Raw genomic sequence first — 138,397 nt, forward strand, 5'->3', positions numbered from 1 at the left:
AAATGTATTTCAATTTATTATATATGGTAATTACATTATACAAACTTATTGTACTTTATTTCGTGTTTAGACAATTTTAACGAATTTATTAAAAGTTAATTTTTAAATCATCATTTGTGCGCCAGCAAAAGAGACATTCTTTTCTCTTCTCCTTTCCTGCATAACATTACTTGTCTCTGGTTGCACCCCCAAACGTCCTACAATTCATATTTAATATAACTGATGGACATTTATTGGGGCGCATTGGAAAATTCAGGGCTATGCCATGTAGATGATGGCCTAACAGGAGGCTTTAAAATTTTCTTTCTAGTGTTCTTCGTTTGGGAGAAAAATGCAAAGGTACAAGACAGCTTTTCCTTGCCAATATCTCTCTTTTGCAAAGAGCTGCGTATTGGAAAATTCAGGGCTATGCCGGGTAGATGATGGCCTAACAGGAGGCTTTAAAATTTTCTTTCTAGTGTCCTTCGTTTGGGAGAAAAATGCAAAGGTGCAAGACAGCTTTTCCTTGCCAATATCTCTCTTTTGCAAAGAGCTGCGCATTGGAAAATTCAGGGCTATACCGTGTAGATGAAGCCCTAACAGGAGGCTTTAAAATGTTCATTCTAGTGTCCTTCGTTTGGGAGAAAAATGCAAAGGTACAAGACAGCTTTCCCTTGCCAATATCTCTCTTTTGCAAAGAGCTGCGTATTGGAAAATTCAGGGCTATGCCGTGTAGATGATGGCCTAACAGGAGGCTTTAAAATTTTCTTTCTAGTGTCCTTCGTTTGGGAGAAAAATGCAAAGGTACAAGACAGCTTTTCCTTGCCAATATCTCTCTTTTGCAAAGAGCTGCGCATTGGAAAATTAAGGGCTATACCGTGTAGATGAAGCACTAACAGGAGGCTTTAAAATTTTCATTCTAGTGTCCTTCGTTTGGGAGAAAAATGCAAAGGTACAAGACAGCTTTTCCTTGCCAATATCTCTATTTTGCAAAGAGCTACGCATTGGAAAATTCAGGGCTATACCGTGTAGATGAAGCACTAACAGGAGGCTTTAAAATTTTCATTCTAGTGTCCTTCGTTTGGGAGAAAAATCCAATGGTACAAGACAGCTTTTCCTTGCCAATATCTCTCTTTTGCAAAGAGCTGCGCATTGGAAAATTCAGGGCTATGCCGTGTAGATGATGGCCTAACAGGAGGCTTTAAAATTTTCTTTCTAGTGTCCTTCGTTTGGGAGAAAAATGCAAAGGTACAAGACAGCTTTTCCTTGCCAATATCTCTCTTTTGCAAAGAGCTGCGCATTGGAAAATTCAGGGCTATGCCGTGTAGATGATGGCCTAACAGGAGGCTTTAAAATTTTCTTTCTAGTGTCCTTCGTTTGGGAGAAAAATGCAAAGGTACAAGACAGCTTTTCCTTGCCAATATCTCTCTTTTGCAAAGAGCTGCGCATTGGAAAATTCAGGGCTATGCCGTGTAGATGATGGCCTAACAGGAGGCTTTAAAATTTTATTTCTAGTGTCCTTCGTTTGGGAGAAAAATGCAAAGGTACAAGACAGCTTTTCCTTGCCAATATCTCTCTTTTGCAAAGAGCTACGCATTGGAAAATTCAGGGCTATACCGTGTAGATGAAGCACTAACAGGAGGCTTTACAATTTTCATTCTAGTGTCCTTCGTTTGGGAGAAAAATCCAATGGTACAAGACAGCTTTTCCTTGCCAATATCTCTCTTTTGCAAAGAGCTGCGCATTGGAAAATTCAGGGCTATGCCGTGTAGATGATGGCCTAACAGGAGGCTTTAAAATTTTCTTTCTAGTGTCCTTCGTTTGGGAGAAAAATGCAAAGGTACAAGACAGCTTTTCCTTGCCAATATCTCTCTTTTGCAAAGAGCTGCGCATTGGAAAATTCAGGGCTATGCCATGTAGATGATGGCCTAACAGGAGGCTTTAAAATTTTCTTTCTAGTGTCCTTCGTTTGGGAGAAAAATGCAAAGGTACAAGACAGCTTTTCCTTGCCAATATCTCTCTTTTGCAAAGAGCTGCGTATTGGAAAATTCAGGGCTATGCCGGGTAGATGATGGCCTAACAGGAGGCTTTAAAATTTTCTTTCTAGTGTCCTTCGTTTGGGAGAAAAATGCAAAGGTGCAAGACAGCTTTTCCTTGCAAATATCTCTCTTTTGCAAAGAGCTGCGCATTGGAAAATTCAGGGCTATACCGTGTAGATGAAGCCCTAACAGGAGGCTTTAAAATTTTCATTCTAGTGTCCTTCATTTGGGAGAAAAATGCAAAGGTACAAGACAGCTTTTCCTTGCCAATATCTCTCTTTTGCAAAGAGCTGCGTATTGGAAAATTCAGGGCTATGCCGTGTAGATGATGGCCTAACAGGAGGCTTTAAAATTTTCTTTCTAGTGTCCTTCGTTTGGGAGAAAAATGCAAAGGTACAAGACAGCTTTTCCTTGCCAATATCTCTCTTTTGCAAAGAGCTGCGCATTGGAAAATTCAGGGCTATACCGTGTAGATGAAGCACTAACAGGAGGCTTTAAAATTTTCATTCTAGTGTTCTTCGTTTGGGAGAAAAATGCAAAGGTACAAGACAGCTTTTCCTTTCCAATATCTCTCTTTTGCAAAGAGCTGCGCATTGGAAAATTCAGGGCTATGCCGTGTAGATGATGGCCTAACAGGAGGCTTTAAAATTTTCTTTCTAGTGTCCTTCGTTTGGGAGAAAAATGCAAAAGTACAAGACAGATTTTCCTTGCCAATATCTCTCTTTTGCAAAGAGCTGCGCATTGGAAAATTCAGGGCTATACCGTGTAGATGAAGCCCTAACAGGAGGCTTTAAAATTTTCATTCTAGTGTCCTTCGTTTGGGAGAAAAATGCAAAGGTACAAGACAGCTTTTCCTTGCCAATATCTCTCTTTTGCAAAGAGCTGCGCATTGGAAAATTCAGGGCTATGCCGTGTAGATGATGGCCTAACAGGAGGCTTTAAAATTTTCTTTCTAGTGTCCTTCGTTTGGGAGAAAAATGCAAAGGTACAAGACAGCTTTTCCTTGCCAATATCTCTCTTTTGCAAAGAGCTGCGCATTGGAAAATTCAGGGCTATGCCGTGTACATGATGGCCTAACAGGAGGCTTTAAAATTTTCTTTCTAGTGTCCTTCGTTTGGGAGAAAAATGCAAAGGTACAAGACAGCTTTTCCTTGCCAATATCTCTCTTTTGCAAAGAGCTGCGCATTGGAAAATTCAGGGCTATACCAAGTAGATGAAGCCCTAACAGGAGGCTTTAAAATTTTCATTCTAGTGTCCTTCGTTTGGGAGAAAAATGCAAAGGTACAAGACAGCTTTTCCTTGCCAATATCTCTCTTTTGCAAAGAGCTGCGCATTGGAAAATTCAGGGCTATGCCGTGTAGATGATGGCCTAACAGGAGGCTTTAAAATTTTCTTTCTAGTGTCCTTCGTTTGGGAGAAAAATGCAAAGGTACAAGACAGCTTTTCCTTGCCAATATCTCTCTTTTGCAAAGAGCTGCGCATTGGAAAATTCAGGGCTATGCCGTGTACATGATGGCCTAACAGGAGGCTTTAAAATTTTCTTTCTAGTGTCCTTCGTTTGGGAGAAAAATGCAAAGGTGCAAGACAGCTTTTCCTTGCCAATATCTCTCTTTTGCAAAGAGCTACGCATTGGAAAATTCAGGGCTATACCGTGTAGATGAAGCACTAACAGGAGGCTTTAAAATTTTGATTCTAGTGTCCTTCGTTTGGGAGAAAAATGCAAAGGTACAAGACAGCTTTTCCTTGCCAATATCTCTCTTTTGCAAAGAGCTACGCATTGGAAAATTCAGGGCTATACCGTGTAGATGAAGCACTAACAGGAGGCTTTAACATTTTCATTCCAGTGTCCTTCGTTTGGGAGAAAAATCCAATGGTACAAGACAGCTTTTCCTTGCCAATATCTCTCTTTTGCAGAGAGCTGCGCATTGGAAAATTCAGGGCTATGCCGTGTAGATGATGGCCTAACAGGAGGCTTTAAAATTTTCTTTCTAGTGTCCTTCGTTTGGGAGAAAAATGCAAAGGTACAATACTGCTTTTCCTTGCCAATATCTCTCTTTTGCAGAGAGCTGCGCATTGGAAAATTCAGGGCTATGCCGTGTAGATGAAGCCCTAACAGGAGGCTTTAAAATTTTCTTTCTAGTGTCCTTCGTTTGGGAGAAAAATGCAAAGGTACAAGACAGCTTTTCCTTGCCAATATCTCTCTTTTGCAAAGAGCTGCGCATTGGAAAATTCAGGGCTATGCCGTGTAGATGATGGCCTAACAGGAGGCTTTAAAATTTTCTTTCTAGTGTCCTTCGTTTGGGAGAAAAATGCAAAGGTGCAAGACAGCTTTTCCTTGCCAATATCTCTCTTTTGCAAAGAGCTACGCATTGGAAAAATCAGGGCTATACCGTGTAGATGAAGCACTAACAGGAGGCTTTAAAATTTTCATTCTAGTGTCCTTCGTTTGGGAGAAAAATCCAATGGTACAAGACAGCTTTTCCTTGCCAATATCTCTCTTTTGCAGAGAGCTGCGCATTGGAAAATTCAGGGCTATGCCGTGTAGATGATGGCCTAACAGGAGGCTTTAAAATTTTCTTTCTAGTGTCCTTCGTTTGGGAGAAAAATGCAAAGGTACAAGACAGCTTTTCCTTGCCAATATCTCTCTTTTGCAGAGAGCTGTGCATTGGAAAATTCAGGGCTATGCCGTGTAGATGATGGCCTAACAGGAGGCTTTAAAATTTTCTTTCTAGTGTCCTTCGTTTGGGAGAAAAATGCAAAGGTACAAGACAGCTTTTCCTTGCCAATATCTCTCTTTTGCAAAGAGCTACGCATTGGAAAATTCAGGGCTATGTCGTGTAGATGATGGCCTAACAGGAGGCTTTAAAATTTTCTTTCTAGTGTCCTTCGTTTGGGAGAAAAATGCAAAGGTACAAGACAGCTTTTCCTTGCCAATATCTCTCTTTTGCAAAGAGCTGCGCAATGGAAAATTCAGGGCTATGCCGTGTAGATGATGGCCCAACAGGAAGCTTTAAAATTTTCTTTCTAGTGTCCTTCGTTTGGGAGAAAAATGCAAAGGTACAAGACAGCTTTTCCTTGCCAATATCTCTCTTTTGCAAAGAGCTGCGCATTGAAATATTCAGGGCTATACCGTGTAGATGAAGCACTAACAGGAGGCTTTAAAATTTTCATTCTAGTGTCCTTCGTTTCGAGAGTTTCCTTGTGCTGCCTCGGTTGGATCTCCTTCACTTGACAGGGGGGTGCCCGAGCAGCGACCCTCCCCAGCTCTATCCCAAATCTTACTTACCTGCCAGGTGAGATACTATGATCATGAAGCTGCTTCTCCCAGGGCAAGGCTCACCCATTGCACTCTGGGTGTGCTGCTCCTGCGATTTCCCCAAATGTGGGAAACTTGACTGCATAATTTGTGTTTCCCCTGGTCGGCTCTCGTATAATTCAGATCTCTTTGTCTCAGGTCTCTCTCCAGCCTAGTTTGCTGTCTGTTTCCACTTCTCTTTTCTTGAGCCGCTCCCTTCTATGCCCTTGCGCACTATCCTGACTTCTCCCGTCTGCTTAATTTGTGCCTTCCAACGCACAATGCGAACTACAGGTAGTGCTGCAGGGCCCACACCCTTTTACTTGCCTTACAGATCAGCTCTGGAGCTGTTACAGTGCCCAGCTGCTGCAAGAAATCAGCTTGAATGCTTCAGGGGCTGGGGCATAGCCAACATGAGCCCCACACCGAAGGAGGGTGGAGGTGTTTAATGCGAACTAGGGGTCATCCAAGCGCCGCAAAAGGCTGCCATGCCCTGCACGCCCCTTTTCTCTTTTCATATGCAGATGTAGGTCCCTGCGGCCCTGGCATTACCGCTCCAACTAGTCACCCCTGGCCGGGGTTCCCTGGAGGAGTGGGGACCCCTTAAATCAAGAGGTTCCTCCCCTCGAGGCACCCAAGGGCCAGAGGTGAAGCCCGAGGCTGTCCCCAGCACCCCTGGGTGGTGGGTGCCGGGCTGATAGCCATGTGTGTAAAAAAAGAATATTGTTTTTTTTTGTTGTAGAACTACAAGGCCCAGCAAGCCTCCCCCGCTTGCTGGTACTTGGAGAACCTCAAGTACCAGCAGGCAGGGAAATAACAGGCTTGCTGGTATCTGTAGTTCTACAACAACAAAAAATACCCAAATAAAAACACAAACACACACAGCGTGACAGTAAAATTATTGAGACAGGCTGTAGCATGTGGGTGCATGTAACCCTATAAAAGTGATGGATTGGGTGACTATTACAATACCCACTGTTGCTGTCTGAAAAATTATGGATTTATAGATTGCTCTGCCGAGACATGTTTTTTTCTAAAATGCACCACAGGTATGGATGGATAGTATACTTGACGACACAGAGGTAGGTAGAGCAGTGGCCTACTGTACCGTACTGCTATATATTATATTATTTATTATTATTATTATTATCCTTTATTTATATGGCGCCACAAGGGTTCCGCAGTGCCCAATTACAGAGTACATAAACAAATAATCAAACAGGAAAACAGCAACTTACAGTTGACGACAATATAGGACAAGTACAGGGTAAATAAACATAGCTACATCAGCAGATGACACTGGAATAAGTATCAGGTGGCAGAAGACTGCTGGATTTGGTGCAGCTGAAGATTATTAAAGTAAGAAAAGAGTAAGCACATGAGGGAAGAGGGCCCTGCTCGTGAGAGCTTACATTCTAAAAGGGAGGGGTAGACAGACAGGGGTGAGACAGATGGGGTACATAGAGAGCGTGGAACAGAGGTTTAGGATGAGATTTGGCTGGGTTTGGTGAAGAAGTGGGTCTTGAGAGCCCGTTTGAAGTTTTGTAGAGAGGTGGAGAGTCTGAGGGGGAGAGGTAGGGAATTCCAGAGAAGTGGTGCAGCACGTGAAAAATCTTGGAGGTAGGAGTGGGAGGAAGTAATCCATAGGCAGGAGTCGGTGTGCATTAGCAGAGCGAAGAGGACGGGTGGGAGTGTAAAGCGAGATAAGATCAGAGATGTAGATGGGAGAGGAGTGGGTGAGGGCTTTGTAAGCAAGTGTGAGAAGCTTGAAATGGATTCTGAAAGGGAAGGGGAGCCAGTGAAGGACTAGTAAGAGAGGAGAGGTGGACGTAGTGCGTTTGGTGAGGAAAATGAGCCGGGAAGCAGCATTGAGGATAGATTGGAGTGGAGAGAGGTATTTGTCAGGAATGCCAGTCAGGAAGAGATTACAGCAGTCCAGTCTGGAGATGACCAGTGAGTGGATAAGAGTCTTAGTAGCATCCTGGGTCAGAAAGGGTCTGATCCTGGAAATATTTTTTAGATGAAAACAGCAGGTTTGTGAGAGGTGCTGAATGTGTGGTTTGAAGGAGAGGGAGGAGTCAAGGATTACTCCAAGACAGCGCACTTGGGGGGTAGAGGAGATAGTAGTGCCATCAATAGATAATGAGATTGTAGGAGGTGAGGTTATGCGGGAGGGAGGGAAGATGATCAGCTCGGTCTTAGACATGTTACGTTTAAGAAAGAGCTGGGACATCCAGGAAGAGATAGCAGAGAGACAGTTGGAGATACGAGTGAGGAGAGTAGGGGAGAGGTCTGGAGAGGAAAGATAGATTTGAGTGTCATCAGCATAGAGATGATATTGGAAACCAAAAGAACTAATGAGCTTACCTAGTGAGGACGTATAGAGAGAGAAGAGAAGAGGACCAAGGACAGAACCTTGGGGTACCCCTACAGTTAGTGGAAGTGAGGGGGAGGTGGAGTCATGAGAGGAGACAGAGAATGAACGGTCAGAAAGGTAGGACAACAACCAAGAGAGGGCTGTGTTACGCAGACCAATGGAGTGAAGGATTTGCAGTAGGAGAGGATGGTCCACAGTGTCAAAAGCAGCAGAGAGATCAAGTAGAATAAGTAGAGAGTAGTGTCCCTTAGATTTAGCAGCATGGAGGTCATTGCATACTTTTGTAAGGGCAGTTTCAGTGGAGTGGAGAGGACGGAAGCCAGACTGGAATGGGTCAAGCAGTGAGTGTGAGGAAAGAAAGGAAGTAAGGCGGTTGTAGACAATACGCTCAAGGAGTTTGGAGGCAAAAGGGAGGAGAGAGATGGGTCGGTAGTTGGAGAGAGTGTTTGGATCAAGGGTAGGTTTTTTAAGAATAGGAGAGATGAGAGCGTGCTTGAAGGCAGAGGGGACAGTGCCTGATGAGAGGGAGAGATTGAGAAGGTGGGAAAGATGGGAAAAAGCAGAAGAAGAGAGGTGGCAAAGGAGGCGGGAGGGGATTGGGTCAAGTGGGGAGGTGGTGAGGGGACAGGAACGAATGAGGGCCATGACTTCCTCTCCAGATGCATGGGAGAAAGATGACAGAGTTGGTGCGAGGGATGGGGAGGGTTGGTAAGGGTTGGGAGAAGGCTGGTTACTGATAGTCTGGTGTGATGTGATGTCCTGACGTATGGAGTCAATTTTGGATGTGAAGTAAGTGGCAAAGTCAAGAGCAGAGAGTGAGGAAGGGAGACGAGGTGGAGGTGGGCAGAGGAGTGAGTTGAGAGTGGCAAAGAGGCGCCGGGGGTTGGAAGACTGGGAGGAGATGAGGTTCTTGAAGTATGACTGTTTAGCAAGAGAAAGGGCAGCACTGAAGGATGAGAGCCTAAGTTTGAAATGGAGGAAGTCTGCCTTAGAGCGTGATTTCCTCCAGTGTCGCTCAGCCGTACGTGAGCATTTTTGCAGATATCTGGTGCATTTGGTGTGCCAGGGTTGAGGTGTTAATTTGTGAGGGTGAATAGTGGTTGGTGGAGCAACAGAGTCAAGAGCAGAAGTAAGGGAAGCATTGTATGTGGAAGTGGCTTGTTCAGGGCATGAGAGAGAGAGAATAGGAGAGAGAAGTGAGTCAAACAGGGAGGAAAGGAATGTGGTGTCAATAGCTTCAATGTTACGCTTAGTGATGGTAGCCTTAGGAGGTAGAGATGGGGAAGTCGAGAGAGATAGGTTGAAGGAGAGCAGGTGGTGGTCAGAGAGGGGAAATGGGGAGTTGGAAAAATCAGAAATATCACAGCGGTGAGTGAAGACCAGATCCAGTGAGCTCCCATTCACATGGGAGGGTGAGGAGGTCCACTGGGAGAGACCAAGTGAAGAGGTGAGGTTAAGGAGTTTAGAGGCAGGGGATTGTGTGGGGATGTCAATAGGGATGTTGAAATCGCCTAGGATAATGGTGGGAATGTCAGAAGAGAAGAAGTGAGGAAGCCAGGGAGCAAAGTTGTCGATTAATTTGGAAGCAGTGCCAGGGGGGCGGTAAATGACAGCTTCTCTAAGATGGACTGGTTGGAAGAGGCATATGGCGTGGACCTCAAATGTAGAGAATATAAGGGATGGTTCTGGTGGTATGAGTTGGTAGGAGTTACTAGAAGGTAAAAGGACCCCAACACCACCCCCATGGCGACCCCCAGGTCGGGGTGTGTGTGTGAATGTAAGGCCCCCAGCAGAGAGAGCAGCAGCAGAAGTAGTGTCAGAGGGCGTAATCCAAGTTTCAGTAATGGCTAGTAGGTGTAGGGAGTTGGAAATGAAAAGGTCATGAGTGGGGACCAGTTTGTTATAAACAGATCTGGCATTCCAGAGGGCACAGGATAGGGGGTATGAGTTTGTGGGAGAGATGTGAATTAGATTTTCAGGGTTGCTGTAGCGATGAGGTGGGATTAACTTTGAGGGCAGGGATGATGAGAGAGTAGTGATGGTACGAGTGCCTGAGCTAGGAGGGGAAACTGCAGGAGGTGGGCAGGGAGGGAGGTCAGTGTGATGTGAATGGGGGTGTGGGGAGGTGACAGGGAAGGGAGAGAGGGAGCAGGGCTGAGTTGTGGGGTAGCAGGACCATGGGGCAGAGGTGAATGAAAGTGGGGTAACAGGAAAGGTGGGGGAAGGAAACAGAGGGATGGAGGGGAGACAGAGGAGGGGAGAGAGGAGGAGGTGGAGGAGACTAGGGGGGAAGGCTAAAGATACATTATTAGGTAGACACTGAGTGATGTGGGGAGTATAAGAAAACCTTGACATAGTGTTAAGTAGGTAAATAGGTTGAGGGAAAGTGGAAGTAGGAGAGGAGACTGTAAGGCAATCCGAGCAGAAGAATTGCAGAAATGCAGGTGAGAAAAGCAGTGTAGGCTCAAGGGGTGTAGATTTAGTATGAAATGAGTCAAAAGCGTAGATAAAGTGGGTGCAGAAAAGTATTTGGAGTGTAAGAAATGAAAGGATTGTGAGAGGTTTAAGAAGCAATGGTAATTATGTTAGATGTTTTAAGTGTTTGCAGGTAAAATTGCATTGGTGCAGCTGTGCTTAAAAAACAAAATTACAATAATACAGATACAGGCATTTGTAGGTGAAATGGGTGGTTTATTAAATGTCCAAGTAAGGTAGTTCTGTGCTATGTAATCAGATGCAACAATCAGGAGGTGAGTGATCTGAGGAGTAAGTGACTCACATTTGTTATTAGTTCTTCAGTTTTCTTTGTTTTGTTAGATTGGTGTGCTTCTGTTTTCCTTCTTTTTCACTTCGATTGAACGCTGATTGAACACTGCAGTTATGTGTCAATTTTATCACGCTTTGATAAAAATGCACGCTTAGATCAATAAATGCACAGCCAAATGGCTTTGCACAGCCTACACCATTGGACTTAAGTAGAAGACTATTACAAGTGAAACCAATAATTGAAATCTGTAACCACACCCCACCCCCTCAAATGCCAGGCAATAAATTACCTTAAAAACAACAACCAGGCATTCCACAAAGATTAAACTGGGTCTATATCATTCAAAACTTTAAAAAAGTACTTCAAAATCACATACTATGCAATAATGTTTCAATTTGCATTACCCAGCAGAATTAGCTTTGCATATATAGATATAGTGCAGCAGAATATATTGGTGGTTGTAGTCAATTGTAATTACCTGTAGGTGACAAGAAGAGAAGAAACGTCAATTCACAATCAATATCAGCTGAAGATAAATTAATGCTGATTGAACGCTGCTGTTATGTGTCAATTTTATCACGCTTTGATAAAAATGCACGCTTAGATCAATAAATGCACAGCCAAACGGCTTTGCACAGCCTACACCATTGGACTTAAGTAGAAGACTATTACAAGTGAAACCAATAATTGAAATCTGTAACCACACCCCACCCCCTCAAATGCCAGGCAATAAATTACCTTAAAAACAACAACCAGGCATTCCACAAAGATTAAACTGGGTCTATATCATTCAAAACTTTAAAAAAGTACTTCAAAATCACATACTATGCAATAATGTTTCAATTTGCATTACCCAGCAGAATTAGCTTTGCATATATAGATATAGTGCAGCAGAATATATTGGTGGTTGTAGTCAATTGTAATTACCTGTAGGTGACAAGAAGAGAAGAAACGTCAATTCACAATCAATATCAGCTGAAGATAAATTAACGCTGATTGAACGCTGCTGTTATGTGTCAATTTTATCACGCTTTGATAAAAATGCACGCTTAGATCAATAAATGCACAGCCAAACGGCTTTGCACAGCCTACACCATTGGACTTAAGTAGAAGACTATTACAAGTGAAACCAATAATTGAAATCTGTAACCACACCCCACCCCCTCAAATGCCAGGCAATAAATTACCTTAAAAACAACAACCAGGCATTCCACAAAAATTAAACTGGGTCTATATCATTCAAAACTTTAAAAAAGTACTTCAAAATCACATACTATGCAATAATGTTTCAATTTGCATAACCCAGCAGAATTAGCTTTGCATATATAGATATAGTGCAGCAGAATATATTGGTGGTTGTAGTCAATTGTAATTACCTGTAGGTGACAAGAAGAGAAGAAACGTCAATTCACAATCAATATCAGCTGAAGATAAATTAACGCTGATTGAACGCTGCTGTTATGTGTCAATTTTATCACGCTTTGATAAAAATGCACGCTTAGATCAATAAATGCACAGCCAAACGGCTTTGCACAGCCTACACCATTGGACTTAAGTAGAAGACTATTACAAGTGAAACCAATAATTGAAATCTGTAACCACACCCCACCCCCTCAAATGCCAGGCAATAAATTACCTTAAAAACAACAACCAGGCATTCCACAAAGATTAAACTGGGTCTATATCATTCAAAACTTTAAAAAAGTACTTCAAAATCACATACTATGCAATAATGTTTCAATTTGCATTACCCAGCAGAATTAGCTTTGCATATATAGATATAGGAGCAGCAGAATATATTGGTGGTTGTAGTCAATTGTAATTACTCAGCAGAATTAGCTTTGCATATATAGATATAGTGCAGCAGAATATATTGGTGGTTGTAGTCAATTGTAATTACCCAGCAGAATTAGCTTTGCAAATATAGATTTAGTGCAGCAGAATATATTGGTGGTTGTAGTCAGTTGTAATTACCCAGCAGAATTAGCTTTGCATATATATAGTGCAGCAGAATATATTGGTGGTTGTAGTCAATTGTAATTACCCAGCAGCAGCTCTACTGCACTCAACATCACCAGTGCTCACAATATATATAATGCTATATACTATGCCATAGTGGTGCTTACTATATAACACCTCCTACTGCGTTCCCCCTGGCAATGAGCATGACACCCAGAGAGTGAAACCCCTGGCAATGAGCATGACACCCAGCACGTGAAACTCTTGGCATTGAGCAGTTTTTGTAAAAGTAATTAGAAGCTTTACTGTAGGGCATAGTGTATCACAGATATTGTGGTGAGTGACATAATATGTTCCAAAGGGCATTAATGTGTGGGGCTTAACATGGTGGAAATTACTGTACTTTTTTCCCTGTGGTGGCCGAGGTCTGTTGGTGCAGGGTCAAGAACTGGGGTGTAAGGTAGTCTTTGCCTGCAAGGCTACGCCCATTTTATGGAGACCATACCCATTTTTGCGAGGTCACGCCCCCCCATCCCGTCCGGAGCGCTCACGCAAATATAGTTTTTTTTATATATATATATATGGGGGAGGGGCACAATTTTTAATGCCAATGGTGGCGGGGGGCACGCATTTGAAGCCAAATTGTTTAGAAACACCCCTGCAAGAAAATATCTGCAAATCCAATGTTACCATAAGTGTGGCATATACCTGCGCTTGCTCGCGGGGTGAGAACATCTCCCTAATTGAATTCAGCGATATGAATAGAGGTTGTGCAGCAGCCACAGAAAGGGTTAATCTCTGCAGCTTGTCACTAAATTACATTGTTGCAATTTTAGCTGGGAGCTGCAATAATTACTCTAATACATAACACAGCCAACACTTCTATATTCACACAATATACTGCATGGTGAATATAGAAGTGGTGCTTACTAAACAGCACCTCCTACTGCATTCCACATCACCGCTGGTCACACTCATATCAGGCCCATAATGCTGTATACTATGCCATAGTGGTGCTTACTATATAACACCAGGTGCTGTGCAGTGGTCAAAACACACTAACTGGTCCCATGCTGTTGTTGAACTAAAGGCCTATACACACGATGAGATTCGGTCTATGCTAATAGGTTTAAAAAGGTTACATAAAAGCTACTTTATGTATTTATTCATTAAAGTTTTTAAGTTGTATTTTACAACCATACAATGATATGATATATAATGTATCGTATAATCATTACATAATGTTGATGGCATTGAATTGTCTCTGCCTTGACTAGTGGCAGCAGCTTCAGCACTAGGTGGAAGTGGATCTTGATCTTTCCCTATTTTACCCTCCACCTTTTTGTTCTCCGTTTTTTAATGTGTGGAATTATATGCCAGTAATATATCTGGAATTAGACGGTGGTAATGTCTGGAATTAGATACCACTAGATAGATACCAGATATCACTGTGACTGGAATGATGACATATGCACAGTGACAGGACACTACCACAGCACCCTACAGCAGCCATATGCGGCACAAGACACTGGAGTATTAGTAATGTACTGTAGTATACTGAGCACCACAAGACAATGAGCAGTGATACGGAGCACTGATGAGATTACTAGAACTGACACTGAGCAGCCAGATGCAGCACTGGACTATTAGTAATGTACTCTAGTATACTGAGCACCACAATGCAGCACAAGACAATGAGCAGTGATACTGAGCACTGATGAGGATACTACTGAGAACTGACACTGAGCAGGAGAGACACACTACAATTTCATCTTGCGCCTCTTTTTTTATTTATCTTTGCATCATATGCTGTTTGGGGCTATTTTTTTAAGTGCCATCCTGTCTGACACTGCAGTGCCACTCCTAGATGGGCCAGGTGTTTGTGCTGCCCACTTGGGTCGCTTAGCTTAGTCATCCAGGGACCTTGGTGCAAATTTTAGGACTAAAAATAATATTGGGAGGTGTGAGGTGTTCAGAATAGACTGGAAAGGAGTAGAAATTATGGTTATTGAGCTTAATACTATAGGATCAAAATTACCCCCAAATTCTATGATTTTAGCTGTTTGAGGTTTTAAAAAAAAATCACCCGAATCCAAAACCCGAAAGGGTGGTTTTGCCAAAACGCGTCCGTATCCAAAACACAACTGCGGATCCGAAACCAAAACCAAAACATGAAACACGAAAAATGCCCGCTGCACATCTCTAGTTAGGGGAGAAGCATGTAGCCTTGTAGACTATGCACAGCTATATCTAGAAAAATATACGATCTAATCTTTAACCAACCAATGCAAGAAAGTATTTAATGTGAAAATACGAAACACTAGACTAATTGGAGGTGCGCCCTAAAGCAAATTACAATGTTAGGATTAGGGGGTTCGGAAAGACCTCTAGTGTATACACTACTATATACATTTTAAGATAGGAAGGTACAAATTACATATTCACATTGCATCTATGGGCTGGATTCAAATGTCCCTTTCCTCCCTCAATCGTGCCCGTCAGCAGCTATTCTAATGTTGCTGCCAACGGGTGCGACATGTTTATTTCAGCTCGCTACCCCCAGGGGAAACAAGCTGAAATGTGAGCAAAGAGACCCATTTGGGCAACCAAACGGTGTCTTTTCACGATCGCGCCCATTACTTTATTCAGGTTTAGGTGCTTTGTGCACCTAAACCAGAGTGTAATGGGCGCAATAATTGAGGGCATTTGAATTTCCCTTATATGTGTGTGTGTGATATACACACAGACACACATACTGTATTTCTTTATATAATGGACACCTCAGTTTCTATTCATTCATGTCCTGCCCCCTACTCTGTCAGACCCCTTCCCCTCTACTTTTCTGACCCCAAACGCCACTCATTCTTGTTGAGTGCTGGTGGGCCCATTCAGAATTTTGCTATGGGGCCCACAAAGGTCTAGTTACGCCACTGGGCAGGGTTATAGAGGAGGCGGTGCAAGGCATCCTGGGAACAGTCAAAGCTTTAGCCTGTTGGTGCCTTGGATCAACATCCAACTCTACACCCCGATGTTAGTGTAGTGCCTTTTGGGGTTAAGGTTTTACAGAAAGTTACAGGTTTTTTTAATTTAGTAAAATATGCCCCATTTTAAAGATAGGGCATTTAAATTTGTTGCACCTGTGCAGTACATAGCAGCCTGCAGGGCATGTACAGTGGCTTCATTTGGGTGCACATACATTGCCGGCTCCTGGTCGCAAACTGAAATTATTGTGTGTAAGTGGAATTAGCGGTGTTTATGTCATACAGGGGGGTGGGGGAGGTTTGTGGTTGGCGGGGGGCACGCTGTGCGATTATTATCCTGCATCTATACATACATGCGCTAACACCTGGACATACACTGATGTACCCACACCTAATATCCATACATACACGCCCTGACACCTGGACATACACCAACATTCCCACACCTGCATCTATACATACACATGCTGACACCTGGACATACACCAACATTCAAGCACCTGCATCTATATATACACGCGCTGACAAATGGACATACACCGACGTACCCACACTTGCATCTATACATACATGCACTGACATCTGGACATACAAGCACCTGCATCTATACATACACGCGCTGACACCTGAACCTACACTGACGTTCCCACACCTGCATCTATACATACACATTCTGACACCTGGACATACACAGACGTACCCACACCTGCATCTATACATACACGCGTTGACACCTGGACGTACACTGACGTACACACACCTACATCTATATATGCATGGATGCAAATGTGGGTACGTCTGTATACGTCCAGTTGTTAGCATGTGTATGTATAGATGTTAGGTGTGGGTACATCAGTGTATGTCCAGGTGTCAGCACATGTATGTATAGATTCACATGTGGGTACGTTGGTGTACGTTTAGGGGTCAGCGTGTTTATGTATAGATGTTGGTGTGTGTATGTCAGTGTACGTACAGATATAGGTGTGTGTATGTATGTATGTATGTATGTATGTATGTATATGTATAGAGGAAGGTGTGATACATACATATAACACATACATGATAGATACATACATATATCACACACACGATAGATAGATAGATAGATAGATAGATAGAACACATACATACAAGATAGATACATACATACATACATGATAGATACATATATACACACACATACGATAGATAGATAGATAGATAGATAGATAGATAGATAGATAGATAGATAGATAGATAGATAGATAGATAGATATATCACAAACATATATGATTCATACATATATCACACTCACATACATGATACATACATGAGAAAGACCTGGGAAGGTGATGAGGCCCGGGCCCCCTGCTGATGTTGCGTTGAGGAAGGCAGTGTTCCAGGGCGGATGCCAGTCGGGGAGAGCGCCGCGCAGCCCGGGAAAAATACTGCTGAGGAGCTACATCTGGAAGAGCCCCAGGGAGGGAGAGTGTCACATGCCCCATCCTGCGCGGCACACTCTGCAGGCCTGCACATGGGAAGGGAGGTCTCTGGCCACACATACTCACCCTGCTGCTGAAGCCCCGCTGCTGTCCCCATCAGCGCTCTCCAGCGGGGAGCGGGGCCAGGATGAACCTCAACCTGTGAGAACTATCTTCATGATCAAGAGATCTCATATGCAAGATAAGTATGTGTTGGGAAAGGGCTGGGGAGGGCGGCTGTTCGGGCACACCCTCGTCAAGTTAAGGAGATTTAACTGAGGAAGCACAAGGGAACTCTCGTCTGGGGACAACAACTGCAGGGAGACCACATCTTTTCAGATGAACATGGGAGGGCGGAAGGCTGCCTAATACTGAAGCACCCTCAGACATTAAACCATATGCAACAACTATTGCAAGCATTCCTGGGGGAAGGTCTGCAGCAGACGGATTTGCATTCAGTGATGTCATCCAAGCAGTGGGCCAAAGTTGGCTGGAACCCTCATCTGTATATGAAAAGAGAAAAGGGGCATGCGGGGCATGGCGGTCTTTTGCGGCGCTTGGATAACCCCAAGTTTGCATTAAACACCCCCACCCTCCTTCGGTGTGGGGCTCATGTTGGCCATGCCCAAGCCCCTGAAGCATTCAAGCTGATTTCTTGCAGCAGCTGGGCTCTACAAGACAAGTAAAAGGGTGTGGGCCCTGCAGCACCACCGGTAGTTTGCATACACACATATATAGGACAGCATCTCTTATATGCCCCAGGGTCAATAAAATAGTATCCTTGTCTAGGCTATCCATCCCCTCAGATAAGGCATTTGTCCATGCCGCTACAGCACTACACACCCAGGTCGACGCAATTGCCGGTCTGAGTAAGGTACCTGAATGTGTATAAATGGACTTCAGGGTAATCTCCTGTTTGCGGTCAGCACACTCTTTGAGGGTAGCCGTATCCTGGGACGGGAGGGCTACCTTCTTGGATAAGCGTGTTAATGCTTTGTCCACCCTAGGGGAGGATTCCCATCGTAACCTATCCGTTGATGGGAAAGGATACGCCATAAGATTCCTTTTGGAAATCTGCAGTCTTTTATCTGGAGATTTCCAAGCTTTTTTACATAACTCGTTCAGCTCGTGTGAGGGGGGAAAGGTTACCTCAGGCTTCTTTCCCTTGTACATATGTACCCTCTTGTCAGCGACAGGGGGTTACTCTGTGATGTGCAAAACATCTTTTATTGCCATAATCATAAATCGAATGGATTTTGCCAATTTTGGCTGTAACTTTGCATCATCGTAATCGACACTGGAGTCAGAATCCGTGTCGGTATCTGTGTCAACAAACTGGGATAGTGGGCGCTTATGAGACCCTGACAGTCCCTGCAACATAGGATCAGGCATGGGTTGAGACCCTGACTGTCCCAAAGCTTTTGCCTTGTCTAATCTTTTGTGCAATGAGTTTACACTAGCATTTAAAACATTCCACATATCCATCCAATCAGCTGTCGGCAGAGAAACCACATTCATTTGCTCCCGCTCCTCTCTAATATAGCCTTCTTCCTCAGACATGTCGACACACGTGTACCGACACACCACACACACAGGGAATGCTTTTTCTGAAGACAGTTTCCCCACAAGGCCCTTTGGAGAGACAGAGAGAGAGTATGCCAGCACATACCCCAGCGCTATATAACCCAGGAATAAAACAGTAACTTAATGTTTGCCCAGTAGTGCTGCTGTATGTAATTTGCGAATTATGTGCCCCCCCCCCCTCTTTTCAACCCTCTTGTCTAACGTGGTATAAGCAGGGTAGAGTCCGGGGAGCTTCCTCTCAGCGGTGCTGTGGAGAAAAAATGGCGCTGGTGAGTGCTGAGGGAGAAGCCCCGCCCCCTCGGAGGCGGGCTTCTGTCCCGCTTAAACTGTAAAATTGGTGGGGGCTCATACATTTATACAGTGCCCAGCTGTATATATGTTATATTTTTGCGAAAGAGGTTTATATTGCTGCCCAGGGCGCCCCCCCTGCGCCCTGCACCCTTACAGTGACCGGAGTATGTGAGGTGTATGGGAGCAAAGGCACACAGCTGCAGTGCTGTGCGTTACCTCAGTGAAGATCATGAAGTCTTCTGCCGCCTCTGAAGTCTTCTTTTCTTCTCATACTCACCCGGCTTCTATCTTCCGGCTCTGCGAGGGGGACGGCGGCGCGGCTCTGGGACGGACGGCGAGGGTGAGATCCTGCGTACCAATCCCTCTGGAGCTAATGGTGTCCAGTAGCCTAAGAAGCAGGACCTTGCAACTCAGAGAGTAGGGCTGATTCTCTCCCCTCAGTCCCTCGATGAGGGAGTCTGTTGCCAGCAGTGCTCCCTGAAAATTAAAAACCTAACAAAATTCTTTCTGTCAAAAAGCTCAGGAGAGCTCCTGAAAAGCACCCAGTCTCCACTGGGCACAGTATCAAACTGAGGTCTGGAGGAGGGGCATAGAGGGAGGAGCCAGTGCACACCCAGAACTAAAGTCTTTCTTAAAGTGCCCATGTCTCCTGCGGAGCCCGTCTATCCCCATGGTCCTTACGGAGTCCCCAGCATCCTCTAGGACGTTAGAGAAAATAGGATTTTAATACCTACTGGTAAATCCTTTTCTCTTATTCCTTAGAGGATGCTGGGCACCCGTCCCAGTGCGTACTGTGTCTGCAGTTATTAAATGGCCCTTAACTCCAGAACATTTATGTGGAGACAACTTTCCTGACTTGACCATCTTCCTTGGATGTTTTCCCCCTGTGTGACTGCTCCCCAGCCTCGGAGGGTTGCATCCGTGGTCCCTAGGATCCCGTCCTGGATCCCAAACCATCGCCCCTCTAGGTGGTGAGAACTGTGCAGCCACCAATGGAGTGAGATTCTGGTCTTGGAAGACAGGATTATCCTCCGGTGCATGTGTAGGTGGGATCCGGACCACTTGTCCAACAGGTCCCACTGGAACACTCTGGCATGGAGCCTGCCAAACTGAATGGCCTCGTAGGCCGCAACCATCTTCCCCAGCAACCGAATGCATTGATGGATTAACACTCTTGCTGGTTTCAGAATTTGTTTGACCAGACTCTGGATCTCCAGAGCCATTCCACTAGAAGAAAACCTCTTCTGTGTCCAGTATCACTCCCAAAAACAACAACCGCGTCATTAGGACCAACTGCGATTTTGGCAAGTTTAGGAGCCAACCATGGCCCTCATTCCGAGTTGTTCGCTCGGTATTTTTCATCGCATCGCAGTGAAAATCCGCTTAGTACGCATGCGCAATGTTCGCACTGCGACTGCGCCAAGTAACTTTACTATGAAGATAGTATTTTTACTCACGGCTTTTTCTTCGCTCCGGCGATCGTAATGTGATTGACAGGAAATGGGTGTTACTGGGCGGAAACACGGCGTTTCAGGGGCGTGTGGCTGAAAACGCTACCGTTTCCGGAAAAAACGCAGGAGTGGCCGGGGAAACGGTGGGAGTGCCTGGGCGAACGCTGGGTGTGTTTGTGACGTCAACCAGGAACGACAAGCACTGAACTGATCGCACAGGCAGAGTAAGTCTGGAGCTACTCTGAAACTGCTAAGTAGTTAGTAATCGCAATATTGCGAATACATCGGTCGCAATTTTAAGAAGCTAAGATTCACTCCCAGTAGGCGGCGGCTTAGCGTGTGTAACTCTGCTAAATTCGCCTTGCGACCGATCAACTCGGAATGAGAGCCCATGTTGTTAAAGAACTGTCAGGGAGAGTAGATGTATTGCACCAACTGGTACCGGGATCGCGTCCTTTATCAGGAGATCATCCAAGTACGGGATAATTGTGACTACTTGCTTGCGAAGGAGAACCATCATTTCCGCCATCACCCTGGTGAAAATCCTCGGAGCCGTGGACAGACCAAACGGCAACGTCTGAAATTGGTAATGACAATCCTGAATTGCAAACCTCAGGTAGCTTGATGCAGTGGCTAAATGGGAACATGTAAGTAGGCATCCTTTATGTCTACCAAAACCATGAAATCTCCTTTATCCCCCGGACTGGAGATCACTACCCTAAGAGATACCATCTTGAAATTGAATTTCTTTAGGTAGAAATTAAGGGATTTCAGATTTAAGATTGGTCTGACTGAGCCGTCCGGCTTCGGGACCACGAAGAGGCTTGAATAAAAACCTTCTCCCTGCTGACTAAGGCTGATTTGAACAATTGGTGAGGGGGAACTTCTTGAAACCCCAGTTTGTACCCTTGGGACACTATTTGTAAAACCCACGAGTCCAGGTCCGAATGAATCCAGAACTGACTGAAGAGTTTTAGACGTGCCCCCCAGTGGCGGAACTAGCGAGCAGTGGGCCCATGTGCGACAAAATGGCTTGCCCCCCCCCCCCCCATCCCATCCCATCCAAGTCCACCCCCTCACCCCTGGAGAGGATCTGGTGAGGGGGGCCTGCTCAGGGAAGTGGATACCTAGCAACAGTGCCGTAACTAGACATTTTAGCAGTGTGTGCAAGAAACGGCATTGGAGCCCCACCCCTGCATGCAAAACAGGGGCAGTGCGCGCCGTAGGCGCGCGCAAAAAAACATAGTGGCGTGGCTTCGTGGTTAAGGGGTGTGGCCACAAAATAATACCAATTCATAAAACGGTGCACAGTAGTCTCCATTATTCAAATTACGCCGCACAGTAGCACCACTACACCAGGTAGAGACCCTTTTACACCTTACGGCGGACAGATTCCTCTTTTTACACATTACAGCAGACAGCGTCCTCTTTTTACACATTACAGCAGACAGCGTCCCCTTTTTACACATTACGGCAGACAGCATCCCCCTTTTTTACAAAACGGCAGACAGCGTGCCCTTGTTACACATAGCGGCAGACAGCGTACATTTTTTTCACATAACGGCAGACAGCCTGCCCTTGTTAAACATAGCGGCAGACAGCGTACACTTTTTACACATAACGGCAGACAGCCTGCCCTTGTTAAACATAGCGGCAGACAGCGTACACTTTTTTCACATAACAGCAGTCAGCCTGCCCTTGTTACACATAATGGAAGACATCGTACACTTTTTACACATTACAGCAGACAGCTTGCCCTTGTTACACATTACAGCAGACAGCTTGCCCTTGTTACACATTATGACAGACAGCGTGCCCTTGTTACACATTACGGCAGACAGCATCTCCCTTGTTACACATTACGGCAGGCAGATTCCCCCTTGTTACACATTGCGGCAAGCAGATTCCCCCTTTTTACACATTGCGGCAAGCAGCTTCCCCCTTTTTACACATTGCGGCAGGCAGATTCCCCCTTTTTACACATTGCGGCAGGCAGTCCCCCTTTTTACACATAGCTGCAGGCAGATTCCCCCTTTTTACACATAGCGGCAGGCAGATTCCCCCTTTTTACACATTGCGGCAGGCAGTCCCCCTTTTTACACATAGCTGCAGGCAGATTCCCCCTTTTAACACATAGCTGCAGGCAGATTCCCCCCTTTTACACATAGCTGCAGGCAGATTCCCCCTTTTTACACAAAAAGCGGCAGGCAGATTCCCCCTTTTTACACATAGCGGCAGGCAGATTCCCCCTTTTTACACATAGCGGCAGGCAGATTCCCCCTTTTTACACATAGCGGCAGGCAGTCCCAACAAAGAAAGAAAGAGACGAAAGAAAGAAAGAAAGAAAGAAAGAAAGAAAGAAAGAAAGAAAGAAAGAAAGAAAGAAAGAAAGAAAGAAAGAAAGAAAGAAAGAAAGAAAGAAAGAAGAATTATACTTACCCTCTCCGCTGGCTCAGGCTCCTCGTGCAGCTTGACGATTCCCGGGCAGTAGAGAAGGAGGAGAAGGGAGGTGGAGGAGGGAGCCGCAGCAGCGCTGTGTTATTGGTGGAGGCGCTGCTGCTGCTGCCCCTCTGCTTCACTATAGGCTGTTCTCGGAAGACAGCCTATAGTGAAGCAGAGGGGCAGCAGCAGCAGCGCCTCCACCAGTAACAAAGCGCTGCTGCGGCTCCTTCCTTCACCTCCCTCCTCCTCCTCCTCCCCCCCGTGCCGCTGCTCCTCTCATCTCCAAGCGACCCTCCTCCCTCTTCGTGTGTTACAGAGGCGGCAGCGTGTCTGGTGCTGCGGCTGCTGCCCGTAGTGCCCTGGCCTGATCTGTTCGTTACGACGGGCGGGCGGCGGGAGTCGCAGGACGCAGACCCGACGGGAGCGCTGGTGTGCGGCTGCGGCATGATACAATGAGTCATTGTGACTCATTGTAATGCCGGCGGCTGTGGGCCCTTGAGTGCGGCGGGGCCCCAGTGCAATGCACTGCCTGCCCTGCCAGTAGTTCCGCCCCTGGTGCCCCCCACTGGTGTGGGCTCCTGCAAGAGAGCCCCAGCGTCATGCAGTGGATTTGGCAGAAGCAGAGGACTCTGCTCCTGCGATCTTGAAGAGGCTTCTTGGAGTCAGCATCAGCATTCCCTTGGTGAATCCACAATGCCCTCCTATCCGAGACTGCCATGAAATTGGCCCGTGAGCACTTGTGCCCGGTGTAGGATTTTTAAATATGTGTAGTTTACTGTATGCAAGGGTTTAAAACCTTTTAGGAACTGAGATCTAAGGTGTATTACATGTAGTTTAAAAAAAACAAAAAAGGTTTATTTTATGGCAGTAGTTTCCAAACTGGGGTTCTTGCACTGGTAGCATAGTTTGGTGGTCCAGGACCAATTAAAATTATTTATACTTTATTAAATTGGCAAAACCATTCCCTCACAACATAACTGAACCTGAGGATGACATGCTATAAACACAATTTACTTAATTTTATATTTTTTTCTGAATTTCTCAATAAAGAAAACTTTGGCCTAGGGGTGCCGTGAAACAAATTTTGATACTATTTATTTATATAGTGCTCTTTCTCCAACAGGACTCAAGGCGCTTGAGATATGGCTTCTGGAACTGAACACAGGATTCTAAATGTGGCTGTACCAAGGACCTATACAGTGGCATTACAGGTTGAGTATCCCTTATCCAAAATGCTTGGGACCAGAGGAATTTTGGATATCGGATTTTTCTGTATTTTGGAATAATTGCATATCATAACGAGATATTATGGTGATGGGACCTAAATCTAAGCACAGAATGCATTTATGTTTCATATATACCATATACACACAGCCTGAAGGTCATTATAGCCAATATTTTTTATAACTTTGTGCATTAAACAAAGTGTGTGTACATTCACATAATTCATTTATGTGTCATATACACCTTATACACACAGTCTGAAGTTCATTTAATACAATATTTTTAATAACTTTGAGTATTAAACAAAGTTTGTGTACACTGAGCCATCAAAAAACAAAGGTTTCACTATCTCAGTCTCACTCAAAAAAGTCCGTATTTCGGAATATTCCGTATTTCGGAATATTTGGATATGGGATACTCAACCTGTATTACTTTTTTCTGCTACTGGTTCTTTACCTATGCAAACAAGCATCTGACTTGCCTTTCCTATTGCTTTGTTACATTGCTCACCTGAAATAGTAATACTTAGATAGCTTTCCTCTTGCCATTATAATGCCCTTAATATTATAGTTAGCCTTTGTATTTTTGAGACGTGTATGATTTTGCATTTTTTGGCATTAAATGTTGCCATGTTCTTGACCATTCCTCTAGTGCAGGGGCGGAACTGCCAGAGACAACGGAGTCAGTTGCCGCCGGGCTCCAGCCCTAAAGGGGCTTCCTCCATTGCCCTCCGGCTGTTACGTGCCCTTCCTACTAAATAGACAAAGGCGCTACCAGCAGGGTCTCGCAGTTTGTACATTCCATGCCGTAACACCCTTCTTTCCACCTTTTTAAAGACCCAGCCCAGCAGCCTCGCCGCTGCCACCACCGCTAGCTGCAGCACTGCCAGCGGTGGGGTGCCCCTGCTTCTTCTCACACCACAGATAGCTGGGCAGCACTGCAACTGCCTGCCTGATTGCTCCGCCCCCTTCCGGCTCCCAAGCACCTCTGCTGCCCAGTGATCCAGGAGCCTGCTGCTAGGAAGAAGTGGCCGAGCTTCAGCAAGCGAGTCTGGACACTGCCGGAGGAAGCCATGATAACCAGATAATGGGGAGTGGAGAGCCAGTTCCAAGGTAATACTTTATACAGCTGGTTGAGATCCTGGTCGGTGGATATGGATTTCAAGAAAACCCTGGAGGTGCTTCCTTTCAAGGGAGACACTCTCTTTGGAGAAGACCTCAATAAGATTGTAGCTGATCTGGCTACTGCTAAAACAGCTTGCCTACCTAGTATGACTCCTACCACGCAGAAGGCTAAAAGTACTTTCCCTTGGCCCTTTCATCCTCAAGGTAAAGCGTACCCAAGGTCAGGCATACCCAAAGCAAGCTCATGCTTCCAGACCTGACAAGCCCAGACTGAAGCAAGCCTGGGCTGCCCATCAGCCTGCTTCCAAAACGGACAAGCCTGCCGCATGACGGTGCAGGCCTCCCGCTGGGGGATCCCAGGGTGGGGGGCCCGACTTCTAGGTTTGGCATAATTCTAAGCTAGAGAATTCTGTTTGGAGCTCACCTTGTACTTTGTGAAGAAATAATCAGCATTGTGGCTGAGCAGATACATGTAGTGTGTGGCTGCAAACTGCATGGATCTGCTGTGTTGTAATGCTGATACTTTTTTTTTCAAAGTACCAATAGCTTCATATAATGTTCACAATTTTTATGCAGGATCAAATAGCTCAATAGGTAGGGTGTTTGATTAGAATTCAACAGGTTATAGGTTTGAATCCTGGGTATGGTAGTTATAGGTTTGAATCCTGGGTATGGTATAGTTGTTCTGACTGCCGGCATCCTATCACCTGGGATATCATACTAAATAAATGGAGTTGATCAATTTTTTTTTATTTTTTTTTTAAACTAGGGACAATTTCCAGATACTTTTCTTTATAACTGAGACTGCCCCCTGGAACTTCACATCAGTTGACAACTATGCATGAGTGGGCAGTGCTTGCTCTGGATCTGCCCACCCATTTATGTGCCGTCATAAAAGAAAGCACAACTGACAGTTATCCTGGGCGTACACTACACAATTATCTGTCAGGCTATCTATCCAGTCTGGATGGATGGAATGAAAATCTGGTAATGTATAGGAGCAAATGTCAATTAACCATTTGCTCCCAAACACTAGAAAAGTGGTCAAAAATGGTCATTACACAAATTGGTTAAACCCAAAATTTAACCAATTTGTTTAGGGGACCATTTTTGTCCATTTTCTAGTGTTTGAGAGTAAATCGTTGATGGTCATTTGCTCACATAGATAACCGGATTTCTATTCCAACCAGCCAGTGTTGGAGATATGGTCTGCCAGATTACATAATGCATACCAGAGCCATAACTAGACTTTTTGGTGCCCTGTGACAGATAATTATATGCCCCCCCCCCCCTCCCCATTTTTGCAATATGGACAAAAGGCGCATGCCTTGTGGGGAAGGGGCATAACAAGATTGGTCTCAGAGAAAGCACATGAGATATGAAGATATATCTAGTATACTTGACACTCAATGGTTTGTGGTATTGCCGGGGTGCCCTCCTTAAATGCATATACAGTCACACATGGCGTGTTTGTGCAAATGGCATATCAGCAGTCAGCACTAACTGGTGACATGCCATTTGTACAAGTAAGCCATGTGTGACTAATATATAAACATACTTTATTAAATAACACCTCAAACTATCATACCCAGGATTCAAACCTATAACCTGTTGAATTCTAATCAAATACCCTACCCATTGAGCTACTTGATCCTGCATCTATTCTAACCTCCAAAAACAGATTCAGTTGCATTTTCCAGCGTGTTTTGTTTGCGCCTTTGCAAATGTCTTACATCGACAAACTTATTTAGTACTATTTTGCAAATAGGGTTACATTGTCGCAACATTGTGTTCCCTAATTGCTTGATTTTTTTAAATGCAACAATTGATAAAGACACCTGATAATTGCTCTGTGGAGTCTTATTTTGTGTCTACTTCTTATCTACATTTAATTCCCTACCTCTAATCAAGGCATTTTTAAATGCTGGGGGCTGCCAGGACGTGAGGCCTACCTAGACTTTAGATCTGAATTTGAAAGTACTTGTGAACTAACTTAATTTCCTACTTCTAAATTCATTCCTAAATTCACTACTTACATGAATCCTGTAGTTGGGCATTTTGAGCCTTCAATTGTGGGCATTGTTTTGTGTCCAGACCAGCAGCTGGTGGTGTGCATTTGCTGGAAAGGCATCGAAGACCTCCGATATGCTGCATCTCCTGATGTGTGTCTCCCTCAAGTGGCTGTCAGCAAATGCATGCTAGACACCCCATTCCAAGCTGATTGTGACATCACGGAACATGCATCATAGAACAGGCATGCTAGAATATGGGTCTTCAACCTGCGACCCTCCAGCTGCTGTGGAACTACATATACCAGCATGCCCTGCCTCAGTTTTAGCATACCTTAATAGCAAAACTGTGGCAGGGCATGCTGGGATGTGTAGTTTCACAGCAGCTGGAGGGCCACAGGATGAAGACCCATGTGCTAGAGCCAAGCCGCAGGTACATTGAATGCTAGCAAGCTGAATGTTTAAATCCTTTTTGTTCCGCAGCATTCCAATGCGGAAGATTCCATGGAACCAGAGATTATTCCATTGAGAAGGACATGCTGCCTGGATGACTGCACTGTGCAAATTAAATCACGGAGCCAGTTGGCTTGTGGGTGGCTCTGGTGACTGGGTGGTTGGGTGGGCGGTGTGTCGGAGGTGGAGCACATGCAAATGAATGTGTATCATCCAGCTAGTGAGAGTGAAAACTCATGCAGGAGTGTGCCTGCTTGTCAGTGGGTTATGCACCTTGCCAGGCGTCAAATCTACATGGAGCAGCTGGAGGGGACAAGAGCAGGTTTGCAAAATATAGATAGAAGAGCATATATGCTGGCGCATTCTCCATGATTGTGTCAGCTTATGTTTTGGTGCACTGCACTTTCCTTCACTAAGTTTTAGCCATTTTTGGTTAAACCCAAGTGTAGTTGCTTCTCGCACTTTTGGCTGTGATCTTGTATTGTGGTTGAAGAGTCTGCTGGAGGGATTGTTTTCTTCATTGGCGAGAGACTGAAGATATTCCAGGATGGAAGGCTTGGGAACACTATCCGTTTTTCAGTTGTGGAAGAGTTGAAAGACCGGATTGGACTAGAGATGAGCGGGTTCGGTTTCTCTGAATCCGAACCCGCCAGAACTTCATGTTTTTTTTCACGGGTCCGAGCGACTCGGATCTTCCCGCCTTGCTCGGTTAACCCGAGCGCGCCCGAACGTCATCATGACGCTGTCGGATTCTCGCGAGGCTCGGATTCTATCGCGAGACTTGGATTCTATATAAGGAGCCGCGCGTCGCCGCCATTTTCACACGTGCATTGAGATTGATAGGGAGAGGACGTGGCTGGCGTCCTCTTCGTTTAGAATAGATTAGAGAGACACTTGATTTACTAATTTTGGGGAGCATTAGGAGTACTCAGTACAGTGCAGAGTTTTGCTGATAGTGACCAGTGACCACCAGTTTTATTTATAATCCGTTCTCTGCCTGAAAAAAGCGATACACAGCACACAGTGACTCAGTCACATACCATATCTGTGTGCACTGCTCAGGCTCAGGCCAGTGTGCTGCATCATCTATTATCTATATATAATATTATATATATCTGTCTGACTGCTCAGCTCACACAGCTTATAATTGTGGGGGAGACTGGGGAGCACTACTGCAGTGCCAGTTATAGGTTATAGCAGGAGCCAGGAGTACATAATATATTATATAGTGAGTGACCACCAGACACACAGTGCAGTTTATTTAATATATCCGTTCTCTGCCTGAAAAAAGCGATACACACAGTGACTCAGTCAGTCACATACCATATCTGTGTGCACTGCTCAGGCTCAGGCCAGTGTGCTGCATCATCTATATATATTATATATCTGTCTGACTGCTCAGCTCACACAGCTTATAATTGTGGGGGAGACTGGGGAGCACTACTGCAGTGCCAGTTATAGGTTATAGCAGGAGCCAGGAGTACATAATATTATATTAAAATTAAACAGTGCACACTTTTGCTGCAGGAGTGCCACTGCCAGTGTGACTAGTGACCAGTGACCTGACCACCAGTATATATAATATTAGTAGTATACTATCTCTTTATCAACCAGTCTATATTAGCAGCAGACACAGTACAGTGCGGTAGTTCACGGCTGTGGCTACCTCTGTGTCGGCACTCGGCAGCCCGTCCATAATTGTATATACCACCTAACCGTGGTTTTTTTTTCTTTCTTTATACATACATACTAGTTACGAGAATACTATCTCTTTATCAACCAGTCTATATATTAGCAGCAGACACAGTACAGTGCGGTAGTTCACGGCTGTGGCTACCTCTGTGTCGGCACTCGGCAGCCCGTCCATAATTGTATATACCACCTAACCGTGGTTTTTTTTTCTTTCTTTATACATACATACTAGTTACGAGTATACTATCTCTTTATCAGCCAGTCTATATATTAGCAGCAGACACAGTACAGTGCGGTAGTTCACGGCTGTGGCTACCTCTGTGTCGGCACTCGGCAGCCCGTCCATAATTGTATATACCACCTAACCGTGGTTTTTTTTTCTTTCTTTATACATACATACTAGTTACGAGTATACTATCTCTTTATCAACCAGTCTATATATTAGCAGCAGACACAGTACAGTGCGGTAGTTCACGGCTGTGGCTACCTCTGTGTCGGCACTCGGCAGCCCGTCCATAATTGTATATACCACCTAACCGTGGTTTTTTTTTCTTTCTTTATACATACATACTAGTTACGAGTATACTATCTCTTTATCAACCAGTCTATATATTAGCAGCAGACACAGTACAGTGCGGTAGTTCACGGCTGTGGCTACCTCTGTGTCGGCACTCGGCAGCCCGTCCATAATTGTATATACCACCTAACCGTGGTTTTTTTTTCTTTCTTTATACATACATACTAGTTACGAGTATACTATCTCTTTATCAACCAGTCTATATATTAGCAGCAGACACAGTACAGTGCGGTAGTTCACGGCTGTGGCTACCTCTGTGTCGGCACTCGGCAGCCCGTCCATAATTGTATATACCACCTAACCGTGGTTTTTTTTTCTTTCTTTATACATACATACTAGTTACGAGTATACTATCTCTTTATCAACCAGTCTATATATTAGCAGCAGACACAGTACAGTGCGGTAGTTCACGGCTGTGGCTACCTCTGTGTCGGCACTCGGCAGCCCGTCCATAATTGTATATACCACCTAACCGTGGTTTTTTTTTGCTTTCTTTATACATACATACTAGTTACGAGTATACTATCTCTTTATCAACCAGTCTATATATTTGCAGCAGACACAGTACAGTGCGGTAGTTCACGGCTGTGGCTACCTCTGTGTCGGCACTCGGCAGCCCGTCCATAATTGTATATACCACCTAACCGTGGTTTTTTTTTCTTTCTTTATACATACATACTAGTTACGAGTATACTATCTCTTTATCAACCAGTCTATATATTAGCAGCAGACACAGTACAGTGCGGTAGTTCACGGCTGTGGCTACCTCTGTGTCGGCACTCGGCAGCCCGTCCATAATTGTATATACCACCTAACCGTGGTTTTTTTTTCTTTCTTTATACATACATACTAGTTACGAGTATACTATCTCTTTATCAACCAGTCTATATTAGCAGCAGACACAGTACAGTGCGGTAGTTCACGGCTGTGGCTACCTCTGTGTCGGCACTCGGCAGCCCGTCCATAATTGTATATACCACCTAACCGTGGTTTTTTTTTCTTTCTTTATACATACATACTAGTTACGAGTATACTATCTCTTTATCAACCAGTCTATATATTAGCAGCAGACACAGTACAGTGCGGTAGTTCACGGCTGTGGCTACCTCTGTGTCGGCACTCGGCAGCCCGTCCATAATTGTATATACCACCTAACCGTGGTTTTTTTTTCTTTCTTTATACATACATACTAGTTACGAGTATACTATCTCTTTATCAACCAGTCTATATATTAGCAGCAGACACAGTACAGTGCGGTAGTTCACGGCTGTGGCTACCTCTGTGTCGGCACTCGGCAGCCCGTCCATAATTGTATATACCACCTAACCGTGGTTTTTTTTTCTTTCTTTATACATACATACTAGTTACGAGTATACTATCTCTTTATCAACCAGTCTATATATTAGCAGCAGACACAGTACAGTGCGGTAGTTCACGGCTGTGGCTACCTCTGTGTCGGCACTCGGCAGCCCGTCCATAATTGTATATACCACCTAACCGTGGTTTTTTTTTCTTTCTTTATACATACATACTAGTTACGAGTATACTATCTCTTTATCAACCAGTCTATATATTAGCAGCAGACACAGTACAGTGCGGTAGTTCACGGCTGTGGCTACCTCTGTGTCGGCACTCGGCAGCCCGTCCATAATTGTATATACCACCTAACCGTGGTTTTTTTTTCTTTCTTTATACATACATACTAGTTACGAGTATACTATCTCTTTATCAACCAGTCTATATATTAGCAGCAGACACAGTACAGTGCGGTAGTTCACGGCTGTGGCTACCTCTGTGTCGGCACTCGGCAGCCCGTCCATAATTGTATATACCACCTAACCGTGGTTTTTTTTTCTTTCTTTATACATACATACTAGTTACGAGTATACTATCTCTTTATCAACCAGTCTATATATTAGCAGCAGACACAGTACAGTGCGGTAGTTCACGGCTGTGGCTACCTCTGTGTCGGCACTCGGCAGCCCGTCCATAATTGTATATACCACCTAACCGTGGTTTTTTTTTCTTTCTTTATACATACATACTAGTTACGAGTATACTATCTCTTTATCAACCAGTCTATATATTAGCAGCAGACACAGTACAGTGCGGTAGTTCACGGCTGTGGCTACCTCTGTGTCGGCACTCGGCAGCCCGTCCATAATTGTATACTAGTATCCAATCCATCCATCTCCATTGTTTACCTGAGGTGCCTTTTAGTTGTGCCTATTAAAATATGGAGAACAAAAATGTTGAGGTTCCAAAATTAGGGAAAGATCAAGATCCACTTCCACCTCGTGCTGAAGCTGCTGCCACTAGTCATGGCCGAGACGATGAAATGCCAGCAACGTCGTCTGCCAAGGCCGATGCCCAATGTCATAGTACAGAGCATGTCAAATCCAAAACACCAAATATCAGTAAAAAAAGGACTCCAAAACCTAAAATAAAATTGTCGGAGGAGAAGCGTAAACTTGCCAATATGCCATTTACCACACGGAGTGGCAAGGAACGGCTGAGGCCCTGGCCTATGTTCATGGCTAGTGGTTCAGCTTCACATGAGGATGGAAGCACTCAGCCTCTCGCTAGAAAAATGAAAAGACTCAAGCTGGCAAAAGCAGCACAGCAAAGAACTGTGCATTCTTCGAAATCCCAAATCCACAAGGAGAGTCCAATTGTGTCGGTTGCGATGCCTGACCTTCCCAACACTGGACGTGAAGAGCATGCGCCTTCCACCATTTGCACGCCCCCTGCAAGTGCTGGAAGGAGCACCCGCAGTCCAGTTCCTGATAGTCAGATTGAAGATGTCAGTGTTGAAGTATACCAGGATGAGGAGGATATGGGTGTTGCTGGCGCTGGGGAGGAAATTGACCAGGAGGATTCTGATGGTGAGGTGGTTTGTTTAAGTCAGGCACCCGGGGAGACACCTGTTGTCCGTGGGAGGAATATGGCCGTTGACATGCCAGGTGAAAATACCAAAAAAATCAGCTCTTCGGTGTGGAGGTATTTCACCAGAAATGCGGACAACAGGTGTCAAGCCGTGTGTTCCCTTTGTCAAGCTGTAATAAGTAGGGGTAAGGACGTTAACCACCTCGGAACATCCTCCCTTATACGTCACCTGCAGCGCATTCATAATAAGTCAGTGACAAGTTCAAAAACTTTGGGTGACAGCGGAAGCAGTCCACTGACCAGTAAATCCCTTCCTCTTGTAACCAAGCTCACGCAAACCACCCCACCAACTCCCTCAGTGTCAATTTCCTCCTTCCCCAGGAATGCCAATAGTCCTGCAGGCCATGTCACTGGCAATTCTGACGAGTCCTCTCCTGCCTGGGATTCCTCCGATGCATCCTTGCGTGTAACGCCTACTGCTGCTGGGGCTGCTGTTGTTGCCGCTGGGAGTCGATGGTCATCCCAGAGGGGAAGTCGTAAGCCCACTTGTACTACTTCCAGTAAGCAATTGACTGTTCAACAGTCCTTTGCGAGGAAGATGAAATATCACAGCAGTCATCCTACTGCAAAGCGGATAACTGAGTCCTTGACAACTATGTTGGTGTTAGACGTGCGTCCGGTATCCGCCGTTAGTTCACAGGGAACTAGACAATTTATTGAGGCAGTGTGCCCCCGTTACCAAATACCATCTAGGTTCCACTTCTCTAGGCAGGCGATACCGAGAATGTACACGGACGTCAGAAAAAGACTCACCAGTGTCCTAAAAAATGCAGTTGTACCCAATGTCCACTTAACCACGGACATGTGGACAAGTGGAGCAGGGCAGGGTCAGGACTATATGACTGTGACAGCCCACTGGGTAGATGTATGGACTCCCGCCGCAAGAACAGCAGCGGCGGCACCAGTAGCAGCATCTCGCAAACGCCAACTCTTTCCTAGGCAGGCTACGCTTTGTATCACCGCTTTCCAGAATACGCACACAGCTGAAAACCTCTTACGGCAACTGAGGAAGATCATCGCGGAATGGCTTACCCCAATTGGACTCTCCTGTGGATTTGTGGCATCGGACAACGCCAGCAATATTGTGTGTGCATTAAATATGGGCAAATTCCAGCACGTCCCATGTTTTGCACATACCTTGAATTTGGTGGTGCAGAATTTTTTAAAAAACGACAGGGGCGTGCAAGAGATGCTGTCGGTGGCCAGAAAAATTGCGGGACACTTTCGGCGTACAGGCACCACGTACAGAAGACTGGAGCACCACCAAAAACTACTGAACCTGCCCTGCCATCATCTGAAGCAAGAAGTGGTAACGAGGTGGAATTCAACCCTCTATATGCTTCAGAGGTTGGAGGAGCAGCAAAAGGCCATTCAAGCCTATACAATTGAGCACGATATAGTAGGTGGAATGCACCTGTCTCAAGTGCAGTGGAGAATGATTTCAACGTTGTGCAAGGTTCTGATGCCCTTTGAACTTGCCACACGTGAAGTCAGTTCAGACACTGCCAGCCTGAGTCAGGTCATTCCCCTCATCAGGCTTTTGCAGAAGAAGCTGGAGGCATTGAAGAAGGAGCTAAAAGGGAGCGATTCCGCTAGGCATGTGGGACTTGTGGATGCAGCCCTTAATTCGCTTAACAAGGATTCACGGGTGGTCAATCTGTTGAAATCAGAGCACTACATTTTGGCCACCGTGCTCGATCCTAGATTTAAAGCCTACCTTGGATCTCTCTTTCCGGCAGACACAGGTCTGCTGGGGTTGAAAGACCTGCTGGTGACAAAATTGTCAAGTCAAGCGGAACGCGACCTGTCAACATCTCCTCCTTCACATTCTCCCGCAACTGGGGGTGCGAGGAAAAGGCTCAGAATTCCGAGCCCACCCGCTGGCGGTGATGCAGGGCAGTCTGGAGCGACTGCTGATGCTGACATCTGGTCCGGACTGAAGGACCTGACAACGATTACGGACATGTCGTCTACTGTCACTGCATATGATTCTCTCAACATTGATAGAATGGTGGAGGATTATATGAGTGACCGCATCCAAGTAGGCACGTCACACAGTCCGTACTTATACTGGCAGGAAAAAGAGGCAATTTGGAGGCCCTTGCACAAACTGGCTTTATTCTACCTAAGTTGCCCTCCCACAAGTGTGTACTCCGAAAGAGTGTTTAGTGCCGCCGCTCACCTTGTCAGCAATCGGCGTACGAGGTTACATCCAGAAAATGTGGAGAAGATGATGTTCATTAAAATGAATTATAATCAATTCCTCCGCGGAGACATTGACCAGCAGCAATTGCCTCCACAAAGTACACAGGGAGCTGAGATGGTGGATTCCAGTGGGGACGAATTGATAATCTGTGAGGAGGGGGATGTACACGGTGATATATCGGAGGGTGAAGATGAGGTGGACATCTTGCCTCTGTAGAGCCAGTTTGTGCAAGGAGAGATTAATTGCTTCTTTTTGGGGGGGGGTCCAAACCAACCCGTCATATCAGTCACAGTCGTGTGGCAGACCCTGTCACTGAAATGATGGGTTGGTTAAAGTGTGCATGTCCTGTTTTGTTTATACAACATAAGGGTGGGTGGGAGGGCCCAAGGACAATTCCATCTTGCACCTCTTTTTTCTTTTCTTTTTCTTTGCATCATGTGCTGATTGGGGAGGGTTTTTTGGAAGGGACATCCTGCGTGACACTGCAGTGCCACTCCTAGATGGGCCCGGTGTTTGTGTCGGCCACTAGGGTCGCTAATCTTACTCACACAGTCAGCTACCTCATTGCGCCTCTTTTTTTTCTTTGCGTCATGTGCTGTTTGGGGAGGGTTTTTTGGAAGGGACATCCTGCGTGACACTGCAGTGCCACTCCTAGATGGGCCCGGTGTTTGTGTCGGCCACTAGGGTCGCTAATCTTACTCACACAGCTACCTCATTGCGCCTCTTTTTTTCTTTGCGTCATGTGCTGTTTGGGGAGGGTTTTTTGGAAGGGACATCCTGCGTGACACTGCAGTGCCACTCCTAGATGGGCCCGGTGTTTGTGTCGGCCACTAGGGTCGCTAATCTTACTCACACAGCTACCTCATTGCGCCTCTTTTTTTCTTTGCGTCATGTGCTGTTTGGGGAGGGTTTTTTGGAAGGGACATCCTGCGTGACACTGCAGTGCCACTCCTAGATGGGCCCGGTGTTTGTGTCGGCCACTAGGGTCGCTAATCTTACTCACACAGCTACCTCATTGCGCCTCTTTTTTTCTTTGCGTCATGTGCTGTTTGGGGAGGGTTTTTTGGAAGGGACATCCTGCGTGACACTGCAGTGCCACTCCTAGATGGGCCCGGTGTTTGTGTCGGCCACTAGGGTCGCTTATCTTACTCACACAGCGACCTCGGTGCAAATTTTAGGACTAAAAATAATATTGTGAGGTGTGAGGTATTCAGAATAGACTGAAAATGAGTGTAAATTATGGTTTTTGAGGTTAATAATACTTTGGGATCAAAATGACCCCCAAATTCTATGATTTAAGCTGTTTTTTAGTGTTTTTTGAAAAAAACACCCGAATCCAAAACACACCCGAATCCGACAAAAAAAATTCGGTGAGGTTTTGCCAAAACGCGTTCGAACCCAAAACACGGCCGCGGAACCGAACCCAAAACCAAAACACAAAACCCGAAAAATTTCAGGCGCTCATCTCTAGATTGGACTACATTCTATAGTAAAGGATATCTTTGTATTTATTAATCCTCCCTTTATATGTGTCTGTCTTTCAATAAAGCTTCGGGCTTGTGATTCCCTCACCCTCTTACACTCCACACACATAGCCTTATTAACTGTTGTATTATTGTATAGTTTAAATGTATAGTGCAGTTCATGATTTATAGTGTAGGCTGGCCTGTGCTGTAGTTCTTGAACTGTACTATACCGACAGCATTTGTATTGTGTTTTATCTGTGCTGCAACACAGTACTTATGTGTGTAATGTTTATGTATGTTTTTTTGCTTCTTTATGTCAATAAAGACTGCTTTTTCAATCCAATATCTGAAAACAATCAATGTTTATCTTTGATTGCAATAGAAGTGGTATGATATTTGCTGCTTTTGAAAGGCAATATCTGATATGTCCCCTATCTGGGAACCATATATTAAATGGCTTTTCAGAAAAGGAAGATGGTAGAAGAGCTTTCAGTTCTTGTTGGACCGATGCACATTTCCTATTCTAGCCTCCAAAAACAGATTCAGTTGCATTTTCCAGCGTGTTTTAAATGCGCCTTTGCAAATGTCTTACATCGACAAACTTATTTAGTACTATTTTGCAAATAGGGTTACATTGTTGCAACATTGTGTTCCCTAATTGCTTGATTTTTTAAATGCAACAATTGATAAAGACACCTGATAACTGCTCTGTGGAGTCTTATTTTGCGTCTACTTCTTATCTCCATTTAATTCCCTACCTCTAATCAAGGCATTTTTAAATGCTGGGGGCTGCCAGGACGTGAGGCCTACCTAGACTTTAGTTCTGAATTTGAATGTACTTGTGAACTAACTTAATTTCCTACTTCTAAATTCATTCCTAAATTCACTACTTACATGAATCCTGTAGTTGGGCATTTTGGGACTTCGATTGTGGGCATTGTTTTGTGTCCAGACCAGCAGCAGGTGGTGTGCATTTGCTGGAAAGGCATCGAAGACCTCCGATATGCTGCATCTCCTGATGTGTGTCTCTCTCAAGTGGCTGTCAGCAAATGCCTGCTAGATACCCCATTCCAAGCTAATTGTGACATCACGGAACATGCATCATAGAACAGGCATGCTAGAACATGGGTCTTCAACCTGTGACCCTCCAGCTGCTGTGGAACTACACATCCCAGCATGCCCTGCCTCAGTTTTAGCATACCTTAATAGCAAAACTGTGGCAGGGCATGCTGGGATGTGTAGTTTCACAGCAGCTGGAGGGCCACAGGATGAAGACCCATGTGCTAGAGCCAAGCCGCAGGTACATTGAATGCTAGCAAGCTGAATGTTTAAATCCTTTTTGTTCCGCAGCATTCCAATGCGGAAGATTCCATGGAACCAGAGATTATTCCATTGAGAAGGACATGCTGCCTGGATGACTGCACTGTGCAAATTAAGTCACGGAGCCAGTTGGCTTGTGGGTGGCTCTGGTGACTGGGTGGTTGGGTGGGCGGTGTGTCGGAGGTGGAGCACATGCAAATTAATGTGTATCATCCAGCTAGTGAGAGTGAAAACTCATGCAGGAGTGTGCCTGCTTGTCAGTGGGTTATGCACCTTGCCAGACGTCAAATCTACATGGAGCAGCTGGAGGGGACAAGAGCAGGTTTGCAAAATATAGATAGAAGAGCATATATGCTGGCGCATTCTCCATGATTGTGTCAGCTTATGTTTTGGTGCACTGCACTTTCCTCCACTAAGTTTTAGCTATTTTGGTTAAACGCAAGTGTAGTTGCTTCTCGCCCTTTTGGCTGTGATCTTGTATCGTGGTTGAAGAGTCTGCTGGAGAGATTGTTTTCTTCATTGGCGAGAGACTGAAGATATTCCAGGATGGAAGGCTTGGGAACACTATCCGTTTTTAAGTTGTGGAAGAGTTGAAAGACCGGATTGGACTACATTCTATAGTAAAGGATATCTTTGTATTTATTAATCCTCCCTTTATATGTGTCTGTCTTTCAATAAAGCTTCGGGCTTGTGATTCCCTCACCCTCTTACACTCCACACCCATAGCCTTATTAACTGTTGTATTATTGTGTTGTTTAAATGTATAGTGCAGTTCATGATTTATAGTGTAGGCTGGCCTGTGCTGTAGTTCTTGAACTGTACTATACCGACAGCATTTGTATTGTGTTTTATCTGTGCTGCAACACAGTACTTATGTGTGTAATGTTTATGTATGTTTTTTTGCTTCTTTATGTCAATAAAGACTGCTTTTTCAATCTAATATCTGAAAACAATCAATGTTTATCTTTGATGGCAATAGAAGTGGTATGATATTTGCTGCTTTTGAAAGGCAATATCTGATATGTCCCCTATCTGGGAACCATATATTAAATGGCTTTTCAGAAAAGGGAGTTGGTAGAAGAGCTTTCAGTACTTGTAGGACCGATGCACATTTCCTATTCTAGCCTCCAAAAACAGATTCAGTTGCATTTTCCAGCGTGTTTTGGATGCGCCTTTGCAAATGTCTTACATCGACAAACTTATTTAGTACTATTTTGCAAATAGGGTTACATTGTTGCAACATTGTGTTCCCTAATTGCTTGATTTTTTAAATGCAACAATTGATAAAGACACCTGATAACTGCTCTGTGGAGTCTTATTTTGTGTCTACTTTTTATCTACATTTAATTCTCTACCTCTAATCAAGGCATTTTTAAGTGCTGGGGGCTGCCAGGACGTGAGGCCTACCTAGACTTTAGATCTGAATTTGAATGTACTTGTGAACTAACTTAATTTCCTACTTCTAAATTCATTCCTAAATTCACTACTTACATGAATCCTGTAGTTGGGCATTTTGGGACTTCGATTGTGGGCATTGTTTTGTGTCCAGACCAGCAGCAGGTGGTGTGCATTTGCTGGAAAGGCATCGAAGACCTCCGATATGCTGCATCTCCTGATGTGTGTCTCCCTCAAGTGGCTGTCAGCAAATGCCTGCTAGACACCCCATTCCAAGCTGATTGTGACATCACGGTACATGCATCATAGAACAGGCATGCTAGAACATGGGTCTTCAACCTGCGACCCTCCAGCTGCTGTGGAACTACACATCCCAGCATGCCCTGCCTCAGTTTTAGCATACCTTAATAGCAAAACTGTGGCAGGGCATGCTGGGATGTGTAGTTTCACAGCAGCTGGAGGGCCACAGGATGAAGACCCATGTGCTAGAGCCAAGCCGCAGGTACATTGAATGCTAGCAAGCTGAATATTTAAATCATTTTTGTTCCGCAGCATTCCAATGTGGAAGATTCCATGGAACCAGAGATCCTTCCATTGAGAAGGACATGCTGCCTGGATGACTACACTGTGCAAATTAAATCACGGAGCCAGTTGGCTTGTGGGTGGCTCTGGTCACTGGGTGGTTGGGTGGGTGGTGTGTCGGAGGTGGAGCACATGCAAATGATTGTGTATCATCCAGCTAGTGAGAGAGAAAACTCATGCAGGAGTGTGCCTGCTTGTCAGTGGGTTATGCACCTTTCCAGACGTCAAATCTACATGGAGCAGCTGGAGAGGACAAGAGCAGGTTTGCAAAATATAGACAGAAGAGCTCTCCAGCCTAGTTTGCTGTCTGTTTCCACTTTTCTTTTCTTGAGCCGCTCCCTTCTATGCCCTTGCGCACTATCCTGACTTCTCCCGTCTGCTTACTTTGTGCCTTCCAACGCACAATGCAAACTACAGGTAGTGCTGCAGGGCCCACACCCTTTTACTTGCCTTACAGAGCAGCTCTGGAGCTGTTACAGTGCCCAGCTGCTGCAAGAAATCAGCTTGAATGCTTCAGGGGCTGGGGCATAGCCAACATGAGCCCCACACCGAAGGAGGGTGGAGGTGTTTAATGCGAACTAGAGGTCATCCAAGCGCCGCAAAAGGCCGCCATGCCCTGCACGCCCCTTTTCTCTTTTCATATGCAGACGAGGGTTAAAGCCAACTTTGACCCACTGCTTGGATGGCATTACCATATGCAAATCAATCTGCTGCAGGCCTTCCCCCAGGAATGCTTGCACTAGTTGTTGCATTTGGTTTGTTGTTTGGGGGTGCTTCAGTATTAGGCAGCCTTCTGCCCTCCCATGTTCATCTGAAAATATGTGTTCTCCCTGCAGTTGTTGTCCCCAGATGAGAGTTCCCTTGTGCTGCCTCAGTTGAATCTCCTTTACTTGACAGAGATGTGCCTGAGCAGCGGCCCTCTCCAGCCCTATCCCAAATCATACTTATCTTGCATAGGAGATACCATGGTCATGAAGATTGTTTTCCCAGGGTGAGGTTCATTCATTGCATTCTGGGTATGCTGACCCCTGTGATTTCCCCAAATGTGGGAAACTTGACTGCATTTTTTGTGGTAGTGGGGGACTGTGTTTGTGCTTTCCTCTGGTCAGCTCTGGTAAAAGTCAGATTTCTTTGTCTCAGATCTTCCTCTAGCCTTGTTCTTCTTTCGAGAGTTCCCTTGTGCTGCCTCAGTTGGATCTCCTTCACTTGACAGGGGGGTGCCCGAGCAGCGACCCTCCCCAGCTCTAGCCCAACTCCTACTTACCTGCCAGGTGAGATACTATGATCATGTAGGTGCTTCTCCCAGGGCAAGGCTCACCCATTGCACTCTGGGTGTGCTGCTCCTGCGATTTCCCCAAATGTGGGACACTTGACTGCATAATTTGTGTTTCCCCTGGTCGGCTCTCGTATAATTCAGATCTCTTTGTCTCAGGTCTCTCTCCAGCCTAGTTTGCTGTCTGTTTCCACTTCTCTTTTCTTGAGCCGCTCCCTTCTATGCCCTTGCGCACTATTCTGACCTCTCCTGTCTGCTTACTTTGTGCCTTCCAACGCACAATGCAAACTACAGGTAGTGCTGCAGGGCCCACACCCTTTTACTTGCCTTACAGAGCAGCTCTGGAGCTGTTACAGTGCCCAGCTGCTGCAAGAAATCAGCTTGAATGCTTCAGGGGCTGGGGCATAGCCAACATGAGCCCCACACCGAAGGAGGGTGGAGATGTTTAATGCGAATTAGGGGTCATCGAAGCGCCGCAAAAGGCCGCCATGCCCTGCACATCCCTTTTTTCTTTTCATATGCAGACGAGGGTTGAAGCCAACTTTGACCCACTGCTTGGATGACATCACCATATGCAAATCCATCTGCTGCAGGCCTTCCCCAGGAATGCTTGCACTAGTTGTTGCATTTGGTTTGTTGTTTGGGGGTGCTTCAGTATTAGGCAGCCTTCTGCCCTCCCATGTTCATCTGAAAATATGTGTTCTCCCTGCAGTTGTTGTCCCCAGATGAGAGTTCCCTTGTGCTGCCTCAGTTGAATCGCCTTTACTTGACAGAGATGTGCCTGAGCAGCGGCCCTCCCCAGCCCTATCCCAAATCATACTTATTTTGCATAGGAGATACCATGGTCATGAAGATTGTTCTCCCAGGGTGAGGTTCATTCATTGCATTCTGGGTATGCTGACCCCTGTGATTTCCCCAAATGTGGGAAACTTGACTGCATTATTTGTGGTAGTGGGGGACTGTGTTTGTGCTTTCCTCTGGTCAGCTCTGGTAAAAGTCAGATTTCTTTGTCTCAGATCTTCCTCTAGCCTTGTTCTTCTTTCGAGAGTTCCCTTGTGCTGCCTCAGTTGGATCTCCTTCACTTGACAGGGGGGTGCCCGAGCAGCGACCCTCCCCAGCTCTAGCCCAACTCCTACTTACCTGCCAGGTGAGATACTATGATCATGTAGGTGCTTCTCCCAGGGCAAGGCTCACCCATTGCACTCTGGGTGTGCTGCCCCTGTGATTTCCCCAAATGTGGGAAACTTGACTGCATAATTTGTGTTTCCCCTGGTCGGCTCTCGTATAATTCAGATCTCTTTGTCTCAGGTCTCTCTCCTGCCTAGTTTGCTGTCTGTTTCCACTTCTCTTTTCTTGAGCCGCTCCCTTCTATGCCCTTGCGCACTATTCTGACCTCTCCTGTCTGCTTACTTTGTGCCTTCCAACGCACAATGCAAACTACAGGTAGTGCTGCAGGGCCCACACCCTTTTACATGCTTTACAGAGCAGCTCTGGAGCTGTTACAGTGCCCAGCTGCTGCAAGAAATCAGCTTGAATGCTTCAGGGGCTGGGGCATAGCCAACATGAGCCCCACACCGAAGGAGGGTGGAGATGTTTAATGCGAATTAGGGGTCATCCAAGCGCCGCAAAAGGCCGCCATGCCCTGCACATCCCTTTTTTCTTTTCATATGCAGACGAGGGTTGAAGCCAACTTTGACCCACTGCTTGGATGACATCACCATATGCAAATCCATCTGCTGCAGGCCTTCCCCAGGAATGCTTGCACTAGTTGTTGCATTTGGTTTGTTGTTTGGGGGTGCTTCAGTATTAGGCAGCCTTCTGCCCTCCCATGTTCATCTGAAAATATGTGTTCTCCCTGCAGTTGTTGTCCCCAGATGAGAGTTCCCTTGTGCTGCCTCAGTTGAATCGCCTTTACTTGACAGAGATGTGCCTGAGCAGCGGCCCTCCCCAGCCCTATCCCAAATCATACTTATTTTGCATAGGAGATACCATGGTCATGAAGATTGTTCTCCCAGGGTGAGGTTCATTCATTGCATTCTGGGTATGCTGACCCCTGTGATTTCCCCAAATGTTGGAAACTCGACTGCATTATTTGTGGTAGTGGGGGACTGTGTTTGTGCTTTCCTCTGGTCAGCTCTGGTAAAAGACAGATTTCTTTGTCTCAGATCTTCCTCTAGCCTTGTTCTTCTTTCGAGAGTTCCCTTGTGCTGCCTCAGTTGGATCTCCTTCACTTGACAGGGGGGTGCCCGAGCAGCTACCCTCCCCAGCTCTAGCCCAACTCCTACTTACCTGCCAGGTGAGATACTATGATCATGTAGGTGCTTCTCCCAGGGCAAGGCTCACCCATCGCACTCTGGGTGTGCTGCCCCTGTGATTTCCCCAAATGCGGGAAACTTGACTGCATAATTTGTGTTTCCCCTGGTCGGCTCTCGTATAATTCAGATGTCTTTGTCTCAGGTCTCTCTCCAGCCTAGTTTGCTGTCTGTTTCCACTTCTCTTTTCTTGAGCCGCTCCCTTCTATGCCCTTGCGCACTATCCTGACTTCTCCTGTCTGCTTACTTTTTGCCTTCCAACGCACAATGCGAACTACAGGTAGTGCTGCAGGGCCCACACCCTTTTACTTGCCTTACAGAGCAGCTCTGGAGCTGTTACAGTGCCCAGCTGCTGCAAGAAATCAGCTTGAATGCTTCAGGGGCTGGGGCATAGCCAACATGAGCCCCACACCGAAGGAGGGTGGAGGTGTTTAATGCGAACTAGGGGTCATCCAAGCGCCGCAAAAGGCCGCCATGCCCTGCACGCCCCTCTTCTCTATTCATATGCAGACGAGGGTTGAAGCCAACTTTGACCCACTGCTTGGATGACATCACCATATGCAAATCCATCTGCTGCAGGCCTTCCCCCAGGAATGCTTGCACTAGTTGTTGCATTTGGTTTGTTGTTTGGGGGTGCTTCAGTATTAGGCAGCCTTCTGCCCTCCCATGTTCATCTGAAAATATGTGTTCTCCCTGCAGTTGTTGTCCCCAGATGAGAGTTCCCTTGTGCTGCCTCAGTTGAATCTCCTTTACTTGACAGAGATGTGCCTGAGCAGCGGCCCTCCCCAGCTCTATCCCAAATCATACTTATTTTGCATAGGAGATACCATGGTCATGAAGATTGTTTTCCCAGGGTGAGGTTCATTCATTGCATTCTGGGTATGCTGACCCCTGTGATTTCCCCAAATGTGGGAAACTTGACTGCATTATTTGTGGTAGTGAGGGACTGTGTTTGTGCTTTCCTCTGGTCAGCTCTGGTAAAAGTCAGATTTCTTTGTCTCAGATCTTCCTCTAGCCTTGTTCTTCTTTCGAGAGTTCCCTTGTGCTGCCTCAGTTGGATCTCCTTCACTTGACAGGGGGGTGCCCGAGCAGCGACCCTCCCCAGCTCTAGCCCAGCTCCTACTTACCTGCCAGGTGAGATACTATGATCATGAAGGTGCTTCTCCCAGGGCAAGGCTCACCCATTGCACTCTGGGTGTGCAACTCCTGCGGTTTCCCCAAATGTTGGACACTTGACTGCATAATTTGTGTTTCACCTGGTCGGCTCTCGTATAATTCAGATCTCTTTGTCTCAGGTCTCTCTCCAGCCTAATTTGCAGTCTGTTTCCACTTCTCTTTTCTTGAGTTGCTCCCTTCTATGCCCTTGCGCACTATCCTGACTTCTCCCGTCTGCTTACTTTGTGCCTTCCAACGCACAATGCAAACTACAGGTAGTGCTGCAGGGCCCACACCCTTTTACTTGCCTTACAGAGCAGCTCTGGAGCTGTTACAGTGCCCAGCTGCTGCAAGAAATCAGCTTGAATGCTTCAGGGGCTGGGGCATAGCCATCATGAGCCCCACACCGAAGGAGGGTGGAGGTGTTTAATGCGAACTAGGGGTCATCCAAGCACCGCAAAAGGCCGCCATGCCCTGCATGCCAATTTTCTCTTTTCATATGCAGACGAGGGTTGAAGCCAACTTTGACCCACTGCTTGGATGACATCACCATATGCAAATCCATCTGCTGCAGGCCTTCCCCCAGGAATGCTTGCACTAGTTGTTGCATTTGGTTTGTTGTTTGGGGGTGCTTCAGTATTAGGCAGCCGTCTGCCCTCCCATGTTCATCTGAAAATATGTGTACCTCCTGCAGTTGTTGTCCCCAGATGAGAGTTCCCTTGTGCTGCCTCAGTTGAATCTCCTTTACTTGACAGAGATGTGCCTGAGCAGCGGCCCTCCCCAGCCCTATCCCAAATCATACTTATTTTGCATAGGAGATACCATGGTCATGAAGATTGTTCTCCCAGGGTGAGGTTCATTCATTGCATTCTGGGTATGCTGACCCCTGTGATTTCCCCAAATGTTGGAAACTCGACTGCATTATTTGTGGTAGTGGGGGACTGTGTTTGTGCTTTCCTCTGGTCAGCTCTGGTAAAAGACAGATTTCTTTGTCTCAGATCTTCCTCTAGCCTTGTTCTTCTTTCGAGAGTTCCCTTGTGCTGCCTCAGTTGGATCTCCTTCACTTGACAGGGGGGTGCCCGAGCAGCTACCCTCCCCAGCTCTAGCCCAACTCCTACTTACCTGCCAGGTGAGATACTATGATCATGTAGGTGCTTCTCCCAGGGCAAGGCTCACCCATCGCACTCTGGGTGTGCTGCCCCTGTGATTTCCCCAAATGCGGGAAACTTGACTGCATAATTTGTGTTTCCCCTGGTCGGCTCTCGTATAATTCAGATGTCTTTGTCTCAGGTCTCTCTCCAGCCTAGTTTGCTGTCTGTTTCCACTTCTCTTTTCTTGAGCCGCTCCCTTCTATGCCCTTGCGCACTATCCTGACTTCTCCTGTCTGCTTACTTTTTGCCTTCCAACGCACAATGCGAACTACAGGTAGTGCTGCAGGGCCCACACCCTTTTACTTGCCTTACAGAGCAGCTCTGGAGCTGTTACAGTGCCCAGCTGCTGCAAGAAATCAGCTTGAATGCTTCAGGGGCTGGGGCATAGCCAACATGAGCCCCACACCGAAGGAGGGTGGAGGTGTTTAATGCGAACTAGGGGTCATCCAAGCGCCGCAAAAGGCCGCCATGCCCTGCACGCCCCTCTTCTCTATTCATATGCAGATGAGGGTTGAAGCCAACTTTGACCCACTGCTTGGATGACATCACCATATGCAAATCCATCTGCTGCAGGCCTTCCCCCAGGAATGCTTGCACTAGTTGTTGCATTTGGTTTGTTGTTTGGGGGTGCTTCAGTATTAGGCAGCCTTCTGCCCTCCCATGTTCATCTGAAAATATGTGTTCTCCCTGCAGTTGTTGTCCCCAGATGAGAGTTCCCTTGTGCTGCCTCAGTTGAATCTCCTTTACTTGACAGAGATGTGCCTGAGCAGCGGCCCTCCCCAGCTCTATCCCAAATCATACTTATTTTGCATAGGAGATACCATGGTCATGAAGATTGTTTTCCCAGGGTGAGGTTCATTCATTGCATTCTGGGTATGCTGACCCCTGTGATTTCCCCAAATGTGGGAAACTTGACTGCATTATTTGTGGTAGTGAGGGACTGTGTTTGTGCTTTCCTCTGGTCAGCTCTGGTAAAAGTCAGATTTCTTTGTCTCAGATCTTCCTCTAGCCTTGTTCTTCTTTCGAGAGTTCCCTTGTGCTGCCTCAGTTGGATCTCCTTCACTTGACAGGGGGGTGCCCGAGCAGCGACCCTCCCCAGCTCTAGCCCAGCTCCTACTTACCTGCCAGGTGAGATACTATGATCATGAAGGTGCTTCTCCCAGGGCAAGGCTCACCCATTGCACTCTGGGTGTGCAACTCCTGCGGTTTCCCCAAATGTTGGACACTTGACTGCATAATTTGTGTTTCACCTGGTCGGCTCTCGTATAATTCAGATCTCTTTGTCTCAGGTCTCTCTCCAGCCTAATTTGCAGTCTGTTTCCACTTCTCTTTTCTTGAGTTGCTCCCTTCTATGCCCTTGCGCACTATCCTGACTTCTCCCGTCTGCTTACTTTGTGCCTTCCAACGCACAATGCAAACTACAGGTAGTGCTGCAGGGCCCACACCCTTTTACTTGCCTTACAGAGCAGCTCTGGAGCTGTTACAGTGCCCAGCTGCTGCAAGAAATCAGCTTGAATGCTTCAGGGGCTGGGGCATAGCCATCATGAGCCCCACACCGAAGGAGGGTGGAGGTGTTTAATGCGAACTAGGGGTCATCCAAGCACCGCAAAAGGCCGCCATGCCCTGCATGCCAATTTTCTCTTTTCATATGCAGACGAGGGTTGAAGCCAACTTTGACCCACTGCTTGGATGACATCACCATATGCAAATCCATCTGCTGCAGGCCTTCCCCCAGGAATGCTTGCACTAGTTGTTGCATTTGGTTTGTTGTTTGGGGGTGCTTCAGTATTAGGCAGCCGTCTGCCCTCCCATGTTCATCTGAAAATATGTGTACCTCCTGCAGTTGTTGTCCCCAGATGAGAGTTCCCTTGTGCTGCCTCAGTTGAATCTCCTTTACTTGACAGAGATGTGCCTGAGCAGCGGCCCTCCCCAGCCCTATCCCAAATCATACTTATTTTGCATAGGAGGTACCATGGTCATGAAGATTGTTCTCCCAGGGTGAGGTTCATTCATTGCATTCTGGGTATGCTGACCCCTGTTATTTCCCCAAATGTGGTAAACTTGACAGCATTATTTGTGGTAGTGGGGGACTGTGTTTGTGCTTTCCTCTGGTCAGCTCTGGTAAAAGTCAGATTTCTTTGTCTCAGATCTTCCTCTAGCCTTGTTCTTCTTTCGAGAGTTCCCTTGTGCTGCCTCAGTTGGATCTCCTTCACTTGACAGGGGGGTGCCCGAGCAGCGACCCTCCCCAGCTCTAGCCCAACTCCTTCTTACCTGCTAGGTAAGATACGATGATCATGAAGGTGCTTCTCCCAGGGCAAGGCTCACCAATTGCACTCTGGGTGTGCTGCTCCTGCGATTTCCCCAAATGTGGGAAACTTGACTGCATAATTTGTGTTTCCCCTGGTCGGCTCTTGTATAATTCAGATCTCTTTGTCTCATGTCTCTCTCCAGCCTAGTTTGCTGTCTGTTTACACTTCTCTTTTCTTGAGCCACTCCCTTCTATGCCCTTGCGCACTATCTTGACTTCTCCCGTCTGCTTACTTTGTGCCTTCCAACGCACAATGCGAACTACAGGTAGTGCTGCAGGGCCCACACCCTTTTAGTTGCCTTACAGAGCAGCTCTGGAGCTATTACAGTGCCCAGCTGCTGCAAGTAATCAGCTTGATTGCTTCAGGGGCTGGGGCATAGCCAACATGAGCCCCACACCGAAGTAGGGTGGAGGTGTTTAATGCGAACTAGGGGTCATCCAAGCGCCGCAAAAGGCCGCCATGCCCTGCACGCCCCTTTTCTCTTTTCATATGCAGACGAGGGTTGAAGCCAACTTTGACCCACTGCTTGGATGACATCACCATATGCAAATCCATCTGCTGCAGGCCTTCCCCCAGGAATGCTTGTACTAGTTGTTGCATTTGGTTTGTTGTTTGGGGGTGCTTCAGTATTAGGCAGCCTTCTGCCCTCCCATGTTCATCTGAAAATATGTGTTCTCCCTGCAGTTGTTGTCCCCAGATGAGAGTTCCCTTGTGCTGCCTCAGTTGAATCTCCTTTACTTGACAAGGGAGGCATTTTGGATTTTTTCTTTGGGTACCCTTACACCTGATGGTCTGAATGAGAGCATCGAACTGAACAACATTGGCAGTCTCTGAAGATTTTATCTATTGATTTACCTAATATATTATTTATTGAATATCCATTTATTGTATGTTTAATAAATAAACAAAATTATTAGAAGTAGCTATTTTGGAAACAGCTTTCCTCTTAGGATGAAACTGTATAATCCTGTTGTGTGTATTCCTTTAATGTTCCTTAGTAAAATCCACTAGTAATGATGAACATCAGATTTCTTCCTCCATCCTCTTTTTACACTTTCTCTTGGTTCTATATATATATTTTTTTTTATATTTTTATTTTTTTCCCCTCCTTCTCCCAAAAGGCCCCCCTCCCTCTCCCCCCCTCCCTGTTTTAAATTTTAAAATCTTTAAATATTTAAATCTTCGAATCCTTAAATTGTCTGTTTAATATTTATTTTTTCTTCAATTCTTTTTGTTGTTTAAACAGCAATGTAATTATTCCAGGGGTTAAAATAATGAAATATAGAAATAATATTAACAAAAATTAAAGGTAAAAATGAATTGATAGAATGATCCCATTAAAAGTAAATAAATAATATGGATGTTAAGCTGAGCAGGTTGGATTCGAACATGGGACTAGCTGCATAGAGTGCAGGTGATGTTTCCCCTGCGCCACAAGAACTGCTTTAGTAGTGGCATGGATTTATGTTACCCTAAAAGGTTTTATATAAGTAAATGGGGATCCTTAGTGCTGAGTCTCTGAATTATGTATATGTGATTATAGATATGAGGTATTGATTGAAAGATTATAGGTTAATCTGTATATAGATTATATATTTTCTGTTATTTTTTAAACCACCTTGTTGCTTATTTTATTATTATTTTTAATCACCATGTTGTTTATTTTTATATTATGAAATGCCTTTATATGTGCAATTGCAATTAGAAAGTTGTTCCATATGTGAGTCATTACATGTATGCATCCAGTTAGTACATGTATGTATCCAATCAACTAATTAGTAATACTATTGGTCCGGTGCATTTTAAAAAGAGCCTGCTAGGCTGCTGATGTATCCTCTGACGAAACCGCTCTTGGATAACAGCGGAGAAACGCGTAAGGAAGGTGATTACCGGACACTCTGATTGCTGAGATATAAGCCCGTTCATGAACGAGCTACATCACGGCGGACGTCTGATGTAAAGACAGCGGTGAAGGGGAAAAAGCAATTTGAGACCGAGCAAAAGGAGGTCTCTACCCCACGGCAGGGAGAAATATCCCGACCGCGAGTGCCAATAAGATCCAGCCACGGTTAACGGGGGTCGTAGCATACCGCTGTGTTTCACCAACCATCACAGCGCTCTCCCCCTGTTTTCTTTCATTACTCACGTGAGTTACATATGAACTTTAACTGCAGTAAATAAGAGGCGTTGGTTACAACTGTTGCTGTTCATCCACAAGAAGGAATTTAATGTATTAATTACAATTGGAAAGTAACGATTAAATTACAACAGCTGTATCCAGGAGGATTTTTTGGACACTTTAATAAACATTCCGTTGTCATCAAGGGCAATATGAAATAGATCCTGATTACATTTAGATATGGATAGTGGTGCCTATATATGTTGACTCCATTGTATTTTATTGAATGTGGGTTTCTTCTGTCTATATATATTTTTTTTTAAATAAAGAGCTTGTATATTTTATTTTTTGCGCTCCTTTGATAACAAGTGTGATTATCTTTAAAATTTGGTTTATTATTGGTAGAACAGTACTACCTATGGGAGCACCATTTTATAATATATGGTGAAAATTAATAGATGTATAAAGATTAAATAAGCAACAAATTGGTGAAATAGATAAGTTTTGATAGGAGCGCTGGGTTCTATATATATATATTGACATTTGGTTATATATATGTATAGACTTTATAAATTCTTGACAGAGATGTGCCTGAGCCCTCCCCAGCCCTATCCCAAATCATACTTATTTTGCATAGGAGATACCATGGTCATGAAGATTGTTCTCCCAGGGTGAGGTTCATTCATTGCATTCTGGGTATGCTGACCCCTGTGATTTCCCCAAATGTGGGAAACTCAACTGCATTATTTGTGGTAGTGGGGGACTGTGTTTGTGCTTTCCTCTGGTCAGCTCTGGTAAAAGTCAGATTTATTTGTCTCAGATCTTCCTCTAGCCTTGTTCTTCTTTCGAGAGTTTCCATGTGCTGCCTCAGTTGGATCTCCTTCACTTGACAGGGGGGTGCCCGAGCAGCGACCCTCCCCAGCTCTAGCCCAACTCCTACTTACCTGCCAGGTGAGATACTATGATCATGAAGGTGCTTCTCCCAGGGCAAGGCTCACCCATTGCACTCTGGGTGTGCTGCTCCTGCGGTTTCCCCAAATGTTGGACACTTGACTGCATAATTTGTGTTTCCCCTGGTCGGCTCTCGTATAATTCAGATCTCTTTGTCTCAGGTCTCTCTCCAGCCTAGTTTGCTGTCTGTTTCCATTTCTCTTTTCTTGAGTTGCTCCCTTCTATGCCCTTGCTCACTATCCTGACTTCTCCCGTCTGCTTACTTTGTGCCTTCCAACGCACAATGCAAACTACAGGTAGTGCTGCAGGGCCCACACCCTTTTACTTTCCTTACAGAGCAGCTCTGGAGCTGTTACAGTGCCCAGCTGCTGCAAGAAATCAGCTTGAATGCTTCAGGGGCTGGGGCATAGCCCCACACCGAAGGAGGGTGGAGGTGTTTAATGCGAACTAGGGGTCATCCAAGTGCCGCAAAAGGCCGCCATGCCCTGCACGCCCCTTTTCTCTTTTCATATGCAGACGAGGGTTGAAGCCAACTTTGACCCACTGCTTGGATGACATCACCATATGCAAATCCATCTGCTGCAGGCCTTCCCCCAGGAATGCTTGCACTAGTTGTTGCATTTGGTTTGTTGTTTGGGGGTGCTTCAGTATTAGGCAGCCTTCTGCCCTACCATGTTCATCTGAAAATATGTGTTCTCCCTGCAGTTGTTGTCCCCAGATGAGAGTTCCCTTGTGCTGCCTCAGTTGAATCTCCTTTACATGACAGAGATGTGCCTGAGCAGCGGCCCTCCCCAGCCCTATCCCAAGTCATACTTATTTTGCATAGGAGATACCATGGTCATGAAGATTGTTCTCCCAGGGTGAGGTTCATTCATTGCATTCTGGGTATGCTGACCCCTGTGATTTCCACAAATGTGGGAAACTCGACTGCATTATTTGTGGTAGTGGGGGACTGTGTTTGTTCTTTCCTCTGGTCAGCTCTGGTAAAAGTCAGATTTATTTGTCTCAGATCTTCCTCTAGCCTTGTTCTTCTATCGAGAGTTTCCTTGTGCTGCCTCAGTTGGATCTACTTCACTTGACAGGGGGGTGCCCGAGCAGCGACCCTCCCCAGCTCTAGCCCAACTCCTACTTACCTGCCAGGTGAGATACTATGATCATGAAGTTGCTTCTCCCAGGACAAGGATCACCCATTGCACTCTGGGTGTGCTGCTCCTGCGATTTCCCCAAATGTGGGAAACTTGACTGCATAATTTGTGTTTCCCCTGGTCAGCTCTCATATAATTCAGATCTCTTTGTCTCAGGTCTCTCTCCAGCCTAGTTTGCTGTCTGTTTCCACTTCTTTTTTCTTGAGCCCCTCCCTTCTATACCCTAGTGCACTATCCTGACTTCTCCTCCCGTCTGCTTACTTTTTGCCTTACAATGCACAATGCAAACTACAGGTAGTGCTGCAGGTCCCACACCCTTTTATTTGCCTTACAGAGCAGCTCTGGAGCTGTTACAGTGCCAACTGCTGCAAGAAATCAGCTTGAATGCTTCAGGGGCTGGGGCATAGCCAACATGAGCCCCACACCGAAGGAGGGTGGAGGTGTTTAATGCGAGCTAGGGGTCATCCAAGCGCCGCAAAAGGCTGCCATGCCCTGCACGCCCCTTTTCTCTTTTCATATGCAGACGAGGGTTGAAGCCAACTTTGACCCACTGCTTGGATGACATCACCATATGCAAATCCATCTGCTGCAGGCCTTCCCCCAGGAATGCTTGCACTAGTTGTTGCATTTTGTTTGTTGTTTGGGGGTGCTTCAGTATTAGGTAGCCTTCTGCCCTCCCATGTTCATCTGAAAATATGTGTTCTCCCTGCAGTTGTTGTCCCCAGATGAGAGTTCCCTTGTGCTGCCTCAGTTGAATCTCCTTTACTTGACAGAGATGTGCCTGAGCAGCGGCCCTCCCCAGCCCTATCCCAAATCATACTTATTTTGCATAGGAGATACCATGGTCATGAAGATTGTTCTCCCAGGGTGAGGTTCATTCATTGCATTCTGTGTATGCTGACCCCTGTGATTTCCACAAATGTGGGAAACTCGACTGCATTATTTGTGGTAGTGGGGGACTGTGTTTGTGCTTTCCTCTGGTCAGCTCTGGTAAAAGTCAGATTTCTTTGTCTCAGATTTTCCTCTAGCCTTGTTCTTCTTTCGATAGTTCCCTTGTGCTGCCTCAGTTGGATCTCCTTCACTTGACAGGGGGCTGCCCGAGCAGCGACCCTCCCCAGCTCTAGCACATGTAAGTTTGTTTTTATTTTACTACATTGTGGTTTGTGGCTCTATACCATGTAATGCATGTCTTTTAACAGTAGTCAAGTCTTCCAATGTGCTTGTTAGTGAAACCCAATACATAGCTTTATTTTATTTTGTTTCTTCAAATATTGAATGCATATGTCTTATAACTTTTTTTTTCAATATATAAACATTTTTATTATAAGATTTTCAATGACACAAGTACATCCAAGTTGCAGATTATGGGTTGTGAAGGACAAATCAACCATATAAACAATTTAAGCAATTTAAATTGCATGCAGGTAGTAGAATATCAAACTCCTTGGATGAGAGTTGGTCGTAATAAACTAGGATAGAAAAGAATAAAGTAGAAAATAAGATTTTAAACCTACCGGTAAATCTTTTTCTCGTAGTCCGTAGAGGGTGCTGGGGACTTCGTAAGGACCATGGGGATAGACGGGCTCCGCAGGAGACATGGGCACTTTAAGAAAGACTTTAGTTCTGGGTGTGCACTGGCTCCTCCCTCTATGCGCCTCTATGCCACAGTTAGAGAAACTGTGCCCAGAGGAGACTGACAGTATGAGGAAAGGATTTTGTTAATCCAGGGCAAGATTCATACCAGCCACACCAATCACACCGTATAACTTGTGATAAACTACCCAGTTATGAGTACGAAAAAACAACATACTGTAGCATCAGTGCAGGACCGATGCAACTATAACATAACCCTTATTGAAGCAATAACTATATACAAGTATTGCAGAAGTAGTCCGCACTTGGGACGGGCGCCCAGCATCCTCTACGGACTACGAGAAAAAGATTTACCGGTAGGTTTAAAATCTTATTTTCTCTAACGTCCTAGAGGATGCTGGGGACTCCATAAGGACCATGGGGATTATACCAAAGCTCCAAAACGGGCGGGAGAGTGCGGATGACTCTGCAGCACCGATTGAGCAAACATGAGTTCCTCCTCAGCCAGGGTATCAAACTTATAGTATTTTGAAAAGGTGTTTGAACCTGACCAAGTAGCAGCTCGACACAGCTGTAGTGCCGAGACCCCTCGGGCAGCCGCCCAAGAAGAGCCCACTTTCCTCGTGGAATGGGCCTAGACCGATTTCGGTAACTGCAATCCAGCCATAGAATGCGCTTGCTGAATCGTGTTACAAATCCAGCGAGCAATAGCCTGCTTTGAAGCAGGGGCACCAATCTTGTTGGTTGCATACAGGACAAACAGCGCTTCAGTTTTCCTGACTCTAGCCGTCCTGGCCACGTAAATTTTCAAAGCCCTGACCACATCAAGTAACTCGGAATCCTCCAAGTCACGCGTAGCCAAAGGCACCACAATAGATTGGCTCATATGAAAAGATGAGACCACTTTTGGTAGGAATTGAGGATGGGTCCGCAATTCCGCTCTATCCACATGGAACACCAAATATGGGCTTTTATGTGACAAAGCCGCTAATTCCGACACTCGCCTAGCCGAAGCCAAGGCTAATAACATGACCACCTTCCACGTGAGATATGTTAACTCCACCGTTTTAAGGCTGCTAAAAACTGCTAGCGAGCAATCAACTCAGAATGACCCCCATAGTGTATTGCAAGAAAATATCTGTAAATCCAATGGTACCGTAAGTGCGGTATATACTCGCACTTCTTTGCGGGGCGAGAACATCTCCCCTAAGTGAAGTCAGCCCTATGAATAGAGTTTGTGTGATCCCTGTGCAGCAGTCACAGAAAGGGTTCATCTCTGCAGTTTGTCACTCAAATTACATTGTTGCATTTTTTCTAGAAGTGGATCTGAGAGCTGTTACCCGCAGACCAGCTACAATAATTATCCTGGGATAGTGCGCAAGGGCATAGAAGGGAGCGGCTCAAGAAAAGAGAAGTGGAAACAGACAGCAAACTAGGCTGGAGAGAGACCTGAGACAAAGAGATCTGAATTATACGAGAGCCGACCAGGGGAAACACAAATTATGCAGTCAAGTTTCCCACATTTGGGGAAATCGCAGGAGCAGCACACCCAGAGAGCAATGGGTGAGCCTTGCCCTGGGAGAAGCACCTTCATGATCATAGTATCTCACCTGGCAGGTAAGTAGGAGTTGGGCTAGAGCTGGGGAGGGTCGCTGCTCGGGCACCCCCCTGTCAAGTGAAGGAGATCCAACTGAGGCAGCACAAGGAAACTCTCGAAAGAAGAACAAGGCTAGAGGAAGATCTGAGACAAAGAAATCTGACTTTTACCAGAGCTGACCAGAGGAAAGCACAAACACAGTCACTCACTACCACAAATAATGCAGTCAAGTTTCCCACATTTGGGGAAATCACAGGGGTCAGCATACCCAGAATGCAATGAATGAACCTCACCCTGGGAGAACAATCTTCATGACCATGGTATCTCCTATGCAAAATAAGTATGATTTGGGATAGGGCTGGGGAGGGCCGCTGCTCAGGCACATCTCTATCAAGTAAAGGAGATTCAACTGAGGCAGCACAAGGGAACTCTCATCTGGGGACAACAACTGCAGGGAGAACACATATTTTCAGATGAACATGGGAGGGCAGAAGGCTGCCTAATACTGAAGCACCCCCAAACAACAAACCAAATGCAACAACTAGTACAAGCATTCCTGGGGGAAGGTCTGCAGAAGATGGATTTGCATACGGTGATGTCATCCAAGCAGTGGGCCAAAGTTGGTTGGAACCCTCATCTGCATATGAAAAGAGAAAAGGGGTATGCAGGGCATGGCGGCCTTTTGCGGCGCTTGGATGACCCCTAGTTCGCATTAAATACCCCCACCCTCCTTCTGTGTGGGGCTCATGTTGGCCATGCCCCAGTCCCTGAAGCATTCAAGCTGATTTATTGCAGCAGCTGGGCACTGTAACAGCTCCAGAGCTGCTCTGTAAGGCAAGTAAAAGGGTGTGGGCCCTGCAGCACTACCTGTAGTTTGCATTGTGCATTGTAAGGCACAAAGTAAGCAGACGGGAGGAGAAGTCAGGATAGTGCACAAGGGTATAGAAGGGAGGGGCTCAAGAAAAAAGAAGTGGAAACAGACAGCAAACTAGGCTGGAGAGAGACCTGAGACAAAGAGATCTGAATTATATGAGAGCCGACCAGGGGAAACACAAATTACGCAGTCAAGTTTCCCACATTTGGGGAAATCACAGGGGCAGCACACCCAGAGTGCAATGGGTGATCCTTGCCCAGTGAGAAGCAACTTCATGATCATAGTATCTCACCTGGCAGGTAAGTAGGAGTTGGGCTAGAGCTGGGGAGGGTCGCTGCTCGGGCAGCCCCCTGTCAAGTGAAGGAGATCCAACTGAGGCAGCACAAGGGAACTCTCGAAAGAAGAACAAGGCTAGAGGAAAATCTGAGACAAAGAAATCTGACTTTTACCAGAGCTGACCAGAGGAAAGCACAAACACAGTCCCCCACTACCACAAATAATGCAGTCAAGTTTCCCACATTTGGGGAAATCACAGGGGTCAGCATACCCAGAATGCAATGAATGAACCTCACCCTGGGAGAACAATCTTCATGACCATGGTATCTCCTATGCAAAATAAGTATGATTTGGGATAGGGCTGGGGAGGGCCGCTGCTCAGGCACATCTCTGTCAAGTAAAGGAGATTCAACTGAGGCAGCACAAGGGAACTCTCATCTGGGGACAACAACTGCAGGGAGAACACATATTTTCAGATGAACATGGGAGGGCAGAAGGCTACCTAATACTGAAGCACCCCAAAACAACAAACAAAATGCAACAACTAGTGCAGGCATTCCTGGGGGAAGGCCTGCAGCAGATGGATTTGCATATGGTGATGTCATCCAAGCAGTGGGTCAAAGTTGGCTTCAACCCTCGTTGAAAAGGGGCATGCAGGGCATGGCAGCCTTTTGCGGCGCTTGGATGACCCCTAGCTCGCATTAAACACCTCCACCCTCCTTCAGTGTGGGGCTCATGTTGGCTATGCCCCAGCCCCTGAAGCATTCAAGCTGATTTCTTGCAGCAGCTTGGCACTGTAACAGCTCCAGAGCTGCTCTGTAAGGCAAATAAAAGGGTGTGGGACCTGCAGCACTACCTGTAGTTCGCATTGTGCGTTGGAAGGCAAAAAGTAAGCAGACGGGAGAAGTCAGGATAGTGCGCAAGGGCATAGAAGGGAGCGGCTCAAGAAAAGAGAAGTGGAAACAGACAGCAAACTAGGCTGGAGAGAGACCTGAGACAAAGAGATCTGAATTATACGAGAGCCGACCAGGGGAAACGCAAATTATGCAGTCAAGTTTCCCACATTTGGGGAAATCGCAGGAGCAGCACACCCAGAGTGCAATGGGTGAGCCTTGCCCTGGGAGAAGCACCTTCATGATCATAGTATCTTACCTGGCAGGTAAGTAGGAGTTGGGCTAGAGCTGGGGAGGGTCGCTGCTCGGGCACCCCCCTGTCAAGTGAAGGAGATCCAACTGAGGCAGCACAAGGGAACTCTCGAAAGAAGAACAAGGCTAGAGGAAAATCTGAGACAAAGAAATCTGACTTTTACCAGAGCTGACCAGAGGAAAGCACAAACACAGTCCCCCACTACCACAAATAATGCAGTCGAGTTTCCCACATTTGTGGAAATCACAGGGGTCAGCATACCCAGAATGCAATGAATGAACCTCACCCTGGGAGAACAATCTTCATGACCATGGTATCTCCTATGCAAAATAAGTATGATTTGGGATAGGGCTGGGGAGGGCCGCTGCTCAGGCACATCTCTGTCAAGTAAAGGAGATTCAACTGAGGCAGCACAAGGGAACTCTCATCTGGGGACAACAACTGCAGGGAGAACACATATTTTCAGATGAACATGGGAGGGCAGAAGGCTACCTAATACTGAAGCACCCCAAAACAACAAACAAAATGCAACAACTAGTGCAGGCATTCCTGGGGGAAGGCCTGCAGCAGATGGATTTGCATATGGTGATGTCATCCAAGCAGTGGGTCAAAGTTGGCTTCAACCCTCGTCTGCATATGAAAAGAGGAAAGGGGCGTGCAGGGCATGGCAGCCTTTTGCGGCGCTTGGATGACCCCTAGCTCGCATTAAACACCTTCACCCTCCTTCGGTGTGGGGCTCATGTTGGCTATGCCCCAGCCCCTGAAGCATTCAAGCTGATTTCTTGCAGCAGCTGGGCACTGTAACAGCTCCAGAGCTGCTCTGTAAGGCAAATAAAAGGGTGTGGGACCTGCAGCACTACCTGTAGTTCGCATTGTGCGTTGGAAGGCAAAAAATAAGCAGACAGGAGAAGTCAGGATAGTGCGCAAGGGCATAGAAGGGAGCGGCTCAAGAAAAAAGAAGTGGAAATAGACAGCAAACTAGGCTGGAGAGAGACCTGAGACAAAGAGATCTGAATTATACGAGAGCCGACCAGGGGAAACACAAATTATGCAGTCAAGTTTCCCACATTTGGGGAAATCGCAGGAGCAGCACACCCAGAGTGCAATGGGTGAGCCTTGCCCTGGGAGAAGCACCTTCATGATCATAGTATCTCACCTGGCAGGTAAGTAGGAGTTGGGCTAGAGCTGGTGAGGGTCGCTGCTCGGGCACCCCCCTGTCAAGTGAAGGAGATCCAACTGAGGCAGCACAAGGAAACTCTCGAAAGAAGAACAAGGCTAGAGGAAGATCTGAGACAAAGAAATCTGACTTTTACCAGAGCTGACCAGAGGAAAGCACAAACACAGTCACTCACTACCACAAATAATGCAGTCAAGTTTCCCACATTTGGGGAAATCACAGGGGTCAGCATACCCAGAATGCAATGAATGAACCTCACCCTGGGAGAACAATCTTCATGACCATGGTATCTCCTATGCAAAATAAGTATGATTTGGGATAGGGCTGGGGAGGGCCGCTGCTCAGGCACATCTCTATCAAGTAAAGGAGATTCAACTGAGGCAGCACAAGGGAACTCTCATCTGGGGACAACAACTGCAGGGAGAACACATATTTTCAGATGAACATGGGAGGGCAGAAGGCTGCCTAATACTGAAGCACCCCCAAACAACAAACCAAATGCAACAACTAGTACAAGCATTCCTGGGGGAAGGTCTGCAGAAGATGGATTTGCATACGGTGATGTCATCCAAGCAGTGGGCCAAAGTTGGCTGGAACCCTCATCTGCATATGAAAAGAGAAAAGGGGTATGCAGGGCATGGCGGCCTTTTGCGGCGCTTGGATGACCCCTAGTTCGCATTAAATACCCCCACCCTCCTTCTGTGTGGGGCTCATGTTGGCCATGCCCCAGTCCCTGAAGCATTCAAGCTGATTTATTGCAGCAGCTGGGCACTGTAACAGCTCCAGAGCTGCTCTGTAAGGCAAGTAAAAGGGTGTGGGCCCTGCAGCACTACCTGTAGTTTGCATTGTGCATTGTAAGGCACAAAGTAAGCAGACGGGAGGAGAAGTCAGGATAGTGCACAAGGGTATAGAAGGGAGGGGCTCAAGAAAAAAGAAGTGGAAACAGACAGCAAACTAGGCTGGAGAGAGACCTGAGACAAAGAGATCTGAATTATATGAGAGCCGACCAGGGGAAACACAAATTACGCAGTCAAGTTTCCCACATTTGGGGAAATCACAGGGGCAGCACACCCAGAGTGCAATGGGTGATCCTTGCCCAGTGAGAAGCAACTTCATGATCATAGTATCTCACCTGGCAGGTAAGTAGGAGTTGGGCTAGAGCTGGGGAGGGTCGCTGCTCGGGCAGCCCCCTGTCAAGTGAAGGAGATCCAACTGAGGCAGCACAAGGGAACTCTCGAAAGAAGAACAAGGCTAGAGGAAAATCTGAGACAAAGAAATCTGACTTTTACCAGAGCTGACCAGAGGAAAGCACAAACACAGTCCCCCACTACCACAAATAATGCAGTCAAGTTTCCCACATTTGGGGAAATCACAGGGGTCAGCATACCCAGAATGCAATGAATGAACCTCACCCTGGGAGAACAATCTTCATGACCATGGTATCTCCTATGCAAAATAAGTATGATTTGGGATAGGGCTGGGGAGGGCCGCTGCTCAGGCACATCTCTGTCAAGTAAAGGAGATTCAACTGAGGCAGCACAAGGGAACTCTCATCTGGGGACAACAACTGCAGGGAGAACACATATTTTCAGATGAACATGGGAGGGCAGAAGGCTACCTAATACTGAAGCACCCCAAAACAACAAACAAAATGCAACAACTAGTGCAGGCATTCCTGGGGGAAGGCCTGCAGCAGATGGATTTGCATATGGTGATGTCATCCAAGCAGTGGGTCAAAGTTGGCTTCAACCCTCGTTGAAAAGGGGCGTGCAGGGCATGGCAGCCTTTTGCGGCGCTTGGATGACCCCTAGCTCGCATTAAACACCTCCACCCTCCTTCAGTGTGGGGCTCATGTTGGCTATGCCCCAGCCCCTGAAGCATTCAAGCTGATTTCTTGCAGCAGCTTGGCACTGTAACAGCTCCAGAGCTGCTCTGTAAGGCAAATAAAAGGGTGTGGGACCTGCAGCACTACCTGTAGTTCGCATTGTGCGTTGGAAGGCAAAAAGTAAGCAGACGGGAGAAGTCAGGATAGTGCGCAAGGGCATAGAAGGGAGCGGCTCAAGAAAAGAGAAGTGGAAACAGACAGCAAACTAGGCTGGAGAGAGACCTGAGACAAAGAGATCTGAATTATACGAGAGCCGACCAGGGGAAACGCAAATTATGCAGTCAAGTTTCCCACATTTGGGGAAATCGCAGGAGCAGCACACCCAGAGTGCAATGGGTGAGCCTTGCCCTGGGAGAAGCACCTTCATGATCATAGTATCTTACCTGGCAGGTAAGTAGGAGTTGGGCTAGAGCTGGGGAGGGTCGCTGCTCGGGCACCCCCCTGTCAAGTGAAGGAGATCCAACTGAGGCAGCACAAGGGAACTCTCGAAAGAAGAACAAGGCTAGAGGAAAATCTGAGACAAAGAAATCTGACTTTTACCAGAGCTGACCAGAGGAAAGCACAAACACAGTCCCCCACTACCACAAATAATGCAGTCGAGTTTCCCACATTTGTGGAAATCACAGGGGTCAGCATACCCAGAATGCAATGAATGAACCTCACCCTGGGAGAACAATCTTCATGACCATGGTATCTCCTATGCAAAATAAGTATGATTTGGGATAGGGCTGGGGAGGGCCGCTGCTCAGGCACATCTCTGTCAAGTAAAGGAGATTCAACTGAGGCAGCACAAGGGAACTCTCATCTGGGGACAACAACTGCAGGGAGAACACATATTTTCAGATGAACATGGGAGGGCAGAAGGCTACCTAATACTGAAGCACCCCAAAACAACAAACAAAATGCAACAACTAGTGCAGGCATTCCTGGGGGAAGGCCTGCAGCAGATGGATTTGCATATGGTGATGTCATCCAAGCAGTGGGTCAAAGTTGGCTTCAACCCTCGTCTGCATATGAAAAGAGGAAAGGGGCGTGCAGGGCATGGCAGCCTTTTGCGGCGCTTGGATGACCCCTAGCTCGCATTAAACACCTTCACCCTCCTTCGGTGTGGGGCTCATGTTGGCTATGCCCCAGCCCCTGAAGCATTCAAGCTGATTTCTTGCAGCAGCTGGGCACTGTAACAGCTCCAGAGCTGCTCTGTAAGGCAAATAAAAGGGTGTGGGACCTGCAGCACTACCTGTAGTTCGCATTGTGCGTTGGAAGGCAAAAAATAAGCAGACGGGAGAAGTCAGGATAGTGCGCAAGGGCATAGAAGGGAGCGGCTCAAGAAAAGAGAAGTGGAAACAGACAGCAAACTAGGCTGGGGAGAGACCTGAGACAAAGAGATCTGAATTATACGAGAGCCGACCAGGGGAAACACAAATTATGCAGTCAAGTTTCCCACATTTGGGGAAATCGCAGGAGCAGCACACCCAGAGTGCAATGGGTGAGCCTTGCCCTGGGAGAAGCACCTTCATGATCATAGTATCTTACCTGGCAGGTAAGTAGGAGTTGGGCTAGAGCTGGGGAGGGTCGCTGCTCGGGCACCCCCCTGTCAAGTGAAGGAGATCCAACTGAGGCAGCACAAGGAAACTCTCGAAAGAAGAACAAGGCTAGAGGAAGATCTGAGACAAAGAAATCTGACTTTTACCAGAGCTGACCAGAGGAAAGCACAAACACAGTCCCTCACTACCACAAATAATGCAGTCCAGTTTCCCACATTTGGGGAAATCACAGGGGTCAGCATACCCAGAATGCAATGAATGAACCTCACCCTGGGAGAACAATCTTCATGACCATGGTATCTCCTATGCAAAATAAGTATGATTTGGGATAGGGCTGGGGAGGGCCGCTGCTCAGGCACATCTCTGTCAAGTAAAGGAGATTCAACTGAGGCAGCACAAGGGAACTCTCATCTGGGGACAACAACTGCAGGGAGAACACATATTTTCAGATGAACATGGGAGGGCAGAAGGCTGCCTAATACTGAAGCACCCCCAAACAACAAACCAAATGCAACAACTAGTACAAGCATTCCTGGGGGAAGGTCTGCAGAAGACGGATTTGCATACGGTGATGTCATCCAAGCAGTGGGCCAAAGTTGTCTGGAACCCTCATCTGCATATGAAAAGAGAAAAGGGGTATGCAGGGCATGGCGGCCTTTTGCGGCGCTTGGATGACCCCTAGTTCGCATTAAATACCCCCACCCTCCTTCTGTGTGGGGCTCATGTTGGCCATGCCCCAGCCCCTGAAGCATTCAAGCTGATTTCTTGCAGCAGCTGGGCACTGTAACAGCTCCAGAGCTGCTCTGTAAGGCAAGTAAAAGGGTGTGGGCCCTGCAGCACTACCTGTAGTTTGCATTGTGCATTGGAAGGCACAAAGTAAGCAGACGGGAGGAGAAGTCAGGATAGTGCACAAGGGTATAGAAGGGAGGGGCTCAAGAAAAAAGAAGTGGAAACCGACAGCAAACTAGGCTGGAGAGAGACCTGAGACAAAGAGATCTGAATTATATGAGAGCCGACCAGGGGAAACACAAATTACGCAGTCAAGTTTCCCACATTTGGGGAAATCACAGGGGCAGCACACCCAGAGTGCAATGGGTGATCCTTGCCCAGGGAGAAGCAACTTCATGATCATAGTATCTCACCTGGCAGGTAAGTAGGAGTTGGGCTAGAGCTGGGGAGGGTCGCTGCTCGGGCACCCCCCTGTCAAGTGAAGGAGATCCAACTGAGGCAGCACAAGGGAACTCTCGAAAGAAGAACAAGGCTAGAGGAAAATCTGAGACAAAGAAATCTGACTTTTACCAGAGCTGACCAGAGGAAAGCACAAACACAGTCCCCCACTACCACAAATAATGCAGTCGAGTTTCCCACATTTAGGGAAATCACAGGGGTCAGCATACCCAGAATGCAATGAATGAACCTCACCCTGGGAGAACAATCTTCATGACCATGGTATCTCCTATGCAAAATAAGTATGATTTGGGATAGGGCTGGGGAGGGCCGCTGCTCAGGCACATCTCTGTCAAGTAAAGAAGATTCAACTGAGGCAGCACAAGGGAACTCTCATCAGGGGACAACAACTGCAGGGAGAACACATATTTTCAGATGAACATGGGAGGGCAGAAGGCTGCCTAATACTGAAGCACCCCCAAACAACAAACCAAATGCAACAACTAGTGCAAGCATTCCTGGGGGAAGGCTGCAGCAGATGGATTTGCATATGGTGATGTCATCCAAGCAGTGGGTCAAAGTTGGCTTCAACCCTCGTCTGCATATGAAAAGAGAAAAGGGGCGTGCAGGGCATGGCGGCCTTTTGCGGCGATTGGATGACCCCTAGTTCGCATTAAACACCTCCACCCTCCTTCGGTGTGGGGCTCATGTTGGCTATGCCCCAGCCCCTGAAGCATTCAAGCTGATTTCTTGCAGCAGCTAGGCACTGTAACAGCTCCAGAGCTGCTCTGTAAGGCAAGTAAAAGGGCGTGGGCCCTGCAGCACTACCTTTAGTTCGCATTGTGCGTTGGAAGGCACAAATTAAGCAGACGGGAGAAGTCAGGATAGTGCGCAAGGGCATAGAAGGGAGCGGCTCAAGAAAAAAGAAGTGGAAATAGACAGCAAACTAGGCTGGAGAGAGACCTGAGACAAAGAGATCTGAATTATACGAGAGCCGACCAGGGGAAACACAAATTATGCAGTCAAGTTTCCCACATTTGGGGAAATCGCAGGAGCAGCACACCCAGAGTTCAATGGGTGAGACTTGCCCTGGGAGAAGCACCTTCATGATCATAGTATCTCACCTGGCAGGTAAGTAGGATTTGGGATAGAGCTGGGGAGGGTCGCTGCTCGGGCACCCCCCTGTCAAGTGAAGTAGATCCAACTGAGGCAGCACAAGGAAACTCTCGATAGAAGAACAAGGCTAGAGGAAGATCTGAAGCAAATAAATCTGACTTTTACCAGAGGAAAGAACAAACACAGTCCCCCACTACCACAAATAATGCAGTCGAGTTTCCCACATTTGGGGAAATCATAGGGGTCAGCATACCCAGAATGCAATGAATGAACCTCACCCTGGGAGAACAATCTTCATGACCATGGTATCTCCTATGCAAAATAAGTATGACTTGGGATAGGGCTGGGGAGGGCCGCTGCTCAGGCACATCTCTGTCAAGTAAAGGAGATTCAACTGAGGCAGCACAAGGGAACTCTCATCTGGGGACAACAACTGCAGGGAGAACACATATTTTCAGATGAACATGGGAGGGCAGAAGGCTGCCTAATACTGAAGCACCCCCAAACAACAAACCAAATGCAACAACTAGTGCAAGCATTCCTGGGGGAAGGCCTGCAGCAGATGGATTTGCATATGGTGATGTCATCCAAGCAGTGGGTCAAAGTTGGCTTCAACCCTCGTCTGCATATGAAAAGAGAAAAGGGGCGTGCAGGGCATGGCGGCCTTTTGCGGCGCTTGGATGACCCCTAGTTCGCATTAAACACCTCCACCCTCCTTCGGTGTGGGGCTATGCCCCAGCCCCTGAAGCATTCAAGCTGATTTCTTGCAGCAGCTGGGCACTGTAACAGCTCCAGAGCTGCTCTGTAAGGCAAGTAAAAGGGTGTGGGCCCTGCAGCACTACCTGTAGTTTGCATTGTGCGTTGGAAGGCACAAAGTAAGCAGACGGGAGAAGTCAGGATAGTGCGCAAGGGCATAGAAGGGAGCAACTCAAGAAAAGAGAAGTGGAAACAGACAGCAAACTAGGCTGGAGAGAGACCTGAGACAAAGAGATCTGAATTATACGAGAGCCGACCAGGGGAAACACAAATTATGCAGTCAAGTGACCAACATTTGGGGAAACCGCAGGAGCAGCACACCCAGAGTGCAATGGGTGAGCCTTGCCCTAGGAGAAGCACCTTCATGATCATAGTATCTCACCTGGCAGGTAAGTAGGAGTTGGGCTAGAGCTGGGGAGGGTCGCTGCTTGGGCACCCCCCTGTCAAGTGAAGGAGATCCAACTGAGGCAGCACATGGAAACTCTCGAAAGAAGAACAAGGCTAGAGGAAGATCTGAGACAAATAAATCTGACTTTTACCAGAGCTGACCAGAGGAAAGCACAAACACAGTCCCCCACTACCACAAATAATGCAGTCGAGTTTCCCACATTTGGGGAAAACACAGGGGTCAGCATACCCAGAATGCAATGAATGAACCTCACCCTGGGAGAACAATCTTCATGACCATGGTATCTCCTATGCAAAATAAGTATGATTTGGGATAGGGCTGGGGAGGGCCGCTGCTCAGGCACATCTCTGTCAAGAATTTATAAAGTCTATACATATATATAACCAAATGTTATATATATATAGAACCCAGCGCTCCTATCAAAACTTATCTATTTCACCAATTTGTTGCTTATTTAATCTTTATACATCTATTAATTTTCACCATATATTATAAAATGCTGCTCCCATAGGTAGTACTGTTCTACCAATAATAAACCAAATTTTAAAGATAATCACACTTGTTATTAAGGGAGCGCAAAAAATAAAATATACAAGCTCTTTATTTTTAAAAAATATATATAGACAGAAGAAACCCACATTCAATAAAATACAATGGAGTCAACATATATAGGCACCACTATCCATATCTAAATGTAATCAGGATCTATTTCATATTGCCCTTGATGACAACGGAATGTTTATTAAAGTGTCCAAAAAATCCTCCTGGATACAGCTGTTGTAATTTAATCATTACTTAACAATTGTAATTGATACATTAAATTCCTTCTTGTGGATGAACAGCAACAGTTGTAACCAACGCCTCTTATTTACTGCAGTTAAAGTTCATATGTAACTCACGTGAGTAATGAAAGAAAACAGGGGGAGAGCGCTGTGATGGTTGGTGAAACACAGCGGTATGCTACGACCCCCATTAACCGTGGCTGGGTCTTATTGGCACTCGCGGTCGGGATATTTCTCCCTGCCGTGGGGTAGAGACCTCCTTTTGCTCGGTCTCAAATTGCTTTTTCCCCTTCACCGCTGTCTTTACATCAGACGTCCGCCGTGATGTAGCTCGTTCATGAACGGGCTTATATCTCAGCAATCAGAGTATCCGGTAATCACCTTCCTTACGCGTTTTTCCGCTGTTATCCAAGAGCGGTTTCGTCAGAGGATACATCAGCAGCCTAGCAGGCTCTTTTTAAAATGCACCGGACCAATAGCATTACTAATTAGTTGATTGGATACATACATGTACTAATTGGATGCATACATGTAATGACTCACATATGGAACAACTTTCTAATTGCAATTGCACATATAAAGGCATTTCATAATATAAAAATAAGCAACATGGTGATTAAAAATAATAATAAAATAAGCAACAAGGTGGTTTAAAAAATAACAGAAAATATATAATCTATATACAGATTAACCTATAATCTTTCAATCAATACCTCATATCTATAATCACATATACATAATTCAGAGACTCAGCACTAAGGATCCCCATTTACTTATATAAAACCTTTTAGGGTAACATAAATCCATGCCACTACTAAAGCAGTTCTTGTGGCGCAGGGGAAACATCAAATGCACTCTATGCAGCTAGTCCCATGTTCGAATCCAACCTGCTCAGCTTAACATCCATATTATTTATTTACTTTTAATGGGATCATTCTATCAATTCATTTTTACCTTTAATTTTTGTTAATATTATTTCTATATTTCATTATTTTAACCCCTGGAATAACTACATTGCTGTTTAAACAACAAAAAGAATTGAAGAAAAAATAAATATTAAACAGACAATTTAAGGATTCGAAGATTTAAATATTTAAAGATTTTAAAATTTAAAACAGGGAGGGGGGGGGGAGGGGGGCCTTTTGGGAGAAGGAGGGGGAAAAAATAAAAATAGAAAAAAAAATATATATAGAACCAAGAGAAAGTGTAAAAAGAGGATGGAGGAAGAAATCTGATGTTCATCATTACTAGTGGATTTTACTAAAGAACTTTAAAGGAACACACACAACAGGATTATACAGTTTCATCCTAAGAGGAAAGCTGTTTCCAAAATAGCTACTTCTAATAATTTTGTTTATTTATTAAACATACAATAAATGGATATTCAATAAATAATGTATTAGGTAAATCAATAGATAAAATCTTCAGAGACTGCCAATGTTGTTCAGTTCGATGCTCTCATTCAGACCATCAGGTGTAAGGGTACCCAAAGAAAAAATCCAAAATGCCTCCCTTGTCAAGTAAAGGAGATTCAACTGAGGCAGCACAAGGGAACTCTCATCTGGGGACAACAACTGCAGGGAGAACACATATTTTCAGATGAACATGGGAGGGCAGAAGGCTGCCTAATACTGAAGCACCCCCAAACAACAAACCAAATGCAACAACTAGTACAAGCATTCCTGGGGGAAGGCCTGCAGCAGATGGATTTGCATATGGTGATGTCATCCAAGCAGTGGGTCAAAGTTGGCTTCAACCCTCGTCTGCATATGAAAAGAGAAAAGGGGCGTGCAGGGCATGGCGGCCTTTTGCGGCGCTTGGATGACCCCTAGTTCGCATTAAACACCTCCACCCTACTTCGGTGTGGGGCTCATGTTGGCTATGCCCCAGCCCCTGAAGCATTCAAGCTGATTACTTGCAGCAGCTGGGCACTGTAATAGCTCCAGAGCTGCTCTGTAAGGCAAGTAAAAGGGTGTGGGCCCTGCAGCACTACCTGTAGTTTGCATTGTGCGTTGGAAGGCACAAAGTAAGCAGACGGGAGAAGTCAGGACAGTGCGCAAGGGCATAGAAGGGAGCAACTCAAGAAAAGAGAAGTGGAAACAGACTGCAAATTAGGCTGGAGAGAGACCTGAGACAAAGAGATCTGAATTATACGAGAGCCGACCAGGTGAAACACAAATTATGCAGTCAAGTGTCCAACATTTGTGGAAACCGCAGGAGTAGCACACCCAGAGTGCAATGGGTGAGCCTTGCCCTGGGAGAAGCACCTTCATGATCATAGTATCTCACCTGGCAGGTAAGTAGGAGCTGGGCTAGAGCTGGGGAGGGTCGCTGCTCGGGCACCCCCCTGTCAAGTGAAGGAGATCCAACTGAGGCAGCACAAGGGAACTCTCGAAAGAAGAACAAGGCTAGAGGAAGATCTGAGACAAAGAAATCTGACTTTTACCAGAGCTGACCAGAGGAAAGCACAAACACAGTCCCTCACTACCACAAATAATGCAGTCCAGTTTCCCACATTTGGGGAAATCACAGGGGTCAGCATACCCAGAATGCAATGAATGAACCTCACCCTGGGAAAACAATCTTCATGACCATGGTATCTCCTATGCAAAATAAGTATGATTTGGGATAGAGCTGGGGAGGGCCGCTGCTCAGGCACATCTCTGTCAAGTAAAGGAGATTCAACTGAGGCAGCACAAGGGAACTCTCATCGGGGGACAACAACTGCAGGGAGAACACAAATTTTCAGATGAACATGGGAGGGCAGAAGGCTGCCTAATACTGAAGCACCCCCAAACAACAAACCAAATGCAACAACTAGTGCAAGCATTCCTGGGGGAAGGCCTGCAGCAGATGGATTTGCATATGGTGATGTCATCCAAGCAGTGGGTCAAAGTTGGCTTCAACACTCATCTGCATATGAATAGAGAAGAGGGGCATGCAGGGCATGGCGGCCTTTTGCGGCGCTTGGATGACCCCTAGTTCGCATTAAACACCTCCACCCTCCTTCGGTGTGGGGCTCATGTTGGCTATGCCCCAGCCCCTGAAGCATTCAAGCTGATTTCTTGCAGCAGCTGGGCACTGTAACAGCTCCAGAGCTGCTCTGTAAGGCAAGTAAAAGGGTGTGGGCCCTGCAGCACTACCTGTAGTTCGCATTGTGCGTTGGAAGGCACAAAGTAAGCAGACGGGAGAAGTCAGGATAGTGCGCAAGGGCAAAGAAGGGAGCGGCTCAAGAAAAGAGAAGTGGAAACAGACAGCAAACTAGGCTGGAGAGAGACCTGAGACAAAGACATCTGAATTATACGAGAGCCAACCAGGGGAAACACAAATTATGCAGTCAAGTTTCCCACATTTGGGGAAATCACAGGGGCAGCACACCAAGAGTGCGATGGGTGAGCCTTGCCCTGGGAGAAGCACCTACATGATCATAGTATCTCACCTGGCAGGTAAGTAGGAGTTAGGCTAGAGCTGGGGAGGGTCGCTGCTCGGGCACCCCCCTGTCAAGTGAAGGAGATCCAACTGAGGCAGCACAAGGGAACTCTCGAAAGAAGAACAAGGCTAGAGGAAGATCTGAGACAAAGAAATCTGACTTTTACCAGAGCTGACCAGAGGAAAGCACAAACACAGCCCCCCACTACCACAAATAATGCAGTCGAGTTTCCAACATTTGGGGAAATCACAGGGGTCAGCATACCCAGAATGCAATGAATGAACCTCACCCTGGGAGAACAATCTTCATGACCATGGTATCTCCTATGCAAAATAAGTATGATTTGGGACAGGGCTGGGGAGGGCCGCTGCTCAGGCACATCTCTGTCAAGTAAAGGCGATTCAACTGAGGCAGCACAAGGGAACTCTCATCTTGGGACAACAACTGCAGGGAGAACACATATTTTCAGATGAACATGGGAGGGCAGAAGGCTGCCTAATACTGAAGCACCCCCAAACAACAAACCAAATGCAACAACTAGTGCAAGCATTCCTGGGGAAGGCCTGCAGCAGATGGATTTGCATATGGTGATGTCATCCAAGCAGTGGGTCAAAGTTGGCTTCAACCCTCGTCTGCATATGAAAAGAAAAAAGGGATGTGCAGGGAATGGCGGCCTTTTGCGGCGCTTGGATGACCCCTAATTCGCATTAAACATCTCCACCCTCCTTCGGTGTGGGGCTCATGTTGGTTATGCCCCAGCCCCTGAAGCATTCAAGCTGATTTCTTGCAGCAGCTGGGCACTGTAACAGCTCCAGAGCTGCTCTGTAAAGCATGTAAAAGGGTGTGGGCCCTGCAGCACTACCTGTAGTTTGCATTGTGCGTTGGAAGGCACAAAGTAAGCAGACAGGAGAGGTCAGAATAGTGCGCAAGGGCATAGAAGGGAGCGGCTCAAGAAAAGAGAAGTGGAAACAGACAGCAAACTAGGCTGGAGAGAGACCTGAGACAAAGAGATCTGAATTATACGAGAGCCGACCAGGGGAAACACAAATTATGCAGTCAAGTTTCCCACATTTGGGAAAATCACAGGGGCAGCACACCCAGAGTGCAATGGGTGAGCCTTGCCCTGGGAGAAGCACCTACATGATCATAGTATCTCACCTGGCAGGTAAGTAGGAGTTGGGCTAGAGCTGGGTAGGGTCGCTGCTCGGGCACTTCCCTGTCAAGTGAAGGAGATCCAACTGAGTCAGCACAAGGGAACTCTCGAAAGAAGAACAAGGCTAGAGGAAGATCTGAGACAAATAAATCTGACTTTTACCAGAGCTGACCAGAGGAAAGCACAAACACAGTCCCCCACTACCACAAATAATGAAGTCGAGTTTCCCACATTTGGGGAAATCACAGGGGTCAGCATACCCAGAATGCAATGAATGAACCTCACCCTGGGAGAACAATCTTCATGACCATGGTATCTCCTATGCAAAATAAGTATGATTTGGGATAGGGCTGGGGAGGGCCGCTGCTCAGGCACATCTCTGTCAAGTAAAGGAGATTCAACTGAGGCAGCACAAGGGAACTCTCATCTGGGGACAACAACTGCAGGGAGAACACATATTTTCAGATGAACATGGGAGGGCAGAAGGCTGCCTAATACTGAAGCACCCCCAAACAACAAACCAAATGCAACAACTAGTGCAAGCATTCCTGGGGGAAGGTCTGCAGAAGACGGATTTGCATACAGTGATGTCATCCAAGCAGTGGGCCAAAGTTGGCTGGAACCCTCATCTGCATATGAAAATAGAAAAGGGGTATGCAGGGAATGGCGGCCTTTTGCGGCGCTTGGATGACCCTTAGTTCGCATTAAACACCCCCACCCTCCTTCGGTGTGGGGCTCATGTTGGCAATGCCCCAGCCCCTGAAGCATTCAAGCTGATTTCTTGCAGCAGCTTGGCACTGTAACAGCTCCAGAGCTGCTCTGTAATGCAAGTAAAAATTTGTGGGCCCTGCAGCACTACCTGTAGTTTGCATTGTGCATTGGAATGCACAAAGTAAGCAGACAGGAGGAGAAGTCAGGATAGTGCACAAGGGTATAGAAGGGAGGGGCTCAAAAAAAAAGAAGTGGAAACAGACTGCAAACTAGGCTGGAGAGAGACCTGAGACAAAGAGATCTGAATTATATGAAAGCCGACCAGTGGAAACACAAATTATGCAGTCAAGTTTCCCACATTTGGGGAAATCACAGGGGCAGCACACCCAGAGTGCAATGGGTGAGCCTTGCCCTGGGAGAAGCACCTTCATGATCATAGTATCTCACCTGGCAGGTAAGTAGGAGTTGGGCTAGAGCTGGGGAGGGTCGCTGCTTGGGCACCCCCCTGTCAAGTAAAGGAGATCCAACTGAGGCAGCACAAGGTAACTCTCGAAAGAAGAACAAGGCTAGAGGTAGATCTGAGACAAAGAAATCTGACTTTTACCAGAGCTGACCAGAGGAAAGCACAAACACAGTCCCCCACTACCACAAATAATGCAGTCAAGTTTCCCACATTTGGGGAAATCACAGGGGTCAGCATACCCAGAATGCAATGAATGAACCTCACCCTGGGAGAACAATCTTCATGACCATGGTATCTCCTATGCAAAATAAGTATGATTTGGGATAGGGCTGGGGAGGGCCGCTGCTCAGGCACATCTCTGTCAAGTAAAGGAGATTCAACTGAGGCAGCACAAGGGAACTCTCATCTGGGGACAACAACTGCAGGGAGAACACATATTTTCAGATGAACATGGGAGGGCAGAAGGCTGCCTAATACTGAAGCACCCCCAAACAACAAACCAAATGCAACAACTAGTACAAGCATTCCTGGGGGAAGGTCTGCAGAAGACGGATTTGCATACGGTGATGTCATCCAAGCAGTGGGCCAAAGTTGTCTGGAACCCTCATCTGCATATGAAAAGAGAAAAGGGGTATGCAGGGCATGGCGGCCTTTTGCGGCGCTTGGATGACCCCTAGTTCGCATTAAATACCCCCACCCTCCTTCTGTGTGGGGCTCATGTTGGCCATGCCCCAGCCCCTGAAGCATTCAAGCTGATTTCTTGCAGCAGCTGGGCACTGTAACAGCTCCAGAGCTGCTCTGTAAGGCAAGTAAAAGGGTGTGGGCCCTGCAGCACTACCTGTAGTTTGCATTGTGCATTGGAAGGCACAAAGTAAGCAGACGGGAGGAGAAGTCAGGATAGTGCACAAGGGTATAGAAGGGAGGGGCTCAAGAAAAAAGAAGTGGAAACCGACAGCAAACTAGGCTGGAGAGAGACCTGAGACAAAGAGATCTGAATTATATGAGAGCCGACCAGGGGAAACACAAATTACGCAGTCAAGTTTCCCACATTTGGGGAAATCACAGGGGCAGCACACCCAGAGTGCAATGGGTGATCCTTGCCCAGGGAGAAGCAACTTCATGATCATAGTATCTCACCTGGCAGGTAAGTAGGAGTTGGGCTAGAGCTGGGGAGGGTCGCTGCTCGGGCACCCCCCTGTCAAGTGAAGGAGATCCAACTGAGGCAGCACAAGGGAACTCTCGAAAGAAGAACAAGGCTAGAGGAAAATCTGAGACAAAGAAATCTGACTTTTACCAGAGCTGACCAGAGGAAAGCACAAACACAGTCCCCCACTACCACAAATAATGCAGTCGAGTTTCCCACATTTAGGGAAATCACAGGGGTCAGCATACCCAGAATGCAATGAATGAACCTCACCCTGGGAGAACAATCTTCATGACCATGGTATCTCCTATGCAAAATAAGTATGATTTGGGATAGGGCTGGGGAGGGCCGCTGCTCAGGCACATCTCTGTCAAGTAAAGAAGATTCAACTGAGGCAGCACAAGGGAACTCTCATCAGGGGACAACAACTGCAGGGAGAACACATATTTTCAGATGAACATGGGAGGGCAGAAGGCTGCCTAATACTGAAGCACCCCCAAACAACAAACCAAATGCAACAACTAGTGCAAGCATTCCTGGGGGAAGGCTGCAGCAGATGGATTTGCATATGGTGATGTCATCCAAGCAGTGGGTCAAAGTTGGCTTCAACCCTCGTCTGCATATGAAAAGAGAAAAGGGGCGTGCAGGGCATGGCGGCCTTTTGCGGCGATTGGATGACCCCTAGTTCGCATTAAACACCTCCACCCTCCTTCGGTGTGGGGCTCATGTTGGCTATGCCCCAGCCCCTGAAGCATTCAAGCTGATTTCTTGCAGCAGCTAGGCACTGTAACAGCTCCAGAGCTGCTCTGTAAGGCAAGTAAAAGGGCGTGGGCCCTGCAGCACTACCTTTAGTTCGCATTGTGCGTTGGAAGGCACAAATTAAGCAGACGGGAGAAGTCAGGATAGTGCGCAAGGGCATAGAAGGGAGCGGCTCAAGAAAAAAGAAGTGGAAATAGACAGCAAACTAGGCTGGAGAGAGACCTGAGACAAAGAGATCTGAATTATACGAGAGCCGACCAGGGGAAACACAAATTATGCAGTCAAGTTTCCCACATTTGGGGAAATCGCAGGAGCAGCACACCCAGAGTTCAATGGGTGAGACTTGCCCTGGGAGAAGCACCTTCATGATCATAGTATCTCACCTGGCAGGTAAGTAGGATTTGGGATAGAGCTGGGGAGGGTCGCTGCTCGGGCACCCCCCTGTCAAGTGAAGTAGATCCAACTGAGGCAGCACAAGGAAACTCTCGATAGAAGAACAAGGCTAGAGGAAGATCTGAAGCAAATAAATCTGACTTTTACCAGAGGAAAGAACAAACACAGTCCCCCACTACCACAAATAATGCAGTCGAGTTTCCCACATTTGGGGAAATCATAGGGGTCAGCATACCCAGAATGCAATGAATGAACCTCACCCTGGGAGAACAATCTTCATGACCATGGTATCTCCTATGCAAAATAAGTATGACTTGGGATAGGGCTGGGGAGGGCCGCTGCTCAGGCACATCTCTGTCAAGTAAAGGAGATTCAACTGAGGCAGCACAAGGGAACTCTCATCTGGGGACAACAACTGCAGGGAGAACACATATTTTCAGATGAACATGGGAGGGCAGAAGGCTGCCTAATACTGAAGCACCCCCAAACAACAAACCAAATGCAACAACTAGTGCAAGCATTCCTGGGGGAAGGCCTGCAGCAGATGGATTTGCATATGGTGATGTCATCCAAGCAGTGGGTCAAAGTTGGCTTCAACCCTCGTCTGCATATGAAAAGAGAAAAGGGGCGTGCAGGGCATGGCGGCCTTTTGCGGCGCTTGGATGACCCCTAGTTCGCATTAAACACCTCCACCCTCCTTCGGTGTGGGGCTATGCCCCAGCCCCTGAAGCATTCAAGCTGATTTCTTGCAGCAGCTGGGCACTGTAACAGCTCCAGAGCTGCTCTGTAAGGCAAGTAAAAGGGTGTGGGCCCTGCAGCACTACCTGTAGTTTGCATTGTGCGTTGGAAGGCACAAAGTAAGCAGACGGGAGAAGTCAGGATAGTGCGCAAGGGCATAGAAGGGAGCAACTCAAGAAAAGAGAAGTGGAAACAGACAGCAAACTAGGCTGGAGAGAGACCTGAGACAAAGAGATCTGAATTATACGAGAGCCGACCAGGGGAAACACAAATTATGCAGTCAAGTGACCAACATTTGGGGAAACCGCAGGAGCAGCACACCCAGAGTGCAATGGGTGAGCCTTGCCCTAGGAGAAGCACCTTCATGATCATAGTATCTCACCTGGCAGGTAAGTAGGAGTTGGGCTAGAGCTGGGGAGGGTCGCTGCTTGGGCACCCCCCTGTCAAGTGAAGGAGATCCAACTGAGGCAGCACATGGAAACTCTCGAAAGAAGAACAAGGCTAGAGGAAGATCTGAGACAAATAAATCTGACTTTTACCAGAGCTGACCAGAGGAAAGCACAAACACAGTCCCCCACTACCACAAATAATGCAGTCGAGTTTCCCACATTTGGGGAAAACACAGGGGTCAGCATACCCAGAATGCAATGAATGAACCTCACCCTGGGAGAACAATCTTCATGACCATGGTATCTCCTATGCAAAATAAGTATGATTTGGGATAGGGCTGGGGAGGGCCGCTGCTCAGGCACATCTCTGTCAAGAATTTATAAAGTCTATACATATATATAACCAAATGTTATATATATATAGAACCCAGCGCTCCTATCAAAACTTATCTATTTCACCAATTTGTTGCTTATTTAATCTTTATACATCTATTAATTTTCACCATATATTATAAAATGCTGCTCCCATAGGTAGTACTGTTCTACCAATAATAAACCAAATTTTAAAGATAATCACACTTGTTATTAAGGGAGCGCAAAAAATAAAATATACAAGCTCTTTATTTTTAAAAAATATATATAGACAGAAGAAACCCACATTCAATAAAATACAATGGAGTCAACATATATAGGCACCACTATCCATATCTAAATGTAATCAGGATCTATTTCATATTGCCCTTGATGACAACGGAATGTTTATTAAAGTGTCCAAAAAATCCTCCTGGATACAGCTGTTGTAATTTAATCATTACTTAACAATTGTAATTGATACATTAAATTCCTTCTTGTGGATGAACAGCAACAGTTGTAACCAACGCCTCTTATTTACTGCAGTTAAAGTTCATATGTAACTCACGTGAGTAATGAAAGAAAACAGGGGGAGAGCGCTGTGATGGTTGGTGAAACACAGCGGTATGCTACGACCCCCATTAACCGTGGCTGGGTCTTATTGGCACTCGCGGTCGGGATATTTCTCCCTGCCGTGGGGTAGAGACCTCCTTTTGCTCGGTCTCAAATTGCTTTTTCCCCTTCACCGCTGTCTTTACATCAGACGTCCGCCGTGATGTAGCTCGTTCATGAACGGGCTTATATCTCAGCAATCAGAGTATCCGGTAATCACCTTCCTTACGCGTTTTTCCGCTGTTATCCAAGAGCGGTTTCGTCAGAGGATACATCAGCAGCCTAGCAGGCTCTTTTTAAAATGCACCGGACCAATAGCATTACTAATTAGTTGATTGGATACATACATGTACTAATTGGATGCATACATGTAATGACTCACATATGGAACAACTTTCTAATTGCAATTGCACATATAAAGGCATTTCATAATATAAAAATAAGCAACATGGTGATTAAAAATAATAATAAAATAAGCAACAAGGTGGTTTAAAAAATAACAGAAAATATATAATCTATATACAGATTAACCTATAATCTTTCAATCAATACCTCATATCTATAATCACATATACATAATTCAGAGACTCAGCACTAAGGATCCCCATTTACTTATATAAAACCTTTTAGGGTAACATAAATCCATGCCACTACTAAAGCAGTTCTTGTGGCGCAGGGGAAACATCAAATGCACTCTATGCAGCTAGTCCCATGTTCGAATCCAACCTGCTCAGCTTAACATCCATATTATTTATTTACTTTTAATGGGATCATTCTATCAATTCATTTTTACCTTTAATTTTTGTTAATATTATTTCTATATTTCATTATTTTAACCCCTGGAATAACTACATTGCTGTTTAAACAACAAAAAGAATTGAAGAAAAAATAAATATTAAACAGACAATTTAAGGATTCGAAGATTTAAATATTTAAAGATTTTAAAATTTAAAACAGGGAGGGGGGGGGGAGGGGGGCCTTTTGGGAGAAGGAGGGGGAAAAAATAAAAATAGAAAAAAAAATATATATAGAACCAAGAGAAAGTGTAAAAAGAGGATGGAGGAAGAAATCTGATGTTCATCATTACTAGTGGATTTTACTAAAGAACTTTAAAGGAACACACACAACAGGATTATACAGTTTCATCCTAAGAGGAAAGCTGTTTCCAAAATAGCTACTTCTAATAATTTTGTTTATTTATTAAACATACAATAAATGGATATTCAATAAATAATGTATTAGGTAAATCAATAGATAAAATCTTCAGAGACTGCCAATGTTGTTCAGTTCGATGCTCTCATTCAGACCATCAGGTGTAAGGGTACCCAAAGAAAAAATCCAAAATGCCTCCCTTGTCAAGTAAAGGAGATTCAACTGAGGCAGCACAAGGGAACTCTCATCTGGGGACAACAACTGCAGGGAGAACACATATTTTCAGATGAACATGGGAGGGCAGAAGGCTGCCTAATACTGAAGCACCCCCAAACAACAAACCAAATGCAACAACTAGTACAAGCATTCCTGGGGGAAGGCCTGCAGCAGATGGATTTGCATATGGTGATGTCATCCAAGCAGTGGGTCAAAGTTGGCTTCAACCCTCGTCTGCATATGAAAAGAGAAAAGGGGCGTGCAGGGCATGGCGGCCTTTTGCGGCGCTTGGATGACCCCTAGTTCGCATTAAACACCTCCACCCTACTTCGGTGTGGGGCTCATGTTGGCTATGCCCCAGCCCCTGAAGCATTCAAGCTGATTACTTGCAGCAGCTGGGCACTGTAATAGCTCCAGAGCTGCTCTGTAAGGCAAGTAAAAGGGTGTGGGCCCTGCAGCACTACCTGTAGTTTGCATTGTGCGTTGGAAGGCACAAAGTAAGCAGACGGGAGAAGTCAGGACAGTGCGCAAGGGCATAGAAGGGAGCAACTCAAGAAAAGAGAAGTGGAAACAGACTGCAAATTAGGCTGGAGAGAGACCTGAGACAAAGAGATCTGAATTATACGAGAGCCGACCAGGTGAAACACAAATTATGCAGTCAAGTGTCCAACATTTGTGGAAACCGCAGGAGTAGCACACCCAGAGTGCAATGGGTGAGCCTTGCCCTGGGAGAAGCACCTTCATGATCATAGTATCTCACCTGGCAGGTAAGTAGGAGCTGGGCTAGAGCTGGGGAGGGTCGCTGCTCGGGCACCCCCCTGTCAAGTGAAGGAGATCCAACTGAGGCAGCACAAGGGAACTCTCGAAAGAAGAACAAGGCTAGAGGAAGATCTGAGACAAAGAAATCTGACTTTTACCAGAGCTGACCAGAGGAAAGCACAAACACAGTCCCTCACTACCACAAATAATGCAGTCCAGTTTCCCACATTTGGGGAAATCACAGGGGTCAGCATACCCAGAATGCAATGAATGAACCTCACCCTGGGAAAACAATCTTCATGACCATGGTATCTCCTATGCAAAATAAGTATGATTTGGGATAGAGCTGGGGAGGGCCGCTGCTCAGGCACATCTCTGTCAAGTAAAGGAGATTCAACTGAGGCAGCACAAGGGAACTCTCATCGGGGGACAACAACTGCAGGGAGAACACAAATTTTCAGATGAACATGGGAGGGCAGAAGGCTGCCTAATACTGAAGCACCCCCAAACAACAAACCAAATGCAACAACTAGTGCAAGCATTCCTGGGGGAAGGCCTGCAGCAGATGGATTTGCATATGGTGATGTCATCCAAGCAGTGGGTCAAAGTTGGCTTCAACACTCATCTGCATATGAATAGAGAAGAGGGGCATGCAGGGCATGGCGGCCTTTTGCGGCGCTTGGATGACCCCTAGTTCGCATTAAACACCTCCACCCTCCTTCGGTGTGGGGCTCATGTTGGCTATGCCCCAGCCCCTGAAGCATTCAAGCTGATTTCTTGCAGCAGCTGGGCACTGTAACAGCTCCAGAGCTGCTCTGTAAGGCAAGTAAAAGGGTGTGGGCCCTGCAGCACTACCTGTAGTTCGCATTGTGCGTTGGAAGGCACAAAGTAAGCAGACGGGAGAAGTCAGGATAGTGCGCAAGGGCAAAGAAGGGAGCGGCTCAAGAAAAGAGAAGTGGAAACAGACAGCAAACTAGGCTGGAGAGAGACCTGAGACAAAGACATCTGAATTATACGAGAGCAAACCAGGGGAAACACAAATTATGCAGTCAAGTTTCCCACATTTGGGGAAATCACAGGGGCAGCACACCAAGAGTGCGATGGGTGAGCCTTGCCCTGGGAGAAGCACCTACATGATCATAGTATCTCACCTGGCAGGTAAGTAGGAGTTAGGCTAGAGCTGGGGAGGGTCGCTGCTCGGGCACCCCCCTGTCAAGTGAAGGAGATCCAACTGAGGCAGCACAAGGGAACTCTCGAAAGAAGAACAAGGCTAGAGGAAGATCTGAGACAAAGAAATCTGACTTTTACCAGAGCTGACCAGAGGAAAGCACAAACACAGCCCCCCACTACCACAAATAATGCAGTCGAGTTTCCAACATTTGGGGAAATCACAGGGGTCAGCATACCCAGAATGCAATGAATGAACCTCACCCTGGGAGAACAATCTTCATGACCATGGTATCTCCTATGCAAAATAAGTATGATTTGGGACAGGGCTGGGGAGGGCCGCTGCTCAGGCACATCTCTGTCAAGTAAAGGCGATTCAACTGAGGCAGCACAAGGGAACTCTCATCTTGGGACAACAACTGCAGGGAGAACACATATTTTCAGATGAACATGGGAGGGCAGAAGGCTGCCTAATACTGAAGCACCCCCAAACAACAAACCAAATGCAACAACTAGTGCAAGCATTCCTGGGGAAGGCCTGCAGCAGATGGATTTGCATATGGTGATGTCATCCAAGCAGTGGGTCAAAGTTGGCTTCAACCCTCGTCTGCATATGAAAAGAAAAAAGGGATGTGCAGGGAATGGCGGCCTTTTGCGGCGCTTGGATGACCCCTAATTCGCATTAAACATCTCCACCCTCCTTCGGTGTGGGGCTCATGTTGGTTATGCCCCAGCCCCTGAAGCATTCAAGCTGATTTCTTGCAGCAGCTGGGCACTGTAACAGCTCCAGAGCTGCTCTGTAAAGCATGTAAAAGGGTGTGGGCCCTGCAGCACTACCTGTAGTTTGCATTGTGCGTTGGAAGGCACAAAGTAAGCAGACAGGAGAGGTCAGAATAGTGCGCAAGGGCATAGAAGGGAGCGGCTCAAGAAAAGAGAAGTGGAAACAGACAGCAAACTAGGCTGGAGAGAGACCTGAGACAAAGAGATCTGAATTATACGAGAGCCGACCAGGGGAAACACAAATTATGCAGTCAAGTTTCCCACATTTGGGAAAATCACAGGGGCAGCACACCCAGAGTGCAATGGGTGAGCCTTGCCCTGGGAGAAGCACCTACATGATCATAGTATCTCACCTGGCAGGTAAGTAGGAGTTGGGCTAGAGCTGGGTAGGGTCGCTGCTCGGGCACTTCCCTGTCAAGTGAAGGAGATCCAACTGAGTCAGCACAAGGGAACTCTCGAAAGAAGAACAAGGCTAGAGGAAGATCTGAGACAAATAAATCTGACTTTTACCAGAGCTGACCAGAGGAAAGCACAAACACAGTCCCCCACTACCACAAATAATGAAGTCGAGTTTCCCACATTTGGGGAAATCACAGGGGTCAGCATACCCAGAATGCAATGAATGAACCTCACCCTGGGATAACAGTCTTCATTACCATGATATCTCCTATGCAAAATAAGTATGATTTGGGATAGGGCTGGGGAGGGCCGCTGCTCAGGCACATCTCTGTCAAGTAAAGGAGATTCAACTGAGGCAGCACAAGGGAACTCTCATCTGGGGACAACAACTGCAGGGAGAACACATATTTTCAGATGAACATGGGAGGGCAGAAGGCTGCCTAATACTGAAGCACCCCCAAACAACAAACCAAATGCAACAACTAGTGCAAGCATTCCTGGGGGAAGGTCTGCAGAAGACGGATTTGCATACAGTGATGTCATCCAAGCAGTGGGCCAAAGTTGGCTGGAACCCTCATCTGCATATGAAAATAGAAAAGGGGTATGCAGGGAATGGCGGCCTTTTGCGGCGCTTGGATGACCCTTAGTTCGCATTAAACACCCCCACCCTCCTTCGGTGTGGGGCTCATGTTGGCAATGCCCCAGCCCCTGAAGCATTCAAGCTGATTTCTTGCAGCAGCTTGGCACTGTAACAGCTCCAGAGCTGCTCTGTAATGCAAGTAAAAATTTGTGGGCCCTGCAGCACTACCTGTAGTTTGCATTGTGCATTGGAAGGCACAAAGTAAGCAGACAGGAGGAGAAGTCAGGATAGTGCACAAGGGTATAGAAGGGAGGGGCTCAAAAAAAAAGAAGTGGAAACAGACTGCAAACTAGGCTGGAGAGAGACCTGAGACAAAGAGATCTGAATTATATGAAAGCCGACCAGTGGAAACACAAATTATGCAGTCAAGTTTCCCACATTTGGGGAAATCACAGGGGCAGCACACCCAGAGTGCAATGGGTGAGCCTTGCCCTGGGAGAAGCACCTTCATGATCATAGTATCTCACCTGGCAGGTAAGTAGGAGTTGGGCTAGAGCTGGGGAGGGTCGCTGCTTGGGCACCCCCCTGTCAAGTAAAGGAGATCCAACTGAGGCAGCACAAGGTAACTCTCGAAAGAAGAACAAGGCTAGAGGTAGATCTGAGACAAAGAAATCTGACTTTTACCAGAGCTGACCAGAGGAAAGCACAAACACAGTCCCCCACTACCACAAATAATGCAGTCAAGTTTCCCACATTTGGGGAAATCACAGGGGTCAGCATACCCAGAATGCAATGAATGAACCTCACCCTGGGAGAACAATCTTCATGACCATGGTATCTCCTATGCAAAATAAGTATGATTTGGGATAGGGCTGGGGAGGGCCGCTGCTCAGGCACATCTCTGTCAAGTAAAGAAGATTCAACTGAGGCAGCACAAGGGAACTCTCATCTGGGGACAACAACTGCAGGGAGAACACATATTTTCAGATGAACATGGGAGGGCAGAAGGCTGCCTAATACTGAAGCACCCCCAAACAACAAACCAAATGCAACAACTAGTGCAAGCATTCCTGGAGGAAGGCCTGCAGCAGATGGATTTGCATATGGTGATGTCATCCAAGCAGTGGGTCAAAGTTGGCTTCAACCCTCGTCTGCATATGAAAAGAGAAAAGGGGCGTGCAGGGCATGTCGGCCTTTTGCAGCGCTTGGATGACCCCTAGTTCGCATTAAACACCTCCACGCTCCTTCGGTGTGGGGCTCATGTTGGCTATGCCCCAGCCCCTGAAGCATTCAAGCTGATTTCTTGCAGAAGCTGGGCACTGTAACAGCTCCAGAGCTGCTCTGTATGGCAAGTAAAAGGGTGTGGGCCCTGCAGCACTACCTGTAGTTCGCATTGTGCGTTGGAAGGCACAAAGTAAGCAGATGGGAGAAGTCAGGATAGTGCGCAAGGGCATAGAAGGGAGCGGCTCAAGAAAAGAGAAGTGGAAACAGACAGCAAACTAGGCTGGAGAGTTCTTCTGTCTATATTTTGCAAACCTGCTCTTGTCCTCTCCAGCTGCTCCATGTAGATTTGACGTCTGGAAAGGTGCATAACCCACTGACAAGCAGGCACACTCCTGCATGAGTTTTCTCTCTCACTAGCTGGATGATACACAATCATTTGCATGTGCTCCACCTCCGACACACCACCCACCCAACCACCCAGTGACCAGAGCCACCCACAAGCCAACTGGCTCCGTGATTTAATTTGCACAGTGTAGTCATCCAGGCAGCATGTCCTTCTCAATGGAAGGATCTCTGGTTCCATGGAATCTTCCACATTGGAATGCTGCGGAATAAAAAGGATTTAAATATTCAGCTTGCTAGCATTCAATGTACCTGCGGCTTGGCTTTAGCACATGGGTCTTCATCCTGTGGCCCTCCAGCTGCTGTGAAACTACACATCCCAGCATGCCCTGCCACAGTTTTGCTATTAAGGTATGCTAAAACTGAGGCAGGGCATGCTGGGATGTGTAGTTCCACAGCATCTGGAGGGTCGCAGGTTGAAGACCCATGTTCTAGCATGCCTGTTCTATGATGCATGTACCGTGATGTCACAATCAGCTTGGAATGGGGTGTCTAGCAGGCATTTGCTGACAGCCACTTGAGGGAGACACACATCAGGAGATGCAGCATATCGGAGGTCTTCGATGCCTTTCCAGCAAATGCACACCACCTGCTGCTGGTCTGGACACAAAACAATGCCCACAATCGAAGTCCCAAAATGCCCAACTACAGGATTCATGTAAGTAGTGAATTTAGGAATGAATTTAGAAGTAGGAAATTAAGTTAGTTCACAAGTACATTCAAATTCAGATCTAAAGTCTAGGTAGGCCTCACGTCCTGGCAGCCCCCAGCACTTAAAAATGCCTTGATTAGAGGTAGAGAATTAAATGTAGATAAAAAGTAGACACAAAATAAGACTCCACAGAGCAGTTATCAGGTGTCTTTATCAATTGTTGCATTTAAAAAATCAAGCAATTAGGGAACACAATGTTGCAACAATGTAACCCTATTTGCAAAATAGTACTAAATAAGTTTGTCGATGTAAGACATTTGCAAAGGCGCATCCAAAACACGCTGGAAAATGCAACTGAATCTGTTTTTGGAGGCTAGAATAGGAAATGTGCATCGGTCCTACCAGTACTGAAAGCTCTTCTACCATCTCCCTTTTCTGAAAAGCCATTTAATATATGGTTCCCAGATAGGGGACATATCAGATATTGCCTTTCAAAAGCAGCAAATATCATACCACTTCTATTGCCATCAAAGATAAACATTGATTGTTTTCAGATATTGGATTGAAAAAGCAGTCTTTATTGACATAAAGAAGCAAAGAAACATACATAAACATTACACACATAAGTACTGTGTTGCAGCACAGATAAAACACAATACAAATGCTGTCGGTATAGTACAGTTCAAGAACTACAGCACAGGCCAGCCTACACTATAAATCATGAACTGCACTATACATTTAAACAATACAATAATACAACAGTTAATAAGGCTATGGGTGTGGAGTGTAAGAGGGTGAGGGAATCACAAGCCCGAAGCTTTATTGAAAGACAGACACATATAAAGGGAGGATTAATAAATACAAAGATATCCTTTACTATAGAATGTAGTCCAATCCGGTCTTTCAACTCTTCCACAACTTAAAAACGGATAGTGTTCCCAAGCCTTCCATCCTGGAATATCTTCAGTCTCTCGCCAATGAAGAAAACAATCCCTCCAGCAGACTCTTTAACCACGATACAAGATCACAGCCAAAAGGGCGAGAAGCAACTACACTTGCGTTTAACCAAAATAGCTAAAACTTAGTGGAGGAAAGTGCAGTGCACCAAAACATAAGCTGACACAATCATGGAGAATGCGCCAGCATATATGCTCTTCTATCTATATTTTGCAAACCTGCTCTTGTCCCCTCCAGCTGCTCCATGTAGATTTGACGTCTGGCAAGGTGCATAACCCACTGACAAGCAGGCACACTCCTGCATGAGTTTTCACTCTCACTAGCTGGATGATACACATTCATTTGCATGTGCTCCACCTCCGACACACCGCCCACCCAACCACCCAGTCACCAGAGCCACCCACAAGCCAACTGGCTCCGTGACTTAATTTGCACAGTGCAGTCATCCAGGCAGCATGTCCTTCTCAATGGAATAATCTCTGGTTCCATGGAATCTTCCGCATTGGAATGCTGCGGAACAAAAAGGATTTAAACATTCAGCTTGCTAGCATTCAATGTACCTGCGGCTTGGCTCTAGCACATGGGTCTTCATCCTGTGGCCCTCCAGCTGCTGTGAAACTACACATCCCAGCATGCCCTGCCACAGTTTTGCTATTAAGGTATGCTAAAACTGAGGCAGGGCATGCTGGGATGTGTAGTTCCACAGCAGCTGGAGGGTCGCAGGTTGAAGACCCATGTTCTAGCATGCCTGTTCTATGATGCATGTACCGTGATGTCACAATCAGCTTGGAATGGGGTGTCTAGCAGGCATTTGCTGACAGACACTTGAGGGAGACACACATCAGGAGATGCAGCATATCGGAGGTCTTCGATGCCTTTCCAGCAAATGCACACCACCTGCTGCTGGTCTGGACACAAAACAATGCCCACAATCGAAGTCCCAAAATGCCCAACTACAGGATTCATGTAAGTAGTGAATTTAGGAATGAATTTAGAAGTAGGAAATTAAGTTAGTTCACAAGTGCATTCAAATTCAGATCTAAAGTCTAGGTAGGCCTCACGTCCTGGCAGCCCCCAGCATTTAAAAATGCCTTGATTAGAGGTAGGGAATTAAATGTAGATAAGAAGTAGACGCAAAATAAGACTCCACAGAGCAGTTATCAGGTGTCTTTATCAATTGTTGCATTTAAAAAATCAAGCAATTAGGGAACACAATGTTGCAACAATGTAACCCTATTTGCAAAATAGTACTAAATAAGTTTGTCGATGTAAGACATTTGCAAAGGCGCATTTAAAACACACTGGAAAATGCAACTGAATCTGTTTTTGGAGGCTAGAATAGGAAATGTGCATCGGTCAAACAAGTACTGAAAGCTCTTCTACCATCTTCCTTTTCTGAAAAGCCATTTAATATTAGTGATGAGCGGACCGAACCTCGCTCATCACTATTTAATATATGGTTCCCAGATAGGGGACATATCAGATATTGCCTTTCAAAAGCAGCAAATATCATACCACTTCTATTGCCATCAAAGATAAACATTGATTGTTTTCAGATATTGGATTGAAAAAGCAGTCTTTATTGACATAAAGAAGCAAAAAAACATACATAAACATTACACACATAAGTACTGTGTTGCAGCACAGCCAAAACACAATACAAATGCTGTCGGTATAGTACAGTTCAAGAACTACAGCACAGGCCAGCCTACACTATAAATCATGAACTGCACTATACATTTAAACTATACAATAATACAACAGTTAATAAGGCTATGTGTGTGGAGTGTAAGAGGGTGAGGGAATCACAAGACCGAAGCTTTATTTTAACACAGACACATATAAGGGGAGGGGCAATAAATAGAAAGGTATCCTTTACTATAGAATGTAGTCCAATCCGACCTCTGTGCTCTTCCACAACTGAAAAACGGATAGTGTTCCCAAGCCTTCCATCCTGGAATATCTTTGGTCTTTCGCCAATGAAGAAAACAATCCCTCCCTCCAGCAGACCCTTCAACCACGATACAAGATCACAGCCAAAAGGCCGAGAAGCAACTACACTTGAGCTTAACAAAAATGGCTAAAACTTAGTGGAGGAAAGTGCAGTGCACCAAAACATAAGCTGACACAATCATGGAGAATGTGCCAGCATATATGCTCTTCTATCTATATTTTGCAAACCTGCTCTTGTCCCCTCCAGCTGCTCTATGTAGATTTGACGTCTGGCAAGGTGCATAACCCACTGACAAGCAGGCACACTCCTGCATGAGTTTTCTCTCTCACTAGCTGGATGATACACAATCATTTGCATGTGCTCCACCTCCGACACACCACCCACCCAACCACCCAGTCACCAGAGCCACCCACAAACCAACTAGCTCCGTGATTTAATTTGCACAGTGTAGTCATCCAGGCAGCATGTCCTTCTCAATGGAAGGATCTCTGGTTCCATGGAATCTTCCACATTGGAATGCTGCGGAACAAAAAGGATTTAAATATTCAGCTTGCTAGCATTCAATGTACCTGCGGCTTGGCTCTAGCACATGGGTCTTCATCCTGTGGCCCTCCAGCTGCTGTGAAACTACACATCCCAGCATGCCCTGCCACAGTTTTGCTATTAAGGTATGCTAAAACTGAGGCAGGGCATGCTGGGATGTGTAGTTCCACAGCAGCTGGAGGGTCGCAGGTTGAAGACCCATGTTCTAGCATGCCTGTTCTATGATGCATGTACCGTGATGTCACAATCAGCTTGGAATGGGGTGTCTAGCAGGCATTTGCTGACAGCCACTTGAGGGAGACACACATCAGGAGATGCAGCATATCGGAGGTCTTCGATGCCTTTCCAGCAAATGCACACCACCTGCTGCTGGTCTGGACACAAAACAATGCCCACAATCGAAGTCCCAAAATGCCCAACTACAGGATTCATGTAAGTAGTGAATTTAGGAATGAATTTAGAAGTAGGAAATTAAGTTAGTTCACAAGTACATTCAAATTCAGATCTAAAGTCTAGGTAGGCCTCACGTCCTGGCAGCCCCCAGCATTTAAAAATGCCTTGATTAGAGGTAGAGAATTAAATGTAGATAAGAAGTAGACACAAAATAAGACTCCACAGAGCAGTTATCAGGTGTCTTTATCAATTGTTGCATTTAAAAAATCAAGCAATTAGGGAACACAATGTTGCAACAATGTAACCCTATTTGCAAAATAGTACTAAATAAGTTTGTCGATGTAAGACATTTGCAAAGGCGCATCCAAAACACGCTGGAAAATGCAACTGAATCTGTTTTTGGAGGCTAGAATAGGAAATGAGCATCGGTCCTACAAGTACTGAAAGCTCTTCTCCCATCTCCCTTTTCTGAAAAGCCATTTAATATATGGTTCCCAGATAGGGGACATATCAGATATTGCCTTTCAAAAGCAGCAAATATCATACCACTTCTATTGCCATCAAAGATAAACATTGATTGTTTTCAGATATTGGATTGAAAAAGCAGTCTTTATTGACATAAAGAAGCAAAAAAACATACATAAACATTACACACATAAGTACCGTTTTGCAGCACAGCCAAAACACAATACAAATGCTGTCGGTATAGTACAGTTCAAGAACTACAGCACAGGCCAGCCTACACTATAAATCATGAACTGCACTATACATTTAAACAATACAATTGTCACAACTGAGGGCCTGAGCTGACGGGAGGCAGCCTCAGTTGTAGGGGCTGAGATGTACCGGAACCTGGGAGGTTGTATCAGACCCCTGGACATGTAAGTAACATGAATAATAACTGCCCGAAGGCGTGACCACGACAACTTGGATAAAAGTCAATGATGTTTATTATGACAACTCCGCAACACAGCAGCAGTAAAAGAAAACGTAAAAGTCAGCAAAGAATAAATACAGTTCCTGGGTACTACAGGATGGCAGGAGCCACAGGGCACTGGTAGTGTGAGATAGTTCTTATGATCTTCTAGATGGAAAGTCCTTACCAGGCCCGACTGTAGCAATGGAGATAACCCAGGATTGTGCCAGCTGGTGTTCCAGGAAAAGCTGGGTTGCTGAAGATAAAACAGCTGCTGTGGATACTGGCTGGAACCAGACTGTTGTTAGCACGGAGTGGATACTGGCTGGAACCAGTTAAATAATAAATGAACTTGGGAGCGATGAAATATGAACTGAAATGTAGAACTTGAGAGCGGAGAAATAATAATACCGGTGGAGAGTGGTAAAGTGTAGAAAGGACACCGGCCCTTTAAGGGAAGCTGTACTCTGCTGGAAGCTGAGCTGGAAGCAGGTAATGTTGTAGCTGGAAACAGATGAATCCACAATGGATTGGAGAGTCAGGCTACACCGCAGGTGGAATGCTGGTGCGGGTCTCTATGGTGGAAGTCTTGAGACAGGAGCTGGAACCTGGAAGACAATCACAGGAGAGAGACAAACAGGAACTAGGTTTGACAACCAAAGCACTGACGCCTTCCTTGCTCAGGCACAGTGTATTTATACCTGCAGCAAGGAAGGGATTGGCTAGGCAATTATGCAGATTAACAATACGGACAACAGATTGGAGGAAATGATCAGCTGACAGAATCCAAGATGGCTGCGCCCATGCAGACACTTGGAGGGAAGTTTGGTTTGTAATCCATGTGGTAATGAAAACAGTAATGGCGGCGCCGGCCACTGGAGACAGGAGACGCCAGGCTGACAAGTGCACATCCAACCACGCGGACACAGCGGAGGCCGCGGCTGACGTAATCGCCACTCTGACACTCTGCATGCAGAAGCTCAGGGACGGCGGCGGAGGCCGCGGGAGACGCCATGCCAGATGTAATAAGGCGTTACTGTGACAGCGTCTCAGAGAGACAGGAGAGGATGCAGGAATGTGAACATTAGGATAACAGATGGGATCCGGTCCTGGAGCGCTGAGCCAGCCTTAGGAGGCATCTGATGGGTAAGAAATGGCGTCCAGATACCCGGATCGTGACAGCACCCCCCCCTTTAGGAGTGGCCCCAGGACACTTCTTTGGCTTTTGAGGAAACTTGGAATGGAATCTCCGGACCAAGGCAGGAGCATGGACATCAGAAGCATTGGTCCATGAACGTTCCTCAGCGCCGTAACCCTTCCAGTCAATAAGATACTGTAGTTGACCGTAACGGTGACGTGAGTCCAGGATCTTGGCCACTTCATACTCAACGCCTCGTTGAGTTTGGACTTTCGGAGTTGGAGGAAGTGAGGAATGAAACCGATTCAAGATCAGCGGTTTCAACAGGGAAACATGGAATGTCCTGGGTATTTTTAAGAAGGGAGGCAACTGGAGTCTGTAAGCAACAGGATTGATGACTTGTTCAATCTTGAAAGGACCGATATAGCGAGGTGCAAACTTCATACTGGGAACTCTTAACCTCAAATTCTTCGTGGATAACCATACCCGATCACCCACCTTGAGAGCAGGAACTGCTCGACGCTTCTTATCCGCAAACTTCTTGTACCTGAACGATGCCTTGAGCAGAGCTGATCGTACGCTCTTCCAGATATTGGCAAACTGATGCAAGGTGATATCCACTGCGGGAACAGAAGTTGCTGGAAGCGGTTGGAACTCAGGGACTTTAGGGTGGAATCCAAAGTTAGTGAAGAATGGTGTTGAAGCAGATGAAGAATGATACTGGTTGTTATGACAGAACTCGGCCCAGGGAAGTAATTGAACCCAGTCATCTTGAGAGGAGGACACATAGATGCGGAGGAAGGCCTCCAAGTCCTGATTCACCCTCTCGGTTTGACCATTGGTCTGAGGATGGTAAGCCGTGGAAAACTTTAGCTTGACTTGGAGGACTTGACATAAACTTCGCCAGAATTTGGCTGTGAATTGAACTCCTCGATCTGAGATAATTTCTTCAGGAAGACCGTGGAGTCGGAAGATCTCTTGTATGAATACTTGAGCCAACTTGGAAGCTGACGGAAGACCGGTGAGAGGAATGAAGTGTGCCATCTTGGTGAACCGGTCAACTACCACCCAGATGGTATTGAACTTGTTGCACATGGGTAAGTCTGTAATGAAATCCATCGACAAGTGGGTCCTTGGTCGACGGGGAACGGATAGTGGAACCAGTTGCTCCGCAGGCGACTGGCGGGATACTTTATGTTGGGCACACTTTGGGCAAGATGCAATAAACTCCAAGACGTCCTTTTTCAGAGTTGGCCACCAATAGGACCTAGAGATAAACTCCAGGGTTTTTTGGATACCTGTATGTCCGGCAAAACGGGAAGCATGGGCCCAATGCATGAGCTTCTTCCTTAGCATCGGCTTCACAAAACTTTTCCCTGATGGGGGCGTAGAGTCCATCCCTACCGTGGAGAATGCCAACGGATTTATAATAGGATGCTTGTCTGAAGACTCTGACTCATTTTCTTGCTCCCATGAGCGGGAAAGGGCATCGGCCTTGCGATTCTGAGAGCCCGGACAGAACTGGAGTTTAAAGTCGAACCTGGAAAAGAAAAGTGCCCATCTGGCCTGACGAGGGTTGAGACATTGTGCGCCCTTCAGGTATAAAAGGTTCTTGTGGTCTGTAAGTATGGTGATTGAATGAGAAGCTCCCTCCAACAGATACCTTCACTCTTCTAGAGCGAGCTTGATGGCTAGCAACTCCTGGTCGCCAATGGCATAGTTGCGCTCAGCTGGGGAGAACTTCCGGGAGAAGAAACTGCAAGGGTGTAAATGGCCATCTTTAGCCCTCTGAGATAACACCGCTCCTACTCCAATGGAGGAGGCATCCACCTCTAAGATGAAAGGAGAGTCGATGTCAGGCTGTTTCAGAACAGGCGCAGAGATGAACCTTTGTTTTAAAAGATGAAATGCTTGCATGGCTTCTTCAGACCACTTGGACGGGTTAGCACCCTTCTTAGTGAAAGCAGTAATAGGCGCCACAATGGTGGAAAAGTCTCGTATAAACTTTCGGTAATAGTTGTCGAACCCTAAGAACCTCTGGACCCCTTTGAGGGTTAAGGGTACCGGCCAATTTTGGATTGCTTGTAGTTTCTCAGGATCCATCTCTAGTCCGGAACCGGACACAATGTACCCTAGAAACGGAATGGACTTGACTTCAAAGACGCATTTTTCTAATTTGCAATAGAGATGATTGACACGGAGACGGGACAGAACCTCTTTAACCCAAAAACGATGTTCCTCTAAATCGTTGGCAAAAATGAGGATATCGTCTAGATAGACCACGACATGACGGTATAGAATGTCTCTGAAGATCTCATTGACAAAATGCTGGAAGACAGCTGGAGCATTGCTCAATCCGAAGGGCATGACGAGGTACTCATAATGTCCGTCACGGGTGTTAAAGGCGGTCTTCCACTCGTCACCCTCACGGATCCGGATGAGATTGTATGCACCTCGCAAGTCCAGCTTTGTAAAGATGGTAGCTCCGCTAACTCTGTCAAAGAGCTCAGTAATCAGGGGTAAAGGATAACGGTTCTTGATGGTAATGTCGTTCAAACCTCTGTAGTCGATGCACGGCCGCAGACCACCATCTTTCTTTTTTACAAAAAAGAAGCCTGCGCCGGCTGGAGAAGAAGAAGGTCGAATGAACCCCTTTGCTAGGTTCTCTTTAATATATTCCTCCATAGAATGCGTCTCAGGCAGAGACAACGGATAAGTTCGGCCTCGAGGTGGAACCTTCCCTGGAACGAGATCAATCGGACAGTCCCATTCTCTATGAGGAGGAAGGATATCAGCAGAAGCTTTACTGAACACATCCGTGAAATCTTGATATGGAGGAGGTGGAACATCAGACGACCTGGAGGAGGAAGAACAGACAGGCAATACTTTAAACAAACATGTCTCAGCACAGGAGGAACCCCATGCCAGGATTTGCGTAGTCGTCCAATCAATTGTAGGATTGTGAAGACGGAGCCATGGAAGGCCCAGGACCACAGGATGTGTGGCTCTTGGAATCACTAAAAAAGAAATAAGTTCGGAATGAAGAACTCCCACTCTCAGACGAACTGGTAGAGTCCTTAAAGAAATGACTGCATCAAAAATTTTGCTGCCATCCACGGCAGTTAAAGAAATGGACGAAGGAAGTCTCTCGGTGGGTAGGGACCACCGTTTAACATAGGCTTCGGTAATAAAGTTCCCAGCTGCTCCGGAATCAAGGAGGGCAATGACGTTCCGATAACGTTGAGCAACTTGAAGCGAGACTGGGAGATTACAATCTTGAGGAGATGGAGAGGAGATCATTACTCCTAGCCGGCCGTCTCCTTGGCGAGCTAGGATTTGGAGTTTCCCGGACGTTTGGGACAGGCATTAATGGTGTGAGACGGAGCTGCACAATAGAGACAGAGAAACTCGGAGAGACGTCTTCGGCGCTCAGCAGGAGTTAAACGTGAACGGCCAAGTTGCATGGGCTCATCTTTAGATGGTGACAGTTGACGAGGAGGAGGAGCAGAAGATTTTGGAGCAGATGATCTTCCACGCTCAGTTGCTCTCTCTCTGAAACGTAAATCAACTTTCGTGCAGAGTGAGATTAGCTCATCTAACTTAGAAGGTAAGTCTCTGGTAGCTAACTCATCTTTAATACGCTCAGATAAGCCATGCCAGAATGCAGCATACAGGGCCTCGTCGTTCCATGCCAGTTCGGATGCCAGGATCTGGAACTGTATCAGATATTGTCCTACAGTACGTGACCCCTGGCGTAAACGGAGAATCTCGGATGAAGCTGAGGTTACCCGGCCTGGCTCGTCGAAGATGCGCCTGAATGTTGACACGAAGGCAGTGTAGGAAGATAGCAGGGTGTCGGACCTCTCCCATAATGGTGATGCCCAATCAAGGGCTGAGCCACTGAGAAGAGAAATAATGTAGGCAATTTTTGTACGGTCACTGGGAAAATTGCCAGGTTGTAGCTCAAACTGAATCTCACACTGGTTGAGAAATCCCCTGCAGAATCTTGGAGATCCGTCAAATTTTGCTGGCGTTGGAAGATGAAGACGTGGAGCAGAAATGGGTAAGGTGGGTGGGGTTATAGCTGGAGTCACTGTGGTTGACGCACCAGACGCGCCTGATCCACGGAGAGTTGTCTGAATCCCATCCAGCCGAGTAGAGAGATCCTGGAGACAGCGGATGATGTGGCCCTGTGCAGCCTCCTGATGTTCTAGTCGGGCTGCCAGTTCTTGCATCGGCCTGGCCGCTTGATCCTGGTCTCCGGCTGGATTCATTAGGTCAGTGCTTACTGTCACAACTGAGGGCCTGAGCTGACGGGAGGCAGCCTCAGTTGTAGGGGCTGAGATGTACCGGAACCTGGGAGGTTGTATCAGACCCCTGGACATGTAAGTAACATGAATAATAACTGCCCGAAGGCGTGACCACGACAACTTGGATAAAAGTCAATGATGTTTATTATGACAACTCCGCAACACAGCAGCAGTAAAAGAAAACGTAAAAGTCAGCAAAGAATAAATACAGTTCCTGGGTACTACAGGATGGCAGGAGCCACAGGGCACTGGTAGTGTGAGATAGTTCTTATGATCTTCTAGATGGAAAGTCCTTACCAGGCCCGACTGTAGCAATGGAGATAACCCAGGATTGTGCCAGCTGGTGTTCCAGGAAAAGCTGAGTTGCTGAAGATAAAACAGCTGCTGTGGATACTGGCTGGAACCAGACTGTTGTTAGCACGGAGTGGATACTGGCTGGAACCAGTTAAATAATAAATGAACTTGGGAGCGATGAAATATGAACTGAAATGTAGAACTTGAGAGCGGAGAAATAATAATACCGGTGGAGAGTGGTAAAGTGTAGAAAGGACACCGGCCCTTTAAGGGAAGCTGTACTCTGCTGGAAGCTGAGCTGGAAGCAGGTAATGTTGTAGCTGGAAACAGATGAATCCACAATGGATTGGAGAGTCAGGCTACACCGCAGGTGGAATGCTGGTGCGGGTCTCTATGGTGGAAGTCTTGAGACAGGAGCTGGAACCTGGAAGACAATCACAGGAGAGAGACAAACAGGAACTAGGTTTGACAACCAAAGCACTGACGCCTTCCTTGCTCAGGCACAGTGTATTTATACCTGCAGCAAGGAAGGGATTGGCTAGGCAATTATGCAGATTAACAATACTGACAACAGATTGGAGGAAATGATCAGCTGACAGAATCCAAGATGGCTGCGCCCATGCAGACACTTGGAGGGAAGTTTGGTTTGTAATCCATGTGGTAATGAAAACAGTAATGGCGGCGCCGGCCACTGGAGACAGGAGACGCCAGGCTGACAAGTGCACATCCAACCACGCGGACACAGCGGAGGCCGCGGCTGACGTAATCGCCACTCTGACACTCTGCATGCAGAAGCTCAGGGACGGCGGCGGAGGCCGCGGGAGACGCCATGCCAGATGTAATAAGGCGTTACTGTGACAGCGTCTCAGAGAGACAGGAGAGGATGCAGGAATGTGAACATTAGGATAACAGATGGGATCCGGTCCTGGAGCGCTGAGCCAGCCTTAGGAGGCATCTGATGGGTAAGTAATGGCGTCCAGATACCCGGATCGTGACAACAATAATACAACAGTTAATAAGGCTATGTGTGTGGAGTGTAAGAGGGTGAGGGAATCACAAGCCCGAAGCTTTATTGAAAGACAGACACATATAAAGGGAGGATTAATAAATACAAAGATATCCTTTACTATAGAATGTAGTCCAATCCGGTCTTTCAACTCTTCCACAACTGAAAAACGGATAGTGTTCCCAAGCCTTCCATCCTGGAATATCTTCAGTCTCTCGCCAATGAAGAAAACAATCCCTCCAGCAGACTCTTCAACCACGATACAAGATCACAGCCAAAAGGGCGAGAAGCAACTACACTTGCGTTTAACCAAAATGGCTAAAACTTAGTGAAGGAAAGTGCAGTGCACCAAAACATAAGCTGACACAATCATGGAGAATGCGCCAGCATATATGCTCTTCTATCTATATTTTGCAAACCTGCTCTTGTCCCCTCCAGCTGCTCCATGTAGATTTGACGCCTGGCAAGGTGCATAACCCACTGACAAGCAGGCACACTCCTGCATGAGTTTTCACTCTCACTAGCTGGATGATACACATTCATTTGCATGTGCTCCACCTCCGACACACCGCCCACCCAACCACCCAGTCACCAGAGCCACCCACAAGCCAACTGCCTCCGTGATTTAATTTGCACAGTGCAGTCATCCAGGCAGCATGTCCTTCTCAATGGAATAATCTCTGGTTCCATGGAATCTTCCGCATTGGAATGCTGCGGAACAAAAATGATTTAAACATTCAGCTTGCTAGCATTCAATGTACCTGCGGCTTGGCTCTAGCACATGGGTCTTCATCCTGTGGCCCTCCAGCTGCTGTGAAACTACACATCCCAGCATGCCCTGCCACAGTTTTGCTATTAAGGTATGCTAAAACTGAGGCAGGGCATGCTGGTATATGTAGTTCCACAGCAGCTGGAGGGTCGCAGGTTGAAGACCCATATTCTAGCATGCCTGTTCTATGATGCATGTTCCGTGATGTCACAATCAGCTTGGAATGGGGTGTCTAGCATGCATTTGCTGACAGCCACTTGAGGGAGACACACATCAGGAGATGCAGCATATCGGAGGTCTTCGATGCCTTTCCAGCAAAATGCACACCACCAGCTGCTGGTCTGGACACAAAACAATGCCCACAATTGAAGGCTCAAAATGCCCAACTACAGGATTCATGTAAGTAGTGAATTTAGGAATGAATTTAGAAGTAGGAAATTAAGTTAGTTCACAAGTACATTCAAATTCAGATCTAAAGTCTAGGTAGGCCTCACGTCCTGGCAGCCCCCAGCATTTAAAAATGCCTTGATTAGAGGTAGGGAATTAAATGTAGATAAGAAGTAGACACAAAATAAGACTCCACAGAGCAATTATCAGGTGTCTTTATCAATTGTTGCATTTAAAAAAATCAAGCAATTAGGGAACACAATGTTGCGACAATGTAACCCTATTTGCAAAATAGTACTAAATAAGTTTGTCGATGTAAGACATTTGCAAAGGCGCAAACAAAACACGCTGGAAAATGCAACTGAATCTGTTTTTGGAGGTTAGAATAGATGCAGGATCAAGTAGCTCAATGGGTAGGGTATTTGATTAGAATTCAACAGGTTATAGGTTTGAATCCTGGGTATGATAGTTTGAGGTGTTATTTAATAAAGTATGTTTATATACTAGTCACACATGGCTTACTTGTACAAATGGCATGTCACCAGTTAGTGCTGACTGCTAATATGCCATTTGCACAAACACGCCATGTGTGACTGTATATGCATTTAAGGAGGGCACCCCGGCAATACCACAAACCATTGAGTGTCAAGTATACTAGATATATCTTCATATCTCATGTGCTTTCTCTGAGACCAATCTTGTTATGCCCCTTCCCCACAAGGCATGCGCCTTTTGTCCATATTGCAAAAATGGGGAGGGGGGGGGGGCATATAATTATCTGTCACAGGGCACCAAAAAGTCTAGTTATGGCTCTGGTATGCATTATGTAATCTGGCAGACCATATCTCCAACACTGGCTGGTTGGAATAGAAATCCGGTTATCTATGTGAGCAAATGACCATCAACGATTTACTCTCAAACACTAGAAAATGGACAAAAATGGTCCCCTAAACAAATTGGTTAAATTTTGGGTTTAACCAATTTGTGTAATGACCATTTTTGACCACTTTTCTAGTGTTTGGGAGCAAATGGTTAATTGACATTTGCTCCTATACATTACCAGATTTTCATTCCATCCATCCAGACTGGATAGATAGCCTGACAGATAATTGTGTAGTGTACGCCCAGGATAACTGTCAGCTGTGCTTTCTTTTATGACGGCACATAAATGGGTGGGCAGATCCAGAGCAAGCACTGCCCACTCATGCATAGTTGTCAACTGATGTGAAGTTCCAGGGGGCAATCTCAGTTATAAAGAAAAGTATCTGGAAATTGTCCCTAGTTTAAAAAAAAAATAAAAAAAAATTGATCAACTCCATTTATTTAGTATGATATCCCAGGTGATAGGATGCCGGCAGTCAGAACAACATACTTTATTAAATAACACATCTCAAACTACCATACCCAGGATTCAAACCTATAACCTGTTGAATTCTAATCAAACACCCTACCTATTGAGCTATTTGATCCTGCATAAAAATTGTGAACATTATATGAAGCTATTGGTACTTTGAAAAAAAAAGTATCAGCATTACAACGCAGCAGATCCATGCAGTTTGCAGCCACACACTACATGTATCTGCTCAGCCACAATGCTGATTATTTCTTCACAAAGTACAAGGTGAGCTCCAAATAGAATTCTCTAGCTTAGAATTATGCCAAACCTAGAAGTCGGGCCCCCCACCCTGGGATCCCCCAGAGGGAGGCCTGCACCGTCATGCGGCAGGCTTGTCCGTTTTGGAAGCAGGCTGATGGGCAGCCCAGGCTTGCTTCAGTCTGGGCTTGGCAGGTCTGGAAGCATGAGCTTGCTTTGGGTATGCCTGACCTTGGGTACGCTTTACCTTGAGGATGAAAGGGCCAAGGGAAAGTACTTTTAGCCTTCTGCGTGGTAGGAGTCATACTAGGTAGGCAAGCTGTTTTAGCGGTAGCCAGATCAGCTACAATCTTATTGAGGTCTTCTCCAAAGAGAGTGTCTCCCTTGAAAGGAAGCACCTCCAGGGTTTTCTTGGAATCCATATCCACCGACCAGGATCTCAACCAGCTGTATAAAGTATTACCTTGGAACTGGCTCTCCACTCCCCATTATCTGGTTATCATGGCTTCCTCCGCCAGTGTCCAGACTCGCTTGCTGAAGCTCGGCCACTTCTTCCTAGCAGCAGGCTCCTGGATCACTGGGCAACAGAGGTGCTTGGGAGCCGGAAGGGGGCGGAGCAATCAGGCAGGCAGTTGCAGTGCTGCCCAGCTATCTGTGGTGTGAGAAGAAGCAGGGGCACCCCACCGCTGGCAGTGCTGCAGCTAGCGGTGGTGGCAGCGGCGAGGCTGCTGGGCTGGGTCTTTAAAAAGGTGGAAAGAAGGGTGTTACGGCATGGAATGTACAAACTGCGAGACCCTGCTGGTAGCGCCTTTGTCTATTTAGTAGGAAGGGCACGTAACAGCCGGAGGGCAATGGAGGAAGCCCCTTTAGGGCTGGAGCCCGGCGGCAACTGACTCCGTTGTCTCTGGCAGTTCCGCCCCTGGACTAGAGGAATGGTCAAGAACATGGCAACATTTAATGCCAAAAAATGCAAAATCATACACGTCTCAAAAATACAAAGGCTAACTATAATATTAAGGGCATTATAATGGCAAGAGGAAAGCTATCTAAGTATTACTATTTCAGGTGAGCAATGTAACAAAGCAATAGGAAAGGCAAGTCAGATGCTTGTTTGCATAGGTAAAGAACCAGTAGCAGAAAAAAGTAATACAGGTTGAGTATCCCATATCCAAATATTCCGAAATACGGAATATTCCGAAATACGGACTTTTTTGAGTGAGACTGAGATAGTGAAACCTTTGTTTTTTGATGGCTCAGTGTACACAAACTTTGTTTAATACTCAAAGTTATTAAAAATATTGTATTAAATTAACTTCAGACTGTGTGTATAAGGTGTATATGACACATAAATGAATTCTGTGAATGTACACACACTTTGTTTAATGCACAAAGTTATAAAAAATATTGGCTAAAATGACCTTCAGGCTGTGTGTATATGGTATATATGAAACATAAATGCATTCTGTGCTTAGATTTAGGTCCCATCACCATAATATCTCGTTATGGTATGCAATTATTCCAAAATACAGAAAAATCCGATATCCTAATGACGCGGTTGTTGTTTTTGGGAGTGATACTGGACACAGAAGAGGTTTTCTTCTAGTGGAATGGCTCTGGAGATCCAGAGTCTGGTCAAACAAATTCTGAAACCAGCAAGAGTGTTAATCCATCAATGCATTCGGTTGCTGGGGAAGATGGTTGCGGCCTACGAGGCCATTCAGTTTGGCAGGCTCCATGCCAGAGTGTTCCAGTGGGACCTGTTGGACAAGTGGTCCGGATCCCACCTACACATGCACCAGAGGATAATCCTGTCTTCCAAGACCAGAATCTTACTCCATTGGTGGCTGCACAGTTCTCACCACCTAGAGGGGCGATGGTTTGGGATCCAGGACGGGATCCTAGGGACCACGGATGCAACCCTCCGAGGCTGGGGAGCAGTCACACAGGGGGAAAACATCCAAGGAAGATGGTCAAGTCAGGAAAGTTGTCTCCACATAAATGTTCTGGAGTTAAGGGCCATTTAATAACTGCAGACACAGTACGCACTGGGACGGGTGCCCAGCATCCTCTACGGACTAAGAGAAAAGGATTTACCAGTAGGTATTAAAATCCTATTTTCTCTAAAGTCCTAGAGGATGCTGGGGACTCCGTAAGGACCATGGGGATAGACGGGCTCCGCAGGAGACATGGGCACTTTAAGAAAGACTTTAGTTCTGGGTGTGCACTGGCTCCTCCCTCTATGCCCCTCCTCCAGACCTCAGTTTGATACTGTGCCCAGTGGAGACTGGGTGCTTTTCAGGAGCTCTCCTGAGCTTTCTGACAGAAAGTATTTTGTTAGGTTTTTAATTTTCAGGGAGCACTGCTGGCAACAGACTCCCTCATCGAGGGACTGAGGGGAGAGAAGCAGCCCTACTCTTTGAGTTGCAAGGTCCTGCTTCTTAGGCTACTGGACACCATTAGCTCCAGAGGGATTGGTACGCAGGATCTCACCCTCGCCGTCCGTCCCAGAGCCGCGCCTCCGTCCCCCTCGCAGAGCCGGAAGATAGAAGCCGGGTGAGTATGAGAAGAAAAGAAGACTTCAGAGGCGGCAGAAGACTTCATGATCTTCACTGAGGTAATGCACAGCACTGCAGCTGTGTGCCTTTGCTCCCATACACCTCACATACTCCGGTCACTGTAAGGGTGCAGGGCGCAGGGGGGGCGCCCTGGGCAGCAATATAAACCTCTTTCGCAAAAATATAACATATATACAGCTGGGCACTGTATATATGTATGAGCCCCCACCAATTTTACAGTTTAAGCGGGACAGAAGCCCGCCTCCGAGGGGGCGGGGCTTCTCCCTCGGCACTCACCAGCGCCATTTTTTCTCCACAGCACCGCTGAGAGGAAGCTCCCCGGACTCTACCCTGCTTATACCACGTTAGACAAGAGGGTTGAAAAGAGGGGGGGGGGGGGGGGCACATAATTCGCAAATTACATACAGCAGCACTACTGGGCAAACATTAAGTTACTGTTTTATTCCTGGGTTATATAGCGCTGGGGTGTGTGCTGGCATACTCCCTCTCTGTCTCTCCAAAGGGCCTTGTGGGGAAACTGTCTTCAGAAAAAGCATTCCCTGTGTGTGTGGTGTGTCGGTACACGTGTGTCGACATGTCTGAGGAAGAAGGCTATATTAGAGAGGAGCGGGAGCAAATGAATGTGGTGTCTCCGCCGACAGCTGATTGGATGGATATGTGGAATGTTTTAAATGCTAGTGTAAACTCATTGCACAAAAGATTAGACAAGGCAGAAGCTTTGGGACAGTCAGGGTCTCAACCCATGCCTGATCCTATGTTGCAGGGACTGTCAGGGTCTCATAAGCGCCCACTATCCCAGTTTGTTAACACAGATACCGACACGGATTCTGACTCCAGTGTCGATTACGATGATGCAAAGTTACAGCCAAAATTGGCAAAATCCATTCGATTTATGATTATGGCAATAAAAGATGTTTTGCACATCACAGAGTAACCCCCTGTCGCTGACAAGAGGGTACATATGTACAAGGGAAAGAAGCCTGAGGTAACCTTTCCCCCCTCACACGAGCTGAACGAGTTATGTGAAAAAGCTTGGAAATCTCCAGATAAAAGACTGCAGATTTCCAAAAGGATTCTTATGGCGTATCCTTTCCCATCAACGGATAGGTTACGATGGGAATCCTCCCCTAGGGTGGACAAAGCATTAACACACTTATCCAAGAAGGTAGCCCTCCCGTCCCAGGATAAGGCTACCCTCAAAGAGTGTGCTGACCGCAAACAGGAGATTACCCTGAAGTCCATTTATACACATTCAGGTACCTTACTCAGACCGGCAATTGCGTCGACCTGGGTGTGTAGTGCTGTAGCGGCATGGACAAATGCCTTATCTGAGGGGATGGATAGCCTAGACAAGGATACTATTTTATTGACCCTGGGGCATATAAGAGATGCTGTCCTATATATGTGTGTATGCAAACTACCGGTGGTGCTGCAGGGCCCACACCCTTTTACTTGTCTTGTAGAGCAGCTCTGAAGCTGTTACAGTGCCCAGCTGCTGCAAGAAATCAGCTTGAATGCTTCAGGGGCTTGGGCATGGCCAACATGAGCCCCACACCGAAGGAGGGTGGGGGTGTTTAATGCAAACTTGGGGTTATCCAAGCGCCGCAAAAGACCGCCATGCCCCGCATGCCCCTTTTCTCTTTTCATATACAGATGAGGGTTCCAGCCAACTTTGGCCCACTGCTTGGATGACATCACCGAATGCAAATCCGTCTGCTGCAGACCTTCCCCCAGGAATGCTTGCAATAGTTGTTGCATATGGTTTAATGTCTGAGGGTGCTTCAGTATTAGGCAGCCTTCCGCCCTCCCATGTTCATCTGAAAAGATGTGGTCTCCCTGCAGTTGTTGTCCTCAGACGAGAGTTCCCTTGTGCTTCCTCAGTTAAATCTCCTTAACTTGACGAGGGTGTGCCCGAGCAGCCGCCCTCCCCAGCCCTTTCCCAACACATACTTATCTTGCATATGAGATCTCTTGATCATGAAGATAGTTCTCACAGGTTGAGGTTCATCCTGGCCCCGCTCCCCGCTGGAGAGCGCTGATGAGGACAGCAGCAGGGTGAGTATGTGTGGCCAGAGACCTCCCTTCCCATGTGCAGGCCTGCAGAGTGTGCCGCGCAGGATGGGGCATGTGACACTCTCCCTCCCTGGGGCTCTTCCAGATGTAGCTCCTCAGCAGTATTTTTCCCGGGCTGCGCGGCGCTCTCCCCGACTGGCATCCGCCCTGGAACACTGCCTTCCTCAACGCAACATCAGCAGGGGGCCCGGGCCTCATCACCATCCCAGGTCTTTCTCATGTATGTATCATGTATGTGTGTGTGATATATGTATGAATCATATATGTTTGTGATATCTATCTATCTATCTATCTATCTATCGTATGTGTGTGTATATATGTATCTATCATGTATGTATGTATCTATCTTCTATGTATGTGTTCTATCTATCTATCTATCTATCTATCTATCGTGTGTGTGATATATGTATGTATCTATCATGTATGTGTTATATGTATGTATCACACCTTCCTCTATACATATACATACATACATACATACATACATACATACACCTATATCTGTACGTACACTGACATACACACACCAACATCTATACATAAACACGCTGACCCCTAAACGTACACCAACGTACCCACATGTGAATCTATACATACATGTGCTGACACCTGGACATACACTGATGTACCCACACCTAACATCTATACATACACATGCTAACAACTGGACGTATACAGACGTACCCACATTTGCATCCATGCATATATAGATGTAGGTGTGTGTACGTCAGTGTACGTCCAGGTGTCAACGCGTGTATGTATAGATGCAGGTGTGGGTACGTCTGTGTATGTCCAGGTGTCAGAATGTGTATGTATAGATGCAGGTGTGGGAACGTCAGTGTAGGTTCAGGTGTCAGCGCGTGTATGTATAGATGCAGGTGCTTGTATGTCCAGATGTCAGTGCATGTATGTATAGATGCAAGTGTGGGTACGTCGGTGTATGTCCATTTGTCAGCGCGTGTATATATAGATGCAGGTGCTTGTATGTTGGTGTATGTCCAGGTGTCAGCATGTGTATGTATAGATGCAGGTGTGGGAATGTTGGTGTATGTCCAGGTGTCAGGGCGTGTATGTATGGATATTAGGTGTGGGTACATCAGTGTATGTCCAGGTGTTAGCGCATGTATGTATAGATGCAGGATAATAATCGCACAGCGTGCCCCCCGCCAACCACAAACCTCCCCCACCCCCCTGTATGACATAAACACCGCTAATTCCACTTACACACAATAATTTCAGTTTGCGACCAGGAGCCGGCAATGTATGTGCACCCAAATGAAGCCACTGTACATGCCCTGCAGGCTGCTATGTACTGCACAGGTGCAACAAATTTAAATGCCCTATCTTTAAAATGGGGCATATTTTACTAAATTAAAAAAACCTGTAACTTTCTGTAAAACCTTAACCCCAAAAGGCACTACACTAACATCGGGGTGTAGAGTTGGATGTTGATCCAAGGCACCAACAGGCTAAAGCTTTGACTGTTCCCAGGATGCCTTGCACCGCCTCCTCTATAACCCTGCCCAGTGGCGTAACTAGACCTTTGTGGGCCCCATAGCAAAATTCTGAATGGGCCCACCAGCACTCAACAAGAATGAGTGGCGTTTGGGGTCAGAAAAGTAGAGGGGAAGGGGTCTGACAGAGTAGGGGGCAGGACATGAATGAATAGAAACTGAGGTGTCCATTATATAAAGAAATACAGTATGTGTGTCTGTGTGTGTATATCACACACACACATATAAGGGAAATTCAAATGCCCTCAATTATTGCGCCCATTACACTCTGGTTTAGGTGCACAAAGCACCTAAACCTGAATAAAGTAATGGGCGCGATCGTGAAAAGACACCGTTTGGTTGCCCAAATGGGTCTCTTTGCACACATTTCAGCTTGTTTCCCCTGGGGGTAGCGAGCTGAAATAAACATGTCGCACCCGTTGGCAGCAACATTAGAATAGCTGCTGACGGGCACGATTGAGGGAGGAAAGGGACATTTGAATGCAGCCCATAGATGCAATGTGAATATGTAATTTGTACCTTCCTATCTTAAAATGTATATACAGGTTGAGTATCCCTTATCCAAAATGCTTGGGACAAGAGGTATTTTGGATATGGGATTTTTCCGTATTTTGGAATAATTGCATACCATAATGAGATATCATGGTGATGGGACCTAAATCTAAGCACAGAATGCATTTATGTTACATATACACCTTATACACACAGCCTGAAGGTCATTTTAGACAATATTTTTTATAACTTTGTGCATTAAACAAAGTGTGTCTACATTCACACAATTAATTAATGTTTCATTTACACCTTATACACACAGCCTAAAGGTCATTTAATACAATATTTTTAATAACTTTGTGTATTAAACAAAGTTTGTGTACATTGAGCCATCAAAAAACAAAGGTTTCACTATCTCACTCTCACTCAAAAAAGTCCGTATTTCGGAATATTCCGTATTTCGGAATATATGGATATGGGATACTCAACCTGTAGTAGTGTATACACTAGAGGTCTTTCCGAACCCCCTAATCCTAACATTGTAATTTGCTTTAGGGCGCACCTCCAATTAGTCTAGTGTTTCGTATTTTCACATTAAATACTTTCTTGCATTGGTTGGTTAAAGATTAGATCGTATATTTTTCTAGATATAGCTGTGCATAGTCTACAAGGCTACATGCTTCTCCCCTAACTAGAGATGTGCAGCGGGCATTTTTCGTGTTTCATGTTTTGGTTTTGGTTTCGGATCCGCAGTTGTGTTTTGGATACGGACGCGTTTTGGCAAAACCACCCTTTCGGGTTTTGGATTCGGGTGATTTTTTTTTTAAAACCTCAAACAGCTAAAATCATAGAATTTGGGGGTAATTTTGATCCTATAGTATTAAGCTCAATAACCATAATTTCTACTCCTTTCCAGTCTATTCTGAACACCTCACACCTCCCAATATTATTTTTAGTCCTAAAATTTGCACCAAGGTCCCTGGATGACTAAGCTAAGCGACCCAAGTGGGCAGCACAAACACCTGGCCCATCTAGGAGTGGCACTGCAGTGTCAGACAGGATGGCACTTAAAAAAATAGCCCCAAACAGCACATGATGCAAAGATAAATAAAAAAAGAGGCGCAAGATGAAATTGTAGTGTGTCTCTCCTGCTCAGTGTCAGTTCTCAGTAGTATCCTCATCAGTGCTCAGTATCACTGCTCATTGTCTTGTGCTGCATTGTGGTGCTCAGTATACTAGAGTACATTACTAATAGTCCAGTGCTGCATCTTGCTGCTCAGTGTCAGTTCTAGTATCCTCATCAGTGCTCAGTATCACTGCTCATTGTTTTGTGCTGCATTGTGGTGCTCAGTATACTACAGAACATTACTAATAGTCCAGTGCTGCATCTGGCTGCTCAGTGTCAGTTCTAGTAATCTCATCAGTGCTCCGTATCACTGCTCATTGTCTTGTGGTGCTCAGTATACTACAGTACATTACTAATACTCCAGTGTCTTGTGCCGCATATGGCTGCTGTAGGGTGCTGTGGTAGTGTCCTGTCACTGTGCATATGTCATCATTCCAGTCACAGTGACATACCCTCCAACTGTACCTTTTTAATAGGTACAGTACCTTTTTTTCATGGTCTGTACCTATTTTTGGCTCTCCAAACTTCCATTGAAAGTATAGGAAAGGGGGCGTGACCACGCCCCCTTTACCCGTGACCACGCCCCTTTTCCTAATTTGTACCAATTTTTGTGTGTAAAATGTTGGAGGGTATGCAGTGATATCTGGTATCTATCTAGTGGTATCTAATTCCAGACATTACCACCGTCTAATTCCAGATATATTACTGGCATATAATTCCACACATTAAAAAATGGAGAACAAAAAGGTGGAGGGTAAAATAGGGAAAGATCAAGATCCACTTCCACCTAGTGCTGAAGCTGCTGCCACTAGTCAAGGCAGAGACAATTCAATGCCATCAACATTATGTAATGATTATACGATACATTATATATCATATCATTGTATGGTTGTAAAATACAACTTAAAAACTTTAATGAATAAATACATAAAGTAGCTTTTATGTAACCTTTTTAAACCTATTAGCATAGACCGAATCTCATCGTGTGTATAGGCCTTTAGTTCAACAACAGCATGGGACCAGTTAGTGTGTTTTGACCACTGCACAGCACCTGGTGTTATATAGTAAGCACCACTATGGCATAGTATACAGCATTATGGGCCTGATATGAGTGTGACCAGCGGTGATGTGGAATGCAGTAGGAGCAGGGGCGGAAGTCCCGGAGGCAGCGGAGTCGGCTGCCGCCGGGCTCCTAACCTGAAGAGGGCGCCTCGCAGCGCCCACTGACTTTACACAGATTGACATGCGGACGAGCGTCCGCATGTCAATCTGCGGTCTCCCTCCCTGCTGTGTTGGAGGGACACGGAGCGCATAGAGCGTCTCTCCTGTGTCCCTCCCTGGCTCTCTCCCCCGGCGGTCTAATACAGGAAGTGCCGTTCGTGAGCTCTGATTGGCTCACGAACCGGCACTTCCTGTATTAGACCAGCCGGGGGAGAGAGCCAGGGAGGGACACAGGAGAGACGCTCTATGCGCTCCGTGTCCCTCCAACACAAGGGGGGGGGGCACTGGGGGCATATACCTGGCACTGGGGGGCATATACCTGGCACGAGGGGGGGGGGAGACCTGGCACTGGGGGGCATATACCTGGCACTGGGGGGCATATACCTGGCACTGGGGGGCATATACATGGCACTGTGGGGGAAGACCTGGCACTGGGGGGCATATACCTGGCACTGGGGGTGAAGACCTGGCACTGGGGGGCATACACCTGGCACTGGGGGGCATATACCTGGCACTGTGGGGGAAGACCTGGCACTGGGGGGCATATACCTGGCACTGGGGGGAAAGACCTGGCACTGGGGGGCATATACCTGGCACTGGGGGGCATATACATGGCACTGTGGGGGAAGACCTGGCACTGGGGGGCATATACCTGGCACTGGGGGTGAAGACCTGGCACTGGGGGGCATACACCTGGCACTGGGGGGCATATACCTGGCACAGTGGGGGAAGACCTGGCACTGGGGGGCATATACCTGGCACTGGGGGGCATATACCTGGCACTGGGGCGGGGGGCATATGTGGCACTGGGGAGAGGGATATATTTGGCACTGGGGGCATATACCTGGCACTGTGGGGGAAGATCTGGCACTGGGGGCATATACCTGGCCCTGTGGGGGAATATCTGGCACTGGGGGCATATACCTGGCACTGGGTGCATATACCTGGCCCTGTGGGGGAATATCTGGCACTGGGGGCATATACCTGGCACTGTGGGGGGAAGATCTGGCACTGGGGGCATATACCTGGCCCTGTGGGGGAATATCTGGCACTGGGGGCATACACCTGGCACTGTGGGGGAAGATCTGGCACTGGGGGCATATACCTGGCCCTGTGGGGGGAATATCTGGCACTGGGGGCATATGCCTGGCACTGTGGAGGAATATCAGGCACTGGGGGCATATAGCTGGCACTGTGGGGGAGTAGGCACTGAGGGGGCATATGTGGCACTGTGGTGGAATATTTGGCACTGGGGGGAGCAGGCACTGAGGGGGCATATGTGGCACTGGGGGGGGTATATTTGGCACTGGGGGCATGTACCTGGCACTGGAGGCATATACCTGACACTGTGGGGGAATATCTGGCACTGGGGGCATATGTGGCACTGGGAGCACGGCCCTAGCAACAAGCACTACCCCGTAGCAACGAGCATGACACCCAGTGCATGAACCCCCTGGCAACGAGCATGACACCCTGAGCATGAAATCCCCTGGCACCGTGCATGGAACCGCTGGCAACGAGCATGACACCCAGTGCATGAAACCCCTGGCAACGAGCATGACACCCTGAGCATGAAAACCCCTGGCACCGTGCATGGAACCAAGAGCATGAAACCCCTGGCAACGAGCAGGTAATTTAAAAGTAATTAGAAGCCTTACTGTAGAACTTAATGTGTAATGGGCATTACGGTGTGTGGCATAATGTATCACGGACATTGCGGTGTGTGTCATAATGTGTCGGGCATTACGGTGTATGGTATACTATATCGCGGGCATTGTGATATGTGGTATAATGTCTCAGGCTCATTGTGGTGTGTGTTATACTGTGTCAAAGACATTGTATGTGCTATAATGTATCAAGGGCATTGCAGTGTGTAGCATAATGTATAATGGGCATTGTGATTCCTGTCATAATGTGTCACAGGCATTACGGTGTGTGGTATAATGTATCAGGGGCATTGCAGTGTGTAGCATAATGTATAACGGGCATTGCGATTCCTGTCATAATGTGTCGGGGGCATTACGGTGTGTGGCATAATGTGTCGTGGGCATTACGGTGTGTGCATATTATGTCATGTGCATTATTGTGTGTGGCATAATGTCTAAGGGCCACTGCAGTATGTGGCATAATGTATACTGGGCATTACTATAAGGAGGAAAAATTACAAATAATGTAAGGGGCATGAATCAGGATTATTTTTCTTTCCCGTCTGGGCGTGCAGGTTGGAAAACTGGGGTATAACGCAGTCTTTTCCTGCAATGTCACGCCCCTTTATGGTAAGCCATCCCAACGAAGCCACACACTCTATACTGCCAATTATGGAGGGGGGGGGGGGCAAATAATTTTTTGGCTTGGGGGAGAAAAATTTCTAGTTACGTCACTGAACTGACTCATTCCTGTAAGCCGCCACCACAGCGCAAACCCCAGGAGAGTACGCTGGTGAGCGCCTGCTGTGGGAGGTAGGAGAGGAGCTGCTGCTACCGTTTCCCCGCTGCTGTGGGGAAGGGGGGGACGGGATGGATGGACACACGTGCGAGGCGGAGTTTAAGAGCTGGTACCACGCTTGCCTTGTATTCCACTTCCTAATTGCGCTCTGCCTCCGGTAATTGGGGAGGAGAGTAGAGCCTTCTTTCACTACACAAGGTATCCATCTATGCTCCCTTTCTCCCTGTATAAGTGCACTGCCAGTATACTGTATGTATGTTTGTGTATATATAGATAGAGGTAGGGGTCTGGCACAGCCACATAATAGACTAATACATTGGGTGCCCTCACAGCAAAGTAGTTTAGCAAAATAGAGGTGGTGCGGCACTCCAATGATTTGCACACTGACACCAATTGAAGTAGTGCAACGTTTCAATGCCCGTTTAATGAATCTGCATTTTTGTCATATATACAATGACCCCCATTCTGCCTCATCCCGCCTCATATATACAATGACCCCTCATTCTGCCTATATATATATAGCCTGCAGGATCAATATTGGTGTGGTGTGGTGTGTGTGTATGTGTATATATATATATATATATATATATAATTTTATTTTTTTGCCTCTATATAGGGGGGCACCTGTATTTATATTGCCTCCGGGCGTCTAGGACGAACTTACGCCACTGAGTAGGAGGTGCTGTTTAGTAAGCACCACTTCTATATTCACCATGCAGTATATTGTGTGAATATAGAAGTGTTGGCTGTGTTATATATTAGAGTAATTATTGCAGCTCCCAGCTAAAATTGCAACAATGTAATTTAGTGACAAGTTGCAGAGATTAACCCTTTCTGTGGCTGCTGCACAACCTCTATTCATATCGCTGAATTCAATTAGGGAGATGTTCTCACCCCGCGAGCAAGCGCAGGTATATGCCACACTTATGGTAACATTGGATTTGCAGATATTTTCTTGCAGGGGTGTTTCTAAACAATTTGGCTTCAAATGCGTGCCCCCCGCCACCATTGGCATTAAAAATTGTGCCCCTCCCCCATATATATATATATAAAAAAAACTATATTTGCGTGAGCGCTCCGGACGGGATGGGGGGGCGTGACCTCGCAAAAATGGGTATGGTCTCCATAAAATGGGCGTAGCCTTGCAGGCAAAGACTACCTTACACCCCAGTTCTTGACCCTGCACCAACAGACCTCGGCCACCACAGGGAAAAAAGTACAGTAATTTCCACCATGTTAAGCCCCACACATTAATGCCCTGTGGAACATATTATGTCACTCACCACAATATCTGTGATACACTATGCCCTACAGTAAAGCTTCTAATTACTTTTACAAAAACTGCTCAATGCCAAGAGTTTCACGTGCTGGGTGTCATGCTCATTGCTAGGGGTTTCACTCTCTGGATGTCATGCTCATTGCCAGGGGGAACGCAGTAGGAGGTGTTATATACTATAGTAAGCACCACTATGGCATAGTATATAGCATTATATATATTGTGAGCACTGGTGATGTTGAGTGCAGTAGAGCTGCTGCTGGGTAATTACAATTGACTACAACCACCAATATATAATGCTGCACTATATATATGCAAAGCTAATTCTGCTGGGTAATTACAACTGACTACAACCACCAATATATTCTGCTGCACTATATCTATATTTGCAAAGCTAATTCTGCTGGGTAATTACAATTGACTACAACCACCAATATATTCTGCTGCACTATATCTATATATGCAAAGCTAATTCTGCTGAGTAATTACAATTGACTACAACCACCAATATATTCTGCTGCATTATATCTATATATGCAAAGCTAATTCTGCTGGGTAATGCAAATTGAAACATTATTGCATAGTATGTGATTTTGAAGTACTTTTTTAAAGTTTTGAATGATATAGACCCAGTTTAATCTTTGTGGAATGCCTGGTTGTTGTTTTTAAGGTAATTTATTGCCTGGCATTTGAGGGGGTGGGGTGTGGTTACAGATTTCAATTATTGGTTTCACTTGTAATAGTCTTCTACTTAAGTCCAATGGTGTAGGCTGTGCAAAGCCATTTGGCTGTGCATTTATTGATCTAAGCGTGCATTTTTATCAAAGCGTGATAAAATTGACACATAACAGCAGTGTTCAATCAGCGTTCAATCGAAGTGAAAAAGAAGGAAAACAGAAGCACACCAATCTAACAAAACAAAGAAAACTGAAGAACTAATAACAAATGTGAGTCACTTACTCCTCAGATCACTCACCTCCTGATTGTTGCATCTGATTACATAGCACAGAACTACCTTACTTGGACATTTCATAAACCATCCATTTCACCTACAAATGCCTGTATCTGTATTATTGTAATTTTGTTTTTTAAGCACAGCTGCACCAATGCAATTTTACCTGCATACACTTAAAACATCTAACATAATTACCATTGCTTCTTAAACCTCTCACAATCCTTTCATTTCTTACACTCCAAATACTTTTCTGCATCCACTTTATCTACGCTTTTGACTCATTTCATACTAAATCTACACCCCTTGAGCCTACACTGCTTTTCTCACCTGCATTTCTGCAATTCTTCTGCTCGGATTGCCTTACAGTCTCCTCTCCTACTTCCACTTTCCCTCAACCTATTTACCTACTTAACACTATGTCAATGTTTTCTTATACTCCCCACATCACTCAGTGTTTACCTAATAATGTATCTTTAGCCTTCCCCCCTAGTCTCCTCCACCTCCTCTCTCCCCTCCTCTGTCTCCCCTCCATCCCTCTGTTTCCTTCCCCCACCTTTCCTGTTACCCCACTTTCATTCACCTCTGCCCCATGGTCCTGCTACCCCACAACTCAGCCCTGCTCCCTCTCTCCCTTCCCTGTCACCTCCCCACACCCCCATCCACATCACACTGACCTCCCTCCCTGCCCACCTCCTGCAGTTTCCCCTCCTAGCTCAGGCACCCGTACCATCACTACTCTCTCATCATCCCTGCCCTCAAACTTAATCCCACCTCATCGCTACAGCAACCCTGAAAATCTAATTCACATCTCTCCCACAAACTCATACCCCCTATCCTGTGCCCTCTGGAATGCCAGATCTGTTTATAACAAACTGGTCCCCACTCATGACCTTTTCATTTCCAACTCCCTACACCTACTAGCCATTACTGAAACTTGGATTACGCCCTCTGACACTACTTCTGCTGCTGCTCTCTCTGCTGGGGGCCTTACATTCACACACACACCCCGACCTGGGGGTCGCCATGGGGGTGGTGTTGGGGTCCTTTTACCTTCTAGTTACTCTTACCAACTCATACCACCAGAACCATCCCTTATATTCTCTACAGTTGAGGTCCACGCCATATGCCTCTTCCAACCAGTCCATCTTAGAGTAGCTGTCATTTACCGCCCCCCTGGCACTGCTTCAAAATTAATCGACAACTTTGCTTCCTGGCTTCCTCACTTCCTCTCTTCTGACATTCCCACCATTTTCCTAGGCGATTTCAACATCCCTATTGACATCCCCACACAATCCCCTGCCTCTAAACTCCTTAACCTCACCTCTTCACTTGGTCTCTCCCAGTGGACCTCCTCACCCTCCCATGCGAATGGGAGCTCACTGGATCTGGTCTTCACTCACCGCTGTGATATTTCTGATTTTTCCAACTCCCCATTTCCCCTCTCTGACCACCACCTGCTCTCCTTCAACCTATCTCTCTCGACTTCCCCATCTCTACCTCCTAAGGCTACCATCACTAAGCGTAACATTGAAGCTATTGACACCACATTCCTTTCCTCCCTGTTTGACTCACTTCTCTCTCCTATTCTCTCTCTCTCATGCCCTGAACAAGCCACTTCCACATACAATGCTTCCCTTACTTCTGCTCTTGACTCTGTTGCTCCACCAACCACTATTCACCCTCACAAATTAACACCTCAACCCTGGCACACCAAATGCACCAGATATCTGCAAAAATGCTCACGTACGGCTGAGCGACACTGGAGGAAATCACGCTCTAAGGCAGACTTCCTCCATTTCAAACTTATGCTCTCATCCTTCAGTGCTGCCCTTTCTCTTGCTAAACAGTCATACTTCAAGAACCTCATCTCCTCCCAGTCTTCCAACCCCCGGCGCCTCTTTGCCACTCTCAACTCACTCCTCTGCCCACCTCCACCTCGTCTCCCTTCCTCACTCTCTGCTCTTGACTTTGCCACTTACTTCACATCCAAAATTGACTCCATACGTCAGGACATCACATCACACCAGACTATCAGTAACCAGCCTTCTCCCAACCCTTACCAACCCTCCCCATCCCTCGCACCAACTCTGTCATCTTTCTCCCATGCATCTGGAGAGGAAGTCATGGCCCTCATTCGTTCCTGTCCCCTCACCACCTCCCCACTTGACCCAATCCCCTCCAGCCTCCTTTGCCACCTCTCTTCTTCTGCTTTTTCCCATCTTTCCCACCTTCTCAATCTCTCCCTCTCATCAGGCACTGTCCCCTCTGCCTTCAAGCACGCTCTCATCTCTCCTATTCTTAAAAAACCTACCCTTGATCCAAACACTCTCTCCAACTACCGACCCATCTCTCTCCTCCCTTTTGCCTCCAAACTCCTTGAGCGTATTGTCTACAACCGCCTTACTTCCTTTCTTTCCTCACACTCACTGCTTGACCCATTCCAGTCTGGCTTCCGTCCTCTCCACTCCACTGAAACTGCCCTTACAAAAGTATGCAATGACCTCCATGCTGCTAAATCTAAGGGACACTACTCTCTACTTATTCTACTTGATCTCTCTGCTGCTTTTGACACTGTGGACCATCCTCTCCTACTGCAAATCCTTCACTCCATTGGTCTGCGTAACACAGCCCTCTCTTGGTTGTCGTCCTACCTTTCTGACCGTACATTCTCTGTCTCCTCTCATGACTCCACCTCCCCCTCACTTCCACTAACTGTAGGGGTACCCCAAGGTTCTGTCCTTGGTCCTCTTCTCTTCTCTCTCTATACGTCCTCACTAAGTAAGCTCATTAGTTCTTTTGGTTTCCAATATCATCTCTATGCTGATGACACTCAAATCTATCTTTCCTCTCCAGACCTCTCCCCTACTCTCCTCACTCGTATCTCCAACTGTCTCTCTGCTATCTCTTCCTGGATGTCCCAGCTCTTTCTTAAACTTAACATGTCTAAGACCGAGCTGATCATCTTCCCTCCCTCCCGCATAACCTCACCTCCTACAATCTCATTATCTATTGATGGCACTACTATCTCCTCTACCCCCCAAGTGCGCTGTCTTGGAGTAATCCTTGACTCCTCCCTCTCCTTCAAACCACACATTCAGCACCTCTCACAAACCTGCCGTTTTCATCTAAAAAATATTTCCAGGATCAGACCCTTTCTGACCCAGGATGCTACTAAGACTCTTATCCACTCACTGGTCATCTCCAGACTGGACTGCTGTAATCTCTTCCTGACTGGCATTCCTGACAAATACCTCTCTCCACTCCAATCTATCCTCAATGCTGCTTCCCGGCTCATTTTCCTCACCAAACGCACTACGTCCACCTCTCCTCTCTTACTAGTCCTTCACTGGCTCCCCTTCCCTTTCAGAATCCATTTCAAGCTTCTCACACTTGCTTACAAAGCCCTCACCCACTCCTCTCCCATCTACATCTCTGATCTTATCTCGCTTTACACTCCCACCCGTCCTCTTCGCTCTGCTAATGCACACCGACACCTGCCTACGGATTACTTCCTCCCACTCCTACCTCCAAGATTTTTCACGTGCTGCACCACTTCTCTGGAATTCCCTACCTCTCCCCCTCAGACTCTCCACCTCTCTACAAAACTTCAAACGGGCTCTCAAGACCCACTTCTTCACCAAACCCAGCCAAATCTCATCCTAAACCTCTGTTCCACGCTCTCTATGTACCCCATCTGTCTCACCCCTGTCTGTCTACCCCTCCCTTTTAGAATGTAAGCTCTCACGAGCAGGGCCCTCTTCCCTCATGTGCTTACTCTTTTCTTACTTTAATAATCTTCAGCTGCACCAAATCCAGCAGTCTTCTGCCACCTGATACTTATTCCAGTGTCATCTGCTGATGTAGCTATGTTTATTTACCCTGTACTTGTCCTATATTGTCGTCAACTGTAAGTTGCTGTTTTCCTGTTTGATTATTTGTTTATGTACTCTGTAATTGGGCACTGCGGAACCCTTGTGGCGCCATATAAATAAAGGATAATAATAATAATAAATAATATAATATATAGCAGTACGGTACAGTAGGCCACTGCTCTACCTACCTCTGTGTCGTCAAGTATACTATCCATCCATACCTGTGGTGCATTTTAGAAAAAAACATGTCTCGGCAGAGCAATCTATAAATCCATAATTTTTCAGACAGCAACAGTGGGTATTGTAATAGTCACCCAATCCATCACTTTTATAGGGTTACATGCACCCACATGCTACAGCCTGTCTCAATAATTTTACTGTCACGCTGTGTGTGTGTGCGTTTTTATTTGGGTATTTTTTGTTGTTGTAGAACTACAGGTACCAGCAAGCCCGTTATTTCCCCGCCTGCTGGTACTTGAGGTTCTCCAAGTACCAGCAAGCGGGGGAGGCTTGCTGGGCCTTGTAGTTCCACAACAAAAAAAACAATATTCTTTTTTTACACACATGGCTATCAGCCCGGCACCCACCACCCAGGGGTGCTGGGGACAGCCTCGGGCTTCACCTCTGGCCCTTGGGTGCCTCGAGGGGAGGAACCTCTTGATTTAAGGGGTCCCCACTCCTCCAGGGAACCCCGGCCAGGGGTGACTAGTTGGAGGGGTAATGCCAGGGCCGCAGGGACCTACATAAAAGTGTCCCCCGGCTGTGGCATTATCTCTCTGGCTAGTGGAGCCCGGTGCTGGTTTTAAAAATATGGGGGACCCCTACATCTTTTGTCCCACGTATTTTTGGAACCTGGACCGTTCTAAGAGCCCGGTGCTGGTTGTCTGAATACGGGGAACCCCTGTCCAATTTTTCCCCCAGTATTTAAATAACCAGGACCGGCTCAAAGAGCCCGAGGCTGGTTATACTAAGGAGGGGGGACCTCACGCATTTTTTTTTAACCCATTCAGACCCTTCTCCTTTAAGTTAATGGAAGCCCTGGACAACAAAATTGCATTCATGTCCTCCTCCCTCACCCTTCCCAGTCCCAAACACTCATTTTTTTTTTCTTTAAAAATGTATAATATATAACAAGAACAATGAGCAGGCAGGCAGCGGGCATTGGCGGCATCGGACTGAGATAGAAATTAGTGGTGGAGGGCTGGGTCAGTTGATTGTGGGAGAGTTTGTAAGCCATTGGCGGTGGCAGCGGGTATCGGCTCAGAGGCAGTAGCGGGCATTGGCTAAGGGTCATCGGCAGGATTCGGCGGAAATTATGGCTGTAGTGCCTCACTAGCCACTGACCTCACCGCACGCCACTGTGGGACAGATGTAACATGCAGAGAGAGGTAGATTTGGGAGGGGGAATGTCCTAGCATAACTGTTAATTGCAGTGTAATACTGTAATTCAGCTGTGCAGCATTTGTGGCTAAATGTCAAAGAAGCCAGTATTTACCCTGCATGCAAAACAATAAATGTATTTGAACATACCTCCCAACTATACCAATTTTTGCAGGACAGTCACTTTTTTTGGGAATGTCCAGCTAACCCAAACAACCCCCCCCCCCCCCTGTGGGGGCCGCAGTGTCCCATAGTCATGGGGAAGGGGGGGGGGGTGGAAGGCTCCCTGTAGCTTGTTGCTCTGCAAATATGCACATTGTGGGTAATTCAGACCTGATCGCTAGGGTGTGTTTTTTGCATCCCTGTAATCAGGTAGTTGCCGCCTACAGCGGAAGGGAAAATTTGCTGTGCAGGTGTGTGATCACATGTGCACAAGAGCTGCACAGCTCAGCACTTACTCAGCCATTGAGGTGACGTCACAAATCCTCCCACAAAACGCCGGGTCCCTCCAGTGTTTTTCCGGACACTCCCTAGAAACATTCAGTTGCCACCCACACAAACACCCTCTTCTTGTCAATCTTCTTGTGATCTCCGGACCGTCGCACTTACGCATTGTGGCGCATACGCATGTGCAGTGCAGACCTGATTGCCCGCTGGGTGAAAATAAATTGAAGCGATCTGGTCTGAATAAGCCTCAATGTCTATTCACGGGAGACAGAGGGGCTGGGGCATGGCCAGCAGCTCACAGAGCACCTATAATGACAAAAATGGGAGACATGGCTCATGATCGCGATATACCTGCGAAGGTACGCCCTCTACTGATTGACAGGCAGAGGCATTCGCATTTTCTGCGGGGCACCCGGAGAAAATGTAGGCACACGCACAGGATGGACCCTGCGTATATGCCCCCATCCTCTTCATAGTTTTTGCGGTTGTAACGCGTATTACGATCCAAACTATGTCTTATATACACGAGCAGTGTGAAAATGGGGGTAATTCGATGGGGTAATTCCAAGTTGATCACAGCAGGAATTTTGTTTGCAGTTGGGCAAAACCATGTGTACTGCAGGGGAGGCAGATATAACATGTGCAGAAAGAGTTAGATTTGGGTGAGTTATTTTGTTTCTGTGCAGGGTAAATACTGACTGCTTTATTTTTACACTGCAAATTAGATTGCAGATTGAACACACCACACCCAAATCTAACTCTCTCTGCACATGTTAAATCTGCCTTCCCTGCAGTGCACATAGGTGGTCATTCCGAGTTGTTCGCTCGGTAATTTTCTTCGCATCGCAGCGATTTTCCGCTTAATGCGCATGTGCAATGTTCGCACTGCGACTGCGCCAAGTAAATTTGCTATGCAGTTAGGAATATTACTCACGGTTTTTTCATCGTTCTGGTAAACGTAATGTGATTGACAGGAAGTGGGTGTTTCTGGGCGGAAACAGACCGTTTTAGGGGCGTGTGGGAAAAAATGCTACCGTTTCTGGGAAAAACGCGGTAATGGCTGGAGAAACGGAGGAGTGTCTGGGCGAACGCTGGGTGTGTTTGTGACGTCAAACCAGGAACGACAAGCACTGAACTGATCGCACTGGCAGAGTAAGTCTCGAGCTACTCAGAAACTGCACAGAGATGTCTTATCGCAATATTGCAAATCTTTCGTTCGCAATTTTAAGATGCTAAGATTCACTCCCAGTAGGCGGCGGCTTAGCGTGTGCAATGCTGCTAAAAGCAGCTTGCGAGCGAACAACTCGGAATGAGGGCCATGGGGGGTAATTCTGAGTTGATCGCAGCAGGATTTTTGTTAGCAGTTGGGCAAAACCATGTGCACTGCATTTACGAACAGATGATTTTTTATATAAATTTTAAAATGTTAGTAAATGTGTGTTTTTTTTTCAACCTGGAAGCCCAACATCGATTAAGATCGATCTTAAATAGACCCCTGGGTTTTAAGGATAACAATCACAGGCGTGCGCAGAGACTGACTGGCGGGTGCCGCTCCGGACTTCGCCCCCTCCACGGCATTATAGTGTTCTCTCACCTCCCCTGTCCTGGATATAGACTGCTCACCTGGTCCGCTCACCTGGGCCGCCCAGGTGAGCAGTTTATATCCAGGACAGGGGAGGTGAGAGAACATTATAATGCCGTGGAGGGGGGGAAGTCCGGAGCGGCACCCGCCAGTCAGTCTCTGCGCACGCCTGTGATAACAATGGTTGAGTCCAATGGTTAATTCACATTGACCGAAGTTCTAATTAAGTCACCTGTGCTCAAGCATGATATCCTTAAAATCTGGATTGCAATGACAGCATTTGGGAACTATGCCTAAGGGTTTAATTTTTACATTTATCCACTGACAATAAATCTACCTACAATATCCCTGTAACTGTTATGATTACAGTATTTCACTAAATAATTTAATTTGCTGAACCTTCTGTAAAAAGAAATATTAAGATGCTGTAATTCCCAGATGCAGCAAATTTGTTAGCTAGTGGGCAAAACCATGTGCACTGCAGGGATGGGGGGGGGGGCAGATATAACATTTGCAGAGAGATTTAGGTGGGTTATATTGTTTGTGTGCAGGGTAAATACTGGCTGTTTTGTTTTTACACTGCAATTTAGATTTCAGTTTGAACACACCGCACCAAAATCTAACTCTCTCTGCACATATTATACACCCCCCCTTCCTGCAGTGTACATGGTTTTAGCTAATAAATTTGCTGCTGTGATCAGATCTGAGTTAAGCCCTATGTATTTGGCACTGGCAAAGGGTTAGAGGCCTTGCTGTAGAGCTCACACCTTTCTTATCATGCATTGTAATATTTCCTATGTCCTGATGTTGTGCTCTCTGCTCCATCCAAGTAAACAGCAATGTAGCGTGGCTATCAAAGAGCGTGAAGATTGCAGATTTCCTGGGATTAATGCTAAAGAATGCTATTATAGAGGCTGCTGCTTTAATTCAAGTGTCACTGGGGTTAAATGGTGTTTTTACCTTAAAAACACAGGTAGAGTATACAGTACAGTGGTAGAGTGGGAGCATGTAGTGCTATTGATTACAGATTTGATGGAGCTTAAACATGGATAAGGTCCATAGCTATAAGAGTTTATCTTGTGTATCCTTTATTCTTAGTCATGGTCAGATAAGATTAGAAAATACCATTTAAGTGGAAATTTCCTGTTAGCTGTTTTAGCTAAATTGCACCAGTTAAAAAAAAAAAAAAAAACTAAGCTGCTGTAATTCCTGGATGTTTCCTTACTGCATCAACAGGAAGTGACAAGAAACAATGTAATGTGGAACCGTACAGCAGAAGGGATTGCGGCTACCCCACAATAAGTGCAGCGGAATGTAAGAAGAGGAATTGTTGCTTTGACTGCAGCATTCCCGGGGTTAACTGGTGTTTCTTCAAGTCACAAGGTATGGAGCTGCTGTATAGTTACTCGCAAGTCAGTAGTTGTATGATGCTCACACCTGTTAAGCTGGATACACACAGAATGCCCTACACAGGGGGTGAAATGAGCGCCCCCCCACCCCCCGTACGCTCAGTACACATCACGCTGTGCTGAGCGGGGGGAGAGATGTGTGCTGAGCAGTTCGCTCAGCACACATCTCCCCAAAATCGGGCCGTGAATACGGACCTTTAAACTGGATCCATACTTAGATTATCTGTCCAATTTTTTTTTTCTAGTTGAAACAAAATTATGCTAATATGTGGCAGCAAATGACAATTGACCATTTGCTCACAAACACTGAAAAACATCCAAAAATGGTCATTTAGATAAATTGGTTAAATCCATTTCATTTAGCTAATTTATCCAAACTACCTTTATTGTATCTTTGTGGGTGAATGATGTGTGGGTCAGTGTTGAGGGTGGTGGAGGAGATGGGTAATAGGCACAGCAGGGTGTGGACAGTCAAATAGTGTGCTTAGAGGTTCAGAGTCATTGTATGAGACTCTGGCAACAGTGACTTGATGAGTCTGGTGTCCATAGGGTGGGACGCACTAACCTTTTTATGCTATTGAAATAGTTCTCCTCCTGACCGACGCAGTTCCTTGCTCCGAGGTTGGTGTATTGTCCTGTTGCAGCGCCTCTCCACTGTGGTCACAGTGAGCTGTGTGGTGTTGCTGGCGCATGCCAATCTCCCCCCAACCTCCCTCTGGCATTTCAGACCTACGTACGCATGATGGGATTTTGTATGATATGCGCGTGTGCTGTAGAGATGAAAGTGGCGGTGAGGAGGCAGATCGTGAGATGGGGAAACTTTGTGGACTGTTAGCGAAGGGGAGCACTGGGCAATCTGAGTTGCAAAGAGGGCAGCAGAAGAGGTTATTGCATGTGCACTGGTGACAGGTCCATCCTTGGTGGCTAGCCTCAGTGGTAAAGGGGTACATGAGCTAGTGTCCCTTGGTCAGCCATGTACCATGGCCACCTCCCTACCTCCTATATATTCTCCCTAATCTGTCACTTTGTTACGGTCTGCTGCTGGCACTGGTGTATCGTCCTGCAGATGCCGTCTCCGCCCATTGATGTGACTTCCCCCAGAGTTAGCCACACAGAGTGACAGATCTGGGAAAATATATAGGAGATCATTACTTTCACTTGCAGCCTACCTTATTTTTTGCAGCCTAGCATGCTCCTGACCCCTTCTCTCACTAATACTTATACAACATTCATGAACTCATCTTAAGGTTTCTTTATTATTCAGTCACACTGTCTTGGATCCAAACCATTTCCTGTGGCATTGCAGTCAAACAATTGAGCTATTTACCCTTGCATAGAAAGGTATAATCTAAGCTAGAGAATTCTATTTGGAGCTCACCTTGTACTTTGTGAAGAAATAATCCGCATTGTGGCTGAGCAGATATATGGAGTGTGTGGCTGCACACTGCATTGATCTGCTGAGTTGCAATGCTAATAATATTTTTTTGCAAAGAACCAATAGCTTCATATAATGTTCACAATTTTTATGCAGGATCAAGTAGCTCAATGGGTAGGGTGTTTGATTAGAATTCAACACGTTATAGGTTTGAATCCTGGGTATGGTAGTTTGAGGTGTTATTTAATAAAGTGTGTTTATATATTAGTCACACATGGCTTACTTGTACAAATGGCATGTCACCAGTTAGTGCTGACTGCTGATATGCCATTTGCACAAGCAAGCCATGTGTGACTGTATATGCATTTAAGGAGGGCCCCCCGGCAATACCACAAACCATTGAGTGTCAAGTATACTAGATATATCTTCATATCTCATGTGCTTTCTCTGAGACCAATCTTGTTATGCCCCTTCCCCACGAGGCATGCGCCTTTTGTCCATATTGCAAAAATAGTGGGGGGGGGGGGGGCATATAATTCTCTGTCACAGGGCACTAAAAAGTCTAGTTATGGCTCTGGTATGCATTATGTAATCTGGCAGACCATCTCTCCAACACTGGCTGATTGGAATAGAAATCCGGTTATCTATGTGAGCAAATGACCATCAACGATTTACTCTCAAACACTAGAAAATGGACAAAAATGGTCCCCTAAACAAATTGGTTAAATTTTGGGTTTAACCAATTTGTGTAATGACCATTTTTGACCACTTTTCTAGTGTTTGGGAGCAAATGGTTAATCGACATTTGCTCCTATACATTACCAGATTTTTATTCCATCCATCCAGACTGGATAGATAGCCTGACAGATAATTGTGTAGTGTACGCCCAGGATAACTGTCAGTTATGCTTTCTTTTATGATGGCACACAAATAGGTGGGCAGATCCAGGGCAAGCACTGCCCACTCATGCATAGTTGTCAACTGATGTGAAGTTCCAGGGGGCAATCTCAGTTATAAATAATAGTATCTGGAAATTGTCCCTAGTTTAATAAAAAAAAAAAAAAATTGATCAACTCCATTTATTTAGTATGATATCCCAGGTGATAGGATGCCGGCAGTCAGAATAACATGCTTTATTAAATAACACATCTCAAACTACAATACCCAGGATTCAAACCTATAACCTGTTGAATTCTAATCAAACACCCTACCCATTGAGCTATTTGATCCTGCATAAAAATTGTGAACATTATATGAAGCTATTGGTACTTTGAAAAAAAAAAGTATCAGCATTGCAACGCAGCAGATCCATGCAGTTTGCAGCCACACACTACATGTATCTGCTCAGCCACAATGCTGATTATTTCTTCACAAAGTACAAGGTGAGCTCCAAATAGAATTATCTATCTTAGAATTATACCTTTCTATGCCAAACCTAGAAGTCGGGCCCCCCACCCTGGGATCCCCCAGAGGGAGGCCCGCCCCGTCATGCGGCAGGCTTGTCCGTTTTGGAAGCAGGCTGACGGGCAGCACAGGCTTGCTTCAGTCTGGGCTTGGCAGGTCTGGAAGCATGAGCTTGCTTTGGGTATGCCTGACCATGGGTACGCTTTACCTGGAGGATGAAAGGGCCAAGGAAAAGTACTTTTAGCCTTCTGCGTGGTAGGAGTCATACTAGGTAGGCAAGTTGTTTTAGCAGTAGCCAGATCAGCTACAATCTTATTGAGGTCTTCTCCAAAGAGAGTGTCTCCCTTGAAAGGAAGCACCTCCAGGGTTTTCTTGGAATCCATAACCACCGACCAGGATCTCAACCAGCTGTATAAAGTATTACCTTGGAACTGGCTCTCCACTCCCCATTATCTGGTTATCATGACTTCCTCCGCCAGTTTCCAGACTCGCTTGCTGAAGCTCGGCCACTTCTTCCTAGCAGCAGGCTCCTGGATCACTGGGCAGCAGAGGTGCTTGGGAGCCGGATGGGGGAGGAGCAATAAGGCAGGCAGCCTTTGGCACCCACACACACCCACACACACCCACACACACCAAAAAAGAACATATCCCAGTTTAACATAACGCTATGTGGTGCAAGGTATGGAGCTGGTCACTTGTATCAGACCTCTGACATTTGCCTTTTCACCCATATTGCATACTTTTTCTTGCAGGTTGTGTCTTAATTCAAGAAGTGTTCTAAGTACTTCAGCTTAGTATCTTTACTGACCCCTCTTTACCCCACACTACATAACTGACCCCTCTATACCCTACACTACATCACTGACCTTTCTATAACCATCACTGCATTACTGACCCCTCTTTACAGTACACTGACCTCTATATACCTGCTAGTACATCCCTGATGCCTATATTCCCTACGCTACATCCCTGACACCTCTATTCCCTACGCCACATCCCTGATACCTCTATTCCCTACGCCACATCCCTGATGCCTCTATTCCCTACGCCACATCCCTGACGCCTCTATTCCCTACGCCACATCCCTGACGCCTCTATTCCCTACGCCACATCCCTGACGCCTCTATTCCCTACGCCACATCCCTGACGCCTCTATTCCCTACGCCACATCCCTGACGCCTCTATTCCCTACGCCACATCCCTGACGCCTCTATTCCCTACGCCACATCCCTGACGCCTTTATTCCCTACGCCACATCCCTGACGCCTCTATTCCCTACGCCACATCCCTGACGCCTCTATTCCCTACACCACATCCCTGACGCCTCTATTCCCTACGCCACATCCCTGACGCCTCTATTCCCTACGCTACATCCCTGACGCCTCTATTCCCTACGCTACATCCCTGACGCCTCTATACAGTACAATGCATTACTGATCCCTCTAGACCATACATCCTCATTACATCAGAGAGTTAGTGAAACACTGGAAAAAATAAGGGTATAAGTGGACTACAGAAACTGATGCTCTAAACAAAGGAGAGAGAGAGAGTAAAGCACAAGGGAAAGTGGGCAATTGGAACACCATAGAGAGAGGAGAGATAGAAATGCCTGAAAAAGTAAAGGGGGTTGGGTATGGCATCCGGCGCTCGGGATTCCAGAGGTCACATGATCCCCAATCCTAATACTAACCCTCTGGGGGGGTGGCGGATAGGGCTAACCCTCAGGGGGTGGCAGCTAGGGCTACCCCCCCCCCCTCCTAGTGCCTTCCCTTACACCACCTCCCCTGGTCCGACTCCTAACCCTCCCTCCAATACTCACCTTCGGGATGTTGGCTGTCTGTGTGCCGGCACCAGTCTCCCAAGTGGTGTCAGGATTCCAACATCGGTCAAATGACCGCCGGTATACCGTCTGCCAGGATGGTAAATGTATCCTGAGGACAGGTAGTGAGTGTGGAGGGATAGGTGGTTCAGTAAAATGTAACGGCTCAAACTGCGATCATTCACTGATAAATTGATTTATAGCTCTCCCTTTTTAACCATTGCAATTATAAAAGCAATGTTTTTTAAACTTTTAAATAAAGCTTGTTAGCATCCCCAGCACACTGTATATGCTGGGAGATGTAGTTCTCAATATGAAAACATTTAATTACTGTATGAACTCTAATCCCCCAACTGAAACCTGGATGGTGCTCCTGGCAAGTGACATCCTGGCCAAGGGGTAGATACGCCCCTGAGGGTCAGGGCCAGCAACAGAAATCTTGGGCCCAGTACACTGATATCTCTGGGGCCCCCTTAAGCCCCCCTTAACTTGGCAGAGGGATCTTTAAAAAAAAAAATGGAGCCTTTGACTCGGACCGTCAGTGAGGCCGGCAGGTGGTTTTCATACTGGGCTATCCAGCTCTTCGGTGGCGGTTGCAGGGACATTCAGAAAAGGGCCAGCACAGCAACATGCATAATAATGGCAATACAGTATGGACCACAGGGACTGGACAAAGTGATGGGGTAAAAGGAGGGGGGAGGGTTTAGTTGGCCTGTTGACACTGCAGCATACTTACGACTGCAAGGGATATAGGACTCTTGAGTTCACGGGCCAATTTCATGGCAGTCTCGGATAGGAGGGCATTGTGGATTCACCAAGGGAATGCTGATGCTGACTCCAAGAAGAAAGGGAGTCTCTTCCCTATGAAGGTGAAGCCTTGTTTGGCGACGGCCTAGTTAATTTGATCTCGGCAGCTCCCGCAGGTAAGTCAACCTTCTTGCCCTATGTTCCCTCTCAACGGATGAAGATGCATCATTATCTACCGCAGTCATTTTGGCCCAATAGATATGCAAGAAGTTAAGATTCCCCTTTCTTTGCAGGTAGAGGAAGGAGAAGGAAGAGGTCTGTAGCCTCTTCAAGATCGCAGGAGCAGAGATTGTCCTCTGCTTCTGCCAAATCCACTGCATGACGCTGGGGCTTTCTTGCAGGAGCCCACACCAGTGGGGGCACGTCTAAAACTCTTCAGTCAGTTCTGGATTCATTCGGACCTGGACTCGTGGGTTTTACAAATAGTGTCACAAGGGTACAAACTGGGGTTTCAAGACGTTCCCCCTCACCGATTGTTCAAATTGGCCTTAGTCAGCAGGGAGAAGGTTTTTATTCAAGCCTCTTCGTGGTCCCGAAGCCGGACGGCTCAGTCAGACCAATCTAAAATCTGAAATCCCTCAATTTCTTCCTAAAGAAATTCAATTTCAAGATGGAATCTCTCAGGGTAGTGATCTCCAGTCCGGAGGAAAGAGATTTCATGGTTTTGGTAGACATAAAGGATGCCTACTTACATGTTCCCATTTAGCCACTGCATCAAGCTACCTAAGGTTTGCAATTCAGGATTGTCATTACCAATTTCAGACATTGCCGTTTGGTCTGTCCACGGCTCCGAGGATTTTTACCAGGGTGATGGCGGAAATGATGGTTCTCCTTCGCAAGCAAGGAGTCACAATTATCCCGTACTTGGATGATCTCCTGATAAAGGCGAGATCCAGGGACCAGTTGGTGCAAAACATTGCACTCTCCCTGACAGTTCTTCAACAACATGGTTGGCTCCTACACTTGCCAAAATCGCAGTTGGTCCCAATGACGCGGTAGTTGTTTTTGGGAGTCATGCTGGACACAGAAGAGGTTTTCTTCCAGGGGAAAGGCTATGGAGATCCAGAGTCTGGTCAAACAAATTCTGAAACCAGCAAGAGTGTTGATCCATCAATGCATTCGGTTGCTGGGGAAGATGGTTGTGGCCTACGAGGCCATTCAGTTTGGCAGGTTCCATGCCAGAGTGTTCCAGTGGGACCTGTTGGACAAGTGGTCCGGATCCCACCTACACATGCACCGGAGGATAATCCTGTCTTCCAAGACCAGAATCTCACTCCATTGGTGGCTGCACAGTTCTCACCTCCTAGAGGGGCGATGGTTCGGGATCCAGCACTGGATCCTAGGGACCACAGATGCAACCCTCCGAGGCTGGGGAGCAGTCACACAGGGGGAAAACGTCCAAGGAAGATGGTCAAGTCAGGAAAGTTGTCTCCACATAAATGTTCTGGAGTTAAGGGCCATTTAATAACTGCAGACACAGTACACACTGGGACGGGTGCCCAGCATCCTCTACAGACTAAGAGAAAAGGATTTACCGGTAGGTATTAAAATCCTAGTTTCTCTAACGTCCTAGAGGATGCTGGGGACTCCGTAAGGACCATGGGGATAGACGGGCTCCGCAGAGTTCATGATCTTCACTGAGGTAACGCACAGCACTGCAGCTGTGCGCCATTGCTCCCATACACCTCACATACTCCGGTCACTGTAAGGGTGCAGGGCGCAGGGGGGGCACCCTGGGCAGCAATATAAACCTCTTTTTGGCAAAAATATAACATATATACAGCTGGGCACTGTATATATGTATGAGCCCCCGCCAATTTTACAGTTTAAGCGGGACAGAAGCCCGCCGCCGAGGGGGCAGGGCTTCTCCCTCAGCACTCACCAGCGCCATTTTTTCTCCACAGCACCGCTGAGAGGAAGCTCCCCGGACTCTCCCCTGCTTATACCACGGTAGAGAAGATGGTTGAAAAGAGGGGGGGGGGCACAAAATTCGGCGCAAATTACATACAGCAGCGCTACTGGACAAACATTAAGATACTGTGTTATTCCTGGGTTATATAGCGCTGGGGTGTGTGCTGGCATACTCTCTCTCTGTCTCTCCAAAGGGCCTTGTGGGGAAACTGTCTCCAGAAAAAGCATTCCCTGTGTGTGTGGTGTGTCGGTACACGTGTGTCGACATGTCTGAGGAAGAAGGCTATATTAGAGAGGATTGGGAGCAAATGAATGTGGTGTCCTCGCTGACACCTGATTGGATGGATATGTGGAATGCTTTAAATGCTAGTGTAAACTCATTGTACAAAAGATTAGACAAGGCTGAAGCTTTGGGACAGTCAGGGTCTCAACCCATGCCTGATCCTATGTTGCAGGGACTGTCAGGGTCTCATAAGCGCCCACTATCCCAGATTGTTGACACAGATACCGACATGGATTCTGACTCCAGTGTCGATTACGATGATGCAAAGTTACAGCCAAAATTGGCAAAATCCATTCGATATATGATTATGGCAATAAAAGATGTTTTGCACATCACAGAGGAACCCCCTGTCCCTGACAAGAGGGTACATATGTACAAGGGAAAGAAGCCTGAGGTAACCTTTGAGGGGGTCACACGAGCTGAACGAGTTATGTGAAAAAGCTTGGGAATCTCCAGATAAAAGACTGCAGATTTCCAAAAGGATTCTTATGGCGTATCCTTTTCCATCAACGGATAGGTTACGATGGAAATCCTCCCCTAGGATGGACAAAGCATTAACACGCACAGCTACAGTTGGAAAATCAAATTTTTACCTTATGTTCCCTCACAGCATAAGAAAGCTCCGCATTATCAAATGCAGTCCTTTCGGTCACAAAGAAACAAGAAAGTGCGAGGTGCGTCCTTTCTTGCCAGAGGTAGGGGCAGAGGAATAAAGCTGCACAACACAGCTAGTTCCCAGGAACAGAAGTCCTCCCCGGCCTCTACAAAATCTACCTCATGACGCTGGGGCTCCACTGGCAGAGTCCGGCCCATGTGATGTCATGCAGCTGCTCTGACCACACCTCCTGTTTCTCCGTTGCCGACCCCATTTTGAAACCGTGCCCCCGCACCGCTCCATCTCCGACTTGGAAATGGAGTGTTGTTGACCCCCCTCCCCCCCCCCCTTCACCGATTCACAGGCAGAGGCGATCGCATTATCTGCGGGGTGCCGCAGAAAATGCAGGCGGATGCGTATGCTCTTAGCAGTTTTTGCAGTTGGATTGCGATCCAACCTGAATCAGGCCCCATTACCTATCACAATGCACTGCGGGTAGTACAAAATGGGGTTAATATAGGAGAAAAAACCCCAGAGCTGTGCTCCTTAACTGTCCCTGGTGGCTAGTGGAGCGGCTGCCCAGTAATCAGTGTCCACGCCAGTACGCACACGGCCCGCCCCCATCAGCGGCCTCGTGATCCCGGAGGGTGGTGTGTGTGTGACTGACCTTAGGAAGAAACCGGAGCCTCCGCTGCAGTGACCCAGCAACCGGGGCACGGGAGTATACTGCGCCACTGGGAGTGATGGAGCTGCAGTAAAGAAGTCTATTAGACCTAGCCTGCTGCAGCCCTTGTAGATTCTTATGAAAAAAGTTCTTCTTTTCTTGCCAAAATTAATAGCTAAGAATAGGCTGCCTGAGGCAGCCCCCTGTTAAGTGGCCTGCTACTGAAGGCACCAACTACAAACTGAGCTCCCTGTTCATGGAAGCGAGGTTATAGAGGAGGGGGCGCTGAGCATCTTGGGAACAGTCAAAAGCTTTGAGCCTGTTGGTGCCTCAGATCAAGATCCTACTCTACACCCCAATGTGAATCCTTGTGGAGTCCAGTGTACCCCACAGAAGAAATTAATGTGTCACACCCATTGGCAGCAACATTAGAATAGCTGCTGATGGGCACAATTGAGAAAGGAAGGGGGGAAAACATTTGAATCCAGCACATATATGTAATTTGAATATGTAATTTGAATATGTAATTTGTACCTTCCTACTTTAAAATGTAATGGATGAACCTCACCCTTTGAGAAATATCTTCATGATCAAAAGATCTCATATGCAAGATAAGTATGTGTTGGGATAGGGCTGTGGAGGGCGGCTGCTCGGGCACACCCCTGTCAAGTTAAGGAGATTCAACTGAGGCAGCACAAGGGAACTCTCATCTGGGGACAACAACTGCAGGGAGAACACATTTTCAGACGAATGTGGGAGGGCAGAAGGCTGCCTAATACTGAAGCACCCCCAAACAACAAACCAAATGCAACAACTAGTGCAAGCATTCCTGGGGGAAGGCCTGCAGCAGATGGATTTGCATATGGTGATGTCATCCAAGCAGTGGACATAGTTGGCTGCAACCCTCGTCTGCATATGAAAAGAGAAAAGGGTCACGCAGGGCATGGCGGCCTTTGTGGGGTTGCGCTTGGATGACACCTAAATCGCTTTATACACCCCCACCCCCCATCAGTGTGGGCTCATGTTGGCCATGCCCCAGCCCCAGAAGCATTCAAGCTGATTTCTTGCAGCAGCTGGACCCAGTAACAGCTCCAGAGTTGCTCTACAAGACAAGTAAAAGGGTGTGAGCCCTGCAGCACCACCTGTAGTTTGCATACACACATATATAGGACAGCATCTCTTATATGCCCCAGGGTCAATAAAATAGTATCCTTATCTATGGTATCCATCCCCTCAGATAAGGTAACCGTCCATGCCGCTACAGCACTACACACCCAGGCCGACGCAATTGCCGGTCTGAGTAAGGTACCTGAATGTGTATAAATGGACTTCAGGGTAATCTCCTGTTTGCGGTCAGCAGACTCTTTGAGGGTAGCCGTATACTGGGACTGGAGGGCTACCTTCTTGGATAAGCGTGTTAATGCTTTGTCCACCCTAGGGGAGGATTCCCCTCGTAACCTATCCATTGATGGGAAAGGATACGCCATAAGAATCCTTTTGGAAATCTGCAGTCTTTTATCTGGAGATTCCCAAGCTTTTTCACATAACTCGTTCAGCTCGTGTGACCCCCTCAAAGGTTACCTCAGGCTTTTTTCCCTTGTACATATGTACCCTCTTGTCAGGGACAGGGGGTTCCTCTCTGATGTGCAAAACATCTTTTATTGCCATAATCATATATCGAATGGATTTTGCCAATTTTGGCTGTAACTTTGCATCATCGTAATCGACACTGGAGTCAGAATCCGTGTCGGTATCTGTGTCAACAATCTGGGATAGTGGGCGCTTATGAGACCCTGACAGTCCCTGCAACATAGGATCAGGCATGGGTTGAGACCCTGACTGTCCCAAAGCTTCAGCCTTGTCTAATCTTTTGTGCAATGAGTTTACACTAGCATTTAAAACATTCCACATATCCATCCAATCAGCTGTCGGTGGAGACACCACATTCATTTGCTCCTGCTCCTCTCTAATATAGCCTTCTTCCTCAGACATGTCGACACACGTGTACCGACACACCACAAACACAGGGAATGCTTTTTCTGAAGACCGTTTCCCCACAAGGCCCTTTGGAGAGACAGAGAGAGAGTATGCCAGCACACACCCCAGCGCTATATAACCCAGGAATACACAGTAACTTAATGTTTGCCCAGTAGTACTGCTGTATGTAATTTGCGCCGAATTATGTGCCCCCCCCCCCTCTTTTCAACTCTCTTGTCTACTATGGTATAAGCAGGGGAGAGTCCGGGGAGCTTCCTCTCAGCGGTGCTGTGAAGAAAAAATGGCGCTGGTGAGTGCTGAGGGAGAAGCCCCGCACCCTCGGCGGCGGGCTTCTGTCCCGCTTAAACTGTAAAATTGGTGGGGGCTCATACATATATACAGTGCCCAGCTGTATATGTGTTCTAGTTTTGCCAAAAAGAGGTTTATATTGCTGCCCAGGTGGCCCCCCCCCACCCTGCGCCCTGCACCCTTACAGTGACTGGAGTTTTTGAGGTGTATGGGAGCAATGGCGCACAGCTGCAGTGCTGTGCGTTACTTCAGTGAAGATCATGAAGTCTTTTGCCACCTCTGAAGTCTTCTTTTCTTCTCATACTCACCCGGCTTCTATCTTCCGGCTCTGCAAGGGGGACGGAGGTGCGGCTCTGGGACGGACGGCGATGGTGAGATCCTGCGTACCAATCTCTCTGGAGCTAATGGTGTCCAGTAGCCTAAGAAGCAGGACCTTGCAACTCGGAGAGTAGGGCTGCTTCTCTCCCCTCAGTCCCTCGATGAGGGAGTCTGTTGCCAGCAGTGCTCCCTGAAAATTAAAAACCTAACAAAATACTTTCTGTCAGAAAGCTCAGGAGAGCTCCTGAAAAGCACCCAGTCTCCACTGGGCACAGTATCAAACTGAGGTCTGGAGGAGGGGCATAGAGGGAGGAGCCAGTGTACACCCAGAACTAAAGTCTTTCTTAAAGTACCCATGTCTCCTGCGGAGCCTGTCTATCCCCATGGTCCTTACGGAGTCCCCAGCATCCTCTAGGACGTTAGAGAAAATAGGATTTTAATACCTACCGGTAAATCCTTTTCTCTTAGTCCGTAGAGGATGCTGGGCACCCGTCCCAGTGCTTACTGTGTCTGCAGTTATTAAATGGCCCTTAACTCCAGAATATTTATGTGGAGACAACTTTCCTGACTTGACCATCTTCCTTGGATGTTTTCCACCTGTGTGACTGCTCCCCAGCCTCGGAGGGTTGCATCCGTGGTCCCTAGGATCCAGTCCTGGATCCCGAACCATCGCCCCTCTAGGAGGTGAGAACTGTGCAGCCACCAATGGAGTGAGATTCTGGTCTTGGAAGACAGGATTATCCTCCGGTGCATGTGTAGGTGAGGTCCGGACCACTTGTCCAACAGGTCCCACTGGAACACTCTGGCATGGAACCTGCCAAACTGAATGGCCTCGTAGGCCGCAACCATCTTCCCCAGCAACAGAATGCATTGATGGATTAACACTCTTGCTGGTTTTAGAATTTGTTTGACCAGACTCTGGATCTCCATAGCCTTTCCACTGGAAGAAAGCCTCTTCTGTGTCCAGTATGACTCCCAAAAACAACAACCGCGTCATTGGGACCAACTGCGATTTTGGCAAGTTTAGGAGCCAACCATGTTGTTGAAGAACTGTCAGGGAGAGTAGATGTTTTGCACCAACTGGTCCCTGGATCTCGCCTTTATCAGGAGATCATCCAAGTACGGGATAATTGTGACTCCTTGCTTGCGAAGGAGAACCATCATTTCCGCCATCACCCTGGTGAAAATCCTCGGAGCCGTGGACAGACCAAACGGCAACGTCTGAAATTGGTAATGACAATCCTGAATTGCAAACCTCAGGTAGCTTTATGCAGTGGCTAAACGGGAACATGTAATTAGGCATCCTTATGTCTACCAAAACCATGAAATCTCCTTCCTCCGGACTGGAGATCCCTACCCTGAGAGATTCCATCTTGAAATTGAATTTCTTTAGGTAGAAATTGAGGGATTTCAGATTTAAGATTGGTCTGACTGAGCCGTCCGGCATCGGGACCACGAAGAGGCTTGAATAAAAACCTTCTCCCTGCTGACTAAGGCCGATTTGAACAATCGGTGAGGGGGAACGTCTTGAAACCCCAGTTTGTACCCTTGTGACACTATTTGTAAAACCCACGAGTCCAGGTCTAAATTAATCCAGAACTGACTGAAGTGTTTTAGACGTGCCCCCACTGGTGTGGGCTCCTGCAAGAAAGCCCTAGCGTCATGCAGTGGATTTGGCAGAAGCAGAGGACGATCTCTGCTCCTGCGATCTTGAAGAGGCTACAGACCTCTTCCCTCTTTTCCTTCCTCTACCTGCAAAGAAAGGGGAATCTTAACTTCTTGCATATCTATTGGGCCAAAATGACTGCGTTAGACAATGATGCGTCTTTATCCGTTGAGAGGGAACATAGGGCAAGAAGGTTGACTTACCTTCGGGAGCTGCCGAGATCAAATTAACTAGGCCGTCACCAAACAAGGCTTCACCTTCATAGGGAAGAGACTCCCTTTCTTCTTGGAGTCAGCATCAGCATTCCCTTGGTGAATCCACAATGCCCTCCTATCCGAGACTGCCATGAAATTTGCCCGTGAACTCAAGAGTCCTATATCCCTTGCAGTCGTAAGTATGCTGCAGTGTCCTTGATATGATCCAACGTAAGGAGTATCCCATCTCTCCAAGATATCTATATCGGATGACGAGGTATTCGACCAATTCTTGAATACTACTACTCACCCATGCGCATGTAATGGCAGGTCTAAGTAATGTACCCGTGGTTACATAACTAGAAATAATGTAGCTTCCTGCATACGATCCGCTGGATTTGTGACAGGGCCCCGTGCAGAAGAGGGGGTGACTCCCACTTTATTCTGTCCGCAGCAGGAAATGAATAAACAACCGGAAACCTTTTGGGGATTTGAAACCATCTTGTCGAGCTGGCCCAGACTTTCTCAAACAGAGATGGAGGAACGTTACATCAGCTTTCATTATATAGCTATATATACATACATATATACCCCTTTGTCAGGAACAGCAGGGTCCTCAGTGATGTTAATATGTCCTTAATATCCACAATCATGTACTGAATGCTCCTTGCCAATATTGGATCTAATCAGGAAATATTATGGCCGACATATGAATCAGTATCCGAGTCAGTATCGATGTGTAGTAACATTTTTGCGGGCCTGAGTGAAAAGAAGCATAGCCATGAACATCACATCTTTTCTCTACGTCTGTGTCTGGGACACAGATTTATCCAACCTCACTCTGATATTACTGAAACTTTCACCCAGTCAGTTATTGGTGGTGCCAACAGGGCCACCATCATATGTCTGCATTCCTAATATAGTTTCCTCTTGGGAAAAACATTCAGCCACCGACATGTTGACACACATGTACCAAGTACCCACAGACACATCGGCTTATGGGGGATAGACCTACAGTAAATCTGTCAGAGGGACAGAGGATTTTTCAGCTCACAATCCAGCGCCAAAAGTACACAGTCTGGGAAATAATAAACTCTATAGTGATAGACTTGTTACGCTCTATAGATGTGCTGGTGAGGTGAGGAAGAAGCCCCGCCGCTGTAATGGCACGCTTCTGTCCCGCTCAGAAACAAATAATTAATTACGCTGGCGGGGTAAGTACAGTGCCCAGGCACTAATGTCCACTTTTGCCAGCCTTTTGTGAGGAATTTATGCTGCCCAGGGTGCCCCCCTTCCCCACCCACACGCCCTGCACCCTGCAGTGCCTGTGTTTGTGTGGGAGCATGGCGCACAGCATTCCGCTCGCTGCGTGGTACCTCAGAATGCCGTCACTGGAGAAGAAGTTTTCTGTTCTTCTGCTACTCGCCTGTCTTCTGACTTCTGGCTCTGTAAGGGGGTGATGGCAGGCTACGGGAGTGGGCATCTAGGCGTACCTAGCGATCAGCACCCTCAGGAGCTAATGGTGTCCTGTCAGCCAGAAGCATAGCCATTTAACTCACTAGAAGTTGGTCATACTTCTCTCCCCTAAGTTCCACGAAGCAGGGAGACTGTTGCCAGCAGCCTCCCTGAAAATAAGAAAAACTAACATAAGTCTTTTCAGAGAAACTCAGTAGAGCTCCCCTGTAGTGCATCCAGTCTCACTGGGCACAATTCTAAAACTGGAGTCTGGAGGAGGGCAGAGCCGAAACTAGGGAGGGGCTAGGGGGGCATGTGACCCGGGCGCGGGATTTGATAGGGCGCTGGGATCAGCTGGGTCTGACACAGCAGAGAATCTATTGAAGAAAATGGGATTTGTAGTCATGTGTGCTACTGCTTAGACCAGGCATGTCCAAACTGCGGCCCTCCTGCTGTTGAGAAACTACACATCCCAGCATGCCCTGACACAGCTTTAGCATTCTCTGACCTCAAAACTGTGTCAGGGCATGCTGGGATATGTAGTTTCACAACAGCTGGAGGGCCGCAGTTTGGACATGCCTGGCTTAGACTTTATGCAGTAGCATAGAGACTACAAATCCCATGAGGCATTGCAGAAAGCTGGCCACGGCTGCTGGAGCTAGGGAGTCAGGGTAACGTCTAGTTTCCCTTCCTAAGCAGCGGCGGCAAGCCCAAAAAAGTATACTGCCCGCCCGCACGAGCTACGAATGTGGTCAGCTACTGACCTTTTTCTGGCCCCACACAGCATTGCATTCAGCCCGACAGCACAGTGATGGATGGAAGCAGGACAGCGAGAGACGGAGGTAAAACACACACACATATTCACTGTGACTGGTGTTAACCCCTGCAGCTCATTCAAACTACTGCTCATTTTCACCACTGTGACAGCTACAGATATACAGATATATACAGATATATATATATATATATAATAAAATAGAAAAATAAAAATAAAAAAAATAAGAAACAAACAAATTCAACACAGATATCCCTCAGACCAGCAGACACCAGTAATACACACATGATATATATACACACACACACGCGTGTATATATGTACACAGCCACATACATATATTATATATATATATATATATATATATATATATATATATATATATATATATATATATATATATATATATTTATTTATTTATTTATGGGGGGGGGCCACAAAATTTCTGTCTTGCCCCGGGTGCCGTTAGTCCTAGTTTCGGCCCTGAGGAGGGGCATAGAGGGAGGAGACAGTTCACACCCTTTGAAAGTCTTAAAGTGCCCATGTCTCCTGCGGATCCCGTCTATACCCCATGGTTCTTAATGTGATCCCAGCATCCTCTAGGATGTATGAGAAAACAAATAACGCACACACGAGGAGGAGAGAACAAAGGAAGCTATAAGGAGGGGAGGGGGGGGGGGAAGGTAAGGTAGTAAAGGGATATTGGATAAACTACAACCTTATACATATTCATTAATGTACCAGTAGTTAGAAGTAGAAGAGCTCTAACAGAAACCACAAAGCTTATCTAAAGCCACACCACACTGGATATGCCCAATCTCATTTGATCTTTGAAGCAAAGCAGTATTGGACTTTGTTACTACCAAGCAGTCTCCCATCCATGTATTATCAGATTATTTAGGTGTTTTTAAACTACCAACACCCTTTTCTTGGTACTGTACATTTAATTTTTACACATATTCTTTTATGTACCAGAAGTTAGAAGTAGAAGAGCTCTAACAGAAACCACGAGCTCATCTACAGCCACAGCACACTGGATTTGCCCAATCTCTCCTGATCATGGAAGCTGAGCAGTGTTGGTCCTGGTTTTAGTACTTGGATGGTAGACCACCAGGAAATACCAGGAGCTGTGTGTATTTTTACAATACCAACACCGTTCTCTTGATGCATTCCATTTTGAAACATTGGGGCAGATCTATTAAGCCTGGTGAACTGATAAAGTAAAAAAATACAAAAGAATATAACCAGGCGCTAATACATCATCACCATATTCTGGTGATCAAATTACTGGTATTAAAAATTATGTACAAATAATACTGCAATTAATGTATACTTAAGCTGCAGGAGAGAGCTTGACTTGGGGTAAATCAAGTAAAAAAGAACCGGCACTTTAAAGTCTCCGGTAACACTGGAACACTGAACTAATCTCCTCTTGCGCTATAAATAGTATGATATGGCTCAAAGTTCAATAAAAACAAATAAATAATTTCATATATTCTATATTTTTTATTACATATAAATATATATATATATATACTTTACAATAAACTATTAGACCGGTCAAATAAAATCACTAACAATATATTTGCATAGCTATAGGAGGTGGATCTTAGATAAACTCTGTGCACAGAGAAATTTTCAAAAATAAAAATCAGTCCATATATTGGATTAAAAAATCAATTTACCAGCTGTAATTCGCACCCATGTAGTAGATAACATATTTATAAGTTGTTATATATTGGAATTCCTCAATATGCTGCCACTTGGCAAAGGAGATGATATTGTGCAAAATAACCGCTCCACACTGGAGCCTTACGTGTAGCTTGCACCAGTTGTTATAACACGGGAGAGTCCAATGACAGAAGAGACGGTCTCGGGCTGCGGGAACGGTGCTTCACTGGCGCCTGCTGTGCTGAATAATTACCCGACTTCCAAGTTCTGAGTCCACGCCTCCAAGTGCCGTATGCAGACACCACAGTCACGGTTGTGTTCTCCCGATCTCCGTTTAGTCCACGGATATTACCGCTAGATGATGGTATATTTTGGGGGTGCAAATAAGGCTGGTATAAGGGTCCAATGACTCTCCCGTGTTATAACAACTGGTGCAAGCTACACGTAAGGCTCCAGTGTGGAGCGGTTATTTTGCACAATATCATCTCCTTTGCCAAGTGGCAGCATATTGAGGAATTCCAATATATAACAACTTATAAATATGTTATCTACTACATGGGTGCGAATTACAGCTGGTAAATTGATTTTTTAATCCAATATATGGACTGATTTTTATTTTTGAAAATGTCTCTGTGCACAGAGTTTATCTAAGATCCACCTCCTATAGCTATGCAAATATATTGTTAGTGATTTTATTTGACCGGTCTAATAGTT

General features: G+C 46.4%; 57 non-coding genes and 5 pseudogenes across 57 annotated transcripts; 20 read left to right on the forward strand and 42 right to left on the reverse strand.

Moving 5' to 3' along the window:
• The first annotated feature begins 5,296 nt into the window (after positions 1-5,296).
• On the forward strand, positions 5,297-5,459 carry LOC134952381 (U1 spliceosomal RNA). Its single transcript, XR_010184920.1, has one exon. It is a non-coding gene; the product is annotated as a U1 spliceosomal RNA (small nuclear RNA).
• Positions 5,460-40,560: 35,101 nt separating this feature from the next.
• LOC134950720 (U1 spliceosomal RNA) lies at positions 40,561-40,724 on the forward strand. Its single transcript, XR_010183590.1, has one exon. It is a non-coding gene; the product is annotated as a U1 spliceosomal RNA (small nuclear RNA).
• A 152-nt stretch (positions 40,725-40,876) lies between these two features.
• On the forward strand, positions 40,877-41,039 carry LOC134952607 (U1 spliceosomal RNA). Its single transcript, XR_010185095.1, has one exon. It is a non-coding gene; the product is annotated as a U1 spliceosomal RNA (small nuclear RNA).
• A 670-nt stretch (positions 41,040-41,709) lies between these two features.
• Positions 41,710-41,873, forward strand: LOC134950578 (U1 spliceosomal RNA). The gene has a single exon (XR_010183473.1). It is a non-coding gene; the product is annotated as a U1 spliceosomal RNA (small nuclear RNA).
• Positions 41,874-42,025: 152 nt separating this feature from the next.
• On the forward strand, positions 42,026-42,188 carry LOC134952566 (U1 spliceosomal RNA). The gene has a single exon (XR_010185062.1). It is a non-coding gene; the product is annotated as a U1 spliceosomal RNA (small nuclear RNA).
• Positions 42,189-42,858: 670 nt separating this feature from the next.
• On the forward strand, positions 42,859-43,022 carry LOC134950819 (U1 spliceosomal RNA). The gene has a single exon (XR_010183672.1). It is a non-coding gene; the product is annotated as a U1 spliceosomal RNA (small nuclear RNA).
• A 152-nt stretch (positions 43,023-43,174) lies between these two features.
• LOC134952987 (U1 spliceosomal RNA) lies at positions 43,175-43,337 on the forward strand. Its single transcript, XR_010185340.1, has one exon. It is a non-coding gene; the product is annotated as a U1 spliceosomal RNA (small nuclear RNA).
• Positions 43,338-44,008: 671 nt separating this feature from the next.
• Positions 44,009-44,172, forward strand: LOC134950888 (U1 spliceosomal RNA). The gene has a single exon (XR_010183727.1). It is a non-coding gene; the product is annotated as a U1 spliceosomal RNA (small nuclear RNA).
• Positions 44,173-44,324: 152 nt separating this feature from the next.
• On the forward strand, positions 44,325-44,487 carry LOC134953238 (U1 spliceosomal RNA). The gene has a single exon (XR_010185511.1). It is a non-coding gene; the product is annotated as a U1 spliceosomal RNA (small nuclear RNA).
• A 671-nt stretch (positions 44,488-45,158) lies between these two features.
• LOC134950821 (U1 spliceosomal RNA) lies at positions 45,159-45,322 on the forward strand. The gene has a single exon (XR_010183673.1). It is a non-coding gene; the product is annotated as a U1 spliceosomal RNA (small nuclear RNA).
• A 152-nt stretch (positions 45,323-45,474) lies between these two features.
• LOC134952988 (U1 spliceosomal RNA) lies at positions 45,475-45,637 on the forward strand. The gene has a single exon (XR_010185341.1). It is a non-coding gene; the product is annotated as a U1 spliceosomal RNA (small nuclear RNA).
• Positions 45,638-46,308: 671 nt separating this feature from the next.
• On the forward strand, positions 46,309-46,472 carry LOC134950890 (U1 spliceosomal RNA). The gene has a single exon (XR_010183728.1). It is a non-coding gene; the product is annotated as a U1 spliceosomal RNA (small nuclear RNA).
• A 152-nt stretch (positions 46,473-46,624) lies between these two features.
• On the forward strand, positions 46,625-46,787 carry LOC134953239 (U1 spliceosomal RNA). Its single transcript, XR_010185512.1, has one exon. It is a non-coding gene; the product is annotated as a U1 spliceosomal RNA (small nuclear RNA).
• Positions 46,788-47,458: 671 nt separating this feature from the next.
• LOC134951618 (U1 spliceosomal RNA) lies at positions 47,459-47,622 on the forward strand. Its single transcript, XR_010184325.1, has one exon. It is a non-coding gene; the product is annotated as a U1 spliceosomal RNA (small nuclear RNA).
• A 152-nt stretch (positions 47,623-47,774) lies between these two features.
• Positions 47,775-47,937, forward strand: LOC134953642 (U1 spliceosomal RNA). Its single transcript, XR_010185695.1, has one exon. It is a non-coding gene; the product is annotated as a U1 spliceosomal RNA (small nuclear RNA).
• Positions 47,938-50,559: 2,622 nt separating this feature from the next.
• On the forward strand, positions 50,560-50,723 carry LOC134950299 (U1 spliceosomal RNA). Its single transcript, XR_010183242.1, has one exon. It is a non-coding gene; the product is annotated as a U1 spliceosomal RNA (small nuclear RNA).
• Positions 50,724-50,875: 152 nt separating this feature from the next.
• On the forward strand, positions 50,876-51,038 carry LOC134952931 (U1 spliceosomal RNA). Its single transcript, XR_010185303.1, has one exon. It is a non-coding gene; the product is annotated as a U1 spliceosomal RNA (small nuclear RNA).
• Positions 51,039-51,699: 661 nt separating this feature from the next.
• Positions 51,700-51,863, forward strand: LOC134950995 (U1 spliceosomal RNA). The gene has a single exon (XR_010183814.1). It is a non-coding gene; the product is annotated as a U1 spliceosomal RNA (small nuclear RNA).
• Positions 51,864-52,015: 152 nt separating this feature from the next.
• LOC134952811 (U1 spliceosomal RNA) lies at positions 52,016-52,157 on the forward strand (annotated as a pseudogene).
• A 694-nt stretch (positions 52,158-52,851) lies between these two features.
• Positions 52,852-53,015, forward strand: LOC134950913 (U1 spliceosomal RNA). The gene has a single exon (XR_010183747.1). It is a non-coding gene; the product is annotated as a U1 spliceosomal RNA (small nuclear RNA).
• Positions 53,016-55,090: 2,075 nt separating this feature from the next.
• On the reverse strand, positions 55,091-55,253 carry LOC134952400 (U1 spliceosomal RNA). Its single transcript, XR_010184932.1, has one exon. It is a non-coding gene; the product is annotated as a U1 spliceosomal RNA (small nuclear RNA).
• A 152-nt stretch (positions 55,254-55,405) lies between these two features.
• LOC134951415 (U1 spliceosomal RNA) lies at positions 55,406-55,569 on the reverse strand. Its single transcript, XR_010184160.1, has one exon. It is a non-coding gene; the product is annotated as a U1 spliceosomal RNA (small nuclear RNA).
• A 695-nt stretch (positions 55,570-56,264) lies between these two features.
• On the reverse strand, positions 56,265-56,406 carry LOC134952938 (U1 spliceosomal RNA; annotated as a pseudogene).
• A 152-nt stretch (positions 56,407-56,558) lies between these two features.
• On the reverse strand, positions 56,559-56,722 carry LOC134950579 (U1 spliceosomal RNA). The gene has a single exon (XR_010183474.1). It is a non-coding gene; the product is annotated as a U1 spliceosomal RNA (small nuclear RNA).
• Positions 56,723-57,379: 657 nt separating this feature from the next.
• Positions 57,380-57,542, reverse strand: LOC134952824 (U1 spliceosomal RNA). The gene has a single exon (XR_010185220.1). It is a non-coding gene; the product is annotated as a U1 spliceosomal RNA (small nuclear RNA).
• Positions 57,543-57,694: 152 nt separating this feature from the next.
• On the reverse strand, positions 57,695-57,858 carry LOC134950762 (U1 spliceosomal RNA). Its single transcript, XR_010183624.1, has one exon. It is a non-coding gene; the product is annotated as a U1 spliceosomal RNA (small nuclear RNA).
• Positions 57,859-58,529: 671 nt separating this feature from the next.
• LOC134952084 (U1 spliceosomal RNA) lies at positions 58,530-58,692 on the reverse strand. The gene has a single exon (XR_010184696.1). It is a non-coding gene; the product is annotated as a U1 spliceosomal RNA (small nuclear RNA).
• A 152-nt stretch (positions 58,693-58,844) lies between these two features.
• Positions 58,845-59,008, reverse strand: LOC134951416 (U1 spliceosomal RNA). Its single transcript, XR_010184161.1, has one exon. It is a non-coding gene; the product is annotated as a U1 spliceosomal RNA (small nuclear RNA).
• A 695-nt stretch (positions 59,009-59,703) lies between these two features.
• Positions 59,704-59,845, reverse strand: LOC134952939 (U1 spliceosomal RNA; annotated as a pseudogene).
• Positions 59,846-59,997: 152 nt separating this feature from the next.
• Positions 59,998-60,161, reverse strand: LOC134950580 (U1 spliceosomal RNA). Its single transcript, XR_010183475.1, has one exon. It is a non-coding gene; the product is annotated as a U1 spliceosomal RNA (small nuclear RNA).
• Positions 60,162-60,818: 657 nt separating this feature from the next.
• Positions 60,819-60,981, reverse strand: LOC134952827 (U1 spliceosomal RNA). The gene has a single exon (XR_010185221.1). It is a non-coding gene; the product is annotated as a U1 spliceosomal RNA (small nuclear RNA).
• Positions 60,982-61,133: 152 nt separating this feature from the next.
• LOC134950763 (U1 spliceosomal RNA) lies at positions 61,134-61,297 on the reverse strand. The gene has a single exon (XR_010183625.1). It is a non-coding gene; the product is annotated as a U1 spliceosomal RNA (small nuclear RNA).
• A 671-nt stretch (positions 61,298-61,968) lies between these two features.
• Positions 61,969-62,131, reverse strand: LOC134952489 (U1 spliceosomal RNA). The gene has a single exon (XR_010185000.1). It is a non-coding gene; the product is annotated as a U1 spliceosomal RNA (small nuclear RNA).
• Positions 62,132-62,283: 152 nt separating this feature from the next.
• Positions 62,284-62,447, reverse strand: LOC134951146 (U1 spliceosomal RNA). The gene has a single exon (XR_010183939.1). It is a non-coding gene; the product is annotated as a U1 spliceosomal RNA (small nuclear RNA).
• A 695-nt stretch (positions 62,448-63,142) lies between these two features.
• On the reverse strand, positions 63,143-63,284 carry LOC134953349 (U1 spliceosomal RNA; annotated as a pseudogene).
• A 152-nt stretch (positions 63,285-63,436) lies between these two features.
• LOC134950419 (U1 spliceosomal RNA) lies at positions 63,437-63,600 on the reverse strand. The gene has a single exon (XR_010183341.1). It is a non-coding gene; the product is annotated as a U1 spliceosomal RNA (small nuclear RNA).
• Positions 63,601-64,270: 670 nt separating this feature from the next.
• LOC134952771 (U1 spliceosomal RNA) lies at positions 64,271-64,433 on the reverse strand. The gene has a single exon (XR_010185200.1). It is a non-coding gene; the product is annotated as a U1 spliceosomal RNA (small nuclear RNA).
• A 142-nt stretch (positions 64,434-64,575) lies between these two features.
• Positions 64,576-64,739, reverse strand: LOC134950646 (U1 spliceosomal RNA). The gene has a single exon (XR_010183529.1). It is a non-coding gene; the product is annotated as a U1 spliceosomal RNA (small nuclear RNA).
• A 661-nt stretch (positions 64,740-65,400) lies between these two features.
• On the reverse strand, positions 65,401-65,563 carry LOC134953186 (U1 spliceosomal RNA). The gene has a single exon (XR_010185468.1). It is a non-coding gene; the product is annotated as a U1 spliceosomal RNA (small nuclear RNA).
• A 152-nt stretch (positions 65,564-65,715) lies between these two features.
• On the reverse strand, positions 65,716-65,879 carry LOC134950657 (U1 spliceosomal RNA). Its single transcript, XR_010183538.1, has one exon. It is a non-coding gene; the product is annotated as a U1 spliceosomal RNA (small nuclear RNA).
• Positions 65,880-68,498: 2,619 nt separating this feature from the next.
• Positions 68,499-68,661, reverse strand: LOC134952777 (U1 spliceosomal RNA). The gene has a single exon (XR_010185205.1). It is a non-coding gene; the product is annotated as a U1 spliceosomal RNA (small nuclear RNA).
• Positions 68,662-68,813: 152 nt separating this feature from the next.
• LOC134951514 (U1 spliceosomal RNA) lies at positions 68,814-68,977 on the reverse strand. Its single transcript, XR_010184240.1, has one exon. It is a non-coding gene; the product is annotated as a U1 spliceosomal RNA (small nuclear RNA).
• A 671-nt stretch (positions 68,978-69,648) lies between these two features.
• LOC134953483 (U1 spliceosomal RNA) lies at positions 69,649-69,811 on the reverse strand. The gene has a single exon (XR_010185597.1). It is a non-coding gene; the product is annotated as a U1 spliceosomal RNA (small nuclear RNA).
• Positions 69,812-69,963: 152 nt separating this feature from the next.
• LOC134950932 (U1 spliceosomal RNA) lies at positions 69,964-70,127 on the reverse strand. Its single transcript, XR_010183763.1, has one exon. It is a non-coding gene; the product is annotated as a U1 spliceosomal RNA (small nuclear RNA).
• Positions 70,128-70,797: 670 nt separating this feature from the next.
• On the reverse strand, positions 70,798-70,960 carry LOC134952620 (U1 spliceosomal RNA). Its single transcript, XR_010185105.1, has one exon. It is a non-coding gene; the product is annotated as a U1 spliceosomal RNA (small nuclear RNA).
• A 152-nt stretch (positions 70,961-71,112) lies between these two features.
• LOC134950857 (U1 spliceosomal RNA) lies at positions 71,113-71,276 on the reverse strand. The gene has a single exon (XR_010183702.1). It is a non-coding gene; the product is annotated as a U1 spliceosomal RNA (small nuclear RNA).
• Positions 71,277-71,950: 674 nt separating this feature from the next.
• On the reverse strand, positions 71,951-72,113 carry LOC134952248 (U1 spliceosomal RNA). Its single transcript, XR_010184814.1, has one exon. It is a non-coding gene; the product is annotated as a U1 spliceosomal RNA (small nuclear RNA).
• A 152-nt stretch (positions 72,114-72,265) lies between these two features.
• Positions 72,266-72,429, reverse strand: LOC134950581 (U1 spliceosomal RNA). Its single transcript, XR_010183476.1, has one exon. It is a non-coding gene; the product is annotated as a U1 spliceosomal RNA (small nuclear RNA).
• A 695-nt stretch (positions 72,430-73,124) lies between these two features.
• Positions 73,125-73,266, reverse strand: LOC134953350 (U1 spliceosomal RNA; annotated as a pseudogene).
• Positions 73,267-73,418: 152 nt separating this feature from the next.
• On the reverse strand, positions 73,419-73,582 carry LOC134950420 (U1 spliceosomal RNA). The gene has a single exon (XR_010183342.1). It is a non-coding gene; the product is annotated as a U1 spliceosomal RNA (small nuclear RNA).
• Positions 73,583-74,252: 670 nt separating this feature from the next.
• Positions 74,253-74,415, reverse strand: LOC134952772 (U1 spliceosomal RNA). The gene has a single exon (XR_010185201.1). It is a non-coding gene; the product is annotated as a U1 spliceosomal RNA (small nuclear RNA).
• Positions 74,416-74,557: 142 nt separating this feature from the next.
• Positions 74,558-74,721, reverse strand: LOC134950647 (U1 spliceosomal RNA). Its single transcript, XR_010183530.1, has one exon. It is a non-coding gene; the product is annotated as a U1 spliceosomal RNA (small nuclear RNA).
• A 661-nt stretch (positions 74,722-75,382) lies between these two features.
• Positions 75,383-75,545, reverse strand: LOC134953187 (U1 spliceosomal RNA). Its single transcript, XR_010185469.1, has one exon. It is a non-coding gene; the product is annotated as a U1 spliceosomal RNA (small nuclear RNA).
• A 152-nt stretch (positions 75,546-75,697) lies between these two features.
• On the reverse strand, positions 75,698-75,861 carry LOC134950658 (U1 spliceosomal RNA). The gene has a single exon (XR_010183539.1). It is a non-coding gene; the product is annotated as a U1 spliceosomal RNA (small nuclear RNA).
• Positions 75,862-78,480: 2,619 nt separating this feature from the next.
• Positions 78,481-78,643, reverse strand: LOC134952778 (U1 spliceosomal RNA). The gene has a single exon (XR_010185206.1). It is a non-coding gene; the product is annotated as a U1 spliceosomal RNA (small nuclear RNA).
• A 152-nt stretch (positions 78,644-78,795) lies between these two features.
• On the reverse strand, positions 78,796-78,959 carry LOC134951515 (U1 spliceosomal RNA). Its single transcript, XR_010184241.1, has one exon. It is a non-coding gene; the product is annotated as a U1 spliceosomal RNA (small nuclear RNA).
• Positions 78,960-79,630: 671 nt separating this feature from the next.
• On the reverse strand, positions 79,631-79,793 carry LOC134953245 (U1 spliceosomal RNA). Its single transcript, XR_010185513.1, has one exon. It is a non-coding gene; the product is annotated as a U1 spliceosomal RNA (small nuclear RNA).
• Positions 79,794-79,945: 152 nt separating this feature from the next.
• LOC134950934 (U1 spliceosomal RNA) lies at positions 79,946-80,109 on the reverse strand. Its single transcript, XR_010183764.1, has one exon. It is a non-coding gene; the product is annotated as a U1 spliceosomal RNA (small nuclear RNA).
• A 670-nt stretch (positions 80,110-80,779) lies between these two features.
• On the reverse strand, positions 80,780-80,942 carry LOC134952621 (U1 spliceosomal RNA). The gene has a single exon (XR_010185106.1). It is a non-coding gene; the product is annotated as a U1 spliceosomal RNA (small nuclear RNA).
• Positions 80,943-81,094: 152 nt separating this feature from the next.
• On the reverse strand, positions 81,095-81,258 carry LOC134951904 (U1 spliceosomal RNA). The gene has a single exon (XR_010184557.1). It is a non-coding gene; the product is annotated as a U1 spliceosomal RNA (small nuclear RNA).
• A 674-nt stretch (positions 81,259-81,932) lies between these two features.
• LOC134952250 (U1 spliceosomal RNA) lies at positions 81,933-82,095 on the reverse strand. Its single transcript, XR_010184815.1, has one exon. It is a non-coding gene; the product is annotated as a U1 spliceosomal RNA (small nuclear RNA).
• Positions 82,096-82,247: 152 nt separating this feature from the next.
• Positions 82,248-82,411, reverse strand: LOC134950582 (U1 spliceosomal RNA). Its single transcript, XR_010183477.1, has one exon. It is a non-coding gene; the product is annotated as a U1 spliceosomal RNA (small nuclear RNA).
• Positions 82,412-138,397: the final 55,986 nt, after the last annotated feature.

This window comes from Pseudophryne corroboree, chromosome 8 (genome assembly GCF_028390025.1).
Source record: "Pseudophryne corroboree isolate aPseCor3 chromosome 8, aPseCor3.hap2, whole genome shotgun sequence".
NCBI lineage: Eukaryota > Metazoa > Chordata > Amphibia > Anura > Myobatrachidae > Pseudophryne > Pseudophryne corroboree.